Raw genomic sequence first — 141,896 nt, forward strand, 5'->3', positions numbered from 1 at the left:
CAGGCCCTGTGCCTGCAAGAAACACTAGAAATACAAGAAATGCTGGCTCTCTGAGTCAGAAGCAACCAGTGCTGAGTTCTTGGCATGTCCTGCTGGTACCGTTTTGGGTGCCTGTATCAAATGTTCATCACAATCTTAACAGGCAACTTCAGAGACCCATATGGACATAGTTTTCATTCAAACAAAGGGTTAGGAGAGCAGATAGACCTCAGACCAATATGTGCCTTTATGTTCTGGTGGGAATTTTCCTTGGTGTGTGCATAGGAAAGCAGGTGCTGGTTCTGACAAACCCCCGTCTTGTCTGGGCTGCAGCCACTTCCAATTTCTGCATGTCCCTCTAGCAGTTCTCCTCCATGCTAAAAAAAAAGGCTGCTGTAACCTTGCTCCCAGTTAGTTAAAACTCTCTCTAGTCCCTCTTCGAAGCTCAGGCTCACAAAGACACAGAAGATCCCTGTTTTTTAGAGAGAAGTGCAGTGAGAGGAGACATTGACCTGCTCCCAGTGAGCCACCCTACCTGAAGGGCTGCTTTCACCAACACAGGCAGCTTTTCCCTCCTCTCCCTTGAAACCTCAAGATGGGAACCCATAAGAAAACCTGTGTGTGGCTCCTAACTCTCTCCTGAAGTCTTATAAATTATACAGCTAGGAATTTATACATTAGAAATTACTAACCCCTCCTCGCAGGCTGCAACTCTTGCCCGAATTAACACACATCTAAGTGCAGGAAGTGAAATTCAGACCTAAAAGAAGGAAGTACAGTGCCCCATCACCAAAAGACTAATAACTTAAGTAAAGCCCACAAAGACTGGATCTCTGATGGGATTATCGTGGGGCACAACGGCTTTCTGCAAACAACATCCCCCTCACAGGCCCCAGGAAGCTGGAGAAGGGAAGAGTGTGCAGAAACAAGGAGATGACTCAGATTCAGAGGGAGCTCTGGCTCCCTACAGAGCTGGTTGCAGGCACATCAAACCCACATCCACAGCAAAACCCCTCATCCACCAGGCAACTGTGGACAGGTGCTGCCAAGCTCCAGATGTTTCCCATTAGCATTGGCTCAGGTGTTTGGGGTGGTTATAAAAGCTCCAGGGGAGAAGAAGGGCTCTCTGGGGCATATCTGGTAATTCCTCAGGGTACCCTCTGCTTTTACAGCTGTATGTACCATGGGGTTTTTTTCTCTGGTTGAGAAATTTAAGGTAGAAAAGGGTGAGGGGAGCATTGGTGTGTGTTGTTCTTTAGGATGGGATGGCTTTGTTTCTCTGTGTGATGAGAACAGTGAATGAAATATTGGTGGATGGAGGAGTTCTTTTGGAGCTATACTGGGAAAAGTAGTGGCTTCTGAGTCGTATCTGACTTGGATCAATAAGACAAAAGGCAAAACCTGTTGTTTCATGAGCAGTAGCTGAATGGGTTTGTACTTAGTAATTCTGGGGTACTCTTTGTTACCTAAGGCAGTCTAATGACACCCATGAGTGATTAGGGCTTCCATGTCTGAGGGTTTGGGGTGGGGGAGTGCAGTCAGCAGAACTGATGTCCTTGATGAAGCAAGGAAAAAGGTAGTTAACGTGTGTAAAAACACTGTCTTCCTCTTCCTCTGCCCTTCTCCCTCTTACAAAGCAGGCCAGTGTCAGCTATACCTGCTGTGTCTCATTGTGGTGACATGGGTGACTGGGACAACAGTGACGAATTTGTTCAGCGGCTGGATTTTTCCAGTTGTGGTGAAGAGAGTGAAGACAGAAGCGTGAATGAGGAGGACTCTCTGTGCTTGACCCCTCCCAGGAGGTCTGAGTTCCAGAAGTGGCAAGAGAGTAGTCCTCTGCCAGCAACCCCCCCTCAGAGAAAGTTTAGTGAGATTTTCCTGAGCAGGACAAAAGCCTGGATGAGTCCCACCCTGAAGGCTTCCCCAGCCATGAACAAGACCTGGGGCAGAGCTGAGACACCACTGCACATCACCTGGAAAAAGCTGCAGCTGTGTGACACCCCCCACACTCCCAAGGTAATGGCACGTATCAACTCTCTGCCTGAGCACTCAACGTCTCTGGTGTTGCTGTGGCATCACTGTGTGGATGGTGAGGGGATCTGTTTCCAGCTCTGTGGAAAGCTTTTCTTGTTATTGTTGAGAGCTTGTACTCTTCCCTTAGAAAACTAGACCATGAGCTAAGGAAGGATTGTTCTATGGGTGTGAGTAGAAACCTGTGTGTGGGAGCAACTGCCTTGACTCTTTTAAAGATGCTGTTAAAACCAATTAGCTGGTATTGAGTCAGTCTGACTTAGAAAGCCCCAAGCAACCATGTGCTTTGGCTGTCCCTGTGCACTTCACACTCTGCTTAGAGAAGTGGATGTCTGTAGCATCTCTGTAGGAGATAAATGCGTCTCCCTTCAGGAAGCTCATCATTCCAGAGGGAGCTTGGAGATAGGCAGCTGCCCTTACTGCTCTGTTCAGCACATTTGTTTGCAAGTGGGCTTTCTCTTGAAAGCTGGAAATGTTGTTGTGGCTGGGATACACTTTGTGGCAAGTCTGGATTACTTATCTACAGAGCTAGTTTCTTAGGAGAATGATCCCAGCCTTTATTTCCTGTGAAACTTCTTGCATGGAATATAATACAACTCATTTTTTTCTCTTCTGTAATCACAGATGGAGTCTTAGCACCAGCTTCTCTGTTCCTAGGTAATGTCTAGTGTGTGCACTGGCTCCTTGCCATCAAGACTTGTTCCTCTTGGTCCTTCTCTCAGTATTTCTGCTCTACTGATGGACTGGTTGCTCCTTTGCTTAAGTGATAGCTCAGAATATCAGTCCTTTTAATACTTCTGAGCTAGGGTTTGACTTCTGTCCTCCTGCAGAAACCTGATTATGTGGAGAAAAGGATGATCCTCTGGCCCTCTAGGATCAACTATGTGGCAGTATTTGCTGAGGTGTGGCCTGCCGCTCCCTAGGGAGGAGCAGCTCTAAATGGCATCACTCCAAGAATTTCCTGCAGTGACCCTTTATAGAAAAGTCTCCCTAAATCTCACCTTAACTTACATGAGAGGTTGTCTTGGTTTTGGCTGGAGTTAATTTTCTCCCTGGTAACTGGTGCTGGGCTGTGTTTTTTTTATTTAATATGAGAACAGTGTTGCTAACGCACTGATGTTTCAGTTGTTGCTAAGTAGTGCTTACCCAAAGTCAAGGACCTTTCAGTTTCCCATGCTCTCTGCCAGTGAGCAGAAGCACAAGAAGCTGTGTGGACAGCTGCCAGGAACTAGCCAAAGGATATTTCATACCACAGAATGTTGTGCTCAATGTATAAATGGGGGGGAATTAGCCAGGAGGGACCGATCAGTGCTCAGGGATGGGCTGGCCATTGGTCAGTGGGTGGTGAGCGAGTGTATTGTGCATCTATCCTGGGTTTTATTTGTCTCTTTTTGTTGCCACTTTTCATTGCAATGATAATAATAATTATTATATTTTAATAATTAAACTGTTCTTTTCTCAGTCCACAGGTTTTACCTACTTCCCCCCCCCACCCCTGGCCTCATTTCTCCTCCTTATCCCACTGGGGGAAGGGCTGGGGTCAGGAGCAAAGGGCTCACAAGCAAAGGCTTAGTTGCTGGCTGGAGTTAAACCACAAGGAAGGTCTAGAATCTTTTCCAGGCTGCTGGTAGTGGAAGGGTGCTTTCAGTGTGTGCTCTTGTGTAGCTAATATGTTGGCTGGATGCTTCAAGACACGCTGCTTAGTAGTTTGTCACCTTGTAGCTCGTGAGCAGCAATTGCACAAAATCAACAATTTCTTTTCCTTTGCTGGGAGAAAGGTCTTGGTTTCTAAGCATGCTGCAAAAGATGGGCTCTAAAGGGCCCAAAATCTTATCCACAAGGCTGGGAGCATTGATCTTGGAACATTTCAAGGTGATAGAAAGGGTAAGAGAGCAGAGCCACATCTAACTGCAGACAGATGAGCACCAGAGCCCCAGCTGGGATGTGTGGCAGGAGGCAGATGATTGCATTTTGTAGGTTTGCTCAATCCTGGAACAGGTTGCTAGAGCTGGCTGTGGTAGCTGCCCTACACTGCATGGCAGCAGCTACTCTTAGATGATGTTACAGGGAGACAAGTCTGCTGGATTGTGAAATAAAAAAGAAGCCCCTGTAGAGCAGACAGGAATTGCATGTGTGCACACATCAACAGGCTGGAATGGTATTTGAGATCCCTTCCTTGGCTTGTGGTTAGACTAGAACACAGCCACAATCCTACACAGCTTTTGGGCTGCTGAGTAAATTGGGCTTAGATGTCTACTGCTTTTAATTCAGCCAGAAGCAGGACTTTCCCATTCAGGAGCAATGAGATGCAGAGCTTGAGAAAGAGATCAAGAGTCATTTTCAGGGTCATAGTAAACCAGGAGCAAGATTTTTCAGCACAATACAGAAATAAGGGAATTTCCCAGAAGTAGCTATATCCATGAGTGCAGCACCAGTTAAGTGGATGTAGGATACTGCATGCAGCTCTAGTTTTTTTATCTTCAGGAACTTTCATTGAGAGAAAAGAGCAACTCTAGATGTGAGTGAAGATGTGACTCTGGGACTATAAGAGTGAGAGTGCTGCTGGATTGGAAAGATATAGGAGTACCTTCATTTTCAAAGGGGAGAGTTCTGGGTTCTTGAAGGACTTTTAAAATTAGAGGAAACCAGTATATTAAAAAAACCTCTAGAGCTAATATTGCTCTCTTGAAGCTGAAACAAGTCAAAACAAACTTATATTTTTGTAAAGCTGATGGTTACTGAAGAGGTTAAGTCAGAGCGAGTAGATTTTTGTCTCCAACTCAAGAGTGGTGTGTGCTTCTCTGAAGGTTTAGGAATAGTAGGTGGAACCAAGTGGTCTGTCTTCTGTGGGAAGCTGAAGTATAGAAGATGCAGAGGTTCCTTCTGAACTTAAATTTCTGAAACTTTGGTTTTTACTCATGAGGAGAAATGGTTTTTGGTTGATTTGCCAGTAGCTATATTAAAAATATTTCTACCAATGCACCCTATTCTAATTGTGCTGGGGAACCACAAGGAAACTTGGGTGGTGTTCCAGCTCACCTCCTGACAAACCTGTTCAGACCTAACTGATGCAACAGTCCATGCCTGACAGAACTAGGTCTTCCATGTTAATACAACATACGATGCAATTTCTGGGTCTCTGTAGGTGGGAAAGAGGAGCAGCTGGTGCATCTTGAGGACTGTGCTTGCCAAAATGGCTCTGCAGGCCTCACCCAACTGAGCAGGGAATAGAATTTGAAAGCACTTAACAAAGAATGAAATGCTTTGTGGAAGAAGAAAACCATCAGGAGTAAACTAGGGACACAGGGATGTAGGAGTCAGCTGTCCCAAGGAAGGGAACTGAGTTCTCTGAGGAGAACAGAAATTCTATTCTGACATAGCAGACACAAAAACATTTTGCTGTTTATTTTCCACATTTCTTTTCCTTTCTCAACACAGAGCCTGTTATCGAAGACAGCTTTTCCTTCAGCTGGGACAAAGGTCCCAGCCAAAGGCTTCCGCCAGCCGAGATACGTTCCTGGTGCTGACTCAGATGACTCTACCCAAGCTTCTCTTGTCAACATTAATCCCTTTACACCGGAGTCGTATCGACAAATGCTCTTTCTTCCTAATGGCAAGAGGAAGACCAGAGGAGAACTGTAAGTGAGCTCATCTTAAATAGCAGACTGGAAGCAGACTGTTTGAAGGAGATAAGTAATGGAGACATTCAGTATCTGTACTTATTTACTAACAATGAATCATTCACTTCTGTAGTATTCATTGGTGCAGAGCAAACATTACTAGACGTGTAAAGGTAAGAGAAATAATAAATAAAAATCAATCACTTCCTTCGTTCAGGAATGGAAGTGGAGGATCAACAGCTAAACCTCGGTGCTATGGCTGTAGCTCTGTAGCTTCACCAATAATAGGGTGGCCAGGAGAATGATGCCTCTGGACAATGCCACTCTGTCCTGTGGGCAGTACTGAAGTTGCTTTGTGAAGGCTTTCTAAGTGGAAACAAAGATTTCCTAACCTAGGACTGCAGTCTTTAGGGCTTCAGCTGAAAACTAGAGTGTTAACTCTCTATAAACACATTTTTAAGCTGCGAAGCAAGTTTGGAGGTTTTTTTGAAAGATATTTTTATTTCAAATCTAAGTTGAATTGCTTCACTGAAATGGTAACACCAGACTTTCCTAAACTTCTGTTGTAGGAAGGATCCTTATCCAAGAAGCCAGATTAAACAGGAGCTACCTACACAGGTGAGTGTCTCTATATTTCCCTCCCACAGAGCAGATAAGATGCTAGTAAAGACTTGGTGTTTATACTTGGTGGTGATTTATACTTAAGAGTATAAATCATGGCATCATGCCAGAGGATGAATCCTTATGACAGAATCATTCCAAGCTGAATGTTTTGTTAACATTTGTTTGAGATGACAAACCTGGGAGTGGTTCCTATCTCTAAAGGAAACTTCTACTACAGCAGATCTGGAACTTTGACAAGTAATACTATAAAACTCACTGATTTTGGTCAGGAGGTCTTCCTGGGAAATAGAATTTGGGATTCTCAGAGGGAACTGTATTACTAAACTACTGAGTTAGCATAAATAGGGATTGTACCTTTGTGGTTCAGAAAACAGGTATGTTGCTGTTCCTGTGAATTGGTGTACTGAGCATCTTTGGATGTTAATGGAATACAGCTTCTATACTGCAAATAACATATGGACCTGCACTGCAAAACCACAAAGACTGAGCTGTGGATAAGTCCTGAGGGCACAGTCTGAGTTGCAGCAGTACTGATGGCAAATGTCTGAAGCAAGGTGGCAAATTCTGTGCTCTGTGGGAAAATGTCCAGCTGAGGGGTGTCTGTGTGCCTTGGGGTCCAAGGGAAGGCCCCACCACACCTTAAATAGCTCCAGGACAGCAAGCCCTATCTTAGAGCTCCAAACAGAGTCCTCTTGCTGTTGCTGACTGCTGTACTTTGCTGGCAAATCTCAGCTTTAGCCTTGGTGGGAGGCCCCATCTACTCCCAGCTGTGATGGCGGAGGTGGACAGTGGTGTGGGAGCCCATATCCCACAGTCTTCTTCCTCCTTCCCAGTTTTATCTGAGGGCATGCTACTTATCCAGCTGGCTTTTGGAGAGCAGGCCAAGCCTCAACTAAATATCTTCATTTAGATGAGATAAAAATCTCAATTTTCCTGAGCAGCCCCTTGAAGGCAATGTCTTGACTTAACGCAAGTCTGTAGTTGTGAGTCAGGCTTACAGAAGAATAACGGTACCCTCTAGCCGAGCAGACTGGTATTGCAGGAAAACTGGTCTCCATGGAAAAACTACACCTGCAGAGGCACTCTGCTACCAGGCAACATCCGGGGCTGCCCCAATTATTATGTTCCCTAGAAGAAAGCCTTAAGTAGCTTGTGATTTACTGAAATATTACTCTGCTCGAGTGCTGATTAGATTATGTAACGTAGATATAAAATTGTGTACTATGAGGTATCTTTATTCCCAAACTTTTTAAGATGGTGTAAAATACAGCTCTCTTATGAAATGCAACCTGTTGTGAAGGGCTGCTGTTTCATGTGAGCCACATCTTGCTGGCTGTGAGGACCAACTCTTGCCCCCTCCTCTTTAAGGTCATATACCACAAACCACAACAATCACAGCAGTGGTTTCTGTGGAAACCACTGTGCCACATGAGCTGCTTCCCTGTGAGGGATGCAGGAGCATAGAGAAAAATCACTTAGTCCACTCTCTTGTTGTTCACTTCACGCTCCGCTGCTTATCTGTTCTTTACTCATCTACCCTGCCAGTAGGCATCACTCTGCAAGCGGAACCAGCAGCTCCTATTTCCCTAGTGGCCATTATTGTAGCAATAATGATGTTCCAACTGTTCTGCAGGCTTTCAACCCTTTGTGGAAAAGTGTCTCCGGGTGAGAAATCAGTGGGAATACAAACAAATACACAGAGAGCTGCTAATCTGCCATTAGTCAACAGCTGGTGCTTCAAACTTGAAGAGCCTGAACTGATGCAGAATGGCCTTGCTGCAGGCAACCTCAGCTGCCAGAGTACACCAGCTCTGGAGCCACTTGAAGCCAACATTCAGGCCATGAAGCTTCTCTCTTGTACTCAAAATAGGCAATAACTCTTTCTTAAACACAAATTCAGTACATGGGTCAGGCTAATTCAGAGGTACTGGATTTCTACCTATCAAAGCTGGTAACAGGTCTTCTCAAGCCTTGTCTTTAGGCCAATTACTTCAGTATTTTGTTGTTGCCTGCTGTTCTTCTCTGACTGATTCCATCAGTTACAGGTCTAGAAACTGGTCTGGGCTGCCAAGAGAGGGGATGGGATGGCAGTAACCCAAGAAGGCTTAGGCACATACACCAAACTAGACTAAAATTGTCTTTAGCTGCAGTTTCTACCTCTATGGCTAGCAAGTCATGATTTTATAAAAACTAAAGCAAACACAACCCCACAATTTGGCCTTTGGTAGGTGGTCAGAAAAAACACTATGGTTGAGTGAAAGGTAGTATTTCAACAAGAACAGGCAGTGCACCTGCACACATGCCTGTGTGCATCCAGAATGGGAGAGAGAGAGACATGGGTAGTCTGAGAGCAAGTGCTACACACCTCTAAAAACATAAGATATTATTTTTTAAACCTTTGTTTAAATCTTTCAGCTCAAACTTGTCTTTGCTGTTTTTGTGACCTTTTAGAGATATCCTCTGAAAGAAAGCAATATGGTTTCCCGCTACAAGAAGGAGTTCCTGGAATTAGAAAAAATTGGTGTGGGAGAATTTGGCTCTGTCTACAAGTGCATCAAACGCCTTGATGGATGTGTTTATGCCATCAAACGCTCCAAAAGGCCTCTGTCAGGATCCTCGGATGAGTGAGTTTGCTGGCTAGAAACTGCCAGTGGAAATGATGGGCATGTTCTTGAGAGGTGTGATGGGGAAGGAGGGAGTGTGGATCTCAAGGTGTCTGAGGGATGGCATGAGCAAAAATTGGCTGCTGTTGCACTTCCAAGTAACAGTTAGAAGAGATGGGGAAGATAGCACTGTACAGATAGTGATATAAATGTCTAAGAAAGGAAGAAGTCCTATGCATTGCAAAGTGAGATGATGCCTTACCTGAGCTCCTTGGGTCCATTCAGATATTTTCTGTAAAGTAATAACTGTCAAATCATTTGTTTGTGGTATGTCCTTGCCCTGCTGAATGGCCAGCATTGCTCACGTCTGTATTGACCAGCTCATGGTGTCCTGCATGCTAAAGCAAAGTCTTTGAAGTTGTTGCTGCTTTTGCCTCTTCAACAAAAGACTTGCTCAGTGATTATTTGGACAGCTGCTCAGCACAGTTGAGCAAGGGCAGGTTTTTCTTCAGCAGCTGTGAGAGTCTGTCTGTTAAAACTCAAGAGAAAGTCCTGATCATCTCTGCTCCCCCTTTCTCAAGCCAGGCGGCAATCTGGGCTCTCAAACAGACTCTGTCACTCTGTAACCTCTGCTCTTTCTGTGTGTGCTTCTCTAGGCAGCTGGCACTGCGTGAGGTTTATGCTCATGCTGTCCTTGGACACCACCCCCATGTTGTGCGCTACTACTCGGCCTGGGCAGAGGATGACCACATGATTATCCAAAATGAGCACTGCAATGGTAAGAGCTGGGACAGTGTCAAGGGTCGAGATCTCAGGATGGGTGCAGTTGTCCCCTTAAATATGGGGCACTTTGGTTTACAACAAAGCAAACAGCACCGGGGCTACATATCCATGGAGAATCCAGTAAGGGCTCATAAGATCTAGATGAAGCTCTGAATGGTGCCAGTGTATTAGAAGATGTGAAGATCCTCTAATTTCTGGAACTTTAAAACTGTTTCTCTGTGTTGGCTGGCCTGCAGAAGCATTTCCTGTGCTGATGCTTAGAGCTGTGCCTGGGACTGTCCAGGTAACATCTGATCTAAGTGACTCAAGAGCAGGTAACTTAAAGGCCACGTACCTTGGCAACAAACTCATCTTAATGAAAGTGGATAACGATTGGAAAAGTGGCTACCTGGTTGAGAGGAAGGTACCTTGCATCTTGGCTAGAAGAAAAGGGTTGACAGCTGCAGAGGAATGGAGTAAATAATGAGGCAAAGTGTAAATGGGGTGCTGCAGGCAGGTTGGTGCGCTCTTACTTGAGTTTGCCCTTGGTCACAGCACTGTTTGAGAGAAATCTGAAAGGACCCATCTGGCTACCAGAGGAGCTAAAGGCAAATATGTAATGCTCATCTTTCAGCTGCACCTGCAGTCCTGGGGCTCAGTGAAGAGCGGGGATAGCTTTTGGAGTAAGGGTGGAGGGAACCATGAAATATAGTGCTTGTTGCTGCGGCATTGACATTATTACTCATCCACTAGAACACAAGTATCTGAGGCTAAAGGAGAAGTGGTGAAAAGTAGGCTGATGGAGAGAGAAGCCATGGTATTTGCTAGTGCTAAAATAGCCAGAGTGCCTCAATGGGGACCCACAAAACTGTGCCTGTGTCAAATGTTACATTTTTCAAAGTCTGCTGGTGGGAATTTAATTTCCTTGCTTCACCATTCATATACCTGCCTTCTGCTTGTTCACTTTGAAGCACCATCAGTGTCGCTACCAGGCCAGCCCTCCTGGTGCTGTGGGTAGAACTGCAGTTGCTCATTCTTTGCTGAGCAGGAGGTAGAGCATTCTGAGGCAATTGGAAGGCTGAAGCCAAACGGTGACGTCCAGGTTTGATCACCAGAGCACATATAGAGCATATATTAGCTGGTCTGGTTGGGGTTTGCCAGTGCATCCTTGCAAGCCTGTCAGTGTTCTGGGCAGCAGTTTCTACTGAGCTATTAAAAACATGCTGCTCTATAAAACCTTTGTGAGGTCTCAAACTGCCTGTTTTCACCTAGGTGGGAGTCTCCAAGATGTTCTGTTGGAAAATGCAAAGCTTGGGCAGTATCTCCTAGAAGCAGAGCTGAAGGAAATGCTGTTACAAGTCTCCATGGGGCTAAAATACATCCATAACTCTGGCCTTGTGCATCTGGATATCAAACCTAGTAAGTATAGTGCACTCCTTTGTGGAGGGTCTTGCTCTTGACCCTTCAGGGGTAAGATCTGTAATAGATCCTTCTGATTGGACCTATCATAATGCTTCAAAGGAAAGGAAAGAAGACTTACCCTAAAAGGTGAATGTCTTGTGGTTTGTGTGGGGTTTTTTGGGGTGGTGTTTTTTTTTGTTTGTTTGTTTTTTTGCTGGTTTTTGTTGTTTGGTGGTTTTGTTGTTGTGGTTATTTATTTATTTTATTTGTGCCACTACTACTGCTCTAAAAGTGCTTCTCTGGTAGTTGGCAGCATTTTTACTTTTGTCTTGTGATCTCTGTAATCCTGGCTCATGGGAATCACCTTCATACCAGCAGAGCAAGTAGGGCTGCTAATGAAGACAGGGACTTCCTTATTTGCTGCTGCCTCGTTGCACAACACTTGGCTCTTGTATGTGTAGCTACCCTGAGGGATTAAGTTCCAGCAAAAATAGTAACAAGGTTTCCTTTCTGAAGCTGAGGATGGGCACCTCCTGGGCAGTGCTCTCCCAGTCGCATAGTTAATATTCTTATAGTGGAGCTCCTTTTTCCTGCTGAAATCATGCTTTTAGCTTAGAGGGTAGAGGGAGGGGAAGTTGATTTTGCTAGGATATTTTCTGCACAAGATACAGCTGTCTTCTGCCAGCTGTGTTGCTAAATACGTGAGGTGGGCAGAAAACAGACTAACTGATGGGAAACGTGCACAGTTTCTCTGGCTGCAGAGCTTAACTAGTTTGACAGGTGGGATTTTTGCAGAGTTGTCAGGCTGATGCAGTCTGACTACTCATATCGCACTTGCTAAACTTTTCTATCTTGCAGGTAATATCTTCATCTGTCACAAGCTGGCAGTTGCAGGCCCCGCTGGGCAGGAGAGTGACAGTGAAGATGAATTCTCTTCTGGTGTGGTGTATAAGATTGGTAGGTTTTAGCCTACTTTACAACTGGTTTAAGATTAGGGCTGCCCATTATTGCTTGATGTTGCTCTGTCCTGCTGGCTGAAGAGACTCACATACAAAACTGATAGCAAAGTCCTGAATGCCCCAGTTACTTACTGGAATTAATAAGGAGGCAGCTCCTAGAAAACTCATGAGCTTGTTTCCAAACCAAGATTCATGAGTAGGAGCAGACTTGCTTTTTTACTTAGCGCTTTCTTGTTGCTCTTACTGGTGCCTATAAAATGCAGGCTTTTATTGATGGAGAACTACATCAGTTTGCTTCATTACGTTCCAGTTGTTTGTTCTTTGTCCCAGGTGACCTTGGACATGTGACATCAATAACAAACCCTCAGGTGGAGGAAGGAGACAGACGGTTCTTGGCCAATGAGATTTTGCAAGAGGTACCTACAGCTGCTGGCAGGGCAGTGGGAAGAATGGGGTGGGGAGAGACTCAGCTGATATTAAACTGCTGGATATGATTACTGAGGAATATATTCACCCAGAAAGATGCCTTGTCCAATGAACACTGAACAGGTAGTGGGGCAAGGTGAGAGGCACAACACACCTCTTAAACTGACTGCAGTCTTGTCACTGGCCAGTGGAAAAAATGGAAATCTATACTGAACAACCAGCTTGGATGTGTTGATCAGCTCAGGTGTTTAAGTGACAGTATCTGTGCTGCAAGTGGATTTGGGAATGGCTAGGTCAATGCATTAGATGCAATCTTGAGTTGGGCATGGCTAGCTTATTGCCTTGTGGTGAAGGCTGGAGGCACACATCTGTTAGACCATCCTCTAGAATTGCTGCAGTGACCATAAAGTGGGCTGCAAGCTTCTTGTGGCTGGCTGAAAGCCAACGTGCTGTTAGTTACAGTACTACCTGATGTCGATGTTTTTGTCCTAAAGAGAAGAAAGCAGCTCACGAGAATGGTGATGCCAGTGCCAAAAACATACTTGCTTGGCTGTTTCTTCTTGAGCTTGGACCCCAACCCACCTTTGTTTAGTATAGCAAGATGTTTCCTTCCTATAACCTTTTACCTTCTCTCTGCAGCAATACTGCAACCTGCCCAAGGCAGATATCTTTGCCCTGGCACTCACGGTAGCTCTGGCAGCTGGTGCAGCACCGCTGCCTCACAACGGGACCATGTGGCACCACATCCGCAAAGGCAACATCCCATCGATCCCCCAGAACCTTCCCCAGAGCTTTCTTGAGCTCCTTAAGGTGAGGAATTAGTCTTTGACAGAATGGTGGCTTTTGCAGCTGTCACGTGGCAGGAGTGTTAAACTCTGAACTCCTTTGCCTTCTAGCTCATGATCCATCCTGACCCAGTGGAAAGACCTTCTGCCACAGCTCTGACTAAACACCCTGTTCTCCGTCCTTCATGTGGAAAAGCTCTGCAGCTCCAGCAAGAGCTAAATGTGGAGAAATGCAAGACAGCCATGCTGGAAAGGTAGGACTGGCTTGGGCATGAAGAGGAGAAGGCATGGGCATAACTAGTGCTGGTCACTAGCCTTGAGTGTAGGGTGGCAGTGCTGGGAGAACACAACTGCAGAAGTACCCAGGCAGGTCCTGTGCCTGGAGCTGGGAGGATGGTGGGGCTTGCAGCACCCAAGCAGCTGGGCCTCAGTTCTAGCTCTGAGGAGCTGGCTGAAGTTAGAGCAGTGAACTTGTGCATTAATTGCAACCACTGATGATGGAAATATTGATACAGTAAGCAGCCACTGGGCAGATGAAGAATTGATAATGCACTGAGATAGTGGTCTAGCACAGAAGGAAGGGAATACTCAGGTGGTACCAGAACTACAGATATCCTTTTCCCCCTTGTTCCCTCTCACTGCTGTTGGCAATAATGTTTTAGGGTGTTGGGACCTAGGAACTGCCCTACCACCCACTTAGTGCAGCACTCAGCTGGAGAGCAGGTTTTTTTGTGTAGACCGAAGAATGTATTCTCTAGAAGAGCAGCAAAGGAAAAAAGGCAATGGAAAAGAAGCATGTGCCTTTATAAGTTTTGCCATTCACAAATCTCTGAAACAATGGGAGAAAAACTGAGCTAAGGGTTCTTCATGCTGGTGCCAGTGTGTTACTGACCCGATACATAGTTTTCTTTTGGTAAATCTCTAGAGACAGCTACAGTAATCTTCATGTCACCCTCTTGGGTGAAAAGCTGCCCCCCTCCTGCTGGAGTATTACAGTAACCTTCTAGTGCAAGATTGTTCATAGCTTGCTTCTGTAGCTGGTGGGGATTCCTGCATGACCCGGTTTTCTTCCTCTCCTCTTCCTTCCATCTCCCCCCTACAGGGAACTTAAAGCAGCTCGCCTTGCCCAGACCCTCATGAAGGACCAAGCCTTAGGAAGTGCCAAGTTGCAAGAGTCTGAAACCTCTTCTAAGCAGAAGAGCAAGCGCCTGGTGGGAGGGAAGAGCTGTCGCTCATTTAGCTTTACTCTGGGTTACTGAATTTTTGTGTTGTCCAAAAAGCTCTGACTGCTGAAGGGCCCTGTGAAAGCTGAGGGTCTGCATAGACCAATGCCCCATATTATCTCTCCCTATCGTGTTGTTTTTTTTTTTGGTAACCACTTAGCTATGCTGAGACATTGGCTGAGGGAAGAATGACTGGTTTACAGGTGTTGGATTAGGGAATTTAAGATTATTGTCGCTAGTCTTTTAACTGTTACATTTCTTGTGTAATTGGTCTTGATACAGACTATCTGCCATACAAGGGAAAGGATGGCATTTTCTCTCCTTACTTCCCTCTTTCTTTAGTTAGGCCCTGTTATTGATGGTTTTGTGGACCTAATGCTCTGGCTGAGTGTATCTTTAAGAGGGGCAATAGTGGCTGTACCTGAAGACAGCATCTGCAGCAGGGCCCTTCTAGGAGTGAGTAGGTAGAGACTATGGCTATGTTAACTACACATCAGGAGTCAGACTGGTTACATAGCAGTCCTGGTGGACTTGGGATGCAACTGGAATGGCATTTCACTGATGGGGGACAAAGAGTAAAAGGAAACACTGAGTTAAGGAGTGAAAGCTGAAGAAAAACTTTCCTTCCCTCAGCTTTCAGCAACAAAATTCCTCTAGCTGAGTAAGCTTTTGCAGACTTAGTCCCTGATGCCTGACTTACTTTCTGTCGATCGGCAAGGACTCCTTGGTTGGGGTGTTGGTTGGGGGGTGACTGTGGTGTGCTGTTAGCTGGGTTTGGTACCCACTTCTGTTCCAGTATCTCACACTTGGTGCAGCTGCCTGCCTTCAAACTGCACCCTTTCGGCAAAGATGAGGGGTAAGGGCTTTTCCAGGTTTTTGGAGTTGCCCATGTAACTTGTGGTACGTATTTCATATTTATTAGACCTCACACTACGCCACCGTCTCCCTCCCCGCCAAATGTATTTTTGTGGGTCCTGGTCGGCTGTGTCCTGGTTGGACAGAGCGCTGCACTGTTACGAGGGAGAGTGTAAACTTGGTAACTCGCTTATTTGCAGTTTTTTACTGAAATCTGTTTTTATGATGCTGGCTTTTAACTGTAAGATCCTATATTTTCAGAACTGAAACGTGCAAATAAACATTTTATGTTATTTTTTTTAACCGATGATGGAGTGACTCCTTTTGTTTTTTCCCTCCTCCCCCGCCACCCGAGAGCTCCCGGTCCCCCGTGGGCCGAGGCGGGTGAACGCAGCAGTCGCTGCCCGTGGCCGCTCCAGCGCCTGTCCCCCCGGGATGGGGCGGGTTTCCGCCCGGAACCTCCCGTCGGTCCCTTTCCTGTTCCGGGCGCGGCGGCGGCGGGAGAGGTGCGGAGGGCGCGGGGTCGGGCGGCGGGAGCGGGCCGGGCCGGGGCTCCCTCGGGCGCTGCTTCAGCCCTGCTTTTCCCTCCGCAGGCTCGCCGGAGAAGGCATGTGGCGGCGACCGGCGTGGCAGGTACGGCCGTGCGGGGCGTGGGGCGGCCCCGGGGTCGCGCCGCGGCCTCCGTGGGGAAGCACTGGGATCCCGTGTGCCCGCCGCGCCCGGGGCGGGGAAGGGCCGGCGGGAGGAGGAGGAGAAGAAGGAGATCCCTCCGCTCTCGTCTGTCCAGCAGTGACTCTGTGGGCACGGCAGCAGCCCGGGAAGGGCAGGGGCAGGAATAGCGCCGGGGCCGCTCGCCCAGCCTGGCCGGGGCTGCAGCCCGTGAAGATGCTCTTGTTTGCGCTCGTATTTCAGGGAGGCGAATGCCGGGCCTTGGTTACTGAGCTGCCGGGAAAATGGTGAACTGGAAGATCTGCCTTGTGTGTGGAACGAGAGTGAGATGGTTTGCGTGTGTGTTAGAGAGGAACACATACGCACCAGAGAGCTTCTGGTTTGCAAATTGCGTTTCCTCTGGTTTAGCTCCCCTGCTCACATCCTACAGGAAATGAGCTTTCTTCCCAGTTCCTGCACATGGACCTTTTGCAGGAGTGCTCCTGGACTTTTGTTTTCCCTTCCTTTCCTCTAGGACGGGATATTTGCTGACATTAAGGCAGTTCCTTTACTCTTTTCCCCACTTTTGTTTAGTTGCAGCGCTGGGGTTTTTGTGTCCTTGATTTGCTCTCTGCTCAGGAGTGTGGATTGTCAGTGCATCCTACCGCTCATGGCAGCAGATGGATGTACAAGTGGGCATGTCTTGTTAATCTCTGAAGTAAAGCAGAAAATTGATGCGACTATCAAAACTGGTTTTCTTTCTGAAAACCAAAAGAACTGAAAACCCACTCTGCTTCAACCCTTTCTTTTCTGATTTATGTATTACAGAATAACAGTAGTTACTGCAGGTCCTAAAAATAGTTTCTGGAGATGTACCTGTGGACCTCTCTTTCTCCTAGGCAGCTTTTTAATGGTGCTTTAACCAGATGTTCTTTGGATAATCCCACTGGCTTCATTTAGCTGAATGGATTTATTTTCTCAGTCCCTCCATCAGTTACAGGGAAAAGAACATACTTGCAGAACCTCCATAAGTGTTCAGAAAATGAGGCGTCAGGGCTTCTGAATGCTGTTCATACTTTATGTCCTGGAAGCTAACATGTGTTTGTTCCCTCAGGTGTTTCACCAGTTTGTGAGACATGAGTCTGATACAGTTGCCCCTTTGGTACTGGAAAGATGTAAGTAGCTCCTGAGGTGCAACTTACTGTTACTTGTTGTGTTTATCTCGGTTTTTAGAACCTCTGAAATATGGTGGGAGAGAAACAGGTTGGTGTGGTAGCCCTCAGTGTGGTAACTAAGAATGTGTTGTTTCAAAGGCACAGGCTCGAGTAGCTTCCTGTCTGGTCTTTGTGAAGCCAAGCAGCACTTTAGAGGGGACAAGGGAAAAACCCTGACATAGAGTACCACCTGTAAAAGGCAGGTAGTTGTACTTCATCAGTGGCAGTGAATTGGGCCTGCTGTTGTGATTTCTAACACCTGCCTTTAGGTGTCTAATGTCCTTGTTTCCGAGATGCTTCTGCGCCTGGGGGACTTGTTTGGGGGCTGCTGCCCCACTGTGATTTCCTCCAGGTGTACACTTCAGACTTCACTCTTCAGTTCACAGGGTTTTGCAAGAGTGATCCTTCCCTGACCTCCTCCAGCTGTCCTTGAACACGCAGAAGGGATAAACTGTGTCTGCCTAGGCCTGATACTTGTGTCAAAACTAGTCACCCTCTAATTCAGAGGATGGAGTATAATAATGCAACTATATTATTTTAAAGTCACTGTTTTAAGAAAAAAAAAAACAAAACAACACAACAATGCAATGCTGTTGTTTTATCATAATGGAACAAATAAAAGTCCAGACAAGTAAAAGCAAAATAGTCTCGTGACTCAAGGATATGTCTGTGGAAAATGATGATAAAGGAACATTTGGCTTTCTAAGTGAGTTATTTAGTGATAATGACAGTACAGGCACAGTAAACCAGCTGCTGGGGGCCTGAATAAGACAAAAGTCACAAGAGCTTGAAAAGTGTTTAGGAGGTGCAGAAAGTTGTGGTTCTAGCCCTTCACAAACGCTGCCAGTTTGTGTCTTGCTGTGATAAGAAGCATCGTAGTTCATCTGTATATATGTTTACTCTCTCTTGTTTCAGCCATGAATCGTGTTCAGTTACTGGGTCGGGTTGGACAGGACCCTATCATGAGGCAAGTGGAAGGAAAAAATCCTGTTACCATATTTTCTCTTGCAACCAATGAGATGTGGCGGACAGGGGATAGTGAAGTAGGACAGGGAGGTGAGTCTGCAGTGAGCAACCTGCTTTTGCTGTGTTCTGAGCTCATGTTTGCATGTTCAGCAGCACCCCTCCTTGTCTCCACGCTGCTGTGTAAACCTCTTGGGTGCAGGAAAGTTCCTCTGGGGTCAGTAGAGATGCTGGTGTGTTTGTGTGTCTCATACTGACCCCCAGCAGCCTGAAGAGAGATCGGCCTGTCAGCCTTCCTCTGGAGAAGAGAGTGTTGAGTAGGCAGTTTGTCACTGTTTGGGTTTGTCAGAGGTGTAGTGGGTTCTCTCCTCTTGTTTGTAATTCAAGAGAGGAGGAAAAAAAAAAAATGCATTTAGTCTTTGTTTCTGTCATCAATCTGAAGATACAGGTGTCTTGTTTTCTGTGACTTCTACTCAATGTGGATCATGGGGAGGGGGGTGGGAAATTATAGTATGAGCACTGTATTCCTGGAAAAATGATCTCTTGATTTGAACTGTGCTTCTGCACAATACTTGCACTTGGACACTGATGTGTGGAACATGGAGTTTTGGAATGAAGTGGTATATTGAGTGCTAGTATGCTTCTGTTTTCAAGTCACTTCTCATAAAAACTAGTTTCTGAGTCTTGTAGCAAAAAGAGAGTTTGGCATCCAACATAGTTATTTTTATGTAACTTAGGTGATGTCAGTCAGAAGACGACGTGGCACAGGATCTCTGTCTTCAGGCCAGGCCTCAGGGATGTTACCTATCAGTATGTGAGGAAGGGGTAAGTGAACAAGAAATGTGGCTGAGGATTTAATGCCTTAATAATTGATTATTTTAATAATTATAGTGACCAGGAGCTATGGTAAGATAGAGGTGCCATAAAATGTCAGCAGACCTGCTACAAATGGCTGTGTACTTAGATTCTGAATTCAACCTTTTCATCAGGAATAACGATGACAAGGAGTAACGAATTCAAACTTAAAGAGGGGAAATTTAGTTAGATGTATAGATGAAATTCTTTATTGTCAGGGTGGTGAGGCACTGGAACAGGTTGCCCAGAGAAGTTGTGGATGCTCCATCACTGCAAGCATTCAAAGCCAGGTTGGATGGGGCTTTGGGCAACCTGGGTTAGTGGAAGGTGTCCCAGCCCATGGCAGGGGGGGTTGGAACTAGATGGGTTGGAAGGGACCTTAAGGACCAAATCATTCTGTGATTCTAGATATAGAGTGGAAAACAGCAGCACAGTTCTCTGACCAGAACTAAATTGTTGTGGTTTTTTTGTTTGTTTGTTTTGTTGTTGTTGTTGTTTTGGTTTGGTTTTTTTTTGTTTTTGTTTTTTCCAGTTCTCGAATTTATGTCGAAGGGAAGATAGACTATGGTGAATATACAGATAAAAACAATGTGAGGCGACAGGCCACAACAATTATAGCAGGTAAGGAGCAACACATCAAGGTTCCCTTTTAAAATAGAGAGGGAGTGGAGGGCCTCTGAAATAGAGCTTGGTTTGTCTATATCCTCAATATTCACACTCAGGGATTTTGAGAGAATGAATAGTTTGTACCAGTAGATTTCCTCTGGCACTGCTTGTGAAGACACAGAGTATACACTTGCATGCTATTGGCATCCTTTGCTCACACAAACCAGTTGATGCAGGAGGCAGACATTGTGTTTTAAGAGTGCTGGTGTGTAGTACTGCAGGTCAGGCAGATTCCTTTTCTAAGCAGAGTTTGTTTAGTAGCTCTGTCTCAGTTTGCTGGAATTTTTTCTTCCTGTTAAAGACTGGAGACTTCACCAGCTTAAAGGACCTCTGTGGATGATTGTTTTATGTGCAGATAACTAGGAGGAGAATTTAGAAACACCTTGTTCTGGTAGCCAGTAGTGACAAGAAGAGCACAAAATGCATAAGGAGTACACTTGTGCCTTGGATAGACACAAGGAACAAGAGAACTAGAAAACTCTTTCCTTGAGCATTTAAATAGTGTGAGCATCCTACATCTTTATTGTAGGTAGAGCTGCTACCTTGTGGCTTTTGAGGGAGGGGTAAATTAGTGGGGTAGTAGAGCAAACATTTCTATTACACAAGTATGTCTAAAAAAGCTAGGACAGAGGAAAAGGAAGGAAAAAGAACAATCATAGTTCTGGATGTTTCTGCAGCCTCTTTAAAACAACAGCAATCAAACTTTCACATGAACAGTTCAGCTTGCGGTTGTGTAAGTTGCTGTTTAAAAGTTAGTGGAGGGAAGAAGAAAGTATCTTTTTTTAAATTTGTATTATCCTAATGGTTTCCGTGTGTTCAAGAGGCCCCATCTCAAGATGGTTTTGAAATTCCTGAGTCTTGATGAAATAGGAGCTTTCTATAGGCTGTTGACGTGGTTGTGCTGACTGAAAAAGGAAATAAGCTGTATCTGATACAGATTATAATCAAAGAATTAAACCATTATTTTAAAATGTGCCTAGTGTCTTTGACTGCTCAGCAGCTTTTCATCGGCTTTAGCACACTGGTTACATATGACCACAATTAATTGTCAGCTTTCAGGGGAACAGAGGGAGAACACTGTTTCGGACCCTCTTTTGTTCTAGTAATTGTTCTGCTCTAAAATATGCAGCTTGTTTTAACACAAATAGGTGGTCTTTGTGTGTGTGAAGGCTTGCAAAACAATCCTCAAGATTTAACTTTTTTATTTCTTTTCAGATAATGTGATTTTTCTGAGTGAGGGCTCTACGAGAGATAAGGTGTGAGGTCATTAGTGCTTGAACCCAGGCCATTTCATTCCTTTGGATTTTCAGTGCTTCATAGTCACTTATATGTCTGTAGTTTCTTTAATAAATAAATAAAATACTTGTTACCTATAGGGTATCTGTGTGTTTTTGTTTTTCCATGTGCTTTCTCTCTGTTATCATTGTTTGGATTACTTTCTTTTTTGTTCTTAAGAGAAAAGGTAATCCAGACAGCTGTATTAATTCTTGAGCTGGTGAATATATAAATGGAAGTTACTGTTTGCATCTTCAGCCATTTTCAAACCTTATATCCTTGGCTGCCTTAATCTCCTCCTGTCTTGTGGGGCCTGACATCCCCTCTCACTGTTGACATCCGTTCTCTGTTCTATGGGTATCATTCCCGTTTTTCCTCCACTAAGCCAGTTAGACAGTGAGTTCAAAGAGCTGTTGGCCTCAACTAGTGCTCAGCTGGAGGCTTTTTTGTCCCGGACCTTGAGAAAGCCTCCTGAGCGCGTGCTTCTGCCCCTCTGCTGATCCCAGTTGATCAAATCAGGTGTTCTCTTTTCAGCAAACCCTGCTTAGGTCTTGGTTGGTATGGCATTTCACACAGGATTACATCAGCATTCCCACCCTTATTAGGGTGCTGTGCCCATTGTTTGCCATCAGGAGGAGCTGGAGGAACGACTGCCTGGTGCGTTAGGAGAGGTGTGTGAGAAATATCCCTAGTCCAGGATTCTAAATGTGGGAGTGGCATTTGTTTAACTTGGTTTTGTTGTCACAAAGAGTGAAAATTATTTAGCATTATTAGTAATAAATTCCACAGCTAAAAGGTGTTTCATTTTATTACATTCCCGTTCTAACACAGCATGATGTGAACAGGGAAAGAAAAATGTTAGAGGTGACAATTTCCTGCCTTCAGAGCTGGTGGGATTTTGTATCTCATCTCTTTCTGAGCTGAATCTCTGCAGCTCTTCCCCCTACAGAATTGAGTATGGTTGTTTTTTTTTTTTTTTTTTGTGCTATCTGTGAGCATTGTCTGTACTAACAAAAACATCTTTCAATTCAGCAGTTATTTCTGGTTGAAGTTAAAGCTTTGACTATTATCTGAGCCCCTGCCACTGGCATAGCAAGGTGTTAGATGTACTGCAAATGCTTAGCTGCTTCAGAGAGTTATCCACAGGAGATTGTGGTATCTTTTTAAATGGGAAGTTCTGACTTTAATTCCCTTAACTACCTGTTTAATCTGAGCCTTTTGTATTGCCGGGAAAATTGTGGTGTTGCGCTTAACACGGCGGTGATCCAAGTACAGCTTGTGTTTGGTCCACACAAATTTTTCCTGCTTGCTGAAAGATGGGGCTTGTCTTGAGCTTTCTAAGAGGCCTTGAGTGAATGTGCTGACTTTCTGTCCATTCAGTGGTCACCTTGTTTGCACTCTGCTGTGGTGGTGGAGTTCAGCACAGCTTATGACAGTGTCTGCTTTGGAGCTTGGAGCTGGCTTTCCACTTCGAACTCAGAGCAGAAGTGGCAGCATGGATTCCCTTTGCCACTCACATGGAGTGGCCAGAACTCCTGCTAATCTCTGCCCCTGGCTCAAGTTGGAGACAGCCAAGCTAGCGCAAGGTATTGGATTAGGTGCCAGCAAAGAAAAATATTTGCTCAAGAACTGAGTTTTCTCGCCTTTCCAGTTCTATTTAAAGTAGCTAGTACACTTTTAAAGGTTGACCTGGTACAAAGGCGACACATACCAACTTTGAGCACACACACTGAAAAGCAGTGCATTATTTTGAGTGTTCATCACAACTTGGAAGTAGGGTAGACTTTCACAAATGATTCTGATCGTTTCTGATCTGTCTATTACTGATAGACTCAGAGCAGAAAGAACCAGTGGCGAAGGCATGTTGTGTGTTCATCTCTTATGTCTGAGTTGCTGCTATTGGGCAGAGTTAATCTGTAACTTAGGTAACTTTGTTTATGAGAAAATACAGTGTGAAATCAGCATTCCTGTAGCATCTGGGGGTCTTTTGGCTTTTCATGGTTAGGTACTCATTCTGTGAGGAAGTGTTACAGAATGGAAGCAGTATCACCTGAGTGAAGTACAGCAATTCTTTGTTTATAATTAGGCAATGAGTATTTTTCCACACTGTCCCCTGGAAAATGCTTGTCTGTTTTAACCTCTTGTGTAAACTTGATTAGGCAAACCCTGAGTGCTTGCACCAACCAGGACATTCGGAAGCGTTTGACCTTAACGAGGAATTTATTTTACGTATCTCTGGAGATGATTGGAAAAGATGAAAAAATAGAGGGGATTTGTTTTTTAAAATGGCAGCATATTCACCAAGTAGTTGGAGCATTTTCTTAGCAGCTCTGAGAGCTATTCTAGTCTGCAATGCAGCTCCATGGCACTCAGTTATTTCTGTCAGCCTGGTGTAAGGTGTAGGAAACAGTCTTCTCCTGTGTTTGTTTCTGTGGCTGGTTGGAGGAAGACACTGTAAACATCGTGCCTGTGTCAGACAGCAAAGAACACTTTCAACTGTGATTCTTATTTACCTGCAGAAATTACTCTGCAGGAATTATGAACCATTAAAAAAAATTTGGGCAAAGAAATAGAGTCGCACCTCACTGAAATAGCCCTCTCGTTAACCCTCCGTGGGTGGGGGAAATTGTGTCTGTTCCCAAACACAGTCACACGTCAGTTAAAGACCAGCAATGCCTGTGGGAGCCTGGTGGAAACCCATGCAGAGGGGCCATGGATTGCGAAGGCAAGAAAGCTAAATTAGTGTTTTGAGAAGCCCCTGGGTACAAGAGCAAGGAATGCTCTGGTAAAGTGGAACTTGTATCAGTGTAACAATTATGTGGGTTTAGTAGTAGGCTGTTTTCAGTACTGGCTATCCCAATTTCATGAGTGTTCATGTCAGAAAAGGAATAAAATGCCAGGATTGTGGGAAGAAAACTTCACTATTCTCAAGCACACCTATTTTTAATTCTGAAGTTTCTGTGGTGGACGCCTTTTTGCCAAGAAGTTGAGCGTGTCTGTATGTACCAACTAAGACTTGATGTCTGTTTATCTTGGCAGGGGTGAGCTTCTCTGCACAGCTGTGTGATTTAGATCTCATTTACACAAGACATTTTCTTTGTTAGTGCACTACCAGGTACTGGGTAGTGCAAGTAATGTGTTTGCACAACACTCAAATAACTTTCACAGGGTTTCTACAGAAACATCCTCTTGTGGGAAATGTGTTAGTGTGTGTGAGATTTTTCTTCTGCTTGGTGCTTTAAGTCCCAGGTAAAAAAAAAAAAATCAGCCCTTTACCATACTTGGCCATTTCACAAAAATCTCTAGCACCTACTGTGACTAAAAATTGATTGCTTGGTCATTCTGTGTGTTCTTAGTCTTAAAGTTTGTGCCCTGCACTCTTTAAGAGGTGCTAAGTTGAATAAACCTTCTCTAACTGTGGCTGTTTTCTATTGCTTTCAGGGATTTTTTTTTTTTTTTTATTGAGAGCTGGCCAGAAACCTGGCAATTGTTATCCTGTGGGCTCTGTTGCTATTTGTTCTTTTCATGCTGGCTGGCTTCTCAAACTGATTTGAACAGAATGGCTGTAGAAAATGGATGGTTTTCTTGATCCTGGTTGTCACAAGTCAGGAAAATGTCACCTGTAAATATTTAATGAGCCTTTGTGCAACTGACCTGATCGAGAACTGAGTAATGATGCAGTTGCAGGAGTCGTGGCTTCTGTAACTTGGATCTGCAAGGAAAAGAGAGCACTTTTCCTCTGCCAGGCTTTGTGTTGTTGCTAGCTTTATTCTTTGATATTTTAAGTAAGTGGTGTTTTTTTGGAGCTCTGCCTTAACAGCCTGCTCCTTCTTAGCTAGCTTGTTTTTCTGTGTAGGTGTGTAGGTTTTTTTGTTTGCTTTTTCTGCGTGGGCTTTCTGCTCCTTGCAGAAAGGGGACAGAATGCTCAGTAAACAAAAGCTGAGCTCTCCTCTCTCCTACCTCTGCTGACAGTACCCCCCCCCCCCCCCCACTTTATCATCTTGTAGATTCTTGGTCAATTCTTGCATTGTTTCCCTGTGCTGGAGAGTGAATTCAAACCCAGTTCAGAAGACTCTGGTGATCAAAGGGTCTTACACAAAAGAAAACATCAAAATGCTCTCAGATTAGCTGGAACTTAATACTACTATCTAAAGAGGAGAGTAATGAAACATGGAGAAACAGCTCTGATTTTCAGCAGGCTAGTAACTATTGAAACCCACAACTTAAAATCCTCCAAGCAACATGGGGAAAAGTTAGGATAGCTGTGTCTGTATCACACTCTTGCTGGCTTTGTGGTGCTTTTCACAGTGCCTGATTTCTGGTGTAGTGTCAATCTGTGAGCATGTTGGACTGCTATCCCATGTATTGTATCAGGACACTGAATAATTAATATTTTCTGGAAAGGATTAATTGCCTCCACTCTTGTCTTATCCTTCTTGGTGCCCTGTATGTGCTGCCTATTCGTAGCAGGAACTTGCTAATACAGATTTTGTTTCCCAAGAAGAACTTGTGCTGCAGCACAAACCTTTCTTTGTGGTCTTTATGCTCTAAGTTGCCACCATACGAAGCAAATACATCATATCTCCTTACAAAGTCTCAGGTAATTGTTTCAGAAATGTTGAAGCTCAGAAATGACACTTAGCCTTGAACACTAATTTTAATAATCTGGCAGGCAACCTGCCCAGTTATCAATGTCTACTCACTAGCTGCTGGTATTGTGGTTTATATTTATATTGCAGCCCCAGAAATGGGTCGCCTTTGTGTATCAAAATATTTCAGTGGCCAAGAAAGTCTTCCAGGATGCTCTTGAGTTCTCAGCACCATTGTGTCCCACAGTGGCAGCTGTGCCTCAGTACTAGTGCTACAAGAGAGAGCCCCTGGGGAAGTGCAGAGGGGAGAGGGACACAATTTTATGTGGTGCAGGAAGAGTGGAACCCACTGGGAAAAGCAGTGCACTGTTTACCCAGGGTGCCTAACTTCCCATGAGTTCCTTACTTCCTTTACCCAAGGGGGAATGACAGGATGCATGTGTTAGACTGAGAAAGTTCAGCCCAGTGCTCTCTGTCAAGTACCAGTCCTCGGGAGCCCTTTATTCTCGTCATGCTCAGCAAACAAAGCTGCAGTCACCCAGTCAGCACCTTCTTCTTTTGAGGTGGCTTTTATTTTGTTGGCTTACAAGGCAAACATGGGTCTTCCTTTAGGATTTCCCATGTGGGCAAAACACTAATTTAGTGCCCCAGCCCAAAGAAATTATCTAGTTACAACAGTGATTTTAGAAGGATGTAATGTCAGAGTGATGGAGAGCCTTTTGTTAGACGGATTATCACAAGGCCACAGAGGCTTTGAAAGTAAGAACACATCCAGTGCAAACACAGAGGCTCCTGAATAGGGAACTGACCTTTACAAATTTCACAATCTGCATCTCAGAACTGGCACAATGAAATTGCTTTGACAACAGTACCTGGCAGTGCCAGGACACAAGAAGTTTGTACCTAAGTTTGGGCTTGCCAAAGTGGTTGGTAGCGATTCAGGCACTGGTAATTTGGCTTTAGATGTTTTCTGTGCTGCTGAGGGCAAATACTGGACTGACTTGTTTCACAGTGACTTAGAATAACTCACCTTTGTAGGAGATCTCTGGTTGGGGCAGTTAAGGATTTTTTGTTCATAAACAGTGGAGCTGCTTTTAAAAAAACCAAACTTGTTTTTTAAATCAAACTACACAAGATTAATAAGTCTTAACAGGACAACTCTGATTAAATCACCATTGTTCTTCCTCTTTTTGTTGCTGTTGTGCCTGGTGGGTGCTGGGAAATCCCTATGCCTTTGTTTTTCTCAGTGAGCAAAGTCTGTGCTCTCCTTAGGGAGGACTGGATCACTTGGGATTGCTCTGTGAGGGAATGGAAGTGGCCTGGCACAAGAGGGGAAGCCTAAACGGAGGTCTAGGAGAGAGAGAATGCTCCAGAAAATCCAAGAATAGTTCCTGCACAATGCAGTGTGGGAATGCCAGTTATGGTTGACCTGACCCACAGTGGACTGCCCTGAGCTGCTCTAGGAGCTGCGGAGAAGCATGGAGGAACACCCAGTTTTTTGGAATCGTAAACAGTTGGCATCTTCCATTTTTGAAGAACAATGAAGCGTCATTGTTGCTGCGGCTTGGCAGGAAAGTGAGTCTTAAAATACCAGAATTTCCCGTTGTCTGGGGTTATTTTTACTGCCCGTGGGTGAGCGCTCTGGGAAGGATCTGAGCTGGGAAACGCAGCTCCTTGTAAAACTCCTGATTTTCACTAGGTACGTTCTGCCTCCATTCTCACTGGGCCGACATCGTAGCCGGCCGGTGTTTGCTGACTGTAACTTCTCCAGCGCTGCCTGGGGCACGGTGCCCGTGCCGGGTATCCCATCGCATCCCATCCCATTCCAGGCCCGGAGCCCGGGCAGCGCTGGCCCCGCCCCCCAGGCCCGGCGCAGTCTTGTCGCTGTCCCATTGGCTGCCCTGCCCGTCACTCCCGCCGCCCCCGGCTCGCCATTGGCCGCGCGGGGCACGCCCACATTCCACAGCTGGAGCCGCTCGCGGCCCCGGCGCCCATTGGCCCGCGGCCCCCGGGCCGGCCGCGCTGCTCGGCCCCGATTGGCGGGCGGGGCGGCGGGGGCGTGGCCGGGGGGGCGCGGCCGGCGGGGCTGACCCGCCCGCGCAGTCCCGGCCGAGCGGGGGGCGAGCGGCGGCTTCGCGACCCGGGCGGGGGACGGACCGACAGACCGAGCGAGCGACCGACTGATCGCCCGGCCCGCAGGGCTGCCCGCGGCCGCCATGGAGGTGTGCGAGAGCGGCGGGGAGCAGCCGCCGCTGCTGCACTGGGACCGCAAGCTGAGCGAGCTGTGCGAGCCCGCCGACCCCGACACGCTGCTGAGCCACACGGTGAGGAGCGGCGGGGCCGGGGCCGGGAGGGCTGGGACGCTCAAGTGGGCGGCCGCATCTGGGGGGCCGTGGCGGGGTCCCGGCGGGCGGAGGCGCCTTTGGCCGACAGGTGCTCCCGGGGGTCCCTCGCCGTGACCGCCGCCCCGCCGGGGCTGGTGCCTCCGGGGCCGAGGTGCCCCCGGACAGGCAGTGGGGTCCCCTCTGTCCCTGGGTGTCCCAGCTCGTCCCGTCGGGGGCTCCCATAGCCGGGGCTCCCTCTGCCCCCGCGGCGCCGCCGCTTCCCCCGGGCGACCTCGCAGGAGCCGCGGGATGCGTCTTCTTCTCCAAGGCGAGACTCTCCCGCTCCTCTAGGGCAGGAAGGAAGTGACAGAAGTTTTGAAGTTTGGTGTTTGTTTTGTTTTGGTTTGGTTTTTTTTTTTTTTTTTTTTTTTTTTTTTGAATCCCCGTGGGTTTTTTTTTTCTTGCGCAAAATGCATCGTTAGGACAGTCCCGAGGAAATATGTGCTATTATCTCTGTGGTTTTCTTGATAATTCCGGAGGTGTTTCGCAAGTGCAGGGATACGCCTTTATAACGTTATAAACCTTTATAACGCTGCATGGGTGCGAATCCCGAGTGGAAGTGAGCTGGAGCACTTCGGGAGAGCAGCGTGGAAGACTCTTCCAGCCCAGTGTTGGTGTGAGGCACGAGGCAGCCAAGCGTGGCGTGGCTGTGGAGCACGTGCTGGGATGGAACCCCAGAGGAACATGGTGGTGGCGGCTGGATCGTGGCAGCGCCGAAGGAACAGCGCTTGGCAGGTGCTGCCGTGTGCTCCGCGCCAAAGGGAATGATGTGCAAATGCAGTCCCACGGAGAGGGGCCAAGCCCTGCTCGTGGGAGCAGTGGTGATCCCATTGCACGATGGGCACCCTGCGTAGATCTTGGTGTTGGTCTTGTAAGGCAAACAAGGAAAATCTTGTTTGCTGTGTGTGGTATGTGGTAGCCTTACTGATCCGGGATCACGTCCGTCACAAGCTCCAAGCCTCCTTCCAGCAGGAAGCAAGCCTGCTGCACGCGTGACTGTCTTTAAACCTTGTTTGGCTGCTTTGTCTTTGAGAGTTCTTGGGCTTTCTTGCACAACATGTATCTTCTAGCAGATCCAGGGGAAAGGAATCGTATGTTATGGTGGCTTGGGGTTTTTTAAAAAGGCAGCTGGAACACTTAACAATGGAAAGCTCTTCTGTCAAACAGTTGTTTTCTTGAGTTTTTTCGTTATCAAGAGGAATGTTGTGAGTGAAATGGGAGGCTCTTTGGAGAGTGTTCCCCTTCAGAGTTATGGTTGTGGTGGCGTACTGCCTCCTGCTTTGTTTGGATCCTTGTGATGAGAATGGACTTGTCACTCTTAACGTTAGTTTTCTTATTTATTGCTTTCTTATCTTCTTTAATTAATGCCCTGAAGGAGATCCTATGCTTTGGATAGGACTTGTGGCTGTGGTGACACAGATATGTGTGTTTTTTGCCCTCTTTCAAGGAGCCTGAGACTTAAGTGTGCCTTGACAAAGAAAATGCCCTGGCTGTCTGGAGGATGGGAATGTGATGCTTTTCCCTTTTTTGTTTTCAACTTTTTTTGGGGATTTTCAGCTTCAAATGCTATGATGGTGAGTGTTTTGAAAGGGACAGTTTGTAGCTGGGTCTCCAAAGTGTTGGGCTGTGACCGTCTTTGTTGGGAGTAACACTCTGCCATAGATTTGTGTGGTTGTCTTGTTTGATTGTTTTTTGGTTTTTAGGAGTTTAAGACTTCTGTAGAGACCTTCTTGAAGTCACATAAAAAGTGTGAAATTAATTTCTGGTTTTGGTTGGTTTTGGAATTCATCTGAAAAAAGTTTCAGCAAAAAAGATCTAACTAAAGGCTGTAAAGTAGGTGTAGTGAGGTATTATGATCTTTAAAAGAGAAAAAAAGTTTTATGAAACTAACATTCTCTAGAGGGAAACCCCCTCCCATTGAACTTCTGCCTGTTGAACTTCTTCTTTTGTAAAGTGTGCCCTGCCATGGGGAGGAAAATACTGTGCTTGGTATCATGAAACGCAAGATCTCTATTTACCTCCGGCCAGAACTTCATAGAATTGTTTGAAAAAAACAAAACAAACAAGCAGGCTCTCTGGATGAAACATCTGTTCTTCTCTGGGCTTATGCTTTCCATCTGGGAGGACTGGTTTGACCCAGCTGACTCTGCTATGTTTGTAAACTTACTAGAGGGTGTTTCTGAAAAGATTGTGGTGATGGAGGAGACCCTCCTATGCTCTATCTACAAGAGTGCCCACTACCCATGCTGTCATCCTCGTGGCTGAGGAACAAGTGCTCTATGGAATCCTGTGGTCTTTGCACACTCCTGAGATGTCTCTTAGCTGGGTGTGCAAGTCTGCATCCAAGGGAACTTCTCTGTGGGCTAAGGAGAGGTGTCTGGGTCAGTCATACAGCCCTAAGAGCATGAGCTGGACTGGCAAGGGGGAAGAGGAGGGATAAGGTGCTGATGATGTTGACTGAGGGGGGAGAGCTGACAAGCAGAAAGAAGGATCAGTGTTGTTCTGCAGTCAGACCTGTGTGTGCAGGCTGGTGAGGGTGAGAATTCTGTGCCAATTGCCTTTTGTGTATTTTAAGTTAAAATTTAACTTTTTTACAACCCTAAAGGCTGTTCCTGGCTCTGGTCGATTTGACGCTTGTAGACAAGTGTGAAAGTACGCATGCACTGAAAAACTTGACCTCTATTTTAAACTGTTCCAGCCTGCCTTAATTACCAGGGCTGAAATCCAACCTCCTGGGGATTTACATTTCTCATTAACAGCAGATGATTTCACCAGTGCCTGAAGCTGTGCAGGGAGCCATTCCCTCACTCCTCTGGTACTGTCAGTGATGTCATCAGCCGTGCCTGGAGAAGGTGGGACCTTGAGGAGCTCAGCTCTGGTATTGGCAGGCAGCAGTCTTTGAGGTGTCTCATTAAAGTCCTCATAGTTTATAGTACTCACCTGGATGCCAGATAGCTTTAGAGCAGTTATTTTTCCAGAGTGGCTTAGTTTCCCATCCAAGAAAAGGCTGAAAGGTTTCCCAGAGTTGTGTTCACAGGACGTGTCATGTGTTTGCATTATCTAATCTTCCTATGGGCTGCAACTGTTGTGATTGTTTGTTGGTAACGCTATACACTGGCATTGTGTAAGGCATTATTATTATTATTATTAGTAGTAGTAGCAGTAGTAGTATTACTGTTATTATTATTATATGCTTTTTTCCTTTTTCCTGGTGGCCAAGCAGAAAGGAAGCACAAGGGGAGCAGAAGCGTGGTCAGGTGAACTCTTCAACTTCTTGCTCCTGCTGTTACTTTCCATAACATGCAGGCGGGCTTGAAGTGGGAGAGCTCTGGTTGTGGCCATGGGTCTCTGTGGGAATTGATCTGTGGTTGGACATGGCCCAGCTGGGATGGCGACTTCAGTGACAAGTGCCAGATCTGATGCAGATGGATAAGTGTGACAAGCACTCTGTGAAATGCCAACGACCCGTCCCATTCCTGGATGGGGGCTGAAAGGCAGATGGTTCTTAGGAGTCGGTGACATTTAAAACCTCCTTATTTAATACTGGGGATGCAGCCTTTTTTTCTCCCCCCATTTTCATGATTATTTTAACACATTGGCTGCTGCTTCCAGGTGGTAGCAAAATGCAGCGGAACGGAAGCATGGCTGTGATCTTGGCATGGTGGATGTAGAACTGCAGCTGCCCTGCACATACGTGGGGGCAGCAGCTGGCTTAAATATTTAGGACTGAATTCCTAGATGTAATGTCCTGAGTGTCTCGATGAGTGGTTAGCTGGAAGATACTTCAAACGCTAAGTAACCCAAATTGTTTATTCTTTAAAGAGCAGACTATTGAACCTGCAACTCCTATGAAAAAATTGAAATTACTTAAATATTACATTGCTGAAGCCGTTGTCTGAGCAGTGTTTGAACTCAGTGAGCCTGTTGCCATATTGTTGGTGATGCTGTGGGCAGCTCAGCCCTGGAATAGGAGTGTAGTGCAGGTTGGGACGAGTGGAGGAGGCTTACTGGGCCTCAGCTATCAAATCTCCCTGCAAAAGCAAAACCAAAGCAAACTCCCCATGAAGGTTAATTGTCAGGGTTGTTATCATCATGTAAGATGAGCTCAGGAAACTTTGAGCTGGCCTTTTTTCCTCCCCATAAGAAGCCTCTGAACCTCACCGGGAGCTTGCCCAGTGACTCATTTCCTCGTCCACAAAAGCAGTGGTTGCCGTTACTTCGTGTTTCTGATGACTTCTGCAGAAAAGCTGCCTCTGAACGCACTGCCAGGGATTGCCTAGAGTGTTTGGTGTAGGGCAGTAGCAGTTGTTAATTTAAATGGATGACAGTGCTTGATTTTTACAGTCTGTGTGTATTTAATTAAAGTGGGGTAACCGCAGCATGTATAGATGTGGAGCTGGCTGTATCTTATTTTGTGGTGGCTTCCTGTAGCCCTCTGTAAAATCTGGTGGCAATATAGTTGTATCCAGTTTTAATTTTGTTTTGGTGGGGAGAGAGCTGCTTCATTTATTTGAAAGCAGGGTTTGGTCTGTTGCCCACTAACCATAAAGCTGAAATCTCTTCTTCTTTCTTCTCTCTACACCTGAATGTGGAGGACAGGACAGCTGACTTTGGGTGAAATGTTTGTACAGTCAGTACTTGAAAGGATTTTGCCAAAATCCTCCAGTAAAGAGGGAAAACGAGAAAGTGAGACTTTCAAATAGTTGTATATGTGTCTTGTACGAAGCAGTACAATTTTAAATTGTGTTAAATTTTGTCATTGACTTTCCATATTAAAAAACTTATCAGCATCACAACTGATGAACAGCAAAACTAGTTGCACTCAGTGTCTTGCACAGAAATCCATCCCCCCCCCCGTTGTCTTCCGAAATTTAAATAAGAAAGTAATTCCAGTTTGCCAGTGTACATGTCAGGTACTTGTAATGGGTCTAACGGATCTACAGTTCCTCTAAAAGCTGAGATAAACACAAGTAGGAAACTTTGAAACTTTACCCTCCTGTTTTCTGACAGTTAAAATTAGAAAAATGGAGGTATTGAGTTGCTGTCTGGTTTCATTTGGACTGGCTGTAACTGTATAGTGAAGTGCTTCATCTGCAGCGAGGACAGGAGCTGGAAAAAATGTTAGTCTGTCCTGGGACTGACTTTGAAGCCTGGTAGATTAGAATGAGCCAGCATTTAATGCACAAACCTAACTATTTATTCTTTTTCCTAAAGGACGTGACTGATCTGAAGTGTTCTCTGTAAATGTTTCCTTTGGAAAACCAGTCATTACACATGGGGCAGGCTGTGCATGATAGCAGGGGCAAAGGAATTTCACTTATGGTGTTACCAGACAGGGTTTTCCTGTGTCTGGAGCTGTTGAACTTATCTACAGGGATGGTGGGAGCTTGTGCTCTTTGCAGGGCTTTGTTTGTGATGTGAAGAGTCCCTTCTTTGAGGTCTTTCATATCTAGGGCTAAGTAAGTTTTGCTTATCCTGGGATGGGGACCAGTTTTTTAATAAAGGAGTCTCACTTCTCGGCGTCATCTGTGTCTGTAGAGGAGGTTGATCTGACTAGGTGCAGATCCTAGGCAGGAATGTGCAGTTTGATTCGATCTTTTTGTGTCCCTCTTGCTCTCTGATGCACGGTTTGTTTGTGTCTTATTTCTCCTCCTCTGCAAGTCTGCCTTCATCCTTTTGCTTGCACGCTGTGAGATCAGATCATCTTCATGCCAGCTGTGACAACTAAAATAAAAATAAATATAAAAACAAAGCGAGGAGGCCTTTGAGCAACGTACCACCAGCTCTGACTGTCTCTTAGCTTGTCCCTGCATTTTGCTGTGTGGCTCTGACCTGTACCACTGCCCAGCAAATCCACTTTATGTCTGGGCTGTCTGACAGGTGTGAGAGGGAAGTACCCACTGCAGAATAAAAGTGCTTTGGTGCCTCAGGAGCCACTGTGTGCAGCAGTACTGTGCTGTGGTGACATAGGACAGTGCCCCTCGTCTTGGGGAGCTTGTAAGCTTCCCTTAAAAAAGCTTTTTTTTTTTCAGAGCCAAGCCCGAGTGGGTGTGCTCAGCTCTGCTGCAGCAGGAGCAGGGGGATGTCTGTCTCATGGACTACTACCTTCTCAGCCTGTCTGCCCTGGTCCTGCTGCAGGCCTGCCCAGGACTGTGAGCAAGGACTGAGGCACGCAGCTTGTGCCGTGCCTGGCTGGCTACTGCTCCCTCCAGAGAGTGGTGAGGTCTGTGCCACTGTGGGCTTGTTTTCTCTTGGTCCCTCAGTTAACAAGGCACCTCTAAGGCGTGTGGTTGTTGCTTTGAAGGTGAAGATGTGGTGCTTTGGAAGTAGCCCCCTGCCTCCGACCGGACAGGTTTTCTTGCTGACATTGCACTTGCAGATAAGTGCTGCTTTTCTGTGCTATATCCAAATGCTGGTTATCAGGCTCTGCTGTCCTTATTGCTGTCTGTATGCCTTCCTGCATTCCCAAAAGTTGATTTACAGTCACTTTGTAATACTTAATTTAACCATCCATCATGTGTTTCCTCTGTCTTGGGCTGCTTCTCTCCCTTTTGCAGTAGGAACGTTTTGTGGGTGAGACTTTAGCAATTATCGACAGCCAGTCAGGGTGTTTAACCTGTCCCAGTGGCATTTGTCACAGGCTGTGTTGGCTATCTACCCTGAGTTTATGAGGTCTTCCCTCTAACTCCTGCAATTCCCTAGAGTAGCTTCCTTTTTCCTGGTGGGTCCCTGAGGGGCGCTCTCACTGTAGATCTCTTCTTCTTCTGTGTTTTCAGGAGGGCACATTCTTTTATGCTGTTGCTCCCTATTCATCTCTCTCTGAATTGTGGAGACTATCTGGATGCCCTTTGGCTGTGTTTTTTTTCTGGGTGACAAGACCTGACAGTGCAGTTCTGCACCTGGATGTAACCGCAGGCTGTTGTGGCAGCTGGCTGGGAGCTCAGCCAGGTGTAAAGTGACTTCTTTTTGCAAGAAATTAGCTTTCAGGGGTATCGGTTCCCTGACACATCTTACACTGTAGGCAGCCCAGGTTCTGATGCTGACATGAGGGGGCAGGTAGGAAAGTTTGGCTGGGCAAGGGTCAGTGGAACTGCATTTTGAGCTAAAGGAATGTGCAGTGGGAATAGTCAGAGTAGCTTTATGGCTTGTGCTTAGATGTAATCCTGATGTGTGCATGTGTGTATTTATTCGATACCAGCAGACTATTATTTGGATGTTACTGGAAAGAAAGGGGATTACCTGGAGAAGGCGGTTGTTCAAGGATCAGTAGGAAAAAGGTTGTTTGATAAGAGTGTGGGTATGTAGCAGAGAAATGGACAGACTGATGTTGAATCAGTCAGTGGTGCCACCACCCCTCCATGATGTTGAGTGCTGTTGAAAAGTGGAGCCTGTCTTGGGCCCTACATAGTTTGTCTTGCATGAAAGTGAAAGAAATGGTATGCAAAGAATAAGCTTGGCTTAGGGCCACAATTTTGCTGGCAAGTACATTACCCTTCCACTCCACCGAAGTGAGTAATAGGCAGTACAAAAGACAGGTCAAAAATGGTGGGGTTTAACAATGCAGAGCTGGGGTGGGCATTGCACCCCTTGTCTCCAGTCTGAGATGCTGAGCTGTTCCTAGCAGGGGGTGTCATTCTCTCTGTCTGTGAGCTGTCAAATGTAGCTCTCAACTGCAGAAAAGAAAGTCACTGAATTGAGTTGTATCAGAGCTAAATGTGTGCAGGAAGGACACAAATGCTCTATCAAACAGAGAGCATTCCTTCTCTTGAGGGTGAGTTGGGAAGCAGAGAAGGCAGTGTGGGAAAATAAAGTCCAGTTAAATGGGATAGACCTGAATTACTAGAGCAATCTCCATAGCTGCCATCCCTCCAAATGTGAAGCTGAATAGTGCCAGTGACCTCTCTGTGCCTTCACTGTGTCTTGGAAACTACTACTTTTTTTTTTTTTTTTGCCATCTGCTGCTAACTGGCTTTCAATCTTCTGTATGTGATCTGGCTCTGCTGTGGTGACAGGCAAAAATTTAATGGAAAAATGTGACACTCAATTCATCTCTTTCCTCTCTGCCAAAGAAAAACATTCCTGTGCAGCTGCTCTGGGGCTGGCTTTGTCCTTTCATGCAATCTGTTAGTCATATGGGGTGAGAAACAAGAGACCAGGCTGCTCTGATAACCTCTTAGGGAGCTTTGGGTGGGTGTCTTAGGGAGCTTTGGGCTTCCTCCCTTGTGGAATCAGATGTGTCCTGAGCAGAGGTGCAGGACAGAAGTGAGCTGGTGTTGGTGGAGGCTTCTCCCCTGTAGTGTAGGGGCAAAGAGCAATATTCCTGATACACTTTAGTGGCTTGTCTGGAACTAAACCTGCTGGGCTTACTCCTGTCCTGCAACTCTGCCAGGACAAGCCCTGGCAGTTTGGTGACACCATGGAGCACTCGTCTCCCAGCTCTTACTGCAGCTGAGGTTGCCTGCAGAGGTAAGGAGTGTACTTCCTTGGATGAGATGGGCTACTGTCCAGTAGAGAGGGGGAAGGCCATTGGCTCTTGTTCTGCACCCAGGATATTGAGTGCTGCCTCTGATTTTGGATGTAAGCAGCGTCTTCAGCTCTAGCAAAATTCTTTGAAGCACGTGGTGGCTTTCAAAGCAAGGAAAACATCTTTCAATTGCTGACATTTGAAGTACCCTGTTCAATTTTTCCTTCTCCAAAGTTTGTATGCTGTGAGGTGAACGTGTGTAGAAAAGAGTGAAAAAAGAGTTTACACCAGTGCATGACAGGAGGATGAGAGAGAATGGCCAACAGCAGAAGTGAGAGAGGTTCAGACTGGTAAGGAAAAAGGACTTCACTGTGAGGGTAGCTGAGCACTGGAGGGAGAGCTGCCCAGACATACTGCAGCATCTCCTTCCTTGGAAGTTTTTAAGACTTGACTGAATAAATTCCTGAGTAAGCTGGTCTCAATTAGCAGTGATCCTTTTTGGGCTGGAGGCTGGCCTAGAGACCACCTGAGCCCCTTCCAGCTGGAGCCTTGCTGTGGTTCCTTTCACAGCAGTCCTGGAGCCAAGGCACTGCCCTGCTCAAATCTAGATACAGCATTGCTAGGGCATTCTGCTTTGTTTCAAGGCTGTTGGTCTATGCAACCCCATACCTATAAGGACCTGTGTTATTTCCTTTTTGTGGCTAACCCTGAAACTGTAGGTGTGGGAAGAGACCACCCTGCATAGTGGCTCGTGTGACTAGCATGGGGAAGGTTTTGTAGACCTAAAACCTGAAAATCAGCCAAGAAAAATCCCCCGAACTCCAGGCCCTGAATACTGAGCAGATCTCTGTTCCTTCAGCCCTGCAGCTCTTCAGCAAATTTTGTGCACAAGAGGATGCTTATCCCAAGGCTGCCTTTTTCCCTGGTCTTCTGTCAGTTCTTCTGTTGACTTCAGTAATCTGCTTGCAGTGTTTTGATTTTGTGTGGATTATCTGGAGACAGAGGTATTCTCATTTATGGAACTTCTGATACCCACAGCGGAGATTTGGGTATGTGTAGAACCAAAACCAAAGACCAGCAAAGAGCTGATCTGCTCCTCCAGCTTTTCTCGCAGCAAAAGGAGCAATGCCACTGTTGCCTAAGAAGGCTTGTGACATTACAGGCAGGATGAGATCTTCAGGAGGAACCAAGACTAAAAACTTAAAACTGACTGCATTATTTCTTGCAGCCAGATACCTGGCTTTCTGGGATCTGTCCTGGCTAGCAAAGGATGAAGACTGAGGGAAAATGTGACGTCTAAACTCTCAGCTTTCATACCTCCTAATATGAGGCAGCGGTTGACTTTCTGCAGAACATCTGTCTTTCTCATCATGGGTGTAACTGGCCTAGTCATCAGCACTGATGGTATGTCTTGTTCCAGCTCCTCAGTGCCGCAGCTCCCTTCCCCTCCTCCCCTCTGCCGTCCCCTCTGCGTGTGACTCAGGGCTGGGACTGCTGTGGTGTTTGGGGCGGGCTGGTGAGATGTGTTTTGAGAAAATGGGCATGAAGCAGAGGTTTATTTTTTTGGAAAGAGAAGAGAAAAACAACCTGATGCTGCCTACGTATGGCTCTAATGCCTTATGTGCTCCTTGGTGAAATGCTACGGGGGCTGAGGGCACTCTAGGAAAGTCCATTTTGGCTGGGTGTGGGCCACGTGCCCGTGCTCTTATCTGGAAGCATTTCCCTCTTGCCTCTCCAGACAGATGCCTGCATGTCTGCCTGCCCCCCTTCCTTCCCAGCTCTCCTGAAGGAGCCCAAGCCGAGACTCGCTGGGAGGCCGCTGCCCGCGGTTACCGAACGGGCAGCTGCAGGAGGGCTCCAGATGTGCGATGTGCTGCTCCACGGCCCTGCCCTCGGGGTGCCCGGCCCGGCAGCTGGAAGGCACCGCTCAGGCGTGACTCACTGCGGGAAACAGGCATGGCAGGAATGAGCTTTGGCACTATTTTTAAGGCATGACTGCAAAATTTGTCTCCTCCTCGAGCCTTAGAAGTTCTTTTTTTCTGTTCAGCTGGTTTGCTCCGCATGGACATCAGTGGATGTCGCTTGCAAGAAGGACTGAAAGAGAAGGAAAAGTCTTACTTTTGTACTTGCCCAGGGTGACTTGTGACTTCTCGTTTGGCTGTACCGATTCAGAGCAAAATTTCAGCTGAATTTCAGTCAGAAAAGCACTGCAGGGAGTCTGTGCTGGGACTTGGGAATGCTCTCCTGTTGCAGTTGCTTGTTTGTTGGGTTGTTAAAAATATATTGCAAAACTACAGGGGAAGGCTGAACTTAATTTATGTTGATGGGTTTTTTCCTCAACTACAAACATGTCTGTAAGATCAAAAGCAGCAAAAAAGTGGCACCCACCTTGAAAACTGCGGTAAATCTCTCAATTACTCTTAAAAAAAATTTAAAGGCGTTTCATCTGTAGAACACCTTTTTCTAGCTTTAATGAAGAAGATATGGAAGAGAGGCATACAGACAATCCTCTCCTAAGTACCTTGCTTGGGACAGCTTGCTGGCAAGATTAGTTGGGGGTGGGGAAAAAAACCTACTTGGTTTTAAGATGTGACTTCAGTGTTTAAGAGGGACATTATGTGATATGGTAGCTGGGATGGAGCCACTGGAGCTATGAGGAACTTGTAGCATTTGATTTTTGTTTCAAATTTGCAGGTATTGAAGGGGAAAAATGAGCTTGGAAATGCAAGCAAGAAATGAGAATCTACAGACACTTGCATTGCTGGAGAATGAGGGAAGACACTATTGAAGAAGTTATTGAGCGCAGAAAGCTGTAAAGTCTGTGTGTCATGTGGAGTCAGGGTTGTGACTGGGGGTGGCGAATTTACTGTGCTGCTCCATCGTGGTGATTAAGGCATTGAAAAGTACGGTTTGGGGAGATGCTTGAAAACCAGGGGCTTGCAGGTGTCAGAATGTCACAGATCAGCCATGGGCTCTTCAGTGCTTGACACCTGGATATCTGAAAGAGAGGCTAATGTGGGAGAATTCCAAGAACAGCAGCAAAAGTAAGGGGTTGAAATAGCAGGTTTATGAGAAATTATTAGAAACATTCAGTGTGTTTTGCTTTGAAGGTGGACAGCTGTTTGGGAGAGGATGTAGAAGTGGTATCATCTGAACACTTTCTGTTAAGCTCACATTACTATTATTGAGGCATCTTTCTCAGTTTCATATGCTGTATGTGATGTAATTTTCAGTAAGAGCACCAGAATAGTGCCTGTGAAAACTGTTTTCAGCTGTGATTCTCGTAACACACAGATAATGAATATCATTGTACTCACAGCAAGATCCCTTCAGAGCTTTGTGCTTGGATTAAAATTATGAAGGGGATTATGAATCTTAAGATATCATTATGCTATTCCTTTTCTAAACTGCTAGTGTCCTTTGGAAGTACCTTGTCTCTTTTTGCCTGTAGTAATGGTTAGAGAAGGGTAAAAAAGAATCAGTGTGAAGTAGAGAGAAGCAGATGATGATCAGCAAAGAATATCCAAGGGGAAAAAAACAGTGTTGGCAAGTGTAAGGGTAGAAAGGGGACATTTTTGGAATAGTGTCAGATGAAAATTGACCACTGTCAGTAATTGGGTTACAAAACTTTTTGGAACCAAAAAACTGGATAACTGGAAGTCCAGATAGGCTGAAAGGTCCCAGAGGAGAAGTTTGTCTTGTTGACAATGATTTTTGTTGGGTCATGACATCATGAGGAAGTGTCTGAAAATATTAAATTGATAGAGTAAAGAGGAGAAAGTAGAAACTATGCACTGGAGATCTTTGTACCAACATATACAAAATACATGGAATCTTGTGGGATTCCATAGTTACAGACTAGAAGGATACAGATACAGTTTAACCCTGGTAGGTGGGATTTAATGGAAAGCAGATATAGTCAGACAAACCTGATTTCATTCTTGGAGGAAAAAAAAAAGTAATTTTAAAGTAAATGGAGACACTTTGCAAGTAATTGGCTGTTTATTTAATTGTCTTGATTAAAAAATTGTACCACAAAATGTATGAAATTAAAGAGTTGACTCAAAATAGTTGCTAATGCACCTTTGGTGTCAGAGGATAGATTTGTTGGCTTCTGCAAAAAGGTACCAGACAGGAGGCTTCTCAAGGTTTTCATCTGTGATCCAGAAGCAAAGTTATGTGACCGGGAAAAAAAAACAACAGGTGCCTACCTATGGGAGAGGTGAGTGCATATTGGAAATCAGGATTTGGAAAGCATAACAAAAAAAAAAAAAAGCTAAAAACATACTAGAGTTAGGAAAAATGCTCATTTCTCAATCCTTGCAGTGCACCCATGTTCTCTTCTGGATGTTATATTTCAACAAAGGACAAATTATCAGATCCTGTAAAAGGGTACCTCATGGAAACCTAGTGGATTAAGACGTGGAAGAGTAGGAAGGTTTCATAGTCCTTTGCAGCTTGAAATACTATAAAACTTTATTGCTGGGCCTGTTGACTCTCTGGATACTTCAAGGCAGAACATACAGAGCACTCTATGACTCCTTTCAATCTGCCCAAATGCATCCCAGCATTTGGTCATTCTCCTAAACTGTTGATTTCAGTGAAGTTTAAATAAATGCTTTAATCACTTCAAGCTATTTTTGAACTGCTGTTTATCGTGACACCTCTTGGCACGTATAAAAGGGGAAAATGTACAGGGCATGTGGGAAAGGATAAGATTTCTGGTAGGAAAAGGCCTTAGTCCCAAAATACAAGGTCACCTTTATGTATATTCCCTCTTGGAATCGAGCATCAAAGGTGGCCTTGTGTTCCCTGTGCCTCTGTCTGGGATAGCCTGGCTAAAACACACCTGATTGGTGTCAGTTTGTTCGGGGTCTTCAACCCTGGCAAGTTAAAGAAGGCAGAAGAAAAGAAGAAAGTAAAGCAGTTATGGTGAGGTCTGAGGAAAAACTAGCAGACTGAATGTGTGAGAAGGTGGAATGAATATACAGACAAAGAAGCAAAGTTTGTAGCTTTCATTTTAAAGGTATAATTAGTGGAAGCTGGCAGCTGATATGATTCCAGTTGTACCAATGGTACCAACTTTTATACCAGTTTTTAGCAATGGAAGATTGTTCTTTTCCCTCTGCCTCTGTGCATCACAGTACAAGCCTGTATTTTTCTACACCATCAGCTGGGGGAAGCTTAAAATCCATTGCCTGTGGCAGGTCTTACCTTATTAATGCTTATCCAGAATGTTTGCAGCATTTTAACAAGCCTGATAGACTGTATGTGATGCAGGGTCAGCCTCCTCATAGTTTAGAGGGGCCTTGTGTTTGATTTTGACATGCAAGTTGGGGACAGGAGGAGGAGAGTGCCCGGGACATCTGGGAAGCGTGAGCAGTTTCTCTTCCTTGGCATCCCTGTATCAGGCAGACAGAAGGCATTGCCTTAAACTGCTTCCATGGTATGGCATAACCTTCTCTAGTGGTAGTGCTGCTTTGGTTTTTGCAATATGCTAGGAGGAAAAATATTTTGTTCAAGTATAGTGTGGACAGCAGGTGTGTTTTGAAAGTGTCCAAAAGCTGTGTTGGAAACACAGTGATGACCAGGAGTGTGCCCAGCTTCTCTAAAGCAGTGCTGCTTCTCCTTTCGGCATAAAGCTCCCAGTGTGCCTGTGATGGGATGGTGTGTGTGGGGAGCTGCTGCACTTGTCAAGTGGCCCCTTCCTGACCTGCTGCTCAGCATGGAGTGCCTCTTGGAGGAGGTCTGGCTAGGAATGAAGCTCCTCAGCTTGATGTTCCTGCCAAGCTGGTCAGGCTCTACCAGGAGAGGCTGAAGCTACGTGCTGGTGGGAGTCACCACCCGTGCCTGTCTGAGGATGGAATAAATGAGCAACCCTAGTCCTGCAGCACTGGTTAATTTGTGGAGCAGAGTACTCCTCCTGGGACTGCCTTTGTCATTCTACTGTGGGAAGGTAACCTGTGGCAGCAGAGCCATAATACAAGACATGCAATGCCACTCAAGCTGCCTGTGGGCTGGATGTGTGCTTAGCCCACACCTGTGACTGACGCACAGCAGGTTTATCTTTGCATTGCTGCCTTATCTCATTTCTGCATGGCATGAGCTGCTCATGGCAGGAGGCACTGCCACACATGGCTCTCGGGTTAACAACAGATCTGCACTTGTACCCATACAGAAACCACATGGAAGGTGCAGTTCTGCTGTTCCAGTCTGCTGCCCTCACTGCTGAAGCAGCCTCTGGGAAGCTGGACACTTCTATTATGCCCAAGACATGGAACAGAAAATATGGGGAAAAAAAGCAGAAGTAAGGTGTAAAGATCTTTTTACTTACTCTCCCCGTTCTGAGAACAGGGAGTCATTTTTAGGACCTTGACTTCTCAGGGTGCTGCCAGAAGACCTTGGAGGGGTCTCACTTGAATTACATGTCCTCTCTTAAGTGAACCCTTTTAAGGCGCTTTCAAGTGGGTATCCCAAAAATTCTCAGTTCACACTTCTGCGTAGGTCTCCAACAAGAGGTCTGGTGTTTGAGCCAGGCAGGCTGGGTTCCAGCAGTTTAGTCTAGCAACAGGGAAAAATGCGAGTCAAAGTTCTGTGGAGATGATATGAAGCGAGAGAGCAAACGCCCAAGAAAATCTGGACCAAGCAGGGCTGTGAAGAAGTGTGGAGGCAAATGGGGTAAGGAAGTGTAATGAGTTGTGCACAGACCACGCTGTGACTTCAGCGCTCTGCAGTACGTACCAAAGAGAAATGGCTGTGCGGGACTGGTGCTGGGAAACAGCTCTTTGAAAAGCTCAGTCTCTAGCAGATGTGCACCGTCTGTGAACTTTAAGGTAGCACTGTGGCTATCTGTCTGTGTGATGCTTTGCTTCGGAGCTCTTGCACTGAGCAGAGATACTTGAAACATCTCGGACTGGAGTGGATTTTGCCCCTGACAAGTTGTACCCATACAGCTGCTGGTCTCTTGCTCTGGACTTTGGAGGGGAGAGGGGTCTGGTGTAGAAGTAGCCCTGAGGTTACACATAGCTTGGTGCAGTGTCTCGTAGCAGCAGGGAGGAGGTAGGTGTTGCAGTTTTCTTCTTATCTCTAAACAGATTGTCAAGGATTTCTCTAAAGTACAGGGGCACAATTAATGCAACCAGCACATTCAGGCTCCTAACTCTGGTTGGTTGCAATCTACAGAGACCTCTAAGCCCTACTTTGTTAGCTTAACCAGGGACCCAGCCAAGACCTGGTTCCTTCAGCATCCTGTGTTTTTCCCTGACTTGGTTTGAGGGGTGGTGCCTGTGTTGCATCGCTCCTCTGAGTTTCTTCTTGGAAGCTCCACGCAAACCCGCCTGTTTCCAGTTAGTGACGTAGCACTCCAGGAAACTGAGCCAAACCAAACAGGGATGTTCCCCACTTAGGGAGTGAACAGGGAACGTTAGGACCTTATGGTCAGTGTACTGACAAATAGTATATTTAAATATTCAGGATTAGTGTTAACTTCTCAGAGTCTTCTTTTTAGCAAATAGTCTTTGCATCCTGATGGTGTTCCTTTAAAACAAACAAGATAGTGAGGAAGGAGAGGGTTTTTCCATCCCTCTCTGACAAGGAGGGAAAACAAGGTTATAAACTTTCATTGTTTTGTAATTTTATGTGAGGAACAGCTCTGCCCCATTTAGGTCTTCTCCACTATAGTCTAGTGCACAGTCTCTCAGACTGGTGGACAGGCTCATATGAAAGGGCACAAGCATAATAACTGGGGAGTGAAAAGGGCTACCATTATTTTATTGGGGAAGGATACAGCCATAGGATCTGTTGGGGGGGAGGGTCCAGAGAAGGGGCAGAGAGAAGCAGAAGAGCAGCTGAGAAATGTGTTGTTTTTCAGCCATCTCTTGCCCTAGAAACCATGCAGTGTAGGAGGGTGTCACCTCTGCTCCCTACCCTGCTGGTAGGTGCTGGTTGTCTTGTGTAGCTCTCATTGTTAAATTTTTGTGTACCTGACCCAGACCTGCCAGCTCCTGCTGGGTCAATTTTAATAGGAGAACCTCTTCCCTTTACAAATTAAGCTTTGAAGAGCTCTTCAGAAGATTCAGACTGAGGGCAGGGTACGGATTGGACAGCAGTCAGTTTGTCTGAATTTGGAGGGGGGGGTGGATAGCAAGGAGCTCTCATAGCTTAAAACTTTTTAATAAAGATTAGTTGTACTGACCAGGAAGAGGTTTAAGAAAGTAGAAACTGACTGTAATCTCACTTGAAGCAGGAGTTATCAGTAAAGGAGGCTGGATTCCTCTTGTTCCATATTTCTAATGTATGCATGATGAACCTGTGACTTAGTAGCAGAAAGTTTATCTACAAAATGTGTTTTTTTTATCTTTCTCTGGCAGACATCGTGCAGTTGTGTGTATCAATACCACTTGGGAAAGCTGGGCTTGCTGGTCAGAGGCACCTCTAGGAGGTCTGCATTGCTTGCTTTGGTCAAAGGCTGACTGATAAAGTGTAGTGCAAGTTGGCTCAGCCACTTGGGTTCAGATTCTGTCTGGGTTTATAGGGGTAAGGTGGATTAAAGAAAGAAAGAAAAAGAGATGGTAAAATGTGCCTTTACCAGAAAGTGATGCAAACCTCAGAAGATCCAAAGGATTCCCTGTTCACCAGGGGGAGGAGCGCATTCAACCTTGGCAAGAAACCTTCGTCTGTCCACTGCTGTATTGTTTATGTTAGAGGTGTGAAGTATTTTGGAAACAGTTTCTGTAATTTGGGAAAAGGGTGGGAGCGTACAGTCCAAAGCAGAACATATCAGATTGTGGCACTTGCACATTAGCAAAATAATGTTTAAATACTATAGTTTATATAACCAAAAGAAATTTTGGAAACTCTAAGTAGAAGGTGCGTGTTTTGCTTAGTTATGATTATGCATAACCATAAGGAAGGTGAAGATCTTGCCCATTAATATTGTGGGATTTTGCTAGATGGAAGCATATGTGAAGAAGAAAACATGGAAGTGTGAAATGTTTTTCAATCTACTCCTGTATATGCAGTGCTTTAAATGGGACTAGATAACTATTTATTAAAACAAAACCATTCCTGTTATGAATTTTGGATTCTTTCCTGGCAGCCCTGATCCTACAATGATCTTGAACAATGTGGGAAGTGCACTGCTCCTGAGCCTAAGACAACGATCCGTGTGAGTTGTCCTCTTCCCTAGACCTTGCATAGGTACTGCCTTACACAGGAGATGTGGATTTGCTATCTTGTGGGAGGTCTGGAGCACTAACACTGCTGCAGCAAGTGGCATCCCAAGGTTTTCATGCTGTGTAAATAGAGAGGGAAGGATTTGTACCTTCTGAGTACATCTGTGGTGTGGGTGGTTTCAGACTCAGCTGGTTACGGGAGGGCAGCTGAGCGAATATTTTACTGCTGTTGTCACAACTATATATGGAAGACAAGAAAAAAAGCACTGCAGTGGTCGGAGTGCTTACCGAAAGAACCTCAGCTGAATTTTATTTTCCAATTGCTTAAGCATGTCTGGATTGTTTCTGTAGTAAGAAGCAAAGTCAGGTACTTTGTGCCTGATGGATGGCAGATAGCCCAGGAATGAATGATTGTTCAGTTTGAGGCTGTCCGTGGCTATCGTAAATGATCATGAAGTACTTGGCCACCTAATGTAATCTTTTTTTGATGGCATTTGGGAACATCATATGCCAGAAGCATATGTTCCCTTCAGTAGGAAGGCTGGAATAGTCATATGTGTGTGTCCTAGCACAGGTGCGCATGCACATTTTGGAGAAAGAAGCATTGCTGGTGCCCTCTCAGTGCTTGCTGTGGCAGTCTTGTCAATAATACAGCCTGCAGGACTCATTATGCTGATTTATGGTAACTCTGACAGCTCCAACCATTAGGGAACTCAGGGTTGTGAAAATTAGCCTGCAAAATCCTACTAGGCACCTAAATTTTGTTGTTGCAACATTATAAGAGACAGTATGTCCTGAACAGGATGCGCTAGATGTCCTGAGACATTTCAGTCTAATCCATGAGCTCATAAACATGGGGAGCCACACAAACCACAGAGTCTTCTCTAGAGAAGAGCAGTTCACCCTGGAGATACTTCAACTATGCGGTGCAAACTTGGATAAGATACCCAAGGCAATCTGCTTTTTTCCCCCTTATATGATCATGGGATGACAGTTCAATGAAATTGGTCTTTAAAAGTGCATCTTCACACAAATAAGTTTTGTGAAGACTTTGACAGAGCTCGAATTGCTTATTCCATGAATTTAAGAAGAATTTATTCATTGTGGGGAACCCTTAGAGCTGTCTCTTCTCTCTACCAGTTTTGGTTCTTCCTGGGGCTGAAGACAAAATATCTGTTTCCCAGACATATACATATGGTATAGATAGATTTGCATATCCCATAACAGGAATACTCAAGTTCTTATTACATTTTAAATGCCAAATGCTGCTCTAGTTTGGGGAGGTCATTTCTTGCATTACCTTATCTGGAAAGTAAATGCTAACATACCTCAACTGTGTTTTATGGGACAATTACAGAAAATGAAGGGTTGCCCATCTTGTCAGAAAAGATCTGCTGCAGGAATATGATTCTTATTTTTAATTTTTTTAATGGAAGTGCGTTTTTCACTTCAGTGACATTCTGTGCACCTGAATGCAGCCAGAATGGTCTAATTGTTGCAATTAAATCACAAATTCTGTCATTCGTAATACCTCTAAGGGAGCAGCGCTCTGTGCGATTTGCAGGGGATGGCAGCTACAAGGATGTCTTCTGTGAAGTTGTTTCCATGGAGGGAAACATGTTTTCCATGTTGTCCTTGGAGGGAAACTCCTTTTGATGATGCTGTTAAGAGGGTTCAGTAGTTGCTTTACTTTGGTGGGAGCCAAAGCCTGAGCAGACGGGGGCAGCGCTGTGTGTGGAGCTGGTCACGTCTGGTAGCATCACTGGTGCAAAGGCAGTGCTCATGCAGGTGTTGGGCTTGTAAGCAGATGTGCTGAGCATCTGCTCTCAGGTATAACAAACCATGCAGATCTGACTGGCTTTTACCTCATGGTCTGTGTTTCTGCCACTTCCCACGAAGCAGAACTACACCTTCTTTGGTGTCTTTTGAATTCAGTGGCTTTGCAATGAGGGATTGCTGGAGGGGTCAAACTTTGAGGGAGTGCCACACTAAAAGGCAGACTTTGGATGCAGCACAGTCCAAAAAGAAATTGTCTCTATGAGGCAGACTGCTGCTGCAAGCAATGTGGTTCTGAGAGGTGGCTTAAAAAAATCCCATCTTTACTGGGAGAACTTGAGTTTTGCAGGTCTTGATGCTTGGGCTGCTGATGAACACCTGTTACAAAGTTGTGGAACCTAGCTGACCTCTTAAATAAGGTTGGTCCTGATGGTCAAACAGATCAGAAATAAAGCAGGATTCACCCTTGGGAGAGAATGCAAGAAATGAACAACTGATTAGGTGTTCTCTGCTGGGAATGCTTGAGTCCCATCTGGCCTATTTAGAGCTGCTAGTGTAACTGAACCTGGAGCAGCTCCCTCATTCTGCTCTGTCAAGGTGGTCTGTGTTAGCTGGAATAGTGGACCTCAAATCCGTCTTCATGGACTTGGGTTGGAGCAGCAGATGCAGAGTTAAGCTGCCCTCTCTGAGAGAATGGTGACCCCTGGGAAGGATGGTGCCTTCTGTTGAACATGAATAATAATCCAGCAGTTCCTGGCAGAAAGGCACATGTCTCTGCAGGTTGCGCCTGTTAAATATTTTTATCTCCAAATTCCCAGTGGTGCAGCAGTACTAGGATTTTCTTGGGGATGCCCTTTTATGTGGACTACTGATGCCGTGGGGTGCTGGAAAGAGGCTGAGATGGCTGAACTGCATCTTTTTGGTGAAACAGATAGGATGTAAGGTCAGGCTGTAAGAGATTGCATGTTTATGAACTCCTTTTGCATTTGCAGTCTGGTGAGATGGCTTCAGATTCAGTATGCATTTGGAACGTGCCTCTTTGTTGTGCTCAGTCTGAGTTTTAATGATGGAGCTGGCGTATCCAAGTAGTTTGCATGTGACTTTGCCAGGACTTGCTCAGTTTTCAAGATGTGCTCTCATCCACTGCATATGGGCAGCATTTAGCCTCTTGAGCTGTTAAGGATAGTTTGCCAAAGTATATTTCATAGCTTGGTATTATTATAACACTTCTTCCTGCATGCTGGGTTTTCAGGCATGTCAAGGTTTTCTGAAATATGTTCCTTCAGTTTTGTTCGTGCTGGTTTGTGTCGTCTGAGATCCTTGCTTTCTCCACCACTATCAACAGAGAAAAGTGACTTCTCAGAGTTTGAAAAAAAACAACTCTTACACAAAAATGAGGATAAGATAAAATTGTGGTCATCTAGTCTGGAGGGTGTCCCTTCGAAGTCTAAGAATAGGCATAGGAGCATACCATCACAACAGCCTGCCTTATAATTGCTCCCCTTGCCCCTCCTCTTCCCCATCCACTTAAAAGCAGAACTCAGGAAAGAAATAAGGACAAAAAAGAAACCAACCCCAAAATGTACCCAGCCTGGGCAGTCCAAGACAGCTGAAGCAGAAGCGTGCAATTAAAAAAAGCTGCGTGCGCCCGGTCCTAGACATTCCTGCAGCTGCAGGCTCCTGGCGCGAGATCCGAGTGGGCTGGATCCCTGCCAACCCCTGCCTCGGCAGGGACTCTGCTGGGGAGTTGCTGGCAGATGGGGGAGAGGCTGGGATTACTGCTCTTTCTCCGCAGGGCGATGAAACAGGCTTTCCAAGGTCCTGCCTCTGCTCAGAAAGGTCTCACTTTCTCTGTTTATGTGCCTTGGACAGGCTGCGCTGGAGGAAGAAAGGGCCTCAGAAATGTGTCTGAAAGGCAAATGGAGCAGAGCTCCCTCCGGCCTGGAGCCCACCTCTGCTTTACACCCCACCTGCACAGTCCCCGCTCTGTATGCCTGCGGTGGAACGATTTCACAACAAATGTCCCTGTGTTTCCTTTTGAGTTGGTGGGGAAGGAGCAGGGGTCAGTGCCAACAGTCAGGCTTTTGAGACCCTGCGACCACTGAGCCTTGCATGTATGCATAACTTTTAACCAAACCCTGTTAAATCTGTGTGGTTTTATTCTGCCAAAGGGATGATGTAAATCTAGGGAGGGGTTAACACATTGGTGACCGGCAGTTAAATATAAAGTGTGAGAGCAGGGCTGGGATTTGGTGGGGTGAATTATGGGGATGCTCTTGCCTCTTTCCAAGGACAACAAGCCTGTATCTGTGCTTTGGGATAAAGTAGCCTCGAAGCCACCCTGGGTGCATACGACATAGTTGGCCTTTCTTTGCACAGCATTGCTTTCCCATGCTGCTGCCTCCAGTTGTCCTTCCTGTGCCTCTGCTGGCCATTGTCATGGGAAGAGGTGTCTGAGCCTTACACACCAGTGTTTTAGCTTAGCATTGCCCAGGAAGGCAAGTTGGGCACCTTGTGCCCTTCCTAAGAACAGAAATGGCCGGAGTGAAGGCCTGCTCCTGACATTGTGAGAGAGTGATAGTCCTGCAGGGAGCTGTAGCACACTTAAACTGGGGCTGTTTTTCTGGATTTTTTTCCCAGAACTCGTTTGTCTGAGTTTTTGGGCAGTGACTGATACCTACGTAGCCCAGGTATCCCAGGGCTAGGTAGGTATCTTATGCAAAAAGCACCTGAGGTGCTCTGGGTGGCTCTTGGTGAAGTATTGTCCCTTCCCCAACATCCCCAGGGCTCTTCCCATCACAGGCAGTGTGCTCTTGTGCCACCGTTGGCAGAGGCTGAACAAGGTGAACGACTGCATGACCTTTTTGCTGCTGGAGGTTATCTTGCCAAGGACAAAGCATGGGTGTGTTGGCAGAGGAGGCTTACCTGTGGTGTTCCTGCACCAGTTGCACAGGTGTGCTCTTGTTTTCAGGAAGAAAAGAGTTATTACCATGGGAATTTGAGTGTTGAAAAGCAAGATAAGGAGCTGTGCACATTCCTCTTCTGCTCCCTAGTTGTGTCCTTGTGTCTCTTCTGCCTGTCTCATCACTGAAGGCTTTATCAAGTCTGTGTTGTAAGTTGCCTAAGTCCTGGTAGGGACCCTTTCTTTAGTCCTCTTTAGGTGCTGGGTTTTTTTCCCTGAACAAAACATCAACTTCAGAGTACAACAGGAGAACGCCTGAATATATGTGCATGGGCATCACTTAGCAGTGAGAGATTTCACACCCCTTGGCTGGATCTGTAGCTGATTTTCTTGTTGCTCTGGTTGCCCCTCTTGGATGTCTAGGGTAGTGGTGTTGTCTGATAATACAATACATTGCCCAGCAATGCAATGATGTGGTAGGAAAAGTCCTATCAAGCTTTTGTTCCTGCAGTTACAGCTCTCTGTGTATGGCCTCTATCTTACAAACAAAAAAGCCAGGAATACAAATTTCTACATATCAAAGATGTGTTTCTCAGAGTGTATCCCTATTCACTACTTGAACTTTTAAGCATGGATTTGCATCAGGGTCAAATGAATCATCTGTTTAAATAAAAAAGGCTAGAGCGCTAAACCTTCAGAGACATATCATATTGTCACTGCTTTTATTTAATATTTTCATTTCAGGTGGGGAATAGGTAGTTTGAATTGCTATTAGCATGGTCATCTGGTTTAAATCTATTTCCATGTTCTGTCCTGACCTTTCCTCACTGGTTGAACAAATCCTACCAAAAGAGGAAAGTTTTAACTGCTGCTAATGCACCGGAGATTGAAGCATTGTAGGCAGGATGGGAGATTGATGATCTCTTCTACTCCTTCCCGCCATCCCACTCACCTGGCAACTGATAAAATACCACATATGGTAGTTATGCTAAAAGCTGGATGGTCCATTTAAATTTCTATTATCTCCATCTGTTTGCAGGCTTCTCTGAGTGTGCCTCGCTGCCCCCGTAAAGCTCAGACTGGAGGCTTGTGTAACTGGATCCTTCCATGGAACAAAATTACTAGGTCTTTCTGTAAAATGGTCTAGCGGGTTCCTTTTACAAAAAGATACCTTTTGAAGTGTTACTAGATATTTTTTATTGCATTATTGGGAAAGAGGGATGGCTGTCCTTTCCTAAAGAAGAGCTATTTCTCTCTCTTGCCCTATGCCTGAATTCCCAGTGTGTAACTGGCAACTTGCAACTGTTATAGGACAGGTACAGTTCAGCTTACGGAAATCCCAGAAGTTCTCATTTGGCATTAGTGCCAATCGTGCTCATTTCGACTTGCTGAAGACCACATCTTCCAAAGCCATCTGGAACCACAACTTGTTTGGAGAACAGAGCAGTGATTTTAAATCCCTCGTTGTTTTTGCACACCCAACACTTTTCTGGGGAAGTTTGCGGACTCTGCAAACTTGAACTTACTTCGTGTTCTTTAGTTTCCTTTGTTAGACTTTGCAGCTCTTGCAACCAGGAAAAAAAAAATAAAAAATAGAGGAACAGAGGGGAAGGTGCTCAGCAATTCTGAAAACCTGGTTTTATTTTTGGTGTGTCTCAGCCTTTGTGTTGTTTCTACATAAGACATGGTCACTGTGAACCTTGATTTATAAAATGTTCTAGTTTGTAGAACTTTGCTGTAGTCTTTTGAGAAGAGAAGCTGCTGAAGGCCTGACGTTGTGTCAGGGGAGGTTTAGGTTGGATGTTAGGAAAAGGTTTTTCACCTAGAGGATGGCTGAGCACTGGAACAGGCTGCCCAGGGCAGTGGTCACAGAGTTCAAGAAGCATTTGGATGATACTCTCAGGCACATGGTGTGACTCTTGGGGGTGGTCCTGTGCAGGGTTCAGGGTTGGACTCGATGGTCCTTGGGGTCCCTTCTAACACAGCAATTCTGTGATTCTCTGAAGGGTCTGGAGCACAAATCTTCTGAGGAGTGGCTGAGGTTGCTGGGGCTGTTTAGCCTGGAGAAAAGGACAGTCAGGGGAGACCTTATCCCCCTCTACAACTGCCTGAAAGAAGATTGTATTGAGGTGGCAGTCAGTCTCTTATCCCAGGTAACAAACAACAGGAAATGGCATGAAGTTGCACCAGGGTAGGTTTAGATTGGATAAGAGGAAAAATTTCTTCGTAGAAGGGGTTGTCAGGTATTAGAACAGTGTGCCTAGGGAAGTAGTTGAGATTCTATCTACACATACTGCATAAACATTATAAGTATGAAGCTGTCTTAGTCAGAAGGATGTCAGAGTGCTTTACACAGGAACCATTTGTTCTTGTATGTTAATTTAATGAATAAAAAGATACTCCACGCTAACCAGCTGAACATCAGGTACCACTTTCAGTTCATTGGGGCAACATCAGTTCAGCACTCGATCTTCTGGCACGCTGATGCGTGTCCTGAGAACTTGGTTTGGTTTCATTCAATGATGCTGAATTTAAGTGGCATGAAGTCAGTACTGTCATCTGCAGCCAGCTCCAACGCCCACAAGAAGCAGCAGTTTCAGGATCACTTCTCCTCTTTCTTTTCTTTTTTCCTTCTTTTAGTTGAAGAACCTTCCTGATATCACACGTTTGTCAGTGTACCTTACGCAACAGTTTTCTGTGTAAAATCCGCTGCAAGTTTCAAATTCCTCAAGAGTTCCATAGCGTTTTGCTCTCCCTCCCTCCCAGTCCAGATGGTCCGTAGCAGATGCTCATCCGAAATCTTCCTCAGCCAACGGTGCTGTGGTAGAGAAATGATCTATATTTAACACACATAGACACACAAGCGTGCACACACACATATATATCTCTGTGTATATATAGTCCTGGCTGCCTCTGGCGTTACGTGTTGCTGATAAGCGGTGCAAGATTATTTTTCTGGCTCCCTACCTGTGTTTTCCTAGAGCCAAACAGACTCATTTAGCTCTGGGAGGGTTTTCCCCCCGTCAGGTGCTCTCTGCTTGAGCTGTGAGATGCAGGGGGCTGCGCTGGGTTGGGGCTCAGCAGCGGGGGTCTCGTGTGGCCGTGCACCACAGGTGACATATAGGCTGCATGGAAGAAATCATGACGCTGGAAATTTGAATGCAGATCGTGATTTCTGAGCTCCTGAGGTTGTGCTTTACCTCTCTGTAGGCCTCAAAGCCTGAAGTACTCTACTCAGCATGGGTAAGGCTGCACCTCAGTGCTGTCTTTTGTTGTAGGACCATCACTACAGGAAAGACATTGAGGTGCTGAAGCACGTCCAGAGAAGGGCAATGGAGCTGGTGAAGGGTCTGGAGCATGGATCTTATGTGGAGCAGCTGAGGAAACTGGGGTTGTTTAGCCTGAAGAAAAGGAGACTCAGGGGAGACCTTCTTACTCTCTACAACTACCTGAAAGGAGGTCACAGCATTGTGGGGGTGGGTCTTTTTTCCCAAGTGACAAGCAATAGGACAAGAGGAAACAGTCTCAAGTTGCCCCAGAGGAGGTTTTTGATTGGCTAACAGGGAAATTTTCTTCACCAACAGGGTTGTCAAGCATTGGAACAGGCTGTCCAGGGAAGGGGTTGAGTCACCCTCCCTGGAGGTATTTAAAAGGTGTAGATGTGACACTTAAAGACAATGTTTAGTGGCGGACTTGGCAGTGCTGGGTTGGACTTGATGAGCTTAAAGGTATTTTCCAACCTAAAAAATTCCAAGTGCTTATGTGGGTCCCTCCCTCCCGGCCTCGAACAGTGTCCAGTTCTGTGCCCTGCAGCAAGGGGGCTTCATCTCTGTCCCAGCTGTCTTTGGCTTTTTTATGATCCTGATAATTTTGGCATTGAATGTGACGCAATCTTCCGTGCTGCTACCCTTGAGATCCCTGGTGCCCAGAGCGTATCACTCCATTACTGCCCTTAGGCATGTGGAGGGAAGAGGCAAAGGGCAGGGTTCCTTTGCGTCAGGGGACGAGAGGCCTGGGCCGGCTCAGGCAGTGTGGGACCGCACATGGCTTATTCAGCTCCTGCCCGGCCCTCTAACCACAAGGCCTTATTTCTTTCCTTAAAGGAAGGAAATTGCATTGATAAAGTCTGGAAAAAACACTTCTCTCCCTCTGCTTTTAAGCTGTGGGGTAATGGTTACACAAGCTGAGGGGCCCCTGGAGGCCGGGGGTCTCGCTGGCTGGGTGCTGGGACAGGCGCCCCTGGGCAGGTCCCATGTCCTTCCCACGCACACCCCCAGGCTGGGCCTCCCCTCCCTTCTCCGCCTGTTCCAGGCACCCAGCTGCCTCTGAATAGCTGGAGTAGATCTTGGCTGCGGCTCGCAGGGGTCTGAGTTAGCGTTGGCTGTTGGCCGGGATAGCGGGAATGAGCGATTACGTGTGCCTTTGCTTATGCAATGTCTGATACTTCCCTCCGCCGTCTCCATCCCCAGGATGCTGGCAGGCTCTTTCGTCAGTCTCGGGAGAGTCGTCTTCCGTGCTGCTGCACAGCACACTCACTCGCTCAATATATCCAATTAATTAAATTTCAGTGCTGCAAGTGAAAGCGTCTTTGTTTGTACATTAGCATTTGAGGGATGCGGACTGGGAAAATGCTGCACAGGACCGGAGGCATTGGCTAGAGCATCCTTCTGTTTCAGTGCCAGAAACTCACGTTGCCTGATGGGATTAATCTTGTAATTAATTTTTAAATGAAACTCCTCCTTTCCTTAAATGTTCCCTCTCCTTCCTTTCTGTCAGCTGTTTGCTTTTAATGTTTCTCTTTATAAAACTAAAAAAAAAAACAAAAACAAAAACAAAACTTTTTTCAAACATAAAGTAAGAGCGTAAGTCACCTTGTTCTGTCTGTGTGCTTGAATGGGGTTGTTTGTGCTCTTTCTCAGGTTTAGAGCAAGAATCATGTTACTTGTTTCTGATTACTCTGGACAGCCTTCTACTGCTGCAAACTTGGCACTTGAGAAGGATGATAGGCCGTGGAGGAGATGCGCAAACATGTGCAGCTTTGCTAACTAAGAGGCTTAAAAGAGACTTGGAAATGAGCAACTGCTAAATTACTTCTTTTGAAGTCGATCCCTCCACGTGGAAGCTCCCTTTTAATTTCCCCAGGTGCCCCATCATTCCTGTCACCTGGGCTCATGGGGAATCTCCCATCACCACTGAAATTGTCCATCTATTGGATGAGGAGATTAAATGTGGACTCTGAAAATGATCACTCTGTGCTTGTGAGTAAAGTGAGAGGCATTTAAGTTTGTCACAGGCATTTGCTTGTGCTTTGGCAGGACTGCAGCTGCCCCTTGGATCCCGAGGAACAAATTGGTTTCAAAAGAATTTGAATTTGATTTATTCCCTGAAAAGTTTGCGTGCAAGGGTGTTGCTGGGTGTTTGTGTTTTCACTCTCTTCGATAGGGAAACCCTGATGTCCAATGCAGGCTTGCCAGATCTTTCCTTTGAGACCCTCTCCCAACTCTCTGTTGAAGTATGGCTCTTGGAGTGATGGCAAGTGGCAGGGGCTTTCCTTTCCCAGATTGTGCTGGGATTTCCGCAGCCCTCACAAGCCCTCTGGAATGGGGAGGAAAGCTGACTCACTCATGCAGCAGAGCTGGAGAACCCAGCCTTAAAAATAAACAAAGAAAGAAGGCTTTCAGTGGGTTAGTGCTGTGGGATGTGCCGGCCACTTGAAGTTCATCTTGCACCGTATTTGGAGCGTGCTTGTGAGTGGGTGGGTTGTGTGTAACACGAACAACCTTTGGTCTTAAACCTGGGTTCTTGAACTGTGTTCCCTCAGCTGCCTTCCTGATAAGGGTATCAAGTTATCTGGAATACAGGAATGCAAAGCCGCATCAGCAGGTTTCCCAGCTCGGGGTTTGTATCAGTTTCTCCAGAACATGCTGCCACTCTAGTAAACAACCTTGTTTTGCTGCAAGAAGTCCAAAGGAAACAATCATGATGAATTATTTTAACCTTATGTAAATCGAGGGCTGTAAAACTTCCTGAGATTGTTTCCTGTTTGAATTCCTACATATCTTTGTAGGGCAGCCTCTAGTCTTTGATTAAGAATGGCTGAGGTCAAAGAATTAACATGAATTTGTGCTGTTCCTTCATGATTGTTCTTCGTTTTCTTAGTATTGAGACCCTTTATAACCACGATGAATAGATCTGGCTTCAGCTTTTAGAGCTGTTCTCTTAAGTCTTATTCCCTGTTTCAGTTCTTAAAGAATGCCTGTGTTCTGCATTAGTTTCCTCTTTGATTAGCTGAATGCATTGGGTTTTTTTCCCTTTCTTACTTGCTTTTATTTTGAGGCAGGATTTTCATCTCTCTGCACAATTATTTCCATGATTCTTTGAACCTTCTCCAGTTTTTCAACATCTTGTTTTTGAAATTTGGTAGTACAGAATCAGAACCTGGCTTTGGGCAGTAGCAGCCATATCCACCACGAGCATGGAGTAATTTGTGCTCCACACCCCTCTGTCTTCTGAAGTCCCCAAACCCGTGTGCTCTGGGTTTTGCAGGGAACACTAGAATTGTGCAACACGTTGTGTGATTGGCTGTAGTGCAAAGCTGTAGCTGGGAGTTGAGCTTTTACAGGGTGACTTTTAAATATGAGACCTCATTTAAGAAGCAAGTACAAACAAAAAAAAAAATCTTAAATACATAAAAAAGGCAAAATTTCTGCAATACCTCCCTGCTGTTCTTTGGGTATGTGAGCCCAGCACTGGCCCTACAGAACGGGATGGCCATGCAGGGGTCCCCAGTGCTTGGCTGCTGCTGGAACTGTGGGAAACCTCAGTGCTGGTTGAGGGGCTCAGCCTGGAGTGCAGCAAGGAGACTCCCAAACTTGGAACCTGAGCATGTGTCTGCAGTAATTCCTCCCCAGGGACCAGCGCTTGTGCTACCTGTCCTGCGGGTGCTCCTTCAGCCACATCTCTCCCAGAGTCCTGGGGTCTCTCCTGTGTCAGTCACCCAAGTGTGACTTGAAGCCTTTTGTTTGCAGCGTAAGATATTTTTATTTTTTTTACCTTCAGCTTTATTTAAGATATGTCACTCATTTATGGCTGCTTACCACGTACTCTGTGTTTTGGTTTTGTGACCCGACTTTTTTATTACTTGCTGCCTCTGCTGACGCTGCATTATCTGGAACCTTTGGTGGTGGTGACTGTTCCTCTCGGGTCATTAGAGTCTGGGGCCAAGAACTGATCCCTTCTGGGAACCCACTGAAAACATGTGGCAGAATCAGCTCATTTGTGTTTCACATATGGAAGTTTCTTATGTCTTTGTCACAGTGAATGTGGCTTGTTGACTTCATCTCACTCCGGCTTCATTTTGTATAGCACTAAGTCAATTGTCTCACAATATGAGGGGAAATCAGTTTGTAATATTGTTACAGAAAGAGATAAAATTAGAGAGGCTAGATTATCGGTTATTGTGGAATTATAAGCATAAATTAGATTTCTCTCCCTTTTGTTCCTGGACTACTACTCTCTTCTCCATCTCTTCCCTTCATCAGAAATGAACAATAGGGAGGTTAACTTTGTTGCTTTGTTTACACTTAAATATTTTCATATTATTTTTTACAGTCCATCAGTATTGTCTCATACTGAAAATAGTTTCAAGAGCTCTTAGAAGCTCTGTTTAGCCTTTTCAGATGGAAATTTTCTAGGTCTACTAATTAAAATGGCCAGCTTTGAGTAACTGTTTATATATTCTCTTCCGTTATTGTTGGAATAAAAGTAATTTCATTACCATCCTGTGGGATGGCTGTATCATCTGTTCTTATATAAAAAGCAGTAATTCAGAACCACCCCCTCCCAGGAATATTCAATTAAACATTTTGATCTTCTTTCTTTTCCCCCCAATAACTGCAGCCAAGCAATGACCTGATCTATAATTAACATTCACTTGGATCCTGACAAACTCAGAAGCAATCTTTCTCCCCTCTGAATTGTATTTTCTATTAACTCTTTCTTGTTTTTGAAAGTCTGATTTATGTTAATTCTCAGTAATTTTTCCTTTCTTCCAGTAGCCCAAATATGTAATACTTATGTTTCCATGGCAAGCAGGGTTGTTTCTCCCCTGTGACTTTCTCTTCACCTGCCATGGTGACATGGCACCTGCAGCAGCGTGCCTTTGTCTCACTGACTGGGGACACAGTGCCAACCCCCTTCTGAGTCTCCTTTCCTTCTTCAGCCTGCCTTTCAGGTGGGGAAGGAAAAAAAGACAGTACATCCATAGCAGTCACAAGAGCGACCACTTTAAGATGGGCAGTTTTGAATGGCAAGGCACGAAAGTCAGTGACACTTGGCAAAAACATGCAGCTGGGGATGGAGGAAGTTCCTGCACAATCTTAATATGCTGCCTATCTGTTGTACGTTTATTTTATCACTTTCCAGGCACTGTGACTTTGCCTCCTCCTGCTGCTTTCCCTCTGCACCCTTGCTTTTCTGGCTCTGCTTCTCCAGGGTCTGCAGGGCCTGCAGTTTGCTGCTTCATTCCTAATTCTGCTCAACTTCTTTACGTCTTACAAAGGGATGAGTAGCTTGGCCTCTCTTTTACCTGCCTGGGAGCAAAGGTCTGGAAATGGAAGGTACAAAGGGGAGGTACAGATGAAGGAGAGGGGTGCTCTGAGTGGAGGAGGGTTAACCAGAAAAGCTGAAATGTCAGTTCACAAGGCGGATGAAAACAACACTGGTTTGAAAGTCTGTCCTATATTACCAGGACTTATGAGGGGAAAGAGCCAGCTAAATAAACTGTTCCACTAGTCACTGCATCTCTGGAAAGAAGCAGAGATTGGAAATCAGTGCACAATTTGGTTTTTGTTTAAGACCTGGTCTTATGATACAGATGTTTCCATCTACTGCTGTTTTAGATCCTGAACCTTAGTCTGGTACCACTCCTTTTTATTTATTTATTTTTTATAAAGGTGACTGGAGTAATGTTTTCTGGCACTGTGACATAGGAAATTGGAATACCAGCTCTCAAGTATGGAGTATCTTAAAATAATTTGTCTAGACAAATGCTACGCATGCTTTTGAGTATATATTTGGTCTTGTTCGTATCCTATCTCCTTGTTTCCTTTCTACACCTTTCAGTAGAGCTTCAAAACAAGTTGGTCTGCCTTTGACAGCAGTAAAAGCCCAGTGACCCACCCCCACTCTTGTGGTGACGTAAAATGAAACGCATCTTTGCTCAGAGGGAGGTTGCCAAAGAACCAGTGCTGATGGAATTGCTGGTCCATACAAAATGAAGTGCCAAAACTGTTTCTGTGGGTTCCTGTGTGAATTTCTGCAGACTTAGGGCTGTACAAGTGCAACGTGGGTGTCTTGAAGTATCCATCTCGTGGTACAGAGGACCACTGGGGGTGGCTTCAAAATGCAAGGCTTTTTGCTGTGGGATGGGTTCGGTAGGGCTGGCTCATACAAAGCATCTCGAGTGTCATGGCTTCAAAAGCCGTGTTCTCTTTCAGGTACAAAGGAGGGATGTCCTTGGTGTTGTCATCGTCAAGTACTGTTGCTGTGCTCCTCCTTTGCCTCCTGGGGCAGCAGCAGGTTTGACATGAAACATGCTGCAAAGTTGCAAACTGGGAACGTTTTGACAGTCAGGGATGGGAAGTCTTTGATTGTACCTGCTCTTGACAAAGTACAATCCACGTGTGTGCATCCACGGCTTAGTGCAAGAGTATGGGAAAGATGAGAGGTATGTCAGATCAAAACCCAGGATTTTTCTACTGAAAACAAGGCATATGACTTGTTTACTGGAAGATGTTCTTTAATGTAGTTGTTCATTTCCCTGTCTGTCCGGATCACACACTGAAACAGGATTTGACACCTAACCGACTTACTTGGTGCACGGTACTTAAAGTGCAACACTCAGCAACAGCAGCACTGAACACAAAGTCCTGCCAGTGTTGTTCCTCCTCCTGCCCTGATAGTAGATATCTGTGTGATAGAGGGGGCAGCAGTTTGTGCCGGGCAGGGTCTAAACCCCGTGGCAGCTGTGGTCATTGTTAGCCAAAGGCTGCTGATCCTTGAGCTCTGAATCAGTCAGGGGAGTTTATCTCCAGGGCAGGGTGATATGACCTGTAGATTTCTTCACATTTGTTTTGCAAAACCACTCCACTTTTTTTCTCCTTCCATTGTGCTCAAGCACCTTTTTTTTGAGTCCAAGAATGGGGTTATGTGTGTGGTGTGTTTTTTCTTTTTAAAACTTTACATGCATTTGCAGTTTCAACCATTATGTCTGTGAGCTTTGGGCAGGTTTTATAAAAGCTTATTCATATTTTCCGTAATCAACTCGGGGTGTCTGCATTTAGGCACTTGACGAGATAGTCTGTCTCTTCAGAACTTAAGAGTGCTGAAATAAACATTTAGGAGCTGAAACTTGTGTCCTTTCTTTTCGAGCCTCAGCTTCCATGCTTCTATTCTTAGAAACAACCAACCAACCCAATAAAACTCTGCCCCCAGGACTATGAATCTGCAAAACAAAACCTACTAACTCTTTTGTGAAATAAAATGCCCAATCTCTCTTGAAGCTGCCAATACTGGTCATAAAGCCTTACTTATTTTATTATAAGCAACTTTAATTAAAGAGCAGAATTTTGATGGGTGGTGTGTGGGTCTGCAGCTGGTGTTAGGAAAAAGAAAGAACGATGGCTCCTGCAAGCTGGAATTCTGCCATTTAAACTTTGAAGTTCCCCACGGATAGAACATTGTTGAAGAAGAAAAAAAGGATTTTTATTTTTAAATGTCAAGTGTCCTGTCAGTCAGGACTGGCAAGCCAGAGCGTGCAGCAAGCACTGCTGATGGAGCAGAAGTTGTTTCCTACCTACACCACTCAGACTAATAAAAGATCCTCCATTGAAAGATTCTAATTTGGTCCTTAGAGAGGAGGCTTTAAACATGAAACAGCTGAGCTGGAAAGCATCTCTGTTCTGGAGGAGGTCCCCTGCACTAATGGGAACCTAGATGTGAAATTATGATTTTTCTGAGGTCTCCTAATGGCATCCTGTCACAGTGTGCCCACTGGGATGGTTATATTTCTAGGAGGTTGTGCCTGTGAACAGAGTGTGGGAGCTTAACAAGTGGGAGCTGTGATGAGACCTTTCAGAGTGAGCAGATGAGCAGGTTACAGCATCTCTGTTTTAAGTAACCACTCTTGAATTGCATGGTGCTAGTCATCCTTGGGGAGAAGGTCTTGTCTCCATGTAGGACAGCTGGACAGTGTCTGTGACTTCTGACTTCTCTCCCTGGTTATCCTCTCCTCCTTCCTGTTATAACTGTAAAATCATCTGGGAGTTGGACTTGATCTTTATGGGTCCCGTCCAACTTGAGATATTCTGTGATCTCTGAAATGTGTGCAAGACTAGTGGATTCTGCTTAAAATACAGGAATTGTGCTGGCGGTGCCCTTTACAAAGGGCTTATCTGTACCCGTCAACAAGGGATGATGTTATGTGAGGGCTGAGATGAATTTTCTTTGCTTTGTCCCCTCCCATCTCCATGGTGAGGGAAGGTGATAAATGAAACCAAGTGCAGTGTGCCCAAATGTTGTAAAACACTGCTATAATGTTCAGATGCATCTGAAGAAAGAACTGGAGTAACTGTTTTCTTTCAAAAGTGGCCTTAAATTAAGCCAGCTGTGCAAGAACCAAATATGCTGTCCCTGCTGCTGAGCTCCTGGGGCAGGAAACAAGACCATAAATGGCCACTGCTGAATTGTAAAATTTGTACACAAAGGCTTCAGCTTGCCTGAAAACTTTCTTTTACTGTTTACTTTTCGGCTAAACAATGTGTAGTTACACAGAAGGCACTAGTTTGATGTAAAACTTGAGGTAAATGCAAGTTCCTTCCATAGAGCCTTTAGGTGTACCTGGGGTGTAACCCAGAAAACTAATATTATCTCTCAACAAATATTTATGACTGGCATTCCATACCTGGAGCATAGCTGGGGGGAAGGGGGGGGGGGGAACAACAAAAAAACTAAACACACCTTTTTTCTTTGCTGTGTAGTTTTTCATACATAACTGGTCTCTTTAAGTATCTTGTGTGGGTGCCAAAAATCATTGGAGATCCCAGTGACTGAGTTTTGGAAACTGAACTACCCTCCCTCTCTAGTTGTGAGCCACGCTAGATGGAAGTGGCACTGAGAGGCTTGTCCCTGCCCTTGGTGGTTTGGAGGCTCATGAAATGCAAACTGGTCAGTCAGGCCCGTCTTGCAGCCTCTGCAATCACTGGTGGTAAAGAGCTGCCATCCTGCTGCTCACCGGGTGGAGAGGAGGGCGTGGGGAGAAGTGGTGGAGAGGACTGGGTTTCTGTGGCTCTGCTGCTGAAACTGGCAGCCTGAGAGCTGACTTAGGGGACAAATGAGGTGCATACCAGTGAGCTTGGTGTAAGAGGCAAAGAAGATATGGGGTGGGGAGTGGAGGGAGAAGAGTTGAGACAAAAGAATTGCTGCATCTGACCTGCGAGCGTAATCCAGGTGCTTACTTGCAACAGAATTAATAATGTACTTTGAGGTCTCAGTCAGGGCCCAGATGGGGGGAGCCTTACTGAAGGGCTTCCAGCTCACTGACTCACTGCTCTGGTCCCAGTGACTCACTGCTCTCTGGCTTTGGCTTTTTGGGGGAGAGGGTGGGAAATAGCGAAGCATGCACTCAGCCTATTGAAAAGTTAGTCTAGATCCAAGAACTATGCACTGGGGGAAGGGCAGGGGAATGTGAGAAGGATTTTCCTATTTTGTATGATTCCCAAGAGGCTTGGGCTAGGAATGAGCAATAGCAATGTCTGCTTGCAGATGGTGGACTTAAAAGACATTGAACTTAAGGGTTATTTCTCACTCTTGCCTCAGCTGCACAAGGGCTTCTTTCCTTTTTCTCCCCCCCCCCCCCCCAACATTAATCCATACTTAGTCCTAGCTATTATATAATTTAATTTGGGGTTTAACCATGGTTTTAAATCCAAATTTTTTTTTGGGGGGGGGGGGAGGCAGGGGTGAAAGAATATTTTGGAACACAGAAAGGCAAGGGAGTAAGCATGGTTCTTAAAAAGTCCCCCTGATTAGTTAAAAATAAATGCATTTCTCGTTAAAAATACATGCATTTCTTCTTTGTGGGTTATGGGGTGGAAGTATTTGAGTGTTTGCAGTGGAAGTGTGTGCATGCATGTGTACATAATGGGGTGGATTATAAGATTTGCTCAGCATGAACTTCAGCATTTCCAACTGTGTAACCTGAGCAAGTTGGGAAGATGTACAGATTTAATTACCGTCTAAATCTATTTGCTCTGAATTTCCTGGCATTTGTTTTGCTGATGACAGAACCTGTATGTTATTCACTTAGTGGATTTTTTTTTTAATCTGTCCACATTTTTTTTTAAATGTTTAAAATGAGTAAATGCTGGTGTGAGACTCTGAACAATTGTATCTGATGTTATGGTGGATCTCTTTGCTGTTTTCAAATACCAGTTTTGTGTTACTCTTCATATCCTCCCACAAATGAGGTAATTTCAGTATAGTTACTGACTAGACAGTAAAGGAATTTACAGTAGAGTAAAATATTGAGTAACTATTTCTCTGCATCTTGGTTTTGATTTTTACCCTGTAGATAAATGCCTACAAATCTGAGGTTCCCTCTGTTTTTCCTTGGCTATAAGCCAGGATAGTTTAAATTGCTTTGCTGTGTTATCATTATGTTTTAGGCATGACTTGGGGGACAGTTTACAGTTCTTGGTCTCTCTGTTCCCTGCTCTGGCTGCATGAATGCATTTTTTTTTCCTGCCATCAGAAAGCTTTTCCAGCTGTTTTGGTCTTTTATCAGTCTGAGAGGGGGGATCTGTGTGTCCTGTTTAAAAACAAGCAATCAGATGTGTATGCTGTCTCACACTCAATACTGTGGTCTGTCCAAGGGGTCTCTCAGCAGTCAGATTGCAGCTGTTTCAAGTGTGGTTGCATTATTTTTTTCAAATATTCTCTGCCAAATATATTTGGGTTTCCCCCTCACTGAAATGAATGCATACCATAGGCAAGCACCCTGCTACATCAAACTCTTAGAGGGTGCAACTCTGTTTTTCCACACTCTCCCTGTGAGAATGTTGATGACTGATTCTTTAGGGTTGGTCTCGTATTTCTTTCAGCCCCCATCTTTGGAATCAGTCTCATGGAAAAATCCTGTATTGCTTCCAGGCTGTCCTTCGTTTCTCAGCCTTGTAAGAGCAACCCAGCAGGGGCTTGAATCTGTGCCTTGAAACAGTGATGTATCAACACAGCCCATGCCAGAAGAGGAGCTCTTCTGTTCCTTGCAGGGCACATGTGTGTGAATTGCAGAGTTGAGGCTACAGGGGCTCCATCATCGATAGCTCTTCTCAAAGGTGACAGAGATGGGTACCATGTGATACAAGCTGTGGCTGAATTTGGAGGAGAGGAGGTGGTGGCTGCTAACACAAAGAATTTCTAGAAAGGGACAAATTTGAGAGAAGTGATGTGCCTGAAAATCTGCAGAATTTGTTTGACACTCAGCAATTTAACTGGTGCCCAAGTGTCAGCCAGCACTGAGAACAGTTGTCTTGGTTATTGGAAGCTGGTGCACACTGACACCTCCAGTCCATCGCTGGTGAACTTGCAACAGGAAATTCAATAGCACCACCAGCAATATGTCTGGGAAGAAAACACTTGCCTTGAGAAAGCTTTTTAGCTTCTGTCTTGGGGTTTAACTTTGGGGTTGGGCATGCAGAGCATCACGGACTTCTCTGCTTCATTGTCACCTCTGGTAGGCTTGTGTGTGCAATCCTTGATAAGAGGCATTTCTAGGTGCGGTTCTTCTTTAGCTCAAGGGGGCAGGTCTCTGATCCAAGCCCCCAGATATTGCCTGTACAAACCCATGCAGAGCTGATAGTGAGATGTGTGATGCCTTTCACAGCTCTTGCCATGCAGCTGAGCTAGAGCTCGACTCATGAAGGCTGACCAGTGTGTGTGCCACCTTTAACAACTTGTACCTTGCCTGGATGCCCCAGAGCTTGAGACCTTTTCTTAGCAGGTATGGCTCCTACTCAGAACTTCTCGGCTCCCATATAAGCAGCTGCCAGATGTCTGTCTCCTTGAAGAGGATATGGTACAGTTCTGGAGCTGTTTGATGCTTTCTGATACATTGTGTTTTTTATCTCCTATGCACCTTTGTTTATGTAAAACAACAAAAGAGCTACTGAAGAAATTATTCCCTTTTCTCCCTGTTATCTTAATGTGAGAGGAGACTGGAGGTGAAAGGAAGGAGGAGATTCATGCCTGTGGTGCATGTTTGCTTCCCCCACAGATGGAGGCTTGTTTGTGGTGTCCCCTTTTTCCCCTCTTCCCTCCTCTTCTCTGGGAGCGCTGCCTTGTAGATTACGTGGGCTCTTGATTCCTTTGATACAGAAGCAAAGGTGCAAACCTTTTTCCCCCACCCTCCATGACTGCTGCTGAAGCCTTACAGGAGAGAAGTACCAGGCTGTTTTGTACCTACCTGTGCATGGTAGGCTTCGATTTCATACCGTGCGTGCCTGTTGTGTAGGAGGGATGCTCCTACCTGACAATCCTCTTGTGGAGGGGAGATTGATCCCTCCAGGATGGGGGAGACCTTAGGGTAGGGTGAGCCAGGAGGGAGCCATTAACTCCCAGGAGGGTAGTATCTTGAATTACTGGGTGGTTATAACCCTGGTGTGTTGTATGGCCACCTTGCCCTGGTCTGCTGAGAGAAATGGGATTGTTTTACAGTGTGCCAGGATGGCAGCTCCCCTCTGGGGTGGCTCTACTGGCAAGAGTGGATTGTGCTGCTACAGTCAGTGTGGAGGACTTGCAGCTAACACAGTGCATTTTCCAGGCTCAGTAAAAACCTGTCACTTGCTTAATAATTTAAATGTAATTATGAACTGTGATTTGGGGCTCTTGACTTCTCTTCATTACTTTTTTAGTGAGTTCTTAGAAAGTCAGTTGTCTGAAGATGACGATTTCATTTCTAGTCATGGTAGTATCTTCAGACAACTGGGGCTAGAGCTGTGCTCCTCTGACTTCAGGTTACCTGGTGTAGAAGCCAGCACTGCCATGCACCGAGCAAAACCTGAGTCTGTTTTACTTCAGAGGTCTTCATTTGATCAGACAAGAAAGGAAAAAAACCAACCCTTGTCCCTTAGGTAGTTGGAGAAAAGGGGCTTTGTCTGGCAGGAACGGGCAGATGGAGAGCTGCAGCCCTCAGCCCGGCTGGTCCACAGCCAACTACTACTTTCGAAGAGCTATACAAAATCCGCCGTGCACCCGGATGTAAGAGCTTTCCTCTGTTTGCTCACTGCAAAGTGATGACTGTAGGTGCTTTGTGTTCCCCTGGGTTATAGGCATGAACAAATGTCCAGCCAGATGGGTGGTGGAACTCCCTGGAGCTGCGACTGTCTGTCGGTAAACCCAAGGGCTTCTGTTTTGTTTGTCATTTCAGGGTTCTGGGGGAAGGGAAAGATAAGGTTACATCTATCCTAAATCCCTGACTTTTTACAGAGCTTAAAATCCCATCTGAACACATCTCTTTGCTATGTGGAGAAAACAGTTTGATAATTCAAATAGACTCCTTATACCAACTCCTTGTCTGCAATTAGTGCTGGGGCTGCCAGCGGGGTGTGAGGATAGCAGGAAACTGGCAACGGAGCTGCCTACAGAGGTATTAACAACAACAACAAAAAGAAAATAAATAAAAAAGGCAGATTCTCAATGCAAGTGCTCTTTTCTCTGTTTGTTTTGTTTGGGATTTTTCTTTTTTAAAGGTGAACTCTCTGAGTGAAAGATGCCAAGCTGAAAACAACAGACAAAGAGTTTCTTTTGCAAGCAAATATATATTTATATTCTAAGTGTAAAGGTCTCAGTTTCCTCCCTAAATTGACCTTTCCTGTTCCTGAGTGCAGGGGTGGTTGCTGCTGTATCAAAATTGAGGGTTATTCCGAGGCTTTCCAGCGATGGCAGTGGCTGATGACCACTAAGGTGCATATGGAAGCAGAGAGGAGAGGAGGAGGAGGAGGGTTGGCAATTGGAGAATGTGCTTCAAAAAGACAGAAGGAGCAGCTTAGGTGTAGGTGGAGGTTTTGAGGAGCTGGAGGTCTAACTGCGCCCGGATTGTTTCTGCTTTAGCTGTTGCTCAGATGCCTTTTCTTTTAAATTCTCTAAGCAAATGGAGCCACTTCCAAAGAGACAGTTGTTTTATTAGGGGAAAAAAAAGTGACCTAGCTTTAAGCATTCACTGTAGTAGAGAACTGTATAACATATGAAAGATTCCTGTAAATCAAGTGTGGTGTGTTTTGTAATCGTGGAGTGAGAAGTCCGGATCCCAAAAATTGTATGTTCACCGAGTTCAGAAGCTGCGCAGTCTGACCTGTGGCAATTGTTTTAGGTTTTTCTGTTGACCAGTATTCAAAGTTTTATCACAGACCATTACAAATAAGTTTCAGAATTATAATGAAACTAAAAAATCATTTCAGAAACTGACCATTTATTTGCTATCAGATGATCCTGTTGTAAATGCAGATTCTTTTCTTCCTCACAGCTTGCTGCTTTACAGCTGCTCATGAAAAGGAGAAAGCACAAATATTGATGAACATATTGAACATCCTTCCCTACCCCAAGGTCCTCTTTCTCTCTGAAGCTGAATATTTGTTTTCTCCTTTGGTTTTCCTGAAGTGGTTTTAGGAAAAATCCCCATTCAGAAAAGAAAAAAGAAATAAAATCTGATGGGCCTAACTTCAATCAAATGGAAGAAGTATAATAACATCTGATAAGACTTCTTTCCATATCAAAATAGTAATAAACAGAAGGCTAATAAAAATATTTATTTGTGAATTTGCCAGAAATAGCTGAATAGCTTGTGGTCATGTTGTCCTTTCAGTTGAGTCTGTTAAAGCATAACATCTAAGTAGTGTCAGACTAAGTCAATACATAGGCATGAAATTTTAGTCATATTTTAGCATCTGCTAGTCATCAGTTGGAATAATGCATACAAGAATTAGAAGAAAATATTCCAGCTTTAGGAAAGTATGTAAACAAATATAATTGACTCTTACCATTAGCCAGAATGGAAAGAAATGTGTAGACTGTGGGGGAAAATGTTGTCTCTAAGAAAGGCTCTGCTTTTTTTATAGGTTCATCCTGGACTTCTTTCATGGTTGGGAAGCATTTCTGCCCCTTGTTGAACACCACAGTGTTCAGTTGGTCTGGCGCATCCTTTTTCTTTTCTCTTTGCATAGTGGGGAATTGTAGTATTGTACTTTTATCCTTGTTGGAAAGCACCTGGATGTGAAGTCCTAGTGAGTCCTTGGATATCAAAATTAAAGTAAACAAGGCTTTCTGGGGTCATTGTGACCCTCTTGTGGAGTCCTCTGAGAGTTTGTTTATTAGTGTTATCATTTACAGTAGGCAAATATGAGGCTACAAATCTGTTTTGCCATTTGTAAAGGCTTTTCTTGAGCTAGCTTGCTATTCCAGCATAGCAACTGTGGTCCTCTGTTTATTGCCTTATGTTCAGTAAATATTTTCTCTTCTTCAGTGTCAGTCAGAATTGACTGAAGACTTATTGATTTTGAAAAAAAAGCCACAGTTAGCATTTGTAAGCATCTTGGAAGAGGTGCTTGAACTTCCAGGGAACTCTGTGAGAGCTGGCTGTGCTCAGGGTTTTCCAGCATCAGGCTTCAGGGCCACAGGTGCTGCTGGAGCTGTGAAATGTGAGTGCATGAGGGTGTGAGCACACAGCTTCCCTCGCGGGTTTATACAATATTGACTTGTTTAAGTCTTAATTTAGCCTACAGGAAGCCAAATCTTGAATTTCAGTGTTTGTTTCTGCAGGAGAGAGCAAGATGAAGAGCCAAGATCAATACTGCTTGCAAAAACAGAGCAAATCAAACAAACTTAGACTTTTATTGCATCATGCCCCAGTCGACAAAGATTCCTATATAAGATGGGAGATAATGCCTGATTGTTCAGAAAATCTCATTATAATTCATTGTACAACTATTTTTGTAAAAAAATAGAATTCTTTGTGTGAATGAGATGAGCACGAATGATTTGTTGCAGTGCAGTTTCTTTGTCCATCAAAGATGTAATTTTCTGACATTGAAAACAAAACCACGAAGAGACAGAGAGTTTTCAGCTATTGATGGGAACTGCACTGGAGTCTCAAGGAATTAGATGGCAAAATTTTTTAGTTTTTAGTCATTTTGGATAAGAAACAAACACAAAGTTTTCCTACTGCGTATAGATATAACATGTGCTGCTGGTGTAATGAATTCAGTGTAATAGATAAAGTGGTAATTAGTTCTGGCTGTCAGGAGCTTTAGCTCTGGGGCCTAGAAACTGGGTACAAGCTCTAGTCCTAGGTGGAAGGCAGCCTCTAAAATAGATACATACATCATTCAGAAAATCCAATTTTTAGCAAATGTTGTAATTGCTTGGCTGCGGATGTGCAGGGCCCTTTTTCCTGGAGCACACGGAATGTTCTGCACAGCTAAAATAGTCACACATGGTGTCAGAGTATGTGTCGGAATATGTTTAATTTTTGTTCTCTGCTTCAGTAAACATTAACCCTCTATATTCTGTTCCACACACAAAATGTTCTGATGATAAATCCAACAGGATCTTTCACTGCACCTGGGGGAAATGTACTTTCCCAATTTCAAGGGTGCACTGTATGTGTAGTAGGGGGAGGAGGCCACTTCAGGACACAGAATACCACGCTTCTGTTTTCCATTTCTGTTGCACGTTAATGACAGGCTCTTCTGTTGTAATGTATGCCTCTGAGAGGACTTTTGTTCTAGCAGTAGCTCTTCGGCTTGAAGTACGGATTGGAGGAGCTGGTTCTTAGATAGGGCTGGTAGATCCTGCTGCTGACTGGCACAGATGCCCCGTGCAGAAAAAAGATTGTTCTGATCAATCCTCTCCTGTTGCTGGCACGACAGATAGGCAAGGAGATAAACTTTTTCCTTTCTTTTTATCTCCACAGCACTTCACAGAGTTCCTGGATGAGTTTTCACCTGATGTCCTAGGCCAGCTCTTGAATGATCCCTTCTTGTCTGAGAAGAATGAAATAATGGAGGTGGAACTGTCTCCAGCATCCCCAGCGCCCCTCATCCAGGCAGAACACAGCTATTCCCTGTGTGGGGACTCTCGACCCCAGTCTCCCTTGACCCACATCTCGACTGATGACAACTTTAATGAAGGTAGAACACACTGAGCCCATGTTCATTTGTTGTGATGATGCAGTAATGAAATGTTCCTGGTGGGGTGATGGTGCACCAAGGGTGCATGTGAATGCTTTTTCAGAGGTTACTAACTTTGCAGTGCAATCATTCTGAGTCAGAAGTTTATCAAAAGAAGTGGTAGAAAGGCCAGAAATACACTTACTTCTATGTATCTGAATCTGTGTTGAAGATAAATGGAGAATGATGAACCAAATGAAGATCACCATGAAGTTTGGGTAATGTAGAACAGGACATGCAAGGAAAGGGTGAGATTGGTTTTGCTTGGTCTTCTGGAGGAAAAGGAAAGATCTTACTGCTGTCCATGACTATCTTGTGAAAAGGTGCAGTCAAGACAAAGCTAGGCTCCTCTGAGACACAGTGATAGCATAAGAGGCAGGGGCTGAAAGAAAGGAAATTCCAGTTGGATATTAGAAAAAGCATTTTCACCGTGGGATTGGGTCAAACGTTTGAACAGTTGTCCAGAGATGCTGTGAAGTCTTCATCTGTGGAGATACTAAAAGCTGAGATAGACAAGGCCCTGAGCAACCTGATCCAACTTGGCCCATGTGCTGAATGAGGAGTCAGATGAGGTGGTCTCCAGAGATCCCTTTCAGGTTTATTTAAAACAAACAAACCAACCTTTTAAACTACACTTATATTTTTCAGTAGTGAGTGTCTGGAGCTTTCTGTTATCCCAAAGTGAGAATCAGTTCATCTTATTCATGTTTCTAAATACATGTGTGATAATGTGACTTCGGATGCTGCCCCAGTCTTAGAACTGGTCTTGCTGAAGTCCCAGGGTTTTTTTTCCTTTAAAAAAAAAAAAAAAAGGCAAAGAAAAAGAAATAATGCTCATCAGGAAATAACTGGTGATCTTGTAAAGACCTAACTTCAGTTTTATAGATTTTGTGGCTGTGGGAAATGGCGATGCATAGAAAATTATGAAAACCCACAGCAGTTTTAGCAGTTGTCTGTAATACAGCAGTTATAAACATCTGGAGGGGAAAAAGGGGAAATGCAAGAATGGTGGGAGGAAGAGATACAACTGCTTGTTCTGGTGTGAAGTGGTTTGTCGGAGGAGCAAGACCACAAATATCTGGTAACTATAAGGAATAATTGCCATGTCAGACTTCCAGTCCTAATAATTGTTTTATGTCTTCACCATTAACTTTACTGTACAAAGCAGTGGAGCATTAAGCTGCATTACAACAAAAGAGAGAGAGATAAGTGCTTGTGGCTAAGCATTAACAAGCTAAGCTGCTTGTGAAGATCCACCAGATGTGTCTTCAAAGGCTGACGGCTTTGTAGCCCAAAGTACTCTCTTAAAACAAGACGCAAACCATTAGAGATTTCACAAGATGCCAACTAATAAAACCTGTGAGAAGGCTTTTCAATGTGAGACGGGGTTTTTGGAAATGATCTGGAAACATCGTCTACAGAAAGTCTTCTGGTTTTGTATTTCCTAGCTGTTTTTTGTGAATATTTTTAACTCATACAGGAGATATTAATTGTGGCAGGAAAAACAAGCACAAGGAACATCACAAACCAAGCTCCTCTGGAAGTTAATAGAGAGAAGTTTCAAACTAGGCTAAAAGTGAGGGGAGTTTCCTTTGGGGAAAAATCCTGAAGAAATTCATACTGCTGAGACCACTGGGTAATTAATAGAGCTCTAGTCAAATGTTTTTTAAAAAGCCAAGAAACATTAACAAGTGGGGTTTAAAAATAGAAAATGAATGGAAAACATTTCATCTTCTGTTCACTCTGCAGAGTGTTTCATAAGAGAGGAGGAGGAGGAGGAGTTGTTCTTGGTGTTGGGGATTTTATTTAATCTTAACCCTGGAATCATGTTCATGGTCTTTTCGTACCTGCTGACTTCAAACCAGTGAAGCTTGGAGAAATACTTGAGAAAATTGTAGTGTTAGATTGAACCTGGCTGTCTGATAGACATTCAAAGGCATGACACTGCTGATTTTTCAGTTTTTGAATCTGTGGGACCAGGGAAGGGGGTTTTGTGGATGGCAGTGCTGCAAGGTTTGACACTGGAGATTGAAGGCATCTCTGTTGTTAGATGGGGAAGGTAGGCAGTGCTCCTGACAACTCTAATGAATGCCAGTCCCCTTGGTGGAGTAAGGGGACAGATACTGGGAGCACAATGTCCTTTGAGGAAACCAGGAGGTACAGGGTGTGTAGGGGGACGTTCATATGCTCCAGGATCATTTCCTGCTGCTGGGGAACTGGGAGAGGTTTTGTGGAGTGGCAGGGGCTGAGAAATGAGGTTGGCTTAGTGACTTTTTTATAGAATGTCCCAAAAAATTTTCAGTCTCCAAATAATCACCCCACTGGGCAGATTAGTGAGCTATTGTTTTTGCTATGGCCAGGCTTTATGATTCTGCAGGACTCTGTCCTCCAAGACTGGGAGTGAAAACAGGCTAATGAGGAGGCTCATGAGTGACCCTTTGCATGTGTGTGTGCACATCTGCTGTAAACACGCGTGCTGTGGACCTGTGTGCCTGCGGTCAGCAGCACTCTGGGGAGGAGGAGGAGGAGGGCACAGAACAGTTAAGCTGTGCCTGGATGCCATTTCAGAGCTTTGCCCTTAGCTCTAGAGGACTAAGGGCCTAGTGTTAATGCACGAAGCACGTGGCAAACAGGCTTTGTTCCCGCTTTGCAGTGTAATTAGTAATGCAGTGTTTCTTGGTGAGTCTCTTAGCAGTTGTCCTGGCAATGAGTGCTGGCAGGTTCTTTCCCAGGGTGTGCAGAAATGCCATTCCCTCCCAGGCCGGTGAGTGTTTACGGGCAGGCAAGGGTGGGGAGAGTGTGAGGAGTAGGAAACTTCAGAGTTTTTTAGGGCCAGGCCCCTTAGCCCATAGAGCTACATAATGTGGACTTGGAAGTGGCACCTGTTGGGCATCTTATTGTCTCTCTTGCACCAGTGGTTACTCTGTTCATGTGATCTGGAGCTGCAAACTCCTTTCAGCCAAGGCAGCTTCTCAGGTGCCATGTGCTGCTGTGTGCTGAGGTGCAGGCTGGCTCCCCGTGTCACTTCTAACTGGGAGCACGTTAATGCACCACCTGCGATGATGTGGACAGGAGTGGCTTGTACCACATGGGTCTGGTGTCCTAAAGGGAAATGCACCTGCCTGCTTTTAAAATAGCCTTAAAAACTAGAGTTTGTCTCCTTGGTGACAGAGCTGTTGGAGGTGGCAGGTTATAGTGACAGCTGGGGCTGTGTGACCTGTCCTGGGACAGGGTTCTGCTATCCTTGTGGGCACAGGATGACCCTGGACATTGGTCTCATCCCCATGGCACTGGAGCAAGTGTGCTGCCACCAGGCAGGCCACATGTCATATTGCTCTGCTACCTGCCTTTCTGACCTCCTCCTTCGGCTGTGCTAGCCTGTAGGAGGAGGGAAATAGATTTTCTAAGTTGTTTCCATCTGTTTCAATGACACCCAATGTCTGTAGTGGTTTTTGAGCTCCAGGGTGCAGGGAGGCTGAGAACAAGGCCTACCTTGTTCAACACATGATCTTCAAGACAGGTTTAAGTCATTCAGCATCTATTTCCATCTCTTGTTTTTCCCCCACAAGTTTCCCACAGCCTTACTAAAAATGTTTTTAATGTTTCCTTTCAACCATTATGCTGGAGTGATTTTCTGTTCTGACTCCATAATTACTTTCTTGCCCACTCTTGCAGGGGAACAAGGAACTTTGTGCTGGGAGCTGTTTCTTGTTGGCCATTACTTGTCTGTTACCACAATTTCTACAATTGCTAACTTGACCTATTCCTGTAACTGTAAATCTTATATAAAGCTTTTCTAAAAGGAGCTGGAAGCGTAAAACCTGGGAAACTCATAAGCCTGGATTTAACTTTTCCTAGAATTCCTGGTAACCTCAAGGTGAGAACACATTTAAGTGTCTGTAAAAGCAAGGTCCAAACACCGGTTTTCCCCACTTATTCACTCTCCTGACTTCCCTGCATCGAGGCTATTTCCCCAGCTTTGTGCAGAATAACTTTTCTGCATACTTGCAGCTTGTTGCTGGTGTGGGGTCTCTGAAGGTGTCAGTTTTAGAGCAGATGTGTACAAGACATCTGGCGTTTTGGTTTCTTCCCATGATGAGAATCTATTCTTAGACTGAATTTTGCATAAATTTTTAACAGTAAAGATACTAGAGAGAGAAAAAAAGAGAGAGAGAGAGATTTATGTGCTTGACGTGCCTGCTTGCAGCTGGCTGACCACGAACTTCTGATTGCCTGAGCTGGTGAATAAGGCATATGGCCCCAGGAGGGCTTCAGGCTGTAACATGGATAGGGCTGTGTCCCTATCCACACCAGTTGCACTACCACCTCTCTCCCACCAGGTTTCTGCTTTCTAGTTTTGAACCCAGGCATTTCTGAGACAGCTGCAGAGATGCTATGGAGAAGGACAGTGGATAGCTGTGAGGTGGAAAATGCTCTTGAAAGGACATGAAGAAGGTGGGAGGGGAGACTGAGAATAGGGCTGATGGCTAAGGGAGACCTCTTACTGTGCATTGTGGCCTTTTGGGGCACAGATTCACTTCTGACAATTGTAAATGAAGGAGCTTAATTTTGTGTTATATTTGGTGTGTGTTTGTCTTCAGTTTTCCAGTCTCTGCAGCCTTTTGGAAAGGGAGGGCTGTGGGTCAGGCAGGCAGGAGCAAGGCAAGACTGAAGTTTCATCAGGGACTATGGTTACCATCCTTGTGACTTGAGATGTGAATGTAGACTCCTTCCCTGCCCACCCATACTTCACCTTCTCATCTGTAGGCACAGGCTTAAGGATAGTGTCTGTCCTATGTTTTGGACATGTGAGATCCATAAATGACAACCGAGTACAAGAAATACCGAAGGGCTGATGTGTAGCAGGAATGCGAAGACAGAGCCTGCAACATCCATGTGAGGTCCTTCATCCTCTGAGATCAGCTCAGGTGGTGGGGGCGTTTCACATTCAGTTTGCATTTGGTTTTTTAGGTGTTTTTTACTTTGTGAGCCTGACAGGGCAGAGGCAGTGGACAGCCAGCTAGTCATTGGTACGGTGTCTCTCCTCAAGCTGTGGCCAGGGGGCTGGGTGCATTCCTTTCCCCCTCCCTCAAAGGCTCTGCTTTTGAGACTAGTCTGGTTCCCCACCTGCCTCTCTTGTTCATGCTTTCCTGCTCAGGAATGCTTTGAAGTTACTTTTGGATTTGAAGTGGCTTGCCTTGGCTGAAGGTTTGACAGACTGATTGCTGAAATGGTGTGTTTCTGTTTTACTCTTAGCTGTGCCAAAACTGGGGCTGGCCCCAGACTGTAACCTGTATTGTTACGGGGTTTTTACTGCTGAGGTTATGCTTTCCTGTAATGTGCTTTTAAAGCATGAATTTTCTTTTTAAACTTCAACTCCATCTCCCTACATGGCTTGAAAAAGAAAAACGTAAATGAGAAACCAAAACCAAACAAAACCCCAAAAATCATTGTATGTGGCTCCTACTTCTCCAGTGCAAATAGCCCTTCATTAATGAATCCAGCCCTCATTTCAGGCAGGGCTATGTAATGAAAATGCTGTCTTATGTGTGGAGTCCACAAGCAGTGGTCAGTGTCTGTCTCTTTGCATAGAGGCATCTGTGGGCCTGAGGCTCAGGTTTGTCTTCCTACATTTTGTATGTGTACATATATATGCAAACAGATGCAGTCTGACCTCCTTTAGCTTCCAGTTCCACATATATGAGAGCTCAGTATAGCCTTTGTTCCTGTTAAAGAACCATCTGCTCTCAGAAACCTCTTTTCCTAGGTGTGTTTGTAGGCTATGATTAGGTTCCCTCCTGATTTCTGGTTGGATACAGTCTAAATGAACTTCACTTCCTTGGTGTTTCCCAAGGTAGATGGCATCTTCTGGACTTTGAGCTATTGCAGTGCCCTTCTCAACACAGGAACATTTGCAGTTCCTTTTCAAAACTTGGTCAAGTGACTGCAGGAGCTGATTTCCCAGGAATAGTTTCCCACATGATGCACATTAGGGGAATACTCCTCCTATTTCCAGTCCTGCTGTTTGTGAAACCAGTGATCTCATTCCCTCTGCAGTGTTGCACTGAGAGCTCATGCTCCCTTAGTGATGCGCTGTGAGCATCAAGTCCGTTTAATGTGTGTTGAAGGCTCATGGCTCCCATAACACAGATATGCCTTCACAATATCTCTGTGGAGTGTGGGGGAAAAAAATCCAGATCTGTGAGAGAGAACTATTTTATTTGAAGATAGTGCTTCCCTGGATAACTGTCACGTACCTTAAAAAAAAAAAAAATCATAGTCTTTTATAGGACATTTAATGGTACCAACCTTTAAGGCTGTAAATCCAGCTACCACATCAGTCTGTGTCTGACTCCCATATATATAAATATAAAGGGTGATGCTATAAAAATAGCAGTTTTCAATCCCTGAGCAAAATACTTAAAAAACATCAGGGATTGTATCCCAACTGACAGCTATGCCTGTGTAAACTGTTAGTCTGGAGGGAGGTTAAAGCAGAATGTGTAACCCCAAGACATGTGGCTGGTTTTACATGACAAGATGCTTTGGATTAAAAATTGTCACATTCTCCACAGGGAAGAGGGTATTGACCCTTCTTGTTTACATATGGAAGGAACAATATGTCTTTTTTTCTATCTTAATAACTTTGGTAGTGATAGAAATGATTATGGGTTTTAGATGAACTCCATGTCGTGCAATGAGGGGATGCTGATATGAGTGATGATCTTTTGTGAGGAGAAAAGCTGTTCCTGCTGTGCATTGTGATTGCTGCCTATTGCTGCTGCCCATCTTTGCCCCTTTATTTAATCTTCCCCTCGTGGCACTTTAAAAAGGACCTCAATGTTTGGTAGTCAAACAGTATCTCCTTTGTCGAAGCTGTTTTGAGGGCTTTGGTTTCGTTATTTGTGGTGGGAGTGTGTGTGCACGCTGGGAGGGGGAAATGCAGATTTCTTACAGAGAATCTGTTTGTCAATGAATGTGAGCTCTCACCTCACGAAGGAGAGAGGGGGAGCAGAAGTGGCACTGGACCTCAGCATTTCAGGCATGATAAACAAGGTTTGTCTCTGCCTGGGGGTGTTACATGAGCCCAGAGCTGGGCACCAAGGACCGTTCAACCCCAGGGGAAAGACAAGGAGGCAGTTATTCCTCCAGAAAGGTCCAACTTGCCTTTGGGAGTCTGGAGAGCTCAGGCTGCAGAGCTGGGGACACCAAACTTCCTTCCCAGCAAGTGGCATGTCCAGCAGCATGCCCAAAATCTGTGCATCAGCAAATGGTAGGGTGTTTTTGCTGACAGTGAGCAGTCACTTCCCCCACAAGCAACTTGTGGGCCTCTTCCAAGAGGTGTTTTCCCCTTGCAGGTAGCTGGCTCACAGTTTGCAGCTGTAGTTCTGTGGTGTAGAGCTGGTGAGCACCTTTGGATGCTCCTGCTACACGTAAAGAGGCAACAACCTCAGAGGCAGGATTCAGGCAAGGACCGTACTCTTGTCTAAGGTACAGCTTTGCAAACGTGGACCCCTGATGCAAGTTTAAGCACCATCAAGTCAGAGTGTGTTATTAACATGGGATAAGCTGAGCCTGAGACTGCATATAGTTGTACATGGCATGGCTGTGGAGAAGCCAGGTGGGCTGTGCATCCGAGCCCTGTGGTTCGTGATGACAGTGTAAGGTCTGCCATGGACCAAAAGGAATTAGTTGAAGCCCCATTGCTCAAATCTGTAACACAGCTGAAGAGGGAGATTATTTAAATGTGCTTGGCTGGAGAACAGTTTGACTCATTAGGGAACTTCCTGCATTACCCTGTTCAGAGATGGCTCTTCTGATACCTGTGCAGAGCACTTTGACCCGTAGTCTGTTGTAGTCTCCTTAAGCTTTCAGTTTTGGTTTTCTCTTAAGATGTTTTATCTGTTGCTTGGACAGTGAACTTCAAGGGGGAGGCAAAAACTGCCTCTTCGTTCTACTTCTACAGATAAGGATATCCCTTGATGATTCTGCAGGTCTTGCTTGCACGCTTGTTTGAAGTGTCATGCATCTGTTTTCTGTGTGATGGTGATCTGTAGTGGTAGTATGGGCTTTTCTCCAAGATGAGGTTCAGTGGTGCACCCCTCATGTGGGTTGTTTACCTAGCGGTGCTATCTTACTTTTCACTGCAGGGTAAAAGAAAGGTGAAAGCCATGTTGTTTCTCTGAATACTTGCACTCTCTGTACTTGGGAGGGGTGAGGGCGAGATACAGAGTGCACCATTAATTTCATTTACTTAAAAATGCACAGTAACTCACCAATGCAACTTGGTTATCCAGTAAGTGTCTCTGTTAAACTCTAATGAATAGTGCTGAAAAGAATGTGGGCATCAAGGGAGATCTTTTTAGTTATTTTGTAAGCTCTGTTTCTCTGTACATCTGTCAGAGAAGGTGAAATTTAGTCAATGTTGGAGAAGATTTACTTTCTCTCAGGAAAGGAGGTGGTGTGTTGGACAAGACTGAAGAATTATTTGGATAGAAGTAATTAAAAAAGGAATGCAAAACTTTCTGGGAACTCTTTTAAAAAACATGTACAGTTAAAGTAGGCATTTTTGAGCTTGTTTTCAGCTTTCCTACCCTGCCTTTCCATAGCATGTCCATGGAAGAAGGAAAGAAGCAAAATGTTGCAGTTATTCAGAGAAATATGAGCATCCTAGGAAACTGCACAGGGTGTTGTTAAGAGACTATGTCTAATTTTTTATATCTATATATAAATACAGATATATTAAAAATGCTTTTTATGAACACAGGAATGTTATGTATTAATCCTCACATGTAAAAACACAGCCATTGTTGGTTGTGTGTTTTTCGTGCATGCCTAAATGACACATACTGGTTATTGTTACAGCTGTGGTGCTTAGAGGAGCACATTTCTGTTGGAAATCATCATTATAATATACGAGGTGTACAGAGTAGAAGTTGGCCTGGGTCTGTTGTTACCTAAAGCCAAGCACATGTGAATAACTCAGTCTTCAAAATGGACTTCGCAGCTCTGAAACTTTCATTGTGCAAAATGTTGCATCACCTTTTTCCCTTTTGGTTGTAGTGATCTGGAGGAAGGGAAGTGAAAAGGAAAAATCCACTTGTGGTATGTTGAGTAGATCTTACTAGCATTGCCCATCTTAACTGCAGGTGGTGGAGCCTGGGACAGGATTAGGACCTCTGAAATAAAGACAGAGGACAGAATGATTCTGTTTGGACACCTTGTTGAAGATGTGCGTGGCATGCCATGCTTACACTTACAGTACTGAGGGAGTTACGTCCCATTTGGAGTTTCATCTCTTGCATTATCACCCACATACACAGCATCTTACAACACACTGCACATCATATCTGGGACCAAGCTGGATTCATGATGAGTACAACTGGGAAAGAAGAGGACATGTTTGAAGTTTTTCCCATCAGTGAAAACTTTGTTCAGTGTACCGATCGAACTTAGCTTTGGTGTTTGTAAGACTTTTGCCTTTTTAAAAAAAAAAAAGAAGTGGAAGATGCATGCTAAATAAGACTGCAGGAAAAGTGGGACAAGCTTGATGACAGAAGAAGCACAAAAGAGCTTTCTGAAGAAATATTATTTTAGTCTTGGATACAGGAGATTTTAGATGCATGTGTCCACAAACCCTGGGTTGCTGTGATGAATCGGTTTTTTGGATGTGTGATTTGAAACTCTGATGTTTAACTTGCAGCAGTGGTAGGTGCTCACAGCTGAACCCGAAAGCTCAATGCATACTGTATTTTGATCAAGTATAATAACAGTGCTAAATCATCTGAAAAATCCAATTCCAGTTGTCTCCAGTTGGCCATTTTTAATTCCTGGTTACTTTTTGGCCTTAATCCCTCCATGTCTCAATTCAGTTTTCAGGACCATTGTGGAAATGAATTCAGGTTGGTGGAGCATTTCCCTGGGAGGAGATTAAATTGCCCTGTGGGAACAAAATACAAATTTTGTTAAAGGAGAGGTGAGGCTATGCATAAGACAGCGAGAATAACAAAACATGGAATATCTCCTCAATTACGGGAGTGCCATGCATTCTGCTTTTTGGGGAAGGTATGAGTTATGTAGAGAAATTGTTTCATCACGTTATTAAAACATTCCTATTTTTATGTGTATATGATGTGCTTAAGGGCACTGAGTTAAACATAAGTATTAATACCTGGGTGCTTTGCAACATGAATGTTCAGTTAGCAACATCTGTCTGTGCAATTTAATTACCAGTGCACTGCACATAGAAGTGTTAGCTGGGATTTTGGTAAGTACTGTGTAGGCTCTTTAAATTACATATTCCATGTGCCAAAATTCCTAGCATTCATGGATTTATGAAAGGGTAGGTAAAGGGGAAATACTTCCCCTCTAAACAGCCATTGCATGAGAGTTCTGAGGTTCATAGGAGACTTCAGCTGGGAAGGGAACTGACAGGCAGTTCACTTGTTCAACAGTGGACTCTGGAGTTTGTGTTTTGAAGTGTGAGAGGAGATTTTTAAGAGTTGAAGTGACAATATTTAGGATGTCTGTTTTCTTGGCTATTTGGATAGTTAAATCTCTTGTTGAGGCTTTCCTCACTCTATATCTGAATGACTCGCAGTGTATTTTGCCTCACCTTAGAGGATGCAGCGTTGCCTTATTCGTATCTGTTTGAATACATACCATCATGAAGATTATTTTCTCAGCCTCTTGTTTTGGATTCTGCTTCGACAGTTCATGTGTATTTCCTGGATCGTGCCAGATATAAACACCTCTAACTTCTTTCCACAGCATGCCTTGCTTGGACCCTTCCTTTTCCTCCAGTGGGCCCCTGGAGCCAACTTCTGTTGTCCTTTCATTTCAGTATTTCACATGTATTTTCTTGCTTGTTCTCATTATTCCATAAAACCTCTCTCATAGTTCTCCATGACCCTGTATCAGAAATACTCATCTTGTGTGCCATATCTCTCTGTATGACCAGTAATCTATTAGCCTGCTCAGTTTTTCCTCTTTGCCTGAATTTGTCTGGTTTTGTGCAGTATTCTCAAGGGCTTTGGGAGAAGGGCTGCCACTGCTCTGCTCATACTTGGCAGAGTAGACTAAGATGCTAAGGTATTATTATAAGAATAAACTAAGACTTTGTAGTGGATTGACCCTGACCAGACACTAGGTACCCACTAAAGCCACTCTATCACTCTCCCTCTGCAACTGGACAGAGGAGAGAGAAAAATAAACAGCGAAGGATTTATGAGTAGAGATAAGAGCTCGGAGACGTCAGTGGCTGATTACCTTCACAGGTAGAACAGACTCAAAGTGGGGATAGTACTTATATTTATTACTAACAGGATAAGAGCCAAAGAGTGAGAAATAAAACAGTCTTAAAAACACCTTACCCCCACCCCACTTTCCTTCCATTTCTCCCTTCTTCCCCCTGCAGTGGTGAAGGGGACAGGAATGGGTTGTGGTCAGTTGTTTCTGCTGCTGCTCAGAGAGAGGAGTCCTTCCCCTGCTCCTGTGGGGTCCCTCCCACGGGAGACAGTCTTTGATGGACCTCTCCAGAGTGAGTCCATCCCTTGGGTAGCAGTTCTTCCCAAACTGCTGTCCTGTGGGTCACTCCTCCATGGGGTGCAGCCCTTCACCAATGAGCTGTACCGATGTGGGTCCCCCACAGGAGCCGCAAGTCCTACCTGGGAAAAACCTCCTGCAGTGTGGGCTTCCCTCTCCAAGGGCCACAAGTCTCCTGCAGGACTCTGCTCCACCCTTGGGCTTCCCAAGGGGTCACAGCCTCCTTCATGCATCCAGCATGGGCTCCTCCATGGGCTGTAGGGGGGTCTCTGCACCCCAGTGGTTTTACATGGGTTGCAGGGGCACAGCTGCTCCACCATGGGCTGCACCACGGGCTGCAGGGCCTGGAGCACCTCCTGCCCCTCCTTCTGCACTGGTGTCTACGTTGTTATTCCCATGTTCTCGGTCTGCTCTTCCCTGGCTGAAATTTCTTCTGCCCAACACTCCTCTGTTCTTAAATATGTTATCACAGAGGTGTTACTGTTACAACTAATTGGCTTGGCCTTGGCCAGCGGCAGGAAGTCCATCCTGGAGTCGACTATCATTGGCTCCATGGGACAGGGGAAGCTCTGGCAGCTTCTAACAGCAGCCACCCCTGTAGCCCCCCCCCCCCCCCCCCCCCCCCCCCCCCCCCCCCCCCCCGCTACCAAAACCCAACCCCTCCGCTACCAAAACTACAGAAACCCACTACAAAATTTTAACAGTAAACTAAGATTTTCAGGTAACGTCGACTTGCTGTGCTCAGAAGACTAGAAAGGATGGTTGGAAATGTCCTTGCAGCTCTCTTGGAGCAGAGGAGAGATTGCTGGTGACTTCAGAAGCTGGAATGTGTCAAAAGAAAGTAACTCATTGCACAACATTAACTATGACAGTGAGCGTGCAACAGGGCCTTGGAAGAAGTGGGGACAGAGGACTATCAAGGTGAGATTTGACCAGTCCTCTGTCCCTTTCTTTCACGGGATTGTCCATCTGGAATGAGAGCTGTCACTGTGCATCATAAGAGGCGGTGTCAAAAAAGTTAAATGCAGTTCTTCAGTTACCTCAGTGTTAAACGCAGTGTGTTGCTGTAGCTGGAAACCATCTGTAGCCTTACAGACTGGTTAGACTGGTTTTAAAACCTAGAATAACTCCGAGCTGTTTATGCAGATCTAAGTGGTGATGGCAGGGATGTCAAGTTAATCAGCAAAATCAGCTTCCAGAGGACTCGAATGACCAGCTGCAGGCCAGCATATCTTGCTGTTTTAAGAGCTGCTGAATATTTGTGATGAACCTGGGGATTAGAGATGATAAACATCATAAATTGCAGCCTTAGAGGACATGCCATGTTTTGCTGGTCACCCATGGCTAGATTTCTTTTCTACTTACACGTTGATACAAATTTGAGAAAGTTCAGGGCTAATTACTGGCTTCACTGATAGCTCTCATTTATCCATGCCCTTCCCTCCCAAAGGGAGTCTAAAGTATCTACTACAGATGATGGTGCTGCCTTGGGTGTAGCTCAACCCAGAGGTGCAAGAGGAGGCTCTGCACGTCATGATGTGGGGGAAGTTTTGGCAGATGTTATCCAAACAGGCATTTGAAAGTTGCATTGACCAAGGCATTCTGGATTTCCAGGCAGATACCACTTTAAAGGTATTCCCTGCATGATGTACTCACAGCAAGCAGGGGGGGAGTTGTAATCTCATGTTTGTGAGTAGAGAGGCTCAGGGATGGTTGATGTAGAGCAATGTCCTTTCTCCTGAGTTAATATTTAGACAATGATACCCCCCCTTTTTTTTTTTTTAATACTTCTATTTTTGCATTTCTGCGTTTTCCAGGAAGCTTTGGGAGTAAACTCTCAAGATACTTAAATACAGTATTTAGCCCTTGCTCTACAGTTACTTCTGGCAGAGCTGTGCTTGCTGTTCATGAGGCTTCTGATTACAGGATACGTATTTTTCGTTTTTAATTCCTTGGTGTGTCTTTACTCAGATTACCTCCTTCCTTGCCAGTGGCGGAGGTTAGGTCCCACCACAAAGCAATTACTAGCACTGGAGATGTACATTCTTCTCTCTCCTTCCAGTCACCCAGCATCTGCCCAGTGCCTGTGTGCTCTGTGTGTGTGTGGTCCTAATGGCAAGGACACACAGCAGCACAGAGGCCATAAGCCCACTCTTTATTTTTGTTACCTGCTTGCAGCTCAACTCTGTTGACATCTCACCAGCTTGATACACTCCAATGTGAAGGGCCTTTTGTCAGCCTTGCAGAGCATTGGTGGCACAGCCACAGCACCATGGCTGCCTCCCGGGATGCTGATGCAGCATGCACTTAATTCACAGCTCTGTTTCTCTTTACTGGCCCTATAGTGTACGTACTTGCTCTCTGTTCTGATTTCGTATATTCAGTAAATGATCTGTGTGAAGGCAGTAGAAAGCGTTGAAAGAAAGATCAGCACTGTTTTCTTTTATGTATGTTTGCCTTCAGATTCCAGTTGCTTGATTTAATGGACATGCTTCTCACAACTCCTGATGAGCTGTGGCAGAGGACTGTGCCACATGGTTTTGAGATGCAGTGCACTTGGTGTAGGATATTCTGCAACAGAAAAGAATTTACATGACTAAACTCTAGCAGTTGGAATTGGAAGTTTTTTAAGGCAGAACTGCAACTGCCAAAAATGCATTTGATTATTTTACAGTTTTAAGAGGGGTTGTTAATAGCCTTGTGGAATTGTTTTAAAGGTTGTGTCTTTTTGAGTTCTTGATCCTCTGTCATATGTCAGACCTGAGAAAGTAAGTCCCTTCTCAGCAAGTCAAACAGTGGCTGCTTCATGAATGGAAATGAGGAGCTAAATTTACCATCCTAACCTTCTTTAAGTTCTTGGCAGGGCAAGGCCAACTTTTCAACTTTGTCCAGAAAAAAGTTTCATGACTTTCTTCTGATTAGAGAACCTGTAGTAAGTGGAGTTAAAATATGCATCCTGTCCTGTAACTTCCCAGAGGCTTCGGGGAGGAAATTATCATGATCACCATGTTACTAGTGCTCTTGTGAAGTCACCAAAGCCTGTATCCTCTTTTACACTTGTTAAATGAATCCTTGGGGGGAAAAATGAAGTTGAGAATGTGAAAACACTTTGTTCTTAAAATATAATATCACCATTTAAACTATTTGATGATTGCAAATAGTAGAAAAAGTCTGGCTAAAGGCTATCTCTAGAAGGAGGAACAAAACTGAGTCAGCAGGCATTAGTGTGTTGAGGACATTGCTCCCTGGCTGCTTTACCCAATGGCTTGTTTAGTCTTGTTCTGCTGCGCATTAGCAGCTTTCAGCAGGGTACAGTGATTAGTGCTCTGAGTCTTTCCTCGCTGCTCCTCTGTGTATCCTGGGGCTAGGATTAAGTTACAGCCCTGAAGTGGCACAGTTGTCTGCTTTGACTGAGAGCTGAATAGCAAGGGCAGAGTTTTGTTGATAGACTAAAATGTCTTCTGTATTTGTTTCCCTTCTCTGGAGGAGGAATGACATTATTTTCATTTGTAGTCTTTCTGTCTCTGATCTAAACATGTGGTGTCCAATTTCCTTCCCTGGCAGGTGACCTGGAAAATGAGGAATGGTGTCTGGCTACAGAGTTTACTCCAGCATCAATAAAGACTGAGCCAGGGTTGTGTGAGACATCAGGCCTCGCTCCCTCCGTCAGTCTCACTGTCACGGCCACATCGCTGGAGGGAGAACGACCTGAACTACAGACAGATGCCCTGGTACTTACAGACTTCCTGTTCTCCTCTCTGCGCAATTAGCTATAGGTTCTTCTAAGACTGCATGGCAGTGTATCCTCCTTGGTGCCAAAGCTTGGCAATTCAGAGTGCACACTGCGGTCTGCTTTAATGGCTTTTAGTGTTTGCTGGTGTCCCACTACTGCTGTAAGAGCTGGTGTTTCAACACACATTGTCTGCATATTCAGGTCTTAGCGGTTCAATGCACAGCTTTATCTTCTATGCTAGCCCCAAAGCCTGGGGCTCTTGGATTTCTGAAAATATTTAAAGTTTTTGATGAACCTTTTACACCTGAACTCACTAATCCATTTGCTCTATCAAGCCTGTGACAAGCTAAGTGTCTTTAATAATAACTTGCTCTCGTGCTGCTGAGCCTTTCCCTAATCAGAACAAGACTCCTTGTTTGGATTGACTGGAGAGTTTTCCTGTTTGCCTACAAAGTTACTTTTGCCAGATCTGTGAAGCTTTGACATTTCAAACTGCTGCTACTTCCACACCAGCCTGCCTCGTGGGGAGCTTTGTAATGCCATTCTGACCACAGCTGGAACAGCCAGTGGGCATTCTTAAAGAGCTCAGTTTGGCTGTGTTTGGGTTAAGGAGAATGAACTGCAGCAGCTGATGGCTCACCAGGGTCCCCAGTCAGTGGAGGAAGGAACATGACTGTTCTCAATCCCAGGGGTGCAGAGTCAGTCCAGGCCGGATGGAGCTGGTAAATGCTGAAAATAAATGTTTCCACTTGGGCATGGATCAGAAATAGTGCAACAGAAATTATTTTATGAGAAACTGAAAAAAATTAAACACAAGTTTCCTGTAATCCTCTTGCAGTCGGAATGTGCTGTTCCCAGTACGCAGTCCTGCTGTAGGTTGGGATGCCACAACTTGCAAAGGGAGTTCTGGGACCAGCTTGTGGGTCATTGCTATTGCATGGATTAGTTATACATGTTACTGAGAGAGATTTCAGCTGCAGTTAACATGCTGATGTGCCAGAATGACTTCCTCAGGCCTGGGAGTGTAGCACACAGACAGACCCTGGGCAGAAGCTTGGCAGCCTGGTGCCCCACCCCTGTCAGTGGGGCAAACCAGGTGTCTTCCCAACTTCAGTCAACCGTGGCTGCTGTTTTCCTGCTCCTCCATACTGTGAAATGAACTTGGGTCTGACAACCTGATGCTCAGTGACTGGCACCGTGCTCTTGCTCCCAGATGACAATGGCCATCAACAGGCCTTCCCCCACTCCCAGGGGTGTTTCTGTCGCTGCTCAAGCAGACTGTGCAGTCCAGCAGATCCTAGCAGCAGCTCTGTTGCTAAGAGAAGTAATTTGAGTGGGTTGCCTGCTAGCTTTCAGTCTGAAATGTCATCTCTGAGGCGTAATCTTTTTATTTAGCTAAATATAGTAGTAAGAAAAGCCATAGTGGGAGTAATCAGGGCACTATTCTCTGTAGCCTGGTTTAGCAAACTGTGTAAGGAAGTTAAAGCTTTGCCTGTAGCAGAGGAGGAGGAAAGGAAACCTCTCCATTTATGGAAAAGTAATCCTTGTGTCCTTCTATTCAGATTTTTAAGATGTGTACTTGGGGTTTTCATGCTGTTAATTTCTCTTTTCTAGGTGAAACCACTGACCCAGAAAGTTCTTCCAGAGATTAAATTGGAGCCCCATGAAGTGGATCAGTTCCTGAACCTCTCTTCTAAGGAAGGTCTGTTAAACACCAAACCAAAATGCAGGGGGAGTTGGCCAGAATGCACGATAAATGTACTTTACCCTGATTAAATATTTGGATTCCTCATTCACCATGTTAGTCTTCAGGCTGAAGTTGGTGTTTTTTAGGGATTCAGCTCAGGCTACTGAAGAGCCAGACTCTCTCTGACCTATTTATGTGGCTTTTTCTCCCCTTTTTTTTTTTTTCCCCCTTGTTCATCACAAAGAAGACGATGCCTTTTTGTCTGCAGGATATTAATAACTGTAGTGAAGGGAGCTTGAATTCTTAAAGTACAGGATTATTTAGGATAGAAAAGAAATCAATTTGAGGAGACAACTAAAGCATAGGAAACATGAAGAGTGTAAGTGGAAAACTACTGTTAACCTCTGATACAAATGCAAAGATGCGAGTTTGTATGAAAATAAAAGGTGAATCTGTTTGTAGCATATTAGTTTTAAGAACAACCAGGATCTCTTTGCACTGAGCTATAAATGAGGAAGGAGGAGCAATGATCCTTACTCTGAAAGTTACAGTTTTGCAGCACATAATCTGTTAAAGCCAAGAAAACTTTGAAAGAGCCAAATATTTGGCCTGAAATTTGAGCAGATAACTGCATTTCAGTTAATAACACTTGATATTCTTTTAGTGGATTCATTTCTGTAAATAGTACTACTCTAGGGAGAGAAGCAAGTGATGTAAGCAGGTAGAGGCTATATCTCAACCCAGGGTGTTAGATTTGATTGCTCAGTTTGGGAGATTAAGGGCCTTGCTGTTTTTCAGATATGTTTCTTCTTCTGGTAACTGCAAGAGTTAAGATGTGAGACAAAAAGAGTATTACAGCTTTTTTTGTTACTAATTTTCTTCCACCCTCCCTCACCACCCATTTGATCTTTTCAACTCAAATTTGAAAAGCATAACAGAAGTGGAAGATGGCAAATTAGCCCTGTATCTTCCTACTTCAAAATTCAATTGCTGTAAATTTAAGTAAGAGAAAAAAGTGACTTATTTATGGCTGCTAAAATTTTCCATGCAAGAAGAGTAGGTGAGACATGTCTGCAGTAGGTTTAGACCCCTTTGTTCATGAGCAGCACTTTGCTTGCCAACTCGAGCACAGGTCCTTTTGTGTAGAAGGGCAGTAGAAGTTAGGACAGAGTGAGAGAGGTTCCTGTGGTGGGTGCCTGTGCTGCTCCTGCTCCATTAGTACATTGAAGCTTCACTGTCACAAGGTTCTCAGTCACTTCTTACCAGTTTGGTCAAACCAAGTCCTTAGGAAGACTTTCTCTCCTCCCTGATCGCATAACACCTTGGATGTGATCCCTTCCCATGAAAAATACTGGCAATTTGTTTAATCCACAGCAGAGTTAGAAAACACTATTGTTTTTGGAGAGAAGGAGTGCTGGCTCAGAGCCCCTCTGTTAATGTGGTTTCTCAGGAACAGGGAACTTGTACTTTAGGTTATACTTAAACCTCAAATCATTTGAGGAAGAATCTGTAAGTGTAGGTAGAAATGACTGCAGCATATGCACGGAGCCCTGTTTTGTCTGTCGAACCTAAAGATAGCTGCTGCATTTCATTCCTCCTTTGGAGACCTGCACGCTCTGAACGTCTTCCAAGTTGCCACTTTTGCTTGACCCATTTTTTAGCAGACATTCCTAGTCTTGGAAACTGGGTGGTGGTGGTGGCGGTGGGGGCTCTAGTGGCAATAAATTAGCGCCTCAAAACCTTGTGTTACATTATGTCTCTCTTGCCTTTTAGCAGTGGATCCACTGCATTTGCCTCCAACCCCCCCCAGCAGCCACGGCAGTGACTCTGAAGGAGGGCAGAGCCCAGCCAGATCACTCCCTCCTTCAAGCCCAATCCAGCTACAAGCCACGGCTAAAGTTGCATCACGCACAGCTTCAGTACTGTCCAATTCCCCTCTCCTGACAGCACCACATGTAAGTTGGGCTGGCTTTCTCCAGCATCTGTCTGTGTGTCTCTCTGTTGTTTTTTTTTTTGATTACTGGTTTAGGCATGGATTCGCTAACTTTATGCTGTTCTTTAGATGAATTCATCTCTGGTCAAAACTGCAGATCCAGTAATTCTTGCTCACTGGTCTGCTCTGTTCCCGCAGAGAACAGAATGTGCCTCTCCTCTAGGCTGACATAGAGTTCAATAGTGTTATTAGTGTTATCCCACCATGGATTGTGTTTTGCCTTAGAGTCCAGCCCTGCTGGGTTAACCTGTCTCTGGTAGATCTGCATCTGTCTTCTTGTCAAAAGCAAGGGGTGATCTTCAGGAAGGGATTTTCAGTAGTGCTTCTCATTTGTCTCTTTCCCTGTTTGAGCCAAGGAGAGTTTTACTGTTGGCCTCAGTGTATACAGAGCTGGGCCAAGAAAAAATGTTTTAAAGGGAATCCTGTCCCAAAGATTTGGTCCCTGAGTGGAAGTTCTCTAGAGGGACTGCCACACATTCACAATGGCAAGAGGCTGTTGTTCAAGTAGGCACAGTCTTCTCAGAAGTGGGAGAGCTGCTGCTTCTCTTCCTAACAACCTTTTTCCTAGGACTCTGTGCACTTACTGTTACATATTATTTCATTTTTATGGCCTTTGAAGAAACTACAGGGGACTGGCCCCCTCATCCTGACAGAGGAGGAGAAGAGGACGCTGATAGCAGAGGGCTACCCAATCCCTACCAAACTGCCCCTGACAAAAGCAGAGGAAAAAGTGCTAAAGAAAATCCGCAGAAAAATAAAAAACAAGGTAAATGTTAGTGAGCTTTGCTGGGTAATTCCTACTTATCCTTCATTTTAAAAAATGCTGCAGTAGTGGTGTGTGGTACTGTTGAATGCTGTAAGTTGTCTTTTAATAAAGTGCTTTTCTTTGTTCCTAAACACATCCATCAAATTGCCCCTCACTCTGACAGTGTGCCTCAGTCTAGGTATTTACCTGAACCCATTAACAATGGAGTATTTAGCAGGCAGGGTATCAAGTTGCTGTGGCTTGGCTCCATTTAAAAAACAGTACAATCCTGCCCTTATGGTAGGCAAAGACCTCTATTCTTTTCGTGGCAATGAAGGTTTTCTTTTCTGTTTCCTGTTTTAAAATATGACTTTGTATTTCAGTGCATTAGTCTTTTGATCACTGAATTCAGTGACCTGTAAAGGAATGGTTGATACAAAGGCTGTCAAATGCCCTACAAGATTTGTTTTGTTTTGTTTTGTTTTTTGGTTTGGTTTGGTTTGGGGTTTTTTTTTGTTTCAACATGGATTAGAGCCTAATGATAGGGAAGAATGCGATGTTTTTTAAGACCTGGCCAGCTCACTTGTTCTAGAGGATTTTTCCACATCTTAGAAGGTTACTATATTCTGTCACTGATTTTGCAGATAGAGGTGTAAATCTGCCCACACTGAATTGGAATTTGGTCTTGTAATGTATTTTTTTCAAAATTTTTTCAAGTTATCTTGTGCATTTTATGTACCACTTTCAAAGAATCAGAACCATTTATGTTGGAGGGGATTTCTGGAAGTCCTCTGGTTCAACTCCTGGCTTGGAAATTGTGGTCAGCTTAGAGTAAGTTGCTCAGGGACTTGTCCAGTCACATTTTATTGCCTCAAAGGGTAATGAGTCCCCAGCATCTTGGGCAATGTGTTGCCGTATTAGGCCACTCTTGCGGTAGAAACAAATAAATAGAATTCCTAATGTGTAATTGTAATTTCCTTTGCTGCAACTTGTATTTGATTCCTCTTGCCATTTTGCTGTACACCTCTGAGAAGAGTCTGATATCGTCTTTGCTACATGAGGTAGTTGCTGAAGGCAGCAACAGGATTCCCTCCTTAGACTTCTGATCCTCAGTCTGAACAAACCCGGCTTTCTTTGCCTTTCCTGAAATGTCACGTGCTCTGGCAGGCTTATTATAGCAGTGGTCTGCCTCTGGGCTTGCTTCTGTGCATCCAAAGTATTTGTTTCTGAGATGCAAACTGTGGGCTGTACTCAACTGTGGCCTTGCAGGCACTGAACAGAGGGGAAGAACCACTTCTCTTGACGTGCTACCTAAATCTCATTAATGGAGGCCCAGATTTGTTTGGCTGCTGTTGCTGCAGGGGCTGACACATTGCTGGCTTATGTCTGACTTGTTCATCAGGACCCCAAGTCTTTGTCTGCAGAGCTGCTTTCTAACACGTTCATGGGCTTTTCCTCTCTCAAATGGAGGGCACTGACCTGGGATCATCTTTTAGTATGTGTCCTAGGATATTCTCTCCAGATGAGAATGAATCTGATTTACTTTTCAAGGTTAGTGGGGAATGATCTTTTTTCTATGACTGAGAGGAGCAGTCTTGCTTCAGAATGTGGAAACAGATCCAGTCAGTGCTTTGCTTGCCAGGAATAGAAATGAGAACACGGAGGCTTGAATCTAATAATGTTCAGGCTTTTTACCAGTTTATTAATTCATTTTTTATGCTTTTTTTTTTCCTATGCAAATGTTTGTTGTTTTTCTTCCTTTTTTCCTTAGATCTCTGCCCAGGAAAGTAGAAGAAAAAAGAAAGAATACATGGACAGTCTGGAAAAAAAGTAAGCCAGCCTCCTTCCTGTTTCAAGCGGGCCAATAGCACTAGTTGCAGGACTGGGAAGGGATCCAGCTGTGGATGCTGGGATGGTTCTGTGCACAGAGTGCCAACTGCCATCTCGTGGCTGTGACTGAGAAAAGGCCCTGGTCCTGGCCGCTGCTTGTCCAGGGTCACAACTGTGCCTGCCTGCAGCACATGCAGAACAGTGCCAGCAAACGCTTTACACGTTAAATAAGGCAAGACCCAGCTGCTTTTGGCCTTCACCTCGTGTAACTGTGTGGATAGGCATTGTCTAGGGAAAGGTGGATTCAGAGTAAGAATACTCTGTCTTCTGGTGCAGATGAAAACAGAAATAGGAAGTGGGTGAGTCAGGACTGCCTGGGAAAACAAGCAGGGCTCAGGAAAATAGCATGTGACCCATCAGCTTCCCTTAGCGAGCAGTAGCCAAACCCCCAGTTAGTGATTTATATCCCAAATTATTCTTCCTTCCAAGAGACAAGTATTCTAGTATTACTCTTACGTAATTCACCAGATGGTTCTGTTAAAACCCTTGTACCATCTTTGGTGATATCCTTGATGTAATTCCCGTTTTTTTCTTGTCTCTTTATAGCCATTTCCTTAGAGGTACTCTTATGAAATTTTACCCCATGCATGCAGATGTCAAAGCTATTTCCCTTTACCTTTTTTTTTCTGGGAGCTATTCAGAACGGTCATATTTGTCTTTTTGGAAGTTACATATTTTTACTTGGACCTCTTATGTGCTGAACTGTATTACAATCTCCTTTAGTTTAGGGGATTTGCAGGGACAGTGTGGAAATGAGTACTGTCTTGGAACAATCTTGAGCACTATCTGTAGTCTCCTGGATTATTAGCCCTCATAAACTTGAAATTTGAGGATCTGATTTCAGAAGCATGGCAATCTCTGGATTTCTGGGTGCCTTTGCACAAAATACTTGCTAACAACATAAATATAAGCCATTCTCTGACTTTTAAAGTATCTGTCCTGTGGCCCGATGCACAGAGAAAGTCTGAGCAGGGTCTTTGCTATGCTATTTCAGGGGGCAAAAAATAGTTACAGCCCATCCTGAATGAGCTGCACCTAGTGGGACATAGTTGAGCACTGTAAGCAGGGACTCCACAACTAGCAGTATTTTTTAAGGTGTAGGCAAAATCATAGAGCTCTCTGTCAAAGCAAATTTGGCTTGTTTTTACAATGGCTTTAATAAGTGATTGATTTTTTTTACATTCCTCTTTCATTGTGCTGTCTCTAGAGTTGAGACCTGTTCAAACGAAAACAGTGAGCTGCGTAAGAAGGTTGAAGTCCTGGAGAATACTAACAGGTAAGGTATGAAGGGAATCAGACAAAAACACAGCAATGTTATTACAGTGAAGCTGGAAAATCTGGAGATTAAGAGGTCAACTGAAATGTGAACAATAGCTGTACCTGATGGGCTTAATGCCAGAGAAAGATGAGGAAGGCCAATTGTCATGACAGCAGTGGGATGTAAAGCATGGAGGCTTTGATGTCATGTTTTAGACTGTCTCCCCAGCCTGTGGAGTGCTTGGGAACCTTTTAGCACTCTTCTTAGAGTTCTTCCACTGCCCAGCGAAAGAGCTCTAAAGAACCTACTTAGTGACTCCAAACAAACAAAAAGCTACAGTCCAGCTCTCCCAATTCTCTTTTATTTAATGAAATTTTACCGGGAGACCTTGACCTGGAACATGACACTTCCAGAAATTACAGTGCCGAAGCTCAAGAGCCTTTATTAGTCCCCTCTGCACTACTAGTTGTCATTGCAATTATTGTGCACCCTTCTAACCATCTCACACCCCAGAGTTTCCTTCATTTGGAGGGGAAAATCACCTTCTTGCTCCTTCATTTCTGAAGAAGTGGGTGACTCGGTGGCTTTCTCAAAGGACACACTGCAGAAAATGTCAAATAGCTGATCTTTTAATTGGATGTTAACTGAGAGTGCAGTGTCAGTTGTGGCTTATGCTCAGTGTGGCAAATTCCAATGAGTAGGCACTAGATAAGCCCACTCTTAACACCTTCTAGTTTAGAGGCATTTGCAGTGGTAGTTGAATATTACCAGTGAACATGATGGTGACACTGAAGTGTGGGAGGAGGCTGGGTTTTGAAGATAAGACCCACAATCATGGAAAATGGCCCTAGAGCTTATCTGGCAGCCAATGTGTTGCTAATTGAGTGGCATGTGTTGTTTCTAATCTCTGGATCCAATCTCTACTTTCATGGAGCCAGACCCTGTAGCACTGTAACTTGCTGGAGAGTGTCTCCCACACACTGCTCATGCATGAAGACATCTGCTGCTTGTTTGAGGAGAGCCAAGCCATTTCAGTGCCTCTTGTATCGTCCTCCACAGTTTTACATACAAGAACCTGGAATTGTTCTGTAGGTGTGGAGTAGGGATGTCTCTCCCAGGAGGTGCTGAAGCCAGCTTCTCTAAGGAAAGGTGTAGCTGCAGATTATCCACCTGAGGACAGCATGTTGTGAAGCCTGGAGTTGTTCTTCCCGTTTCAGATAAATTCGGCCAGCTGTTTTCATCTCTGAGTTGTTGAGAAAGCACTCATGACAACAGCTTTGTTGGTGTTGTCCATCCTTTTAGAAAGGACCTTTAGCATCTTCTCTCTTATTTGATTATCTTAATTCTTTCATGCTAAATGCTCTAAAAATATTTAAGTGATGTTATCTCCAGATCCTTCGTACTTTGGTCATGTGAGATGAGTTGCATTGTTTCCTGCCCTCTGCAATAGCATTGATATTGATCTGTAATCACTTGCAGAGCAGCAGATGCTCTTCCCTCTGCACAGAAATTCTTGTAATTCATGGCAATGCTGTTTTGGCTATTTAGATACCAACTGTGTCTAAGATCTGCTAAGGCTTCACATTGAAGTATTGAGAAATTTGTAAAAGTGTCTTCTTTCATCAAGCCTCAGTTTTGTAACATACCATATTAAGGGGTTTTTCATCTTAATCCCACTTTTTTTATTTACTGTATAATTGTGCAACTATCTCATTCAGAGGAAGCCCTTGTTTAATGCACATTATCCACATCTTACAGTGAATTCAAAGTGTCTCATTTCCTCATTGGTATTTGCACAGAGCCTTGGCATAACATCCAGAGACCTTTCACATGTTTCTTGTCTTCACACAGAACTTGTCTTCACAGCATCCTATAGCTGGTACTTTCATCTCCTGTGCACAGTCACAAGTCAAAGTTCAGAGCAGTGGTGGTCAAAATTATGCACTGTCAGTTTGTTGTGATAGAAGCCCAAATTTTTGTATTTAGGACGTAATTTTAAAAGTACCTAGCACTGTTATGCACACATCTTATTTAATACACCCAAAGCAGAGCACTGACTGACTGTACTTGTAACTTCAAGTGTTCATTGCAATAAGAAATGAAATTGTTGAACATATTATCTAAAAGTAGATCTGGAAACATTAGAGCTGTTATTTCATTGTGAAAAATTGTAAGAGTGGAAGAAAGATAACAGGAAAATAAGCACTGTGATTACATGTTAAAATGTTAATGCATTCAAGTATAGATGAAGACAAAGTTGGATTTCTACCTTGTTGGAAAATTGGGCTATAGCTGCTTACCTAAAAGTTCATGAACATCTGTGTGCTGTCAGTCAATGTCATGTTTGTATAGTCTGGCTGGTTTTGAGAGGAAATGAAGGGCAATTTCCAAAACATACAACTATTGAACAGCAGTTGCCTTTCAGTATGTGTAATCTGGTTTTTAGAGCATGTTATTTTATATATAGAACATATTTGCATAGATATATACCTAAGACTTCAGGGAAACCCTGCTTGCATTTGAAAATCTGGCTCCAAACCATGGAAATACTAGAATTCTTTTCTGATAAAAAAAATGTTCCTTCATTGTTCTTAGTAACATGAAAAAATTTAGATGACTCTTCCTTGAAAGCCAGCCTTAGCCTGAAACTCTGGATCTGAAAAGATGTAAAGTGAAAGGTCAAAAAAAATGCATCCAGGAGCATCTCCCTTGGCATTCATGCATCTTAAAAGGCAAGGCAGGAGACTGGGGATCAAGATGCAGGAGAGGTTTTTTTAATTCTCATTACTCTGAGTGGGTGACTGCAGCATTTTTGTCCGATTTAGTATTAGAACACTAGCATATGTTCCCTCTCCTAGTTTGTGTGACTCAGTCCTTTAAAAGAAACCCATCCAAGTTCCTTCCTAGGCAGTTTTCTCAAAACTAAGGAAGCACATTATTACGTGCATATCTGTTGTGTCTTGAAGCCACAAATGAGCCAAAGTCTGATTGTTTTGAGTAGCATCTGAACACGTGGGCACTGCTGTCTCAGAAAGCAAAGGGTGTGAGAAGAAGGTGGCACTGAGAATTGAACTGACTTGTCCCAGTCATCAAGAAGGCTTGATCCACTCACATTTTGGCACCAAGACCAAAGGCTGCCAGTGATCAAAAGGGTTGAATAAATTCTCTGACACCAGCATTGTTTAGTTGCTCTTTGGTCTTAAAGACAGTGTTGAAACATCTGGTGCTGTGTATACCGTGTTGAGAAGTACCTTTGCTTCCCACTTCTCTTGAGTCTGGATTTATATATTTATGATCCCTTTTCTTGGAGAAACGATAGATATAGGATGAGGTTGAGAGTGACACACACGGGCAATGCACACAAGTAGCTGCCAGAGTTGCTGCCGTGGAATAACACAAACCAGCTGTCTAGACCTGCACTCTGACAGGCACCTTGAAAGGCAATGGCTTCATAAATACAATTGGGATCTTCTCCCAGTTTTCATGCTCCTGCCCAAACTGTTGCATCTCACAGTCATCTGAAGATCAAGTTGCACATCACTCTGACCCACCAAGGGTTTATCGGCACCAAAGCTGCCAGACTTCACTGATTTGCTTGGCTGTCCCTTTATTTGAGGCTGGTAAAGTCATTTTACCAAATCACGTTCAAAGAGTGAAGGATATAGATTTAAGTTGAAATGAGATATCTCGTACTTAATTTCAGACCACCCCTTTGTAGTTGCCGAAGCTTGGCAGCCCTGGAGCAACTCCTTGTTTTCAAAGCAGTAGGACATTGGTTTTCATGCTGAAACGTCTTTGAGGGAAAATTGCTGGATATTTTCTTTGTAATTCAAATGAAGCAAACTGGTGGATTTAAGTGGCCTTTTGGTGAAAACCTTACTTTAGGACTTGTCCTCTTTCCTACAAATAGGCATCTCTGTATAGAGTTAGAAGAAAGAATAGTTTTTCTCTCTCCTTATCAGAATTAGGTTTTGTTACTCACAAAGTAGGAACAATTCTCTGAAAACTTTTGATTAAAATAAAGTGTTTGGTGTCCCCTAGAAAATGCCTTTTTTTTTTTTTTTTTGAATTGATATTGGATTTTAAACATAAAAACTGAACTGAGGAAGCCTCCCAGGTGGCTAAGTCCTGGAATGACAAATTTTCTCTCCTTAATCACAATGTCACTTGAAGCAGAGGGGAAGCCTTACTTTGGTAGCGAAAGGGCCTCGTCTGAAGATGAATATATGTGAATGTGCACAGGAAAATAAGACATCACAGGCAGAGTGAATTTGCTGGCAGTGTGTGGAAGGAAGAGCAGGAGTCCTCAGTCACTTTGCAGCTTTCCTATTAGGTGCTTCCATTGGCAGAGAAAAGTGTGAAAACACACTCACACCTCCCACGGAGGTGACCCTCTAATTGAATATCCCTGAGAAATGTGTCAGACACAGTGAAAATAATCCCTTTGGGTGCAAACCCCCTTAGCATGCTGCCTTGGGTTTGCATTTTCTCCTGTTAGGACTTAGCCATAGGCAGTGTGTTCCACTAAAAGCATTTGTGGCCTTTCTGCTTCTATTTAGAGGGAGCATCATAGTTTATGATGAGTCCCTGTTCTGCAGAGCAGAGACCTGCTCCTTTTCCTTCACTTGGTCCAGATCATCCTTGCAGCTGTCCAGTGAAAAGCTTTTGCGTGGGAATCTTTTGGCCTCAGAATCCAGTCTTCCATCATTCCATATTCAAATAGAGAATAAAAGCTCCGAGGAATGCTCTGTTTTGCCAGTGGCAGGATAACCTGGTATCATCTCTGATCAAACTTGCTCCTTGCTCTTGCCTCAGTTCTTGCTCATAGTTTGCAAATGCATGTGTATCCTACCTGCTCCAAACACTGAGTCCTTGTGTGTTGAGAAGACAGTAGCTCTGCTCAAACAGATAAATGACTTGGGGAAGAAAGGCATTTTATGTGAAAGTAGCTGGTAAATGAGGTGTGGGATGAATCTTCCTCTGTGTATAGGAGACCTCAGAATACCTGCCTAATTATACTTTCCAAAAGGAGACTGCTTTGGGCCCACTCTGCCCAACAGGTTTTTTAAATTGAACGCAAAAAGGCAGAGATGAGCAAAATGAGGAGAATTGCCTCTTCTCTGTTGATTTCCTCACCAGCCATTAGCTGTTTTCTCACTGACGCCTCCACAAAAAGTGGCAGGAATGATCAGCATTTCAAGGCTGCTGCTGCTGCCAGCCCCTGAGCTGAGGAGGAGGAGGAGAGCTCCTTCCTCCTCGTTCCACAGAGCTGTTCTATGTCGAGCCCCATGGTTCGAGCCTGAAACAGGGGGAGGATTTAGTCCTCTGTAATAGCACAGAAATTTCAGGGTCAAAAGGGCATTGCTTTATAGCATAGCTGGTGGCATGTGGTGGCAATACTGCATGCAGCATGTTCTGTGCCAGAAAATGATGTATACTATGCACTCAAGCCTTTGTGAACCCCATGCCATGCAGCAGATGTGAGGGGAGAGCTGGGGAGAGATGCAAAAAGGAGCAAGAAATTGGGATGGTCTCTTTTACGTGATGGACACTGTTTATATCTCTAATTTGCCTGTGTTCTCTCTGATAGTGAGTAAAGGATTGAATTAGGTGTACTGCTTTTCTTTTTCAAAGAGTTGCAGGATAAGCCATGCTCTCAAGAGCATGCAAGACATCCTTCCTTAATAAGTTGAGAAGGATCTGCTGGCCCAGATAAATCTGTGCTGTGAGAATGCCTTGTGCTCATTTCAGAATGTATTCCTGAAGTCCTTGAATTCATTAAACCCTAATTAGCAATGAGCATTGATGATTAAAAAAACCGATGATAATAGGCGGACCAGTGTATATTGAGCTGGGAAGGCACCTCTGGGTCTGTCCTACAATTAGCTTTTAGCCAGTTTGATCTTAAAATAATCCTTCTATTTTCTCTGACATCCTGACCTCGCCTCTTGGTTTAGCGTTTGACGTCACAGCTTCCAAAACTGTTGCCTGGAGTTCTGTTGGGGTATCCTCCACAAGAGATTGTGAGACTTAGAGAAGAGAAAAGTAAAGTTGGAAACAAACAGCAAATTTAACAACTTGGTACAAAATTGTACGATGTTTGTGTCGAGGATAGGCATTTGGTTTGCTCCTTATCTGCTAAAACACTTCAGTGAAAACTGCTGTGAAAACCCTGCATCAATCATACTTTGAGATCATTTCCTATTTAAATGAGTAGTATCCTGACTGTAGTAATTGATGCTACAGCACAAAAAAACCAACCAGAAAGACAGAAGAGTATCCTGCTGGGCTAGGACTGTTGACTCCAGCCACAAGAGAATTGTCATTGTGGTTGAGACCCCTAAAAGACACAGTCACAGTAGCCACTTGAAGCACCTGCAGTTTTTGTCAGCTCCTGGAGGATTTAGCAAATAGCAATAAAGTGTTTCATTTAATAAATGAATTTGAGAAATGAAGTCCGTGCCTGTGTTCTGTTTCAAGACCTTCTCTTTAAAAATCTTGCAGCATGTGGTCCAAACCACTGAATAGGTTTTTTGGAAAAAGGAGGTACCTCAATCACCAACTAGAGCAGTTATAAACTCACTTCTGCACCTTTAAAAATAATGGCAGAACTCCTGCTGAATTCATGACATATCAGGTTGTATATGCATCTGGTCACTTGTGTGTAGAGCAGTTTCAGTTGTTAATGTGCTCAACGGAGCCATTTCTTGTAGAAACGCCGAAAACACAATTTTTATTTACAAGAGCTTTCTGAAAGTACTAAAGAAGTAAATGTTCAGGGACATCAGATGAGGGAAAAACAAAAGATCTTTTTGAAAATTCCAGCATTAATACATGTAAAAACTTCGTAAAATTAAAATCATTCCTTGCTAGTAATTTCAAGGAGAGGACTTTAATTATCTCTACCTTGTCACAAATGCTGTATTATTGCCAGGTGTGGAATTTGAAACAAAAAGGTATTTAACCAACAAGAAGGTCAGTGTGTGTCATGCTTGTCTGTTGTCTTTTCTTTCCAGAACACTTCTGCAGCAGCTGCAGAGACTCCAAGCCATGGTTGCTGGCAAAGTGTCCCGTTCGTGTAAGGCAGCTAGCACACAGACAGGGACCTGTCTTATGGTGAGTGTCCCTAATGCTGGGAATTGTAAGGGGATGACAACCTCTTTCCTCTGCTCAAAGACACATCCCTTGCTCTGCAAAGCCTCTCAATTGCAAATTTGCAGCTTGAGAAACTCCTTTTCATGATTTGACAATTAATTTTGAGGTAGGTGAGACTTGGGAAGACACTAAATTCTGGAGGAGACTGGACCCGGGCTTTTGGTTGGGTACTGCACTGATGAAGGAAAGAGCACTGCTCCTCCAAGTGACCCACTTTATTATTTACTGCAGTACTGTATGTGGGAAATGGTGTCTAGGGTTGTAAAATGAAAATGAAGGTGACTTCTGGTGCTCAGTTCTGTTGATACTGGTAAAAATAAACTTGCTCAACCAAATCAAAATATAACTGAGGCTGTAAATATACCTGTGCCCTATTTCAGTAATAGTAGTCAAGATAAGAAAATGAGTAGAATGAAACATTTCCCTTTTCCCTACCTACATTCAGCCATCAAGTTCCCTTTATACCTAAAGTGGTATAAATTGATGCAAAGTATTTACAAGGTCTAAGCTGTTCTCCTAATCTGCTAGCCTTGCTGTCACTTTGAAGCAAGACTGGGACAAGCAGAAGTAACCTGTTGGGAAATTCCTGACAGTATCTGTAAAACACACATGGCAGCTTTATCTGCTTTTCAACTTTCTAAGTAAATAAGGCAGCTGGTCAGAATGGTTGCAGACACTGAAAACAAACTCCAGCTTTGAAATGTGCCCTTTAAAACACTGAATTGCTATTGTATATGTGCCTTTGCTAGGAGACTCTATGTAGTGATGAAAATGGCCTCAACTGATTTGTTTTGATAAAGTGTTAGTTCTGATGTGTGCACATGGGTCAAGACCTAGTGCACTTACCTCTTCTGCATCTTCCCTTTGCCAGATGGTGGTGCTGTGCTTTGCAGTAGTTTTTGGCAGCTTCTCTCAGAGTTATGGGCCATATCCTTCTGCTACGAAGATGGTGTTGCCCAGGCAGCATTCCTCACCAGAGTCCTACACAGATTCCATTGGTAAGTGGCAGCTATTCCAGTCTTGCTCCTTGGTTGTACTTTGGCACTTGTTTTCCATCTCTGTTCCTGATACCCTTCTCAAGCACCTCTTGCTTTTCTGCTTCTTAACTGGCCATTTTTTTATATATACTTGTATTTTAGGTATATATAAAAGAAGAATAGCTTGGTAACCTATGTTGATGGCATCAGACCTCATAAACATGGGCAAAGCCTTTTCCCCACTAGCTTGCTTGGTACTTCTGGAACTAAAGCTAGTGGTTTGTGAGAGGTAGCGGGGTTTCTACTTGGCAGGAAATGTTCATACTGTTAAAATGCACAACTGATATCAGTTGGTGTTTCCTTTGGCTGAAAAGACTCCAAGGACTGAGTTGGAAACTGTTAGTATTATATACCTATAATGAACCAGTATATTATCAGAGTGATTATTTAATTTTGTTCTTGTTTTGTGAATAATTTAGAGCTTTTTGATCCCTATTTGGACCATTCCTGTGGTTTCTTTGTTCAGCTATCAAACTGCCGGTTAACCACTATGGAAAGAAAAGCTCTTTGCAGCTTTAGCTCTGCTCTGACAGTTTCAATTTCCTGAAATAACCAGGGCTGTTCTCTGACCTGCCTGTTTCTCATGTCTTTTTGCCTTCTCTCTTTGTATGTAGTGAGGTCAAGGAGTCTGCTAATTTATGAAGAGCCTCACCAACTGGAGGAGTCGTCAAGCCCGATCTCCTTTGCAGATCGCAGTGACAGGCAAACAGACACCTCCAAGTACACAACACTGTCCCTGGAAGCCATGTCAGGGACACAGCAGGATGACATCATGCAGTTCACAATAGCCAACGAGACAAGGCTAGAGAAATCAGTGCTGCTGGGCCTGCAGCAGCACAGGTGAGTGCAGGGTGGGCTGCTTGTCGTACCAGTGTTCTGTCCTTGTGCCTGCAGGCCAGAAGTAAGACTAGCGGCTCAGCTGTGCTGGGCACCTTAAAACATGAACTAAGAGTTTGGGTTTTATCTGGAGAGCCTGTAGGCAAAGTCCTCGTTACTCTGGAGAAGTGTTTGCAACAGTGTTGTCATAATACGGCTACTGAACTCTCTACTTCTGCCAGAAACCTAAACCCCGTAAGCCTGTTAGTTCTGCCTACCCACTTCTTTGAGCACTTACTTGTGTGTCTCCTAAAGGAATAAGCTTTTACCAGTTGTGTGGATGTGTGAAGTTGTGACTCACTGGGCTTTCTATGAGGTTAGGGTGTGAAGAGCTGGAACTTCTACAACAGTGATCCTACTAAAGCATTACTGGGGGAAGTTTCCAGGACTCGGTCTTAAGAGACTGACATGTAAATTTATCGGACTGTTTAAGTTCCTACACTTAGTTCCTTTTTTTTTTTATACTTAAATCTAAGTTTTTGGGCTTCTGCAAAGAGAGAGATTCGCTGATTAAAGATGTATATGCAGTTTTCTTTCCACTGCACCTTTTCTTGTCCTGCCGCTGTCTCGTTGGCCTGGGTCTCAGCCTCTGCTAACGAGCAGTAGCAAGCCCACCAAACAATGGAGAGAGGGATTTTGTTTGGCAGCATGCTGTTCTGAGGACTAGGATGGGCCATATCACCCCAAACATGTCTCCTGAGCACTTGTGTCAAAGTTATGCCTAGAGCCAAAGAGATGACTAATTCAGTGTGTTACCAGACTCCAGCTGACAAGTACCTGGTGAATACTGAGTGTCTTTTTAACATTAGCCAATTCGAGCAAGATATGCACTTTTAAAAATGACTGTTAATGTTAACCTTTGTTGTTTTGGTATTTTTGTTCCTTACAGAGTCAACTCCGAACTAGAAAGAAATGAAACACTGAAGATAATTGAAATAGACAGAAGAGTCAATGCCACCTCTTAAAAATAAAAACCGCCTTTTTTTCTTGACTTCCCTCTTTCCCACATATTTTCAACCAAAGTTCCCCTGACTTGTCATCCTCAGTGAACCAAAGTACAAAAGAGAGGGAGTTCAACTTCTGCATTGACTGGTGAGGCTGTGACTACAGATGGGATCTCTTGTCTTTGTAACTCCCCTCCTCACTTCGCACACAGTCCCTGTCTTTGCTTTTATTCCTTTCCTGTCTGATACTGCAAGGGCAGGATTGAATTATGGTGGCAGATGATGCCAGCAGTGTGCCAGTGACTGGTGGGTGTGCGTGCCACATGCACACAGCCTGGTCTGAGCACAGAGGCATTCTGTAGAGAGTGAAATATGCAAAACCAACGGGAGCATGTGGGTGATAGTTTTCTTGGGAGAAGGTAACTGAGGGAGAGAGAGGAGCTGATGGTGCTCAGAATCTAATCACAGCTCTGCGCCTGCTGCTCTGCAGCACTTGAGCCTTTTGTGGGGATTGGGAAGCATGTGTTTAGCCTGCTTCTGAAGGGACAGGAAAGGACCCTCAGACTGCTGAGCTCAGAGCACAGGCAGGAGAGGGGTGGGCAATGATGCTTCTGAATTGTCCTCCCCTAGCTCTTTCTTCTCCTTTATCATTTAGTGGGGTAGGTTTCTCTGTGTGTTGAAAGCAGTTCTGGTAGGCTTCCCTGCTTCCACCCTTGAGAAATTAAGCAAAGATCAGTCACTGTCTTGTCATGCTTTGTGTGGGAGAATTACACTAGTTTAACTAAATCTGTTTAGAAAGCAGGTTTTGTTAAATTTATGCAATGTTTTAGATGGATGCCCTTTATTTTGCTTAAAGCTAATCTATTTAGCTTGTATCAGTTCCTTCCCAACAAACTGAATCAATGTAAGGCTTAAACCAGAAGTGCCTCCCGAGAGGACGATATGGATTTAATTTATTGGCATCTAGATGCATTCAAGGAATTTCTTATGTAGACCCCGTCTCAGATTGTCTTGTGTTTTCCTTTCCTTGCCATGTTTCCGTTACTGTTGTAAATAGTATTTATTAGCTTTGCAAAATCTTGCTCAGGCAGTTGCAATGAAGAGATTTGAGCTTCCCTTGACCCTGCAGGTGATCTGAGTGAACTCTAAAATCTAACACACAAATATTACTGAATACCCATTCCCTCCCCTTAAACTTGAATTGTTCTAAAATAAAGCCGTGTATCTTATTTTCCTCCTTTTCCAGAGATGTGATCTTTTAGACCAACTGTTTTGTTGAAAAGACAGCTAGGCACAGGTCAGGCCTAGAGGTGGTAGATACTATATTAGCTGTTTGGCAAGGCAGCCTCTGACCTGAGGAGTTGATTATGCAGGCAGGAGACCTGTGAAAAGAGGGATGAGAAGAGCACATAGGGAGGTGAAGTCACTGACCCAAGTTCAGTGGAAAAGGCAAGAGCAGTCTTCAGGTCTGATCCTGGTCCAGTACTCTTCTCCCTGCTTTGTTTCCTCCTTTATCCCTTGTCACTGTTGTAAGTGTCCTCTCTCTTGCAGTACCCTGGTCATGCCTTTGCTGGAGCTGTGCTTCTTGCACTTTGTCCTTGCAGTGGCATAGTTGAACTTACACTAGGATTTTGAGCAGAGTTTTATCTGGTTCCTACAGAAGGGCACTCAGGCTCCACTGAGATGGATTTAATGTGAAAATCCCAATTCAGCAGGTTAGCATAGCTACTTTACAGTTTACCAGAAGAAGTCAATTTAAAAAAAAAAATTAATTTGAAGCTCTTTTTTATTTTTTTTCCTAATGATAAATAAGGGAAAAACTAACCTAGCCTTACAAGTAATTTTTTACTATGTACAGTAGATATTTCCTGCAAGTATTCTATTTTGTAATATACTGGATTTGTATTTTAATACAGCAACTATCACACCAGCTCCTTTCTTGTTCTTTGTTCTCCTTAGACTTTCTTCCCTATTTGCCATCCTCAGACCTGACTCAAAACTCAGAGAAATGAATGGAAAGTATTTGGCAAATTACAGGGGACTGTGGATCAGTTCCCACTGTGCCATTTTAAGAAGGTGTTTCAGATTAGTGACAGTGAAACATATGCCTGACTCCATGAGCTAGTAATGAGTTTTGGTGTACAGATGTGCTTTCTAGGTAATGCCCTATTCTTCTATGCAAGTGCCTTTTTATTATTTTACCTGAGGTGGCAATGAAAGGGGAAATGCTGTTGTAGTTTGTGTTGCAACTGTTCCCTTCTTGGCATGGGTTAATCTCTGCCATAAACTCTGTTTCCTTTCACAGTGATCCTCTTGGATCCTCTGAATCATTCCATTGTCTATCAACAACTTTTGTATGATTTTTTTTTTCTTTTTGAATAGTTTAAGGCCTCACATAAACGGTGACCACTGGTGGGTGTCACAAGGGATGGCTGCATTGCTCAGCCACTTGAGGTCAGCAAAGTGACAGGAGAAAGCTGGGGCTGACCCTTCCATTACCTTATGGCTGGTCAACGTCGTAAGTGGTCAACATCATAGTTTAGAAAATTCCTTAGATGGTCTTTTTTTTTTTTTCCAGAGCACCAATGGTTTTGCCACTTCTGAGGGCAACTGAGTGGTTAAATGTTCTGCAGAAGAGGTTCCAAGCTATGAAGTGCAACACCACTTACTAGTTTTGCAGTTTGTACTGTGCATATAAGCAGGAGGCCTCTCTGCCTGAGCTCATGCCCGTGCCAGTTAAATGGATCACTTCCCAGTGCAGATACAGCTGACTTCACTGTCTTAAAACCAAAATGGAATTATTTCTCAATACTTACAGGACAGATGATTTTGCACAATGCAAACAGCCCCTCCTCTCCAAAATATGCTGCACTTGCCACCTTTAAAATTTTGCCCTATTGGTTTGCGTAATTTGGAAATGTCAGTTCAAATCTGGTTGAGAGAGAGTCATGTTTTCATCCAGAGCATTTTAAACAGCCACAGTCTGGGTCAGGCCTCAGTACTAACTCATCCAAGCCAGTACGGCCATTCCGATTTTCTTGCAACTGTTTGATAATCTATGTCTATAATCCTAATTTGTGTAATCCTTTAAGTTATTTTTAGGTATTCTTTTGGGCAACCTCTTGACCTAGCACACACATTGCTTGGGGATTTATTGTATTACATGTTACTCCTTTATAATAAGGAAAACCTTTACTTTACTTGGGTATGTTTGTGATCATTTCTCTTCAGGGGCCTTAATAGAACAGGTTTCTCTGCTCGATACTGGGGGCCAAGGAATCCTCTGTCATCACCTCCTCACAGGCTATTGGACAGCAAAGACTTCACTGTCTCCAGAGGTAGTTTGTGCCCATATTATGTACCTAGCAGGGGGATGGGAGAGACAGGACAGTGCCATTGCACTGCCTGCCTCAGCAGCCCAGGGGTGACCCCAGTGTGAATGTTGATGCACTGCACACCACGTGCAGAGGCAGCTTATGTGCTCTGTGCTAAGGGCATAAGGAAGGAGTACTAAAGTGTATTCAGGGAGGATGCCAGTGTAAGTGCTTTTAATTGGCTCAGCTCTATTACTTGAGGTCTTAGCCTTCTGCCAGTGTGCTTTTTCCAGTAATCAGTGACTTGGTGCTGTAGAATAATGTGTGTGTATGGATGTGGTAAGCAAAGGCCTTTCATGCTACTTAATTTCCATTTCCAGCAGAGTACTTGAGTGATACCTGGAGTCCTCAGCTGTCACATTATGCTGTTAGTCAGCACAGTTTAACACACACTAGTAAACTTAACCTTTTGGCCTGTAGCTTTACAGCGTGTCTGGATCTGTTGGGTCTTTGCTTCTAGAGAGATAAGCTATGAATGAAAGTGGGGCATTACTTTATATATACATATATATATATCTTAAAACTATCAAGCACAGGGCATGTGCTCTTTCTAACCTTGTTACTAGTGTGTAGATAATGTTGTTTTTTTACCCTGGGCTATTTATAGTTCTTTGCTGCATTTCTGTAATCTGTACCATTCAATATTTTTCAGCAGCACAGACTTATGGATTAGACTGAGGTTCTTAGGCCAGATCCCACCTGATACAACACAGCACACTTCTCACATACTGCTCTTGGGGGCTGAAGGTCTGATTTATACTGACAGGGGACCTCTTCCATATCTCTCTGTATAACAGAGAGATCTCAATGTATTCTTGATTTTTCTAACATAGACTAAAAATTAATCTAAAACCTTTTTTTTTTCCTGCTAAAGAAACCAACCCACCTCTCTGCTCCCATCCCCTCAAACTATCAGTGGTAAATTCTGTCTAGACACACTTAAAATGTAGGTCAAGTAAAAGAATGATACTAATTGCTACGTTGGGAGGGATTTCCACTGAGTATTTGGGCTCTAGATTCTAGCTAGTGCCAAGAGGCCATTGTACAAAACCCACGCAGTTGAGAACAGAGGAATACGGAGTATTTTTATACTCTTGGTGACTAAAATATTTCTTTCTCGAGTCACTAATTAAAAAGGGAACATTTTGTATTCTGAAGGTGAAATGATAGGTCAGAACTTGGTAGCTACAAAAGTTATACTAGCCTGTATAAGTAGTGTAGTGCTATGATGTGTTGCTGGTTTGCACTAAATAGTGTTAAGGATTAACAGCTTTGGGGGTTGCAAAGATGAATGAATTGACTTACATGCTAAGTAAGGTCTTTACAAATAAGATGTAAGGATTCAATCAATACTGTAGCTTTCTCATGGCCAATAAAATGATGTTGGGCATTCAGAGGTATGTTGAGGGTGTGATCCCAAGATCCACATTGCTTGGGTGATCAGCATCCACTGGAGACTCCTGTATTGAGAGGGAAATTGCAATTTGTTTTTGTCATTTTTATGTCAGGCTGTTTTCTGCTTTACCAAGGTGTGTATGTATATATATATATGAATTTAATTGCTGTGTAGAAAAGCATGCATCTTGCAGGAACCTCTAATTTATGATGCTGAAATGGAGTTTGGATATTCTTTATTAGCAGTAGTCTCTTGTCTACCCGAAAACCGATCTCCATACTCTTTCTCCAAGAGCTTCAACTGAATAGCTGAGAACTGAACATGGGAAAGCTGGATTTGTAGACCTATCTTACAGAAAGGGTGAAAGAAAGGGCAGGTGAAGGGGCCTGACATCACGGGGAAACCTAGTTCTTGATTCTAAAAATCAGCAATGATAGCCTCTGTCTGTAGTTCCCCGCTAGGTTTAGCTTTACTCCTATTCCCCTTGCTCTTTAATATTATGCAGTCCTGTTTATGCATATCTGACCTTTATGTTATATGCCACTTTCCCCTCCAAATAGCAGGTAAAAATCTTTCTGAACTTTAGCAGTCCATAATGAAGGGAGTGGAAGAGAGAGGGAGGGAAGCAGAGGCAGGTAATAATTTTCTTTTAACAGAACTCAGCTCAAATCTGACTTTGCCATACCAGATTTTAATTCAACGGTGCTGATGTAACAGCGTCTTGCTTTCTTCTTTTGTACAGTCAGCAAGAATGAGTGTGAGCGTGTGTGTATCTGTGCAGATGTGCATGGTGAATAATTAAAAGAAATCAACAATGCAGAGTTATTTCATTAGTGTAATAAGTGTCACTAAATATAGGCATCTACCTGAACACACAGGGCGCATTCAGCTTGGTGCAACAGGAAGTCCAGGCCTTCCTCTCTGATACCTGTTCACATTCCACATCACTGAGCACTCGTAAAACTATTGTGTGAACTGCTGTCTGAAGACTGTGCTGTGATTAATTGTCGACTGAATGTTGTTGTACCGTGTCATTTTATGTGTGTGCATAGACTGTCTGGCCTTTCTGTAGGACAGCTCTGGCTTGGTTCAAAATATAATTACTTTATGCTTTATTGTATATTCTGGTATCATTTTTGTTCTGCATAGTTATGGCTTTGAATCTTTTTGTTTTTGAATGATGTAAGTTAGCCTTAAAAGGTGGCCCCTGGGAGCTGATTGCTCAAGGAACACAGTTTCTTGAATTGGTCTTGTGGGAGAGGACCTAAAGATCCCCCGTTCCCTGGGAGCGCTACTGCCCTGACCGCCCCGTGGGCGCAGTGTGGGGAAGCAGTTTGCTCTCAGGGGGCCATGCTGTGACACAAATACATCACAGTTTTTTTGAGATTTGCTAGGCCTTTCAAGGGTAAATTACCTGGTGTTACTCTCAGGAAGAGAAATACATATCCAGGGCCAAATCAGTTGCCTTGGGTCATGCAAAGCAGCACCTTGTGACTGAGTCACTCTGCTGTGACACACCTAAGGCACTTAAGCTGATCTTTCCCTTTCCCTCTGCAGTATGGGGTTTGTGCAAACATTTAAAGCTATCTGAGATGACATAGACAGTGATACTAGTGCAAAAGCATGCCCTCCAAAACTCCTTGGTAAACTTCATTGGGGCCTCTTCTGACTGCAGATTTCTCTATTCTCTTGCCATATCTATTTAACTCTGTGTCTGTGTGTTCAGTGGCCTCTATTTTTGTACAAGTGCTGTCATCTGGATGTGATCCCACCTGATTGTTAACACTGCAAACATGTCATTGGGTGGAAAGAAATTGCTGTTTTTCCTTTTTAAATCATCTGCCTGATTCTACGAGAGAACAGACTACCTGCTTTTGTAGCCTAAATATGTATGTAGCAAAGTATGTTATGCTTTTCATTTCTTGCAAATAAATATTTTCTGTAGAAAAAGCAAGTACAACTTGTTTGATTTCCTCCTGATTGCTGGAAAAGGTCTGGGCCCTTGGCTTTCCCAAGTGTGGCGCTGCATGCAATGTGTCTATCTTCAACACGGCAGAACCCCAGTAATTTAGCAGGGTGCTAGAAAGTTAGAAGCAATTATGTGGGTTTTTACTGAAGCTGGCTGCCCCTTCCCTTTTTGAGATTAGCAGAGAATTATGTCTGTCAGTAATGGGTGGAAATTAGGTGAAGGCTGATGGCATTTAATAATGATAATGGCACTTCAGTGCAACTATGCGATACAGCCCCATTAATATTAAATATCCTTACAAGTGGGATCCAGGAAGACTGATGTTCAAGGGGGCACTTGCTTCAGCCAGTGATACCAGTCTGCTAGGGAATGCTGGAGCTCAAGTTATATGGGCTAAATGGCCCTCTGGAAGGTAAGGCCTTTCCTTGCACTTGGCTTTACACTGGATTTGCTCAAACTGAAGTGAACTCTTAAGAGAGCTCTTTCTGCTTTGGCTTTTAGGGATTGGGTCTTCTGTTGGCCTTGGGTCCTTTCCTTACCCTGACTCATCCCTGAGGTAGCTCAGGAGCTTTTTCTAGCAATGCAGAAGCTGTTCTGCCTGTGTGAGCAGTTTAACCTTATGCCCAGCAGCCCAGGAACAATATCCAGCCAGGGGACAGAGCTGGACCTCTACTACTTTGGGCAGACATGGAAAAGAAAATATCTAATTTTTTCCAGTCCAGGGACTCTGTGGCTTTGCTGGCCACCCAGGGAACTTGACGATAAATAGCCTAGTCCAGATGTGACAACTCTCCCCTATGCAGAGCTGGCATCAGAAATGGAGTGGTAATTTGTTCTACGCCAGTTTCCTACTAGGAAAGAGACCTCGTCTATGAACACCATGCATCCGTGCAGTAGCAACCAAGAATTTACCCTCTGCAGGAAATATTAGTGATGGAAATAATAGTTCCAGCTTTACTGAAAGTGAAAATGGGAGCGTGACAGATGGCTTTGATGCCTCCGTTTCAAGGCCTCTTAAAGAAGACTGCTTTAGAGGTTGGAGAAGGCAGCGTACCATGAAAATTGGAACACCGTGGCCTGCACTAAATTTGTGGCTAATGCAGATTTTCGGAAATGGCTTGGTTTGGGGCTAAAAAGGTCGAAGTAGCAAAAGAAATTGGCAGTGGAGGGAAAAAAAAAAGCTCCTCCAAAGCTCTACCCTGTGTGCCTTTTGCTTTCTGAACAGGCAATTTCACTTGCCAGAACTATTGATCTAGGGTACTTGTTAGCAGCATCAAGCCATATATAGCATTTTTTAGAGGAAAATCATTAGACTGTGACTGATTGGGAAAGTTACCCTCAGCTTAGTTTTAGCTGAGCTCAGTTCCTGCAAGCATACAAACATGGACCAGTGATTAACGATTGGTTAAGAATCTCCTTGGATCTCAGTATTACCCTTAAATCATCACACAGCAGGTGATGCTGCAGGGAGTCTGTGATTAAAAAAGAAACCCACATACAATGAAGAAATGCTAGGTGATGAGCTGTCAGCCTCACTACCTATCAGCCTCCGGTACATGCTGTTCTTTGAAAAGCATGTTACTGCTTGAAGTCAAGGCTGAATTTTGATACTCCTTTCTCAGGCTGATTCCCACTGCAGGGCAGGTAATGCCGCTTGTGATGCCTCTCATGGCATGGTTGGGTGGTAAGTCTTCTCCCTTTGCTATTAGCTGTTGCTTGTACCTATTTTACAACAAGCACAGACTTCACCCCTCTTGAGGGTATTTCATGAAAGTCATTCCTGGTGCTCTCTTTCCTGGTTTGTTTGCTGTAGGATTTTTTTAGAAACACAAACCTCGTGCTTGTGGCGTGCTGGTGAATTTGGCTTACCCTTCTCCGTGCTTCAGATTCCTGATCTGCAAAGCCAGTGGTAGCTTCCTTCTCTCTATAAAGTACATTGAGATTAAGCAAAGCAAGATGATCCAAAGGAGCTAACAATTGGAAACAAAAGCATTTTTCTTTTCTAGTTAATAAATAATGCTAGTATGTCTTGTCTCCCTCCAGTTTGTGCTTCAAAAAGTTGAAGTTATTTATTTGATTTCTCATTTTCTTGGTGTTGTCTCTTTGTGGGCTTTGAATGGTCTGCAGGAATGACTTCTTTGGCTTTTTATTATCCTACTCACATAGATCTGTATCTACATGAGTTCTATACCTTGCTATAGAATTACTACTTTGTGTATCTCCGGTAAATTTACAAGTTCTGGCCCCTGTCTTTGCTGTAGTACCGCTGAGGGAAGATAACCACTGTAGAGCAAGTCCATGACTGTTGGGTTGTCTCACTTCCACTGTCTAAAGAAATGCTTAGGTTCTGGTTGTCCCTCTTTTTCAAACTTCTGTAATGAAAACCTGGGTTTGATCCATGCTATCTGTGAGGGGGCAGCACCCAGGCACTTCCAAGCAAGTGACACTTCATGTCATCTCCATGAACACCTTGGCACCGCGTGCCAGGGAATGCTTCTGGCTATGGCAGCCTTCAGGCAGAAAGGGGATCAGTGCTGAAAAATAGCTGGAAAATGGTAAAAATAAACAGAATGTACCAGACAGCAGTAACTTGACAAAGAGCTAATTGTTGTTGCAGGGTGAAGCAGCTCTGCCCAACAGGGCAATCTGCTGAGCTGAGCTGGGTCCCTACACGTTGAGCCTCAACATCCCTCAGTTACCCAATGGATAAGCAGTGCTCTGCTGGAACTTCAGATGCTGTGAATGTTTTTGTGGGGTTATCTATCAGCACTGGATCTGGAAAGGGAAGCTGGCTGCTTGTTCAGTCACGTTTAAAAACAGAATAAAAATTTGAGGGGATGCAAACACTTATGTACGCATATGTATAAATATATTTTGTATGTTTTTCTGAAGGTTGAATGTTGAAGGTTTTCCTGAGGATGAATTTTGCATTATCTTATGGAATATGGAATGTTTACTGACTTCTCACTGGGTAGCCTGGCACACTGAACAAGTAAGGTTGCCCCACCCTTTTCTTCCCCAATGCCCTTTTTCATAAATCCACCTCTTTTCTATTAGGAAAAAGATTTTCAGTCCCTCCCACTCTGAATAAAACTTAGCACAGTGCACACAGTCTGCGCACACTGGAGTGTTCAAAATGGGATTTAATAGGCATGTGAGTAATGGAATAAACCTCCTTCCCCTGGCTTTACTCCAAAAGGCTGAAATCCTCCTTTCACTGCATTTCCTCTTTCATTCCCACCGTCCGCCCTATTCTAGGTGGAATTCTAATCCAGGCTATTCAAAGCATGCAGTGTGGTGAGAAGTTTCCACCCAGGAAAAAGAGCTCCCCACCTGTTGAACCTCGTCAACCCTCCCACTTAAGCAGGGGAGTCATGGCAGAACGATGTGAGGTGCTCCTCTTAACCTGACAGTGCTTAAACAGATGGGAACTCAGACATGGGAATTCGGGTTTTTGCTAGCGTGATGATCCCAGATACTGGCAAAACCTGCTAAAAATCTATTTCTGTGTTCATCCTTTCCCTCCTGATCCAGCAGTATGTCTGCAGCCATGTCTTGGAGCAAACGTGATGCTCTTCCAAAGCTTCTGCTGTTGCTGCCTTGCTCTAACCACAGGGATTGACAGCTATGCCACAGGTGTAATTGTGTAAGCAGGGCTTTCCTTCGTGAGCCTCAGATTCTCTCATAATTGCTCATATTCAGAAAAAGGCATAGGAAGTCAGTTTAGCACTTCACGTTGCAAATGAGTCATGCAAATTGCAGCAGTCGGAGGAAAAACAGGTAATCCCAGAGCAGAGTGTAAATTTGGTCATGTGGGCAAAACGGTTATTGACGAGCAGGAGTCACAGGAGGCTTATGCTGGAGGAGGAGGCAGCTCAGTGGCTTGGAGAGGGGGTAGGAAATTCTGATTAGTTGTTAGGCTTTGCTCCAGATGCTCTGTGGGAGGTGGAGCGATTAGCTGGGGCACAGGCCACAGAGTTGTTCTTATGTGGACCAAAGGCTAAGGCAATAAAGCTGTGAGGTGATACATAGTGTTCTGCTCTCTGAGTGCAAAATTAATTTGCAGTTAAAGGGGTTTTTTGCGCATCATTGGCATCTTCTCATAGCACTGGTTTTCACCAAAGACAGAACCTTAAAGATACTGTTGAAGAGAGAGAGGCTTAGGGTGCTGCTCCTCATCCTTGAAGCTGGCTGTCGGGCTGGCTCTGAACTGGCCTTTGACAGTACCTACCCAAAATGAATTACTTCTCTACTGCAAAAGATGTTCTTAAATTGAATGCTTTCACAAGCAACACTGTCTGCTGGTTTCCCTGGAAGTTAAACTGGAGACTTTCCAAATGAGACCCCAGTCCACCGAAAAGGCTTTGATAGAGCTCCATGGTGGTGTGTAAATCTCTCTGCACACAGTTCAGAGCAAGATCCAGACCTTCCTTTTACAATTCTGAATAAGAACTTCAACTTTGCTTCTGATGAGTCAGGTATTACATTGCTTAATTATGTTTTAGTCTGTGTGCTTTACTAGTAACTAAAAATACTCTGAAATTTGGAGGAGAAAATTTATATCCCTATTGGAGGAAGCACATGTGCATGTAGGGAATGTATACATTGGTTATGCATATGGGTGGAATATGCCTTTGAAAGTTGGTTCAGCTATTAAATACTCATACTGTAGTAAAAAGATCCACTTTTCATGATCCTTCTCTGCTGCCAACAAGAGACAGAAAGTTGTCAATTGGCTGGCATGGAGAGCCTGTCAGTGCTGAAGCTGAGGTGAAAAATTTGTGTACATCATGTGCTACACGTGGAGAAGCTGAATCTTTACATGGGAGAAGGAGCAAGGATCAAATGTAAAGAACTTATTGACTGTCATAAACCAGGTTGATGCTCAAGATTTTGGAACATTTGCGTGCTGGTGCATATGGGCATGTGGTGCATATGGTGTTCATCATGGCAATGGTTGTGCTGTGGCACAGAGATCACAAAGAATGGCTAAGGCTGCTCAGGGAAGTCATCTGTGGATCTGGTGAGGTTCTGAAATCTGCTCCTGTGGGCTATGCCCTCTCTGTAGAGTGCCATTGTCCATGCTTCTCTTTTTTTTTTTTTTTTTTTTCTTATGTCTTTCCATTTTGAATTGCATTACCTTGGGGAACTTTTAGATACAGAAAACAAAGCCCTGGCTGAGCATAATTCCTGCTATAATTTCTGCATAGTATCAGACCTCGACCTTTTCTGTACTTTTTAATCTTATTGTCACTGTCAGCTCATGTGCTTAAACAGCTCCATGCTGATGCCTGTCTCTAAAGCCTTCCTTAGTGACACCAAATGAAGAAAAGGGAGAAGCAGGGAGCAAGGTGGGAGGACACTTAATTTCACGAAGGGGCACCCTGATGCTTGTGTCAGAAGAAACCTCTTTGAAGTTGGGTGCTTTCATTCTGAGCATACCAAATCGACATCGCCTAGGGAGAAAAGCAATCGATAGACAAACAAGCTCGGGGTGTAAGAGGACGAGGGCGTCTCTGGGTGCTCCGAGGCATCAGGACTCTCTCTCAAAGACGTTTTTAATGTGACGCCGGGAGGGAGCCGGGTGCGGTAAGGCCAGGAGCGGAGATGTGGGGGGCGGGGGAGGGGGGGAGGGCGTGTCGCGACAGGGCGTGGCAGCGGGGGCACGGCGGCAGGCGCTGCGATTGGCTGGGGGGCGGCGAGGCGTGGCAGTGGGGCGTGGCCACCCGGGAGTTTCCCACAATGCCCCGCTGCAGTGCGGCCGCCGATGGATGCTGCGCGGTCGCGCTGCCATTTGCAGCCGCCGCGGCTCGCAGCGCACCCCGCGGCCCCGGGAGCTGCGGTCCCCCGGCCACCGCCGCCCCACAGCGCCTGCAGCCGCCGGCCGGGCCTCCCCTGCCCCCACCTCCTCCTCCTCCTTCTCGGCCCCACTGCCCCGACGCAATGAACCCCCCCGCTGCAGCCGGCGGAGAGGACACGGGGGCGGCGGGTGGCGGCGGCGGCTGCCGGGGGGCCGAGGGCGGCGGGGAGGCGGCGGGAGCCGCCGGGGTCCCGGAGGAGCCGGGGCTGTCCGCGGCAGAGGAGTCGCTGGAGGAGAAGCTGCGGAGCCTCACCTTCAGGAAGCAGGTGTCCTACAGGTGGGTGCCGGGCGGGCGGGCGCCTCTCGGGGGCACTTCTCGGGCTCCGCGCACCCGTGGGTGGGGAGGTGTAAGCGGGTCCGGCCGCGGTGCAGCCGGGCAGCGGCGTGAGGGCAGCACCCTGGAGCCGGAGGGGCTTTTTTTCCTCATCCCGAAACGTAAAAGAGCCCTCCCGGACCGGCGTTCCGCTAAGCCGGCAACCTGCGCAGAGCCCCGCGGCAGCCGTCAGGTTTGAGGTGCTCCTCCGGCGCAGCAGCGCCAGGGGAGACGGGGAACGTGTCAGTGTACGTGGGTAAACTTCAGAGTTACTCAGAGAAAGAGTCGGGGATCTCGCCCGGCTGCCAGGGGAATAGCTCTGTCTTCGTGCTTTGCCGTTTCCGATAATAAGACAATCGCCCGTGCTCCCGGCGCCTCCAAACGCTCGCTAAAGGGATCGGAAAAACCTTTCTGGTGGCACCGCTGCTCCCGAGAGGGGTTTCTCTGTGAGATGTCTCACGGGGTGCAGGTCCCCCCTTCCTGTCCGCTCCCCACCCGTGCCGGCAGCAGTTGCGTAAGCCCCGGTGGCTGACAAGACAAGGTGGGCTGCTATGCCCGGCTCCCCCACGCTTGGCTGGAGCTGAGGGCCGAGAGCGGCAGCCAGCGGGATGCCACGGGACATGCCAAAGCAGGGCATTACTTTCATAACCGGCGTCTTGGGTTTTGTATGGCTGTGCGTTTATCTCCTTTCTCTGATGTCAAATAAATGTGTTTCTCCCTTCTGTAAATAGAGCTGCGTGAAGGAGCTGTTAGTGAGGTTTGTCTGTTATTCTTCTACCAGCTAGGATCTGTTAATGGTCAGCATCTGCTAAAGCTGAATGCTGCCTGAGAAGCTTCATGCCAAAAAGTTTCCGAGTCTTACCTAATTCTAGCTGCAAAGCCCCCGTGGAGGCAGCACACCATCAGTAAGTGGTATTCTAGTGTGCTTAGGGACAAGCCCTCTGAGCTGGGAGGACAGCAAACACAGAGCTGCTACTTATTTTGCTTCTGTAAGAAGTGTGTCTCTAGCCCTAGGTAAATTAGCTGAAGAATCTCCCCTTACACGGGGATACTTAATGTGCTGTCAATTTGCATCTGAGAAAGCTCAGCTGATCTGAGTCTAAGCTCTACATGTGTAAGGGCTTAAAAATGATGTAATTAAACACTCCTCATAGCTGAAGTTTTGTATAATATTTCATGTGTGCAGAGAGACTTTCCCCATGAGGGCTGATGGCCCCATTGGTGAATGTGAAGTCTGGGATGATTCATACTGGACTCAATAAGGTGAACAATGTGAAAATGAAAAGTTGCTGGACACATATAAAACATTCCATCAGTCAGTCATCTCTTGTACTTTTGCGCCTCTACCCTGACAGTTTTCTTAGCACGCAACGTTTAGGGGCAAGTCTATTGCAGGTAAAGGCAGAGTCCGTAGGTGAGCTGTTGAAGTCAAGTAGCTGCCAAGGAGACAGATTTCCTAATGCATCTGCTCTTGGTATGGAGATCTTGGAGGTGCTTTATTCAGGCTTTTTTGTTTTCTTATTTCAGTATTTTGGTAACTTCTGCCTTTTTTTGGGGAGGAGGAGCAGGGTGGTACAGGGAGGAGGTACTAAAATCACTAAAATCTGTTTGTAATGCTCTGCTCTCTAGATTGTCTAGAAGTGTGTTAAAGACATGGGTATCCTGTAAGTTATCTGCATGGTCAGTATTTGTAAGCATTTCATAATAAATGCTTGTAGGAGGAAAGGTAGGGGTTGTTTTCTCTTCTTCCTCCCACCTCTCCTCTCCTCTGTCTACAAGTCCTGAACCTTCAGATATAAAAGCCTTTCCTTAAGCATCTCTTTATGCATATTACTTGTTCTGCTTGACTTGATATGTGCAAGAAAGTACATTTTCTTTGTGTCCTTGGATTTCCCCACCTTGTCTTCTTCTGGAGCTGTTTTCCTACTGATAATGTGCACTCTATCATTTATCCATAATGAGAACAATCTGATTAGATAAAAGAGTAGAAAACTTCCACAAAGGACCTCCACTGAGCTCTCCACACCCTGCACCCCCCAGGCTCTTTAAATTACTACCATTTCTCTCAGTAAATTATGGTGCTGAAATATGTTTGCAAATGTAAATGGCTATATTATATGCAGGAGAATCTATTTATGTTGTCACTTGGACTTCCTTATCTACTGGTAGAATAGAACTTAGTCAAGGCTTCCTACAGACTTTCAAACAGCTCATTTAGGATTCTCTATGCAGGTGCATTACACTGAAATACACCTATACAGCTGTATTTATACATGCAGGAAAAAAACCCACAAGAGTTGGAACTTGCTTAAAATAACAAAGGTGCATGAGCACGTAAAAAAAAAAATCTGTTGGTGGCAGCTGAAAGAATGAAATAGGTGACTGAAAAGGAGGTCAAGGTATTGTCACAAGGGAAAAAAAGGAAAAAAAAATATTTGCTGTACCAGTATTATAACGTTATGGTTTACCTGAGACTGGCTTAAAGTACTATCTTCCCTCTTCCCTTCCTCCGTCCCTCCCTCCCTTTTGTTTTGGTCTTGCTAAACAGCACATTCTTTCATTATAATGCAAATCTAATTAGCTACTGACATAGTTGTTGCATGCAAATAACTTGTTAGTTTCTCTAGAATTGTACCAAAACCATGCATAACATAGTTCAGAAATCCACGTTTAGTACTGATTTGGGCAGTATCTTCAAACGCAGAAACTGCTGGATTAAATATGTAAGGATTTTGTGTAGTAAATAGCAACGTAGGCATGTTTGTACCCCAGTCAAACTCTCAGGAGGAAAAACTTGCTTTAAACAACACCGGTGTGCCTCATGGGGAGCTTGAAAGCTCCCATGACTTTGCCATGTTCCCGGCCACTGCCACCTTGCACCTGACAATCTGCAAAGCCCGTTGTCCACACCAAAAGCTCCGTTCAAAGTAGATATCTGCCTGCTGCTTACTTTCTAGCAATGTGCTGTAATCACGTATCCACGGACAGTGGGGATGTGCCGCTCCTCTGTGCTTGTACGGGAGCTAATGGGTTTAAAGCGTGTCTGTGTGTTTGTGTGTGTGTGTGTGAGTGCGTGTGTGTGCTGCCAACACACGTCCCTTAAGTGGATCCTAATTTGCAGACGGGGCGCCTGCCCGGCCTGATGTAATGGGGAGGGGGGAGGCCCTGCCACGGGAGCTCAGCCCGTGGGAACCGCTGGTGCAGAGGGAGGGAAGGGGAAATCTGCAATCAGAAGCCTCGGTCCCTTGAAGAGGGGTATCTTGCAGAGCTGGTCGCTGTGTAGACTGAATGAAAGCCAGAGAAATGATCCCCCTTTTCAGCCTCATGCTGTTAAATGAGGCCAGCTGACTTGAGACTGGGATGCTCACATCAGAATGCCAACAGCTAAGCGGCAAGTTTAGGGCTATTTTATTTTTTTTCTTTTTTAACCCTGCAAATAGGGAATTAAGTATCTTAATGATGTTTTGGCTTCTCTGATGAAAATCTGAACTCTGGGCTCACAAAATGAAAAAAAATTTTTTTTCCCCATAAACTGATCAAATCAAAAATTCGGTTTTCCACCCAGCTGTGAAAAGCTTTGCAAATGAAAAAAAAAAAAAAGAAAGTGAATTAAATATGCATGTCTGCCAGAGAGAAATGCTTTCCACAGTTTGGTTCTTGAAATAGTATTAGCCTCCTACTTTTCTAGACCCGGCAGAATATTTGTAAGACATTGAAACACAAAGTTATTATGTAAACTTTTCTTTCCTTGTAATTTTTATTATTTTGTCACTGCAAACATCTGCGAGGAACATCATGATCTCCTTTAGGTAAATCAGAGATTAAAGTTGCTTCCCAAAGAAATGCTTTATATAAAGAGAAATTCAGATTATACCAAAGGGATGCTCAATAAGAATATTTCCACAATGAAAACTAAGGTAAGAGGAAATAAAGCTCTATCTTGCAATTTTCCTGCAGATACTTGCAGCTTAAAAAAACTCATCTGAAATGTAGTCTTGTCATTTAACCCTTTAAGCTAAGAGAAACAGTAAAAGTAAAAAAAAAAATCAAACAAAAAAGTCCCACAAACAAACAAAAACCCACCCTGAAAAACGGAAACAACCAACACAATCTAAAAGGCAAACTAACTGAAACCATCAATAAAGCAAATGGTTTTTAATTTCTTAATTAATTATTATTTAGAAATCCAAGGAATCTTGATTAGTGGCATTGGAAATAAAAATACAGTTGTAAGTTTTAATGGCCCTCTTGTGAGAGCTCAAGTGGTGTTTGGCAAACACTTGTCACTAGAGAACAGTTTTTCTAGAGAAATGTGTTTTGCTTTTGACCAAGTGGAGAAATCCTGACTGAGGCAGTGGGTGGCGGGCTTTAGAATTCTTGCTCCTACGTGACTCAGGAATTTCCAAAAGTGGGACCATGGTGATTCATTTCAGAGACCTGTGCTGCTAATGGGCTTGGCAGCTCAGTTATGGTGTTTTGTCTTTGGCCAAGGAGTCTTGCCTGAGCAAGAAACCATTCATTTCCCTTTTAGTACTGGGAATGGCTGGAGTTGCTGGTTTTCATAGCTCACTGTGTCCAGTTCCACTCAGAAATGTCACCATCTAAAATAGGTGGTTTGAACTTCCTTGGATGCTGTTTCTCTCTGATTTGCCAAGTGAATTTGTTTGGGATGTGCCTTGTGTGCTTTCCCGACCCTTCCTCTGCAAGCAGAAGCCAAGAATCAAGCCGGCCTTTCCTCCTGCAACATCAGCAATAACTGCTTGTCTGCCACGGCAAAAAGTAACAGGAGTTATAATTAGAGTTGGTTTCGTCACTGCGTTTGAAGGGGAAAAAGTTATAGCAGAGAAGTTCTGGGAAATCCTTGATTACACAAGCCTTGTCACTGTTGAAGTACCTGAGACTACAGATGGGGCTTTAGACCAAAATAGAAATGTAAGCAATATCCTCATTTTTTTTTGCTTCATTTATTTACTGACATGATAGCAATCATAAAACACACATCTCTTCTCAGTAAATATTAAATACAGATGGGATGGTAGAGGTGTCTCTATTACTAAGCTTAATTATTTTATGAAATATGACAGCATTTACTAGTGTACTGTGAAGTACTATAAATAATTAAAGCTGGATGGCATTTGTAAAAATGAAAACACCCAACACAAGCCTTTGATCTTTTGATTGTATTGATTATTTTACTTAAGTTTCCTTGAATCTTAATACATTCTAATTCTGTAAATGAGTTTGTTCTGCACGTAAAGGATGGGTGAATTTTTATCTTCTACCAAATGTCAAGAAAATAATTCTTGCTCTCCAGCCTAATCTCATAAGATCTGCTTACGACCGTCTTTGAGGTTTCGGGTATATACTGCACATCTTGTTACCACCCACTCTCATAACAGTAACTCGGTTCACTTTGTCACCCAAAACTTTCATTACCATTTTGTCATTTTCTCCCAAAGCAGATCACTGGATGATTGCGGTACATGAAGGGACCTTCATGAAGCTATTTGACTTATAAAGCTTTGAGGTGGAAATCCCGTGCGGAAGCAAAACGCAGAAAAAAGCTATGATAGTCAGAAAGAAGAATCATACCATGGGAAAACCAAGCTGACATTTAAAGTTCCCTCCTGACATTGGGATGTGGCTACAAGTCTGGCCATTAATGTCTCTATATCACACAAAGTAATGGGGCTGTCTTTGAATTTAGAGCATGTCTGATGTTCTCCCTTACGTATCTGGGGTTAGCAGCACTTCACGAAAGAGATATTGTGAATGGTAACTGAATAAAATTACTCGTGAGCTGCAATGGAATTATGTACATACTCAGAAGGAGATAAGTGCATCTGTGATTTGAAAGGGGGAGCCTCTATGGGCACATAATAAAGCTGTTGTGTAGCACAGGCACGGACCTGTAGACTCAGATTGCCCTCTTACTGTTGCAGGTGGAAAATTTCATCGTGTAAAAAGTGCTGAATCAGATGCCACATAACTTTGATGAAGTGGAAAAACACTTTAGTTCTGGCTAGTCCTTTGGAATAAATGAGCAGGTAGTGAGTTCTTCTCTCCTGGGTCAGTCATGGGGCTGATAAAATTATTTGGTTGAAGCCTCACCAGACTTTTGACAGGTTTGTTTGTTTGTTTGTTTGTTTGTTTTATTTGGCAACTTGGCCGAAGTGTTGGGAACAATATGTGTATGTGCATCAGCTTCTGTGCTCTTCCTTCTACTTCACTGGTACATCCAGCAGAGCCTGGGCATGAGATACATGTGACAGTCAGACAAAGGATTTCCCAGATATTAACAAAAAGAGGGGGGCAATAATAATAATAATAAAAAATCAGGAATGGGAGGCTTATTTCTCTGTGTCTGCTGCTTCTAGTTAGAGAACCATCAGTGAGGAACTTTGCCTTGGAATAAAATGGATGTGGAAAGTTGGAACTCTTTTGTGTCTTGATCTGCAGAGTTCTTGTTTAGGTTTTTTAAAAACACTTTGTAAGTGGGAGTGATGCACGAACTCAGTTATACTGTTCACACACGTGTCCTGGCTTTGGTTTGGGGTTTTTGTCTCCTCCTTGTGGTTTTTGAATGATTCTATGATTTGTTGCTCTTAGCAGAGAAGAGCTGTTGGGACTGGGTGTATTTGAAAAAAATATGTAAAAGTACATCTAGACATGGCTGTGTATGTTTGTGTAGAGGGTCTGTAGGAGCCTCCCTGAGGTTAGTGCTGGGCATTTGATGGCTGTGTATGGGTTAGGTGATGCCACAGACAGTAACTTCAGGGTGAAGGAAGGTATATGATGGGACACGGGCGAGAAGGACTTCACTGTGCATTTTGCAAGTTGCAACCGTGTGGGAAAACCAGCTGTATTTTCTACTAAATAATTGCTGGACCTTGTGTGGGCTGAGAAAAGTGTACCGGGGGGGGCTGTGTGTTCTGGAGCCTCGGTGCAAGCTCTGTATAAATGCCCAGTAACATAAGATGAAGGGATGTCATTATGCTGCTAATGCCAATGTGTGGTGTGTGGGTTCTCAGCCTTTATTTAACTGTACTTTCCTCTGAGGTAATACATATTTATGTATATAAAATGTCAATGTACTTGCTCATGGTGAAGGCCATAGGTCTGATGGATGCAGTGCCAAGAGCTGAGACCCAGGTTTGCAGGCACATCTAAAGCCACCAAGCTTCTCTGGTTTCACCTCTCATTTTTGTCTATACTGTGCTTTTTATTTCTGTTTTCCTGCTTCACTCGGTGTGGATGTGCTGGCCTGTGGGTATGACTGCTTCCCTGGTGCCCATGTTCTCAGCCCCGAATTCTCCTATTGCCCTTTCCCTCGGGATGCTGAGCTCCTGGTAAGGCAGTTGCTGCTGCATGTACAGCCCACTTAATGCTGCCAGCAGGGAAGTTGATTGCCTCTCAGGCAGCTCATAAAAGGCTTTTTTTGCCTCCCTGGAAACTTGTCTTTTGCATTTTGCCTATAAATAAATTCAGAGAGGATTTTGTCAGTGAAGATTAAGATGTGTGCAGTCTTCACACCAGCACCACCTTGTCTAATGTGCTGGCTGTTGTGTGCCACAGGCTGGCACAGACTGTCCAGTCTGTGCTAGAGTTGGTCTCTGAGGGAAACACTGGGCTTAAGATGACTGTGGATAGAGAGAAAAGTGGTTTACTCACTTTAAATTTGACTAGATTTTTTTTTTTCTCCTACAAAAGACCACAGCCCCCCATCTTTGTCTGCAGAAGAGATTCACAAATGAAGTAGGAGACTGTGTAGGGTAAAGGAAGGGGCTGTTTGTTTTTTGACTCAAACCAAATCTGGTGTTCTGGTCAAAGCCTTACCTTAAACAACAAAGTGTAATACTTTAATGTCCATTATACTTCATCTCAGCTTTTTTCCATGTGTAAAGCTGTAATCCGTGATAATACATAACACAGGCAGTGTCGGACCCAAGTCTTTGTAGATGCACTTTGAGAAACAGAAGAAAAGAACGTAAAGTGACTTAGTTAGGACTGCAGATGGAATCTGTGTGACAAAGTAGGAACAGATCCTCAAATCCAGCACTAGCAGCAAGACCTCCCATCGAGGCTAAAAGTATAGTGGAACAGAAAAGGATTGAATCTGCAACCTGAAAGTTGCGGGAGAGGCAGAGGACAGCTGTGCATGAATATTGGAATTAGGTCTTGCTTAGAGTATAATATAGCCAAATATACCTAAAGGGGGCCTACAGGAAAGCTAAAAAGGAACTTTTTACAAAGGCCTGTAGTAACAGGAATAATGTCTTTAAGCTGAAAGAGAGCATGTTTATATTAGATATTAAGAAGAAATTCTATATTGTGAGCGTGGTAAAGGCACTAGAACAGGCTGCCCAGAGAAGCTGTGGATGCCCCATCCCTGGCAGTGTTCAAGGCCAGGCTGGGTGGGTGCTCTGAGCAACCTGAGATAGTGGAAGGTGTCTCTGTCCATGGAAGGGGTGTTGGATCTAGATGATCCTCAAGGTCTTTTCCAAACCAAAGCATTCTTTGATTCTATGAACTTTTGCTTCTGACTTATTTCATTGAGCAAATGGGAGGGTTCATTTTTAAGCAGCTTCAGTAGCCCAAGGCTGCCACAGGGCACTAAGTGATTCTTCTGAATGCCGTGATACTTCCAGCTAACTTAGTGAAATGGCCCAGCATAAAGGTGGGGGAGAAGTTGAGGGGAAATGGAACGATTTATTACATTTCTGATGAATGAATGGTCATGATCTACTGTGGTCTTTTCAAAGGAATCTGGTGCAGGGCTAAACCTGCCTGTACTGTGGGATTGAGCTTGATTTTTCTCCACTACTTTCTATACTGCATTTTTGAGAAAGCCTGATCATCTGAAATGCTTGTGCTAGAAAAAAAACTTGGTAGTAAGGTCCTGAACCTTTCACTTCTGGCTTTCCATTCAGCTGCAGCTCTGAATGGCACTGCCAGAATCCCTTTCCATTTAACAGCTGTTCAAAAGCTTAGTTAACTTTAAAACTTACAGTTCATAGAGGGAAACTGCTATATTTATCATCTGGTCCATCCACCCTTTTTTTTTTTTGAGGGTTTATAACATTCAATACCTAGGATCAGCGTTTGGTCAGCACTCTCAGGCACATAGTGTGATTGTTGGGGTGTCCTGTGCAGGGCTAGGAGTTGGAATCGATGATCTTGATGCGTGCCTTCTAACTCAGCATATTCTGTCATTCAAATTCTACCCAGAAAGTTTTCCAGCTCACCAGCCCTAGAGATTACCTAACACTAACACCATTGTTGTAGACAAATGGCCATGTACTCAGAGAGAAGGGAGGTGTCTAATTGTACTTGGGTTTGAGACGTTCTAGTTTAAGGTTTCATTGCTCCTCCTGTGTACTTTTGTGGCTAAACATGAGAGATGAGAAGATATAGGATGCTATTCCCTCAGGCTGCCAATAAGGTCAATGCATCAATTCAATACCATCAGCATTGAGTTCACTTATTGGCACTGGGGAGTGGTGCTGCTGGCAGCCCTATAACCTCAGCTATGCTACAGAGGCACTGCAGAGATAAATTATGTTGATGCCTTTGGTTGACTGGATGTATGTAAATGCTCTTGGTGGAGAGGTCTGGGCTCCTCTCCAGCTCTAGGGACTTGGATGAAGGTGTTTAGTGGTCAGAGGTGTGGGTAGTGGGAAGGTGGTGGTTGAGCGCCTTGTCTTGCTTTGTAATATTCTTTTCAGATGTATTCAAAATTACCTGGTCCTCCCTCACTGTTACTAAGGAATATGTGTTTAATATGTCCATCCACAGTATACCTGATTAAGGCTATGTGATAGACAAATGTTTGGGGGGGATGATCTGATGCTTTTCAGAGAAGGAGAAAAAGAAATTATCATATTTAATATGATTATTAGAAACCCTATGCTTATGTAGTACTCACTTCAATATTTGTAATTTCACCAGCTTCAAAATATTTGAGAATTGTAAGGTTTGTTTCAATATTTCTAATTTCTTTCAAATGCTCACAAGTTATGCTTGCCATAAAAACAAACAGCAAAGTCCCTAATAGTTGGATTATATTTCTTCTAAATTGCATGACTCAGAAGGAAGCTTGGCCCACTGGGGAACCTTTTCCAAGTGGGGCAGGGATTAAGCTTCAATTGCACAGATTCATCAAAGATGATGAGTTGAACATCTTAGAATCCCTGTGTGCTCTGAAACTGCTCCCTGATGCTGTGTAACATGCAGGAGAGGGGACTGCCTGTGATGCTCTGAGAGGTGCCATGGGGTTTCTGGGCACCATAGGAGAGGGTAAGGAAGCAAAATAGCTTTAAAGCCTGTTAGCATTAAAAGATGATGAGAAAATACCTTCCTGTCATCACTTTATTTCATTAGGTTGCTAATGAGTTTCCTCTAGGGATGGTAATGGGGTAGTTCTGATGCTTTTATCCAATTAGTGAATGATCCCAGGAGTATATCCTTTTGTTGTGAAAACACATCGAGCTTCATTCTGCCTGGAGCGTTGAATCCTGCAGGTATTCTGAAGGCAATGAAATGTCATGTGTAGGTGCACACTGGGCCAGGTCCTTCGTTAGTAATTGCTGATGTTAGCCTGATTTATGGTTTTGAGATGATGCCCTAGAGGGCAATGGACTCTCTTGTGAAAGTATGTGACATGACAAAGATGTTAATAAAGTTCTGAGTTTTGAGATTACTTGCAAGTTTAGACACTGAGAGAATTCACATTTTAAATGCCCCCACGTAGATAGGAAACAAAAGATGTGTGCCTTTGATACTGTTGCCTTAAGGGTTATCCAGTACCAATGTCTTGCCAGCTGCTTGTGCTCCTGGGAACCTTTGCTTCAGGCACTGTGGTCACCTCCACGTTTCAGCTTGATTTTAAAATGACATTGAAGAAGGAATTAGCAACAATATCAATGCAGCTGACATGTTTGGTTGTGGGTGGCCTTCCATTGGTGAAAAAAACTTAAGCTATTCTTTGATTTTCATTTTTGGTCTCTGCAGGTAGTCAACAATTGCAACTATCACCTTTCTTGCAGGGCAGTATATCTGGCTTTGGAGCAGGTAGTTCTGTCCCTGCCCTGCCCAGTGTTTACTATGATGGAATTTCTGGCTTTCTTTATTTTTCAGTTGCTCTCTGTCTCTTGCAGTTCTGTTATTTGCCTTTCTTGGCCTTCCTTCACCAAGACACCTGAGCTCTGTGTGGGTTTTTATACCTGTCTGTGGAATGCATGGTACAATGAATGCAGAACACAGAAGTATATGAACACTTCACATTCTACAAGGTTAAATTTAATTTATTGAAATTGATCAAATAGGGTTTTTTCCTGCCTCCAAGGTTATTATGAGCTTTATAGTCCAGTGCTCAGTCTCTGATTCTTTACTTTCAAGATGCTCATGATAAGCTGCTTCCTTTCCCCTTCAGAGTTGCAATATAGGAGGTTTTCAAGCCCTGCAGTGGTAGAATGTTGCAGAGGCTGCAAAGTGATTATGTGCATGTTTGGAGTGTAATTGGGCATAAAGACTGTCCCTCTCAGTACAATGCAAACCTATGGCAAAAAGGAAGAGGCACAGGTTGGCTTCTCCAGCTTTTCAGCTTTTTTTTATTTCCCCCCCTAGATTTTTTAGGTATTAAAGGAATGCTGAGAGGTGTCTGACAAGCCCCACTGATGCATAACAAACATGCTGGAGTGGGCTCACAGTGGCTTGGGTGTAGGGTAATGTTATGATGTTGTGAGGATTCTCTTTTGGCTTTGGGAATCTTGATTCAGCCAGGATGGCAAACAGCAAAACAGTGTTTTTCATTTCCTTGAGTCTGATATGGGCCATATCATCATTTGATAAATGTGCTGTGTTCCAGAGTGAACAGCAAAATTACTGAGTGTCAGGTTATTTGGTTTCTGTCTTGGCAGCATTTTGTTTCTCTTTTTTCAGCAGATAGTAAAAGGATGAGTAATGCTGGCTGTGATGCCGGGGCAGTTACAAGCTGGACTGAGACCAACGTAGCATTTGAGATACCCCCTCACAGAGTTTAAAATGTGTTGTTTAGAAACTGCTAACCTGATGGCTTTCAATCTAGTGATCTAGGGGTGGCATATTTTTTCCCAAAAAAATACCCTTACCTATCAAACCTTAATCCATTTGACAGAGGGAAAAACTTCAACCTTTAACAGGGATGGGTGTTGGCAGACTGGCCTGAAAGGCTTTGGTGCCCTCCAAAGGGAGGGCTGGCAAGAGCTCAGATTTTCTGCTCTCCAGAGAAGATTCTGCACATCTTTCCCTCTGGGAATAGTTTGGGCTTTCCCAGTGCACAGCAAGCTGCAGTCCAGACCTGTTTTGGGAATGTGATGGACATCAACAACATAAGCCAAGCATTATATATGTTCGTCCAAGCCCATAGGCAGTTTCAAGACAGAAACACTCAAAGAAATGCTGTCCATAGCAGGATGGACCTGGAGAACTTGTGTATGAGCTTCCTCCTTAGTGGATGTGTTTTAGAAAAGCCTCACGTGTGATGATTATTTTTTTTTTTTTAATTGAAAGGCAGAAACCTGAGCCATCTCTGATGGCTGCAACTGGAAGAGATCTTTAGTATGCCACACAAATGATTTTATTTCCTCATATGTAGTCATCTAGAGTCACCTATTCAAGAGGAAGGAATGCATTCTTTCCAATTTTCACCTCATGTCTGGTGAGAGATCAGATAGCAGGGAGTTTAAAAGAAAAACCTCCTCTAATCCCTTGGTTAGGTAATATGGTATTTTTTTCCCTAATCCCTGGATTGCTCTATATGCTCTTTTCCTGTTACCCCACCTCCCTAGAGCAGAAAATAAAGCAAGAAAATGTAATTCTGCTGTGAACTCTGATTGGTTGAGGCTGTTTACACAGTCCTGTCCATGCAATATCTCCTTACATTTCCAATTCCCCCTTTTTTTTTTTTTTTTTTTTTTCTGAAAAAAGGCTTTGAATTTGGTGTTTATGTCAGTAGCTGGTCCAGATAACGAGTAAGCCACAGCTGCCCCCAGGGCTCATCTCTTTTCACAGCTCCTACTGTTTTTCTGTGGGAAGAGAAGATAAGATGAATGATTTGTGGAGAGAGATGGAAGGAAGAGGGGAGCTGACCTATGGTTGTGAAAGTGCTGGGTTCGTTCCTCCTCATTTCCTAATCACTAAGGGCTGTTGTCTCTTCAGGGAGAGTTGCAGTACAGGCAGGGGCAGGGAGAACTTCCATCATAGACTGATTATGCCTCTCTCCTGACTTAGCAGAAAAAGAAGTAATTCACTTTATTTTCAGTCTTTGGCCTTTATCCTAAGATTACTCATGTCTTTTCCTTCCCAGAAATCAGAGATCATCCTCTTTCACTTGTGAAGTGCCAAGATACCAGATGGCCTTGCCTTTTTGCCACCCATGATCTTATTTTTCTATCCTTTGCAGCTGTACATCTTACCAAACGAAAGCTGAACCTTTCTCCTGAGGGATGTGAATGTGGGCTTGCAGTTGGGTCTGGGAGCTCTGGAATGTGTCTGCTTCTCCCACCTGCTTATGCTGGGAGCTGTAGGTCATAAAAAGAAGTTTTTGATAATTTCAGCTCCAATCAGACTTCTGGACCCTTCAGGTGAACAAAGATAGGCATTTCCAGTGGGTCACCAGCAATTATAATATGAGATGAGGACAGGAAGGAACAGTGGAAAGTTGTGCTTAAGGTGCACTAGGTAGTGCTTTATAATGATAATTTTTCCAAGATTGAAGGAAACCATGAGGGATCTGAAGCGCAGAGAGAAAGAAAAGGAGAAGGGAATAAGCTGGAATGGCAGAACCACTGCTCAGTTTCTCCCAATTCGATTCAGTTGCTGAAGAAGAGAAAGATATGAATTCCTCTCCTGTAGAAGCAGATTGCTATCTCAAGTCAGCCCTACCCCCCTACTCCCACCCGCAACATAAGGATCACGTCCAGAAAACACGGGGTTCTCCCAGGTCTCGCTGTGGCTGAGCAGGGTCTGGACAGTGGTCCTTGTTTCCTGCGTGATGGCCCCTTCCCCAGCCACCTGTACTCGAACGTACAGTGGGAGCTTTTTGTTCCTGATTCAGTTGCTTTGGCAAACGGTGTCACAATTTGTCAGGTGCTGAGCGTGATATTTGCTTGATGGAAATGTTGGCCCTATTGTGAATCAATCTTAACAGCTTCTTGCAGCAAGGTTGTAAGACAGTGAGACAAATTTACTACACAGTCAGACAAAGCAGCTTCTATTATGTGTGAAAACACAAATAATAGGAGGATAAATGCAAAACAGTGAGAATATCTTAGTGTCAGGCAGTTGCAGGCACAACAGTGAGTGTCAGCATCTGACTCGCGTGCCAGAGGTGTTGGGAACAGGCAGGTGTGCCTGGAGGGCTTGTGCCTGATGTGGCTGGGCTGTGGGTGTGTGCTAAAAAACAAGGAAGATTTCAAGGGCGTTCTGTGAAGGGTCTGCTCAAAGAGTGGCAACGGGAGAACACATGATTTTTTTCTTAAAATAAAGTGACCTTTTGCTCATTCTAAATTAACAGAAAATTGGGCATGAGGTAATACTTGCGGGGGTACCACAATATATGCATTTGCTTGTAATTCTATGGTGGAGAAGGGTAGCTGAATAATTCCCTGTGGAACCTTTTTATTTTTATTTTTTTTATTATTTTTTCTTAATTTCGGCATAATATTTTCCAACTGAAATCTTCTGGGGAAGAAGCTGATTTGTTTTCAAAAAAACAGATAAGGAACATATTCGTATAGTCATCCTTATAACTAAAATATAGATAGTTGATATTCTAGTTCCTTGCAATTTCTTAATGCTGAGTTCTTTTTTTTTCCCTTTGATTCAGAAGAGAAAAGTTATTTTGTTTTTATTTGAAATATGAGAATTTTCCAAAGAATGGAAATGCTGTGTTCTGGCAAGCCAAAGTTATTTGTGAAACTATCTTGGTCACGATTCATTTTTTATGATAGAAATGTGTTGTAATATCCACATCCAGCATTAGTCAGCCCTATGACAGTCTCTTCTGAATGACCAGAGACTGAATGAACATGAAAGATGAATTGTCCTCTGACTGCTAGCGGGAGCTTCTTCATGTCATGATTTAAGTATATTATCAGAGTAATACGGGGTAGTGGATGGCCATCCGTATTTTTATACCTAAACAGGGAGGTCATTCTCCAGGGATGTCTGAAAACTGAATGTACGTCAGGTGTCTGGTTAGTGGTGGTTGTTTTTTTAATTTCCTTCTCTTTCTGGGAACATTCTGTATCTGGGAGTCTGTCTCTGCAGCTCCTGGTGGAATGCACCTGGTTAATAGAAGCCCAAGTAGTCACTTATTGGGTGTCAACTCTTGTCTTACACAGAGAATGAAAGTGATGTGTGATGTTAGGGCTGAAAAGGCTTCTGCCCTCAGGAAACGTTCATCTGGGTTTTTTTAGCCATTTCTGCTGTTCCTTTCTGACCATGGAGCAGTTGGATCAGCATTTACCCTCTCCCAGGTGGGTGGATCTCGGCAGGGTGGTGGTCTCTCCCGCCATGCTCTGGTTGCTGAGCACCACAGTGTGCTCGGGTCAGAGGGGTGAGAATTTGTAGAAGTCAAATTTTCTGTGAGATTTGGCTCTCCAGACTGAGGAGCTCCCATCCAACTAATCTGGGCAGTGTAGAAGGAGGGAACCATCATATTTTGAATGGCTGTGCATGGAAGGCAGTCTTCTGTTCAAGGCTGAAGGGTTTTGGGAACTACAGCCTGAAGAGGAATATAAGTAATAGGCAAATTACAAGGCAGCGTTTGTTATAGTAAATTAAGTCTGGACAATGGATTGCTGAATTGTCAGTCATAGAACAGTGTCTGCTTGTACTGGTTTTGCTGTTCCTGACATATGTTTCCCACAGGATTTGAGAACTTTCTTGGGAAGAGACCATGTATTTGTGCAGTTCTTGCCATTAAGACTAATGCATTTCCTTCTAATGGGTCTGCTGCGATGAATCAGTCCCCATGTGAACGCCTCGATGGTTGGTGTGACTCCTTACTGGCTCTGGAAAGATTGTGAGTACTGATATGTGTGAAGAAGTCAGTATGAGGAGAGGAGGAACTATTCTTGACGGACAGTTTCAGGCTGGGGAGGCTACCTTCCTTCCCTGGATGTCCTCAGCGGGCATTAGCACATGAGGGAATCTTCTCCACAGGACTGTTTTGGCAGCATAATTGAGGCTCTGGCTTCTAATTGCCCTCTGGAATAGCCCATCTCAACTGCAGGCAGTGGGTGGAAAGCAGTCTTACAAACCTAAAATTAGTTTTAATGTGGACTCCTCCTACAAATAAGATGAATAGATATGTCTGCTTGATAGTGTTTGGGAATGCTTTTTGTTTCTAAATGGAAAAAAAAAAAAAGGAAATTTTTCTCGTGTAAAGGATTTTTTTTTTTTTTTAATAGAGGGAGATTTTCTGTTGCTTTTTTTTTCTTTTCTTTTGGCAAGATATAAATTTGCTTTGAAGTGGAAGTGGTGACTTCTTTTAGTGGATACTGGCAAGTATGTCAATTTTATAAAGTGCTGCAATATCTCTCCAGCCAAATAGAGATGTTGCCATTTTGCCTGCTGTGAACTGCATCTTGAAAGGAAACTGCTTTGCCAGATGCAAGGGCAGCTGGGAGGCACTTGTTTTGTGATTCGATCTAGTGCAGGACATGAAAGTAAATCTCTTGCCCTCTCTATATATCTAGGGGGGCACATTTGTCATGTTTTCCAGGAGCTACGATAAATTACCTGGGAAGTAAAATACATGGATTGCCCATGACCATACTGGTCTCTCAGGATTGTTCCTTAATGGTTCAAAGCCAGACCTGGCTGCTGAAAGGAGCATGTGTTAGAAGTGGGAGGGGCAGGTGCCTCTGTGCAGGTCCTGATGTTATTCCATGGGGCAGCCCTCTTTTTTTGGTGGGCTTTGCTCTTAGCTTAACTCCTGCTCTTACCCTAATGCATTCACCTCACCAGTGGCACAAGACAAACCCGTGGTGTGGGCGAAGGAATGGGGTCAAATCCTCTTTATCGTGAATACGTGACACCTCCAGCTGTTGATGATGTTCTGAGTGGTACCTGAGTGGCCTCTTGTTCTTTTTCCCTTTTTTTCTTTCTTTATTTCATTGGGAGCTTGAAAAAGTACAGATCAAATGAAAAAGGACTAGAGAAGGGTAATGTAAATCACTTCAGGCATTCCAGTGTGTTTGTGATTATTCTCCAGGAAGAGAGATGGCAGACTGTGGTTATTTGGTTTATAAGTAGAAGAAAATATGATGAAATAAGTGAGCTCAGAGGCTTTTTCTGTACTTGCCATACATGATTGTTTTGTGTGTGTTTAATAGGGATTTCACTGCTGCAGCAAATCATTGAAGGGAAATATTCAGTAGACTCTGAAGAAGGATTAGGTTTTTAAAAGGAAAATGAATTGCATTCATAGCAAGTCGGACTACTGAGCACTCACAATGCCACTGAAGCTGCCAATGTTTTCTTGCTTCAGGCAGTGAGATCGTGACCTGCAGGGGCTGGAAAGGGATTCTCTCTGTGCACTACAACTTTCTATCCTTCACTGGGTACACACTGCTGCCTGTGTTTGTCTGCCTTGCCCTAAAATACCAGGTACTGGTAGGATATTGAAAAGAGAGTTCTTGAACTCATGGGCCAATGATTTGATCAGGCGTGACAGCCGCTAAGGACCTAAACAAATAACGAAGAAGCTAATTCTGTTCCCCTATCTAAAATTCTAATCTTGTTTGTGACATCATAATTGGTTGCCATAGGGACAATTATGGTGTCATAAAAAGAGGATTAATGATGAGTTTAAGTGAGGATTAAGCAGCTGGAACAGATGAACTTTTTAATAACTCCTGCCTCCTCTGAAAGCTACTGTTTTGTGCATAAAAATATAGCTCCAAATAAAGAATGATGGGCTGGATGAAAGTCAGTAAATACGCACTGAAGGAACAGTTGTGCATCCAGAAGGATATTGCTCTGAGCTTCTGGGGTCTATCAGGATGCTGTGCTGTAAAGGAAATCTCATCCGTGAGAATGACCGACAGATTTCCTGTCTCATGTGGACTTTTTCAGGTGTGCAGCCACATAGTTTTTTCTTCTGTGGATCTTTTTTATTGTGTGTTTAAGCACGAAAGACTATGTGTACTTGTGGTTATTATTCCATTGTAATTGGTTCAAAAACTAAATATTGCAAATATGATGGAAGTGAAATGTAAAAGATAAATCAATTTTGGAGTAACTTAACTGTTTCCTTTGTAAGGGTGCTTCAAATTTTAGTAGCTTGTCTATTTGGAATTGGTTGTGTCAGGAAAATCAGGATTCCTGGAGCTAGAATACGTCAGTACAGATCATCTGATGCTTTAGCTTTTGCCTGTGCTGTAAAGGCCAGAGAGCAAACTATATCAGACAAACAGGATTCTTGTGCTCAAGCTGGTGGGATCTGAACTACTGCATTAAATAGTCAGTTCATACAAAATTTCCATGCTGTTGACTGTAAGCAATTTGTAAAGTTAAGTTTTGAAAAATTCTGAAGCATTTCTGCAGCATTAATATCTGTGCTGGCTGCTTTGTCCTCTCAGGTGATCTTGCACGTTCCCTCGGAGCCAGGCAGGCTCTGCATGGCTTGACAGTTCTTGCTGCCATTTACTGCTCTGACCCGACCCACTCCAGCACTAATGTATTAGCAGAAGGGCCATCAACAAGAATCATTAACACATAACAGGGGATGGAAAAGCAGTGTGAATAACTGTGGGTAGCACTGGGGATAGGCTCCACGGTAAGAAACTACCTGAGGGCTTCTGTGTGGGTGTTAGTGCTTTATGTTGTCTCTGGCTCTTGTGACATTTGCTTACCTCTTTTTGTCTCCCTCCTTCTCACTCTTCTTGGTGCCTCTTTTATGAGCTGGAGAGGAACGTGTGTTTCTGCCTGCATGGGAGTGGGAACACAGGGTTCCTGAGGTTTTTTGAGGATCCAGCTGTCTTGCTTATTGCCATGATGTTGGTCCTTGTTGTTGTGACTTTTGAAGTGGCTGTTGAGTGTTCAAGCACAGCTGCCCTTGCATCTGTTATTGAAGTGCATGGGAGTTCTTACCAGACTGCCCTGGCTTGCAGACAGTGACTTGTATGCCAGGTATTCCTGTGATGCTCTGCTGGTGTGGCCTTCTACCTTGTGGTACTGGTGGCAGCTGAGCTTAGGTCTGTGTGGCCTTGGCCCTGCTTTGGCCTCTGCAACCAGAGCACAAGCCTTTCTCTGCAGCCTTTTCAGGGAAGAATGACCAATTCTGTGGACTTCTGAAATTGTTTTCAAAACCCTATCCAGGAATACATTAATCCCTGCAGCATTGCTGGGATGGCAGGGGACAAGCTGCCATCAGGAGATGAAATTCAGGAATAAAGGTTAAACTATGAATTTTCCAAAAGTTTGCTAGAGGTGTAAATAACCCTTTTGGGGTACCCGCTTGGGGACACATCAGCTTGGGATTGCCCTGATTTTTAACTGGGCTGAAGTTTTTACCAGAGCTATAGGGGATTTCAGTGGGTATCATCATGGCTAGGTTTCGCGAACGAAGATTTGAGAGGGTATACTGCAAGTAGGTTTGGATGCTCTTTCACTGACTGCTGCCTTCCTAGTACAGTATTTCAGTTTATCTTTTCTTTCCCAAAGTCCTTGACCTTCATTCCTCCTGGTGGAAGCAGCCTGATATACAGCACTCTGCCTCAATCTGCCCTTGTGCCCCCAGGCAAAGGATTTGCTGGCCAAGGATCCAACCCTGCTGTTTTGCAATGCTTCGGGAAGAGCGGCTTATAAATGCCATGAACAGTGCTCTGGCTAGTCCTGCCCTCCAAGGTAGGTGTATTGCAAAGTAGGAACCCTGCTGCTCTGAGCTGGGCAAGCAGGCTGGGGAGTTCTGTGCTCCCAAATCCCGAAGGAGTAAGTGGAGGGCAGAGTGACATGACGAGCCCAGAGCAGGGCAGATGGCTTGTTCTAGCACAGACTGCTACAGCCTGGGCTTTCCCTGGGAGCCAAAACCTGCTGCTGCTTAGACCTGGGTGGTTTTCTTCTGAAACAGAGCATCTAGTTGAGTCTCTTACCTAATCCCAACAGGCTGCACCGCATTCCTCCCTTGGCAAAGGCAAGGTGTACAGCTGGAAGCAAAAGTGTTCCGGTGAGAGCAGGAGGGGGACGGATGGTGTGGTGTTCTGGTGGCAAGATACAGGGTTTGCTCCTTGTTGTTTGGCAGATGAGTTATGCAAATTCTTGCTAATGTTGTGGGTTAAGGAGGCAGCATGTTGATATTCCTGAGATAAAAAGAGGGTTGATTGGTCTGAGATGTATTACTTGGTATACATTATCTGCAGCTGCTGTGCGTGTAAAGCACTGGACTAAGTGTATCTCAGCTGTGTCTTGGAGACGTGTGCCTGCCTGTGTATGACACATTGTCAGTGAGAGGGCACAAGTATGTGCCTCTGAGCTGGGCAGGAGAACATTATTCACGAGTGATCACATGCAGCTGACAAACTGGGGAGGTGTATGATAAATTGGACCTTTGGCTACTTCATACTGGAGAAAATCTGAGCCTGGCTCTCCACTGAGTGCGTGCTTGCTGCTGGGGCTGGTGATGGAGGTGTCCCTTGTGACAGGAGAGCTTATGATCTGCCTCTCTGTGGGTGAGGAACAGGATAGGGCTGTTCCTCCTTTCATACAGGGCGTGAAGTACATCTGTAGGCTAGTACAACTGTTCTCAAAGTCACCTTGCCTGTGCAGAGTTTGGATGCTGCAGGGAAGGGCACCAGCTGTACTCTCTGCCTCCAGGCAGAGGGTTTTTCTAGAGACTGGTCCTTGCCTGCCTGGTCTGCAAAAGTGTCTACTGAAAGTGCAGGTCTTGTGATCTCGTGAGATGTTAAAGACAAAAACGTGTGGGTGCAGTGGGTTTGGGTATTAACATCTGCCAGAGTTCAGAGGAAGTATGTGAAACAAGGGGAATTTTTCTGTCTGTTGATATCTAGGTAAGAGCTGTGAGCAAAAATGCTTCATAATATGCATTTATATGGATGTCTTGAGATCCCTGCACCCCACTTTACAAAACATAACCATCAGCCATCAGCGTTAGACCTTCTGTCATTTAAAATCCATTTCCATTCGCTATGTCAAAATCTTTCCCCTCCTCTCCCCCCAATCTTTTTTCTCTGTTCCAGGGCAATCAGAAGATTATTAAAAGCCCCAGCTCAAACCTAGTAAACAACTTCTTAAAGTCTAGGTTGTGTGTTTGTTTATTTTACTTTAGCTGGGACTGAAGTCTATTACCACTCATAAGTTCCCAAAAAGCCTTTGTGTAGGAGATATCAGTTTGCTCCCAAGTGGGTAAAGACCCTGCTTTGATTTTATTGGTGATCTCCATATCAAGGTGAAGACCATGCTCTGGGGCAAACTTGGAGATCTTTGAAAGAAAGCTAAAGGAAAGCAATATCCCAGATTCCATTAATTTTCATAAGATATATCTTCCAGCCTCTTGGATTCCTCTGGAAAATTGCTGCAGGTGGTTTCAACTGGATCCACCTCGCAGGACCATTCCCTGGGTAAGGGTTTGTGGATCTTGACGCAGGATGTGGACTCTGCTCTTGCTGTTTGAACTGGGGGAGTTCCCATGGGTGAAATGGTAACAGTTTCTATCTGACCTAAATTTAGGGCTCACATTTTAGGGCTCTTTTTAGATATTTTACAAGTATAAAGTATTGACACAATCTAATGCAAGATACGTGTAAATGAGATATTATTTCTGGATTTTAATTTCATTTCTGGAGAGATGGTGTTCAATCTTACGAGGTTTTTGATGAAGCTAAATGAGAAAAAGAAACCCCACTAGCAAAATATCTCTTGAACAGAGCCCCCTATTCATCTGAATCCAGGAACATGAAAGTGCAAATCTGTCTCTTGCTGAAAAATTTCATTTCTGTTCTAATTTGTAATAGGTCTCTGAGTGCTGAAACAATTTTCCTTTCTCTGCGGATTTATCTTGAGCATTTCTCAATGGCTTGGAACTGAAAAGATGTTTAAAGTACATTTTTCTCCTTTCTTTCCCCTTATGTGTAGTACAACTAAGCAGGTTGCTGACCAAAAGGAACCGTGGAGATCAAAGTGTTAAATGTGAGTCAGACTATCTTATAGAGGAGCATTAGAGGATGAGTCAGCTTTGGTTTTAAAAAAAGCATTTTAAAGATGATTGGAAAATTTGCTGAATGGAAATATTTTAGCACAGTCTCTCAGTCTCTGAGAGAGAAGATGGGAGACTTATTTATCTCCATGAAGAAATGATAGCAAGTGTTGAAAGTAGTAATGATGAGCTCATACTAAATTGAAGGTGCTTCTTTGGGAATATTGTGCCCAGTGTCCTCAGCTGGTCACTTGTAGCAGAGGCAGCAGCTATTCAAGATGAAGATCAGGGATGCAAATCTGGGTCAGTGAGTCCCTTGATTTACTAGGCACAGGAGCCAGGAACATGTGGGTGATGGGATGTCCCAGGAAGGACAGAGATTGAACTGCTACCTGTCTGAGCTGGTCTAGCGACTTTTGGAACTGGACTTGAGACAGTGGAGGCTTGTTATTGCCCCCTGGCCAGTGAAACCCACGTAAGCTGCAGAGGGTGGGATGCTGTGACCACCTTGTGGGGAGGAGACTTCTTTTTGTGCTCACTGAAGCTCAGCCAGTTTGGTAGGAGGTTCGCAGGTGTTCAAGGCAAGTGTGCATTTAGGGAATGGAAAGATTAAAGAATTGGCAGACAGGAATGGTTTTTCCTCTCCAGATTTGTTCTACCTGCTTCCTGTATTTCACAGCATTATGTTTTTGCAAAAGGATGATCAGCCCAGAGGTACAATCCTCAGCAGTAAAGCTGGAAAACACCAGCAAAGAAGAGCTGATGATGTGTGACACAAAATAGCAAATGAAGCAGCTAAACAGCCATCCAAATTCCTAATAGAAAGAACATATTAACAAAAATCACAAGAGTTGCCATTAGCATGGGATGGACTATTGGTGTGCACAGTAAATGAAGTAAATTTATTCCTGAATCCACTCTGACTTTAGGAGCTTTGCTTATAGCTAGACAAAATGTTTCTAAGACGAACATAGCAGCTTCTTCCTACTCATGTATAAAGATGTACCAGCAAACTGTGGTAATGTATTATTATTATACTGCACTACAAAGGTAAGTGTTATTATGTGCTTTGCCTGGCTTTGTAGCCTTTCATAAAGACTAACAACACTTGGAACTTTTAGCAAAGTCACAATGGTTATTATCTGTTTGAAGCAAACACAAGGGATTCTTTATTAACTACTCTAACTCTTGGTGCTCGTCCCTGTATTTAAAGTAAAAATTTCAGGAGGATCTGAAAATTGCATGAGTTTTGCTTGCTCTGTTTTTACTTGCTGTCCTGACGTTCAAATGTTGTCAAGTCCTCCATGGAAAAAATAAGCCAAGGAGGTTGGGTTCTTTTTCCTTTTTTTATAAGTAACTACTCATGTTTTCATCTAAATATGAAAAACAGGAAGGGAAGTGAAGCCTACTGATGACAGTGTTTCCAGTGACCTCTCAGGAACCACATCTTCACCCCCACCCCCCATCTTTTTTTCACACGACTGCATTGGGACAGTCACAGGGCACTCCTCAAACCTCCCTGGGTCTACTGCTTTCCTGTCTTCATGCTGGGCAGCTCCTGCAAGAAAGACAGACGCTGTGTGCTGGGGGCCTGAGGTGTGGGAGCCGGCAGAACCTCTCAGGAATGTGGGACCGGTGGAGAGATAAACATCCTTGGAATACACGAAGGTTGGAAGCTTTTTTTATATATGCTTGTGCATATATATCTATATCTATGTGGTCCAGGTTGTGATGTGTGTATATATATCTGTGTGGACCATCTACGTGGTTCCCGTTGTTGCAGTGCGTGTGTCAGCACGTTCACGTGTGTACAGTAGTGAGCTTATGTAGTAGAGAAACAAAGATGCTCTTTAAGGTTAAAGGGCTCACTCTGCTGGTTTCTGTCATGGCAATTTGAGTGGAGAGCTAAAGAGGAATTTTCTCTGTAAATGTCACAAGAACTAAGTGGCTTTAGATGTATGGTGTGGAACACTAGAAGTGCTGGGGTGTGACAGAGGACTTTGCAGACTCTGAATAATGTTATGCTTTTAATAACTTCTTGTGAATTTATGCCTTGAAGTGCAAAAATTTTAGAGGGTTTTTGTCAAGGGTAAAGGGACTGAAATTTGACCTGCCCTGAGAATCAAGGTTGCTTAATGCTTCTGATCTCTGCAGTTCTCGTTCTGCCTGCAGTTAGGGTGTTATGTTCTGGATGTGGCAGGCATTCTCTGCTGCCAACCCACTGGCGGCAGGCACAGAAAGCTGGGCCACCTTCAGCCTGCCAGTGCACTTAAGCAACTTTTCCTCTACACCTGCTCCTTTGGTTACCTGAATGGAGAGATTGAGCGCTCATCTCTAATGGTTATTTCCCACTTGGCTTCCAGTGGTGAGTGGAGGGATTCCCAAGAGTTGGCTTTCCTGTTGTTGTCCTTCCTTTGTTGAAATTAGCTTGTTTTTGAGAGCCCCAAAAGCAGTAGTGTCAGAACCCCTCAATCTTATTTGTAAGTTTTGAGGGTCGAGAGGTTTTTGCCTGTGAATGCACACAAGTCAGGTGATTTGTAAGACAGGGTGATGAGTTTGCAACAGCCACTGCACAGGCTGTATTAAGTACAAAACGGTTTGGGACAAGGGAACCCCAATTATTAGTTCCTAACATTCACTAACGAGTCATAACACTGGGTGTAGGTCTTCATAAATCTTACTTAGTTTATAAATTCATTGTCTTCTCTCACCTGCTCAATTTAAAGATGCAGCCCTGTAGCAGGCACTGAACATTTTAAGTCCCCTCTGGACTTTTTCTCAGCTTTTGAGCCCTCGTGCCGTGCAGTGGTTTTCTAACCCATCAGCTCTCTAGTTTTCCACTTCCCTTATTCTACCTCTTAGACTTCTTTTAACAGATAACTTTTAACTTGGATAACTTCTTTATCCAAGTATTTTCCTGTCTCTGTCTCAGCAGTATCCTCATTGAAAACAAAAATTGACTCAGTATTAAAGCCTGTAGGATTAATTTATTCAGTTTCCTGCTCATATCATGTCTAATTTGGTATCCATTAAAACAGACTGAATCCCTGGGATTTCTTCTGTGGCTGCACTGGGTTTTACTGCCCAACTGTGATTTTGAAGCATATTTTCCTGATTGTTGAATAGATGTAGATGAGCATGAGCAGCTGTAGCTGTGGCCCAAGACTCTGCACCTTCAACTTGTGTCTCTTGTACTTATTTCTCAAGTTTCACTGATTTTTTTTTTTTTTTTACATTTATGACAAGAGATGGCATTGTAGAACCTAAAGTGGTGTTACATTTTATTTTAATTTCATCAAATGTAGTAGCCCTTCTTGAAGCTGTAGTGATTTGTCCAGATAAGTAAGTAAGCACTAAGTGTTTGGGTTTTGAAAGTTGGGGAAAGTCTAATAATATCTATCAGGAAAACAAATTTTATATAACTGAATATAATACAGCAAAAATAGCCTGGGATTTTTTCATAAT

The 141,896-nt window shown here is 44.3% G+C and overlaps 3 protein-coding genes across 6 annotated transcripts in view; all 3 read left to right on the top strand.

Moving 5' to 3' along the window:
- The first annotated feature begins 1,622 nt into the window (after positions 1-1,622).
- On the top strand, positions 1,623-21,008 carry LOC114056191 (single-stranded DNA-binding protein, mitochondrial-like). Of its 3 annotated transcripts, XM_027881192.1 has the most exons (16): positions 1,623-1,995; positions 5,449-5,648; positions 6,200-6,248; positions 8,706-8,878; positions 9,514-9,635; positions 10,892-11,038; positions 11,879-11,977; positions 12,310-12,395; positions 13,045-13,215; positions 13,302-13,444; positions 15,862-15,901; positions 17,031-17,091; positions 18,046-18,186; positions 18,831-18,918; positions 19,481-19,569; positions 20,830-21,008. In XM_027881192.1, exons 1-16 carry the CDS (start codon positions 1,660-1,662, stop codon positions 20,874-20,876), a joined length of 1,992 nt encoding a protein of 663 aa, XP_027736993.1. In that variant the 5' UTR covers positions 1,623-1,659; the 3' UTR covers positions 20,877-21,008. The 3 variants fall into 3 exon arrangements, with proteins under 3 accessions (XP_027736993.1, XP_027736994.1, XP_027736995.1); XM_027881193.1 differs by lacking the exons at positions 15,862-15,901; positions 17,031-17,091; positions 18,046-18,186; ... (1 more) ...; positions 19,481-19,569; positions 20,830-21,008 and adding an exon at positions 14,293-15,575; XM_027881194.1 differs by lacking the exons at positions 1,623-1,995; positions 5,449-5,648; positions 6,200-6,248; ... (5 more) ...; positions 13,045-13,215; positions 13,302-13,444 and adding an exon at positions 15,759-15,774.
- Positions 21,009-27,629: 6,621 nt separating this feature from the next.
- Positions 27,630-103,365, top strand: CREB3L2 (cAMP responsive element binding protein 3 like 2). Of its 2 annotated transcripts, none has more exons than XM_027881197.1 (12): positions 27,630-27,802; positions 70,201-70,417; positions 85,565-85,731; positions 87,348-87,435; positions 89,194-89,375; positions 90,033-90,179; positions 91,930-91,988; positions 93,256-93,324; positions 100,323-100,422; positions 101,333-101,459; positions 102,113-102,338; positions 103,264-103,365. In XM_027881197.1, the coding sequence occupies exons 1-12, from the start codon at positions 27,695-27,697 to the stop codon at positions 103,337-103,339; spliced, it is 1,566 nt and encodes a 521-aa protein (XP_027736998.1). In that variant the 5' UTR covers positions 27,630-27,694; the 3' UTR covers positions 103,340-103,365. The 2 variants fall into 2 exon arrangements, with proteins under 2 accessions (XP_027736998.1, XP_027736999.1); XM_027881198.1 differs by having other exon boundaries at positions 89,197-89,375.
- A 12,299-nt stretch (positions 103,366-115,664) lies between these two features.
- The window catches only part of LOC114056144 (diacylglycerol kinase iota-like), a gene marked incomplete at its 3' end in the record, with an annotated part of 95,653 nt that continues 69,421 nt past the window's right edge, over positions 115,665-141,896 (top strand). Inside the window, exon 1 of the mRNA XM_027881123.1 lies at positions 115,665-116,194. Coding sequence (XP_027736924.1) covers positions 115,665-116,194 — 530 coding nt within the window. The remainder of the gene's footprint in view (positions 116,195-141,896) is intronic.

Source organism: Empidonax traillii, unplaced genomic scaffold, assembly GCF_003031625.1.
Source record: "Empidonax traillii isolate 1590-97213 ecotype Southwest subspecies unplaced genomic scaffold, ASM303162v1 scaffold84:size2688230, whole genome shotgun sequence".
Taxonomy (NCBI): domain Eukaryota; kingdom Metazoa; phylum Chordata; class Aves; order Passeriformes; family Tyrannidae; genus Empidonax; species Empidonax traillii.

What these genes read in the sequence shown, in the direction of transcription:
- LOC114056191 (XM_027881192.1), top strand. Translation starts at nt 1,660, where the DNA reads ATGGGTGACTGGGACAACAGTGACGAATTTGTTCAGCGGCTGGATTTT. An exon ending in AACAGGAGCTACCTACACAG is followed by an intron (nt 6,249 to 8,705) that starts GTGAGTGTCTCT and finishes GTGACCTTTTAG; the next exon opens with AGATATCCTCTGAAAGAAAG. An exon ending in TATCAGTATGTGAGGAAGGG is followed by an intron (nt 18,919 to 19,480) that starts GTAAGTGAACAA and finishes TGTTTTTTCCAG; the next exon opens with TTCTCGAATTTATGTCGAAG.
- CREB3L2 (XM_027881197.1), top strand. Translation starts at nt 27,695, where the DNA reads ATGGAGGTGTGCGAGAGCGGCGGGGAGCAGCCGCCGCTGCTGCACTGG. An exon ending in AACTACAGACAGATGCCCTG is followed by an intron (nt 85,732 to 87,347) that starts GTACTTACAGAC and finishes TCTCTTTTCTAG; the next exon opens with GTGAAACCACTGACCCAGAA. An exon ending in AGACAGGGACCTGTCTTATG is followed by an intron (nt 100,423 to 101,332) that starts GTGAGTGTCCCT and finishes TCCCTTTGCCAG; the next exon opens with ATGGTGGTGCTGTGCTTTGC.